Source organism: Glandiceps talaboti, chromosome 1, assembly GCF_964340395.1.
Source record: "Glandiceps talaboti chromosome 1, keGlaTala1.1, whole genome shotgun sequence".
In the NCBI taxonomy this organism is placed as follows: Eukaryota; Metazoa; Hemichordata; class Enteropneusta; family Spengelidae; genus Glandiceps; species Glandiceps talaboti.
Window position 1 is genome coordinate 9,309,057 of NC_135549.1, and position 134,263 is coordinate 9,443,319.

The following is a 134,263-nucleotide window of genomic DNA, read 5'->3' on the forward strand; positions in this document are numbered from 1 at the left end:
TAAAAATCTTGACTGTGGTCAAAAGTTCACGATCTGTGTAACTGTTTCAGTAAACTGAGCAAAGTTCATCACACAGTCTTAATTTGCCACTTCATTTGTTACTACAGAACTGTCCATACTTTGAATTCTACCCTTCACTCCACTCCAACTATGTACATTACCTTCGTATCTTAATACATGGCTTTGAGAGTGCAGGACTTTTCATTATCGTCTCTTGTCATCAAACAGCTCCGAGTTGTCTGTTGCAGTAGTTGTCTCTGTCTACACACCAGTGAGCACCAAAAAAAGACAATTTCGGGTTTTTTTCCCAAGATTCAGCTTTAGCTGTTAAAACACACATACATATTTCTCATCATGTTTGTGTTTGTTTTTTCTTCCCAAATATATTAATTTTTCGTTTTTATAAAAAAAAAAAATTGAAAGTTTCGTACTGTTGTTTGAAAAATTCGTATTTGTTTGGTTTTTTTAGAATCCATTCATATTTCCGTTTGTTTGGTCGTCAACAGTTAGTTTGTCCAGACTTGAATTGTTGTTGTCGCCATTGGTACTTTCCTGTGATGATGATGGTGATGATGAGATTGTTGATGAGGGTGTTGAGAATTTGTGGTTGGACTTTTCTTTGTAGTCAGTTATTATAACAGTTACATTATTGACGGTTACAGCCATTTGTGTACCACTACTTCTGTCAATATTCTTCAATCTTGGCCTGTTGATAACAACAAAACATGGAACGTTAAGATTTTTTTCTAATGACGAACAGAGTAGATGAAAACTTCAAGTCATATCATGGAGTGGATACATGTATTCAGACATACAAGGTTCCACATATATAGAACCTGGTAAAATTCAATTTCATTTAGTATAGTTATATTTACTACAGGAAGCCTGTAGACAAATTCATGTAAAGGTCTATGGTCAGGTTTTACCTGCTTGTTGAAATTGAATAATTTTGATCAACAGGAGAGGAATGTAAAAACAGACAAGGTAATAACAGACTCATATCATGCAGCAGCTTGGGGGTTCATTGAGAATTGACATCAGCTTAGGGAATCATTCACTGCATAAAGTACAGCTGGGCTAAAAAATATCCATTTGAGTAATTTGGGATTTCTCTAATATTGTGAATTACACAGGATATGAAATTGACATAATTGTTAATGACATGCAATTACAATAGACACGGCTTGCAAACATGTGACAGACATGTGACAGGCGTTATCCAGAAGTACTGACATCCTATATAAATTACTGTTTGACTGGCTATGGATGCATACCGTCCGTCCGTTGAACGGTGAATGATGGATGATGACAACTGCCATTGAGAGACAGTGAGTTGACAGCACTGTCATTAAAACATTGGCCAGACAACAAGTACAAGTACATGGACACACTATGACATATGTAGTCCTCACACCATTTTATTCACCATTATGTTAGCCTGAATGAATACTGACATGTGAATACAAGTAAAGCACCTGAACACATTTATTATAATATAGTTTGACAGTATAATTATAGAACACTACATTCAACACTCTAACTGTACCAGTAACCAGACAAAGTAAAGTTCAGCTACACACAATTCTCTCTAACAGTACACTGTTAAACCAGTAACCAGATAAAACAGTTCAGCTTCATATAATTCTCTCTAACAGTACACTGTTACACCAGTAACCAAAGAAAGTACAGTTCAGTAAAGCAGTGATCGCCTTCATATCAGTAGTAAATAAGGTAACATAGTGCATCTAGCTGAATTGGTTACAGTAGTGTGCAATAGTGCAATCATATGGATGCTTTAACAATAACATCACAGATAGACAGACAAATATGGCAGCAGGTGGTAGAAAGACAGAGAAGACAGGCACTGAGGTAGACAGATATTAGGAGGTAGGTAGAAAGACAAGAGATATGGACAAACGAAGAGACAAACTAAGACATGCACACAGATAGAGGCAGACATTTTGACAGATAGAGAGAGAGAGACAGAGAGACAGAGACAGACAGACAGACAGACAGACAGACAGACAGACAGACAGACAGACAGAGACACAGAGAGAGACAGAGACAGAGACAGAGACAGAGACAGAGACAGAGACAGAGACAGAGACACACATTTGCAAATAAGAAAACCACTTATACTAGTTTTGCCTTGAAAATTTCAGAAGAAATAAAAAATGGAAAACTTGTGTTGAAAGCGGAAAAGCTAATACAAGTATTCGACATGGGAGTACTTCATCTGTATTTGAATTGATCAATCAATCAATCAAAACAATCAATCAATCAAAATAATTTGTATAGTGCTAAATCCAATAAGACATAATGTTCAATGGCACTGAACAGGAAGAACAATAGATCATTGTAAAAAGTTTGAAAGGTCTTGCAAACTATTGCGACACTTTAATACATACATTTATACATAAACATTGCAAAAGAGGAAGGAGCTTTATTTGAAATACATCCATGTAAACCATGCTTTAATCTGTATACTGCAATAAAGACACCCTACAATTTGTACAACCAAACGTAACAAAAATATCTACAAGGAACAATCTACTTCCATGTTGTAAAGCAATACCACACAGTTCATTCCAAAGTTGACTTAGTATCAAACTAAAAGTAAACAAAATGGATGAACCGTACCATAATATTCTATTCTATAAAACTTGGTGAGTAGAAAACTGTCTACATCATTCTAACAAAGTGGCGAAAAGCACTGATCTAGGGCACAAATCTAAACAAGAAATTGTAAAGTGTTTTAGTATGATCAATAGCCCTGTAGAGCAGTGCTTTATGTATTAGCAATTGACATGTAGCTAGCTAGGTCACTAGGTTAATTGGTTTCCACTTAACAAACATAACCCTATCTGAGTGAACACAGACACACATGCCTTGCCAACGTTCAACCATGCAGTGAATGCCATGCCTTGCTATGCTATGCTATGCTATGTTATGCTGACCTTAATGTGTTTAACCAAAATAACTCGGCAGCTGCTGTTCACTACCCTGGTAAAAATTATTGTTCATATTGTCAGTTGTTTTGGAAACGTTCGAATACCATTTCACCGAGCATGAAATTATCATATTAATATATTCTCAATGATTGAAACATCAAATCAGTGGTATCATTCTTAACTTTTTACATATGTTTTGGATTTAATTATACTAAAAGACACAAGCAATCAGTGGTGACTATTATTGTCATGACAACTGTGACATAACTTAACTAATTTATTTACATAACTAATTTCAGTACAATTTAATGATGAGTAAAAACTCTGGAGAGCATCATTAAATTTAGTAAACTACTCAAGGGAAATTCACCAATTAAAAATGAATGTAAAGTCACAAATGGATATGCAGCTAAATTCAGTTTGACATTCGCAGATGTCAGCGTGTCAAATACTACTATGCAATATTACCTGTCTATTGAGAATTTAACAAGTACCAGCTGGTGAACACAATAACTAATATAAGCTTTAATGTCACCCCCACCCCACCCCAAAATAAAAGTGGTAACTATGCTAAAGAATAATGCTCTTGTCAATAAATACGCCATTTCTCATCACAACTTGATAGGTTCAAAGATTGGACATGTCAATTTTTTTTGCTTAACAAGGGAATGCACTGTCCCGATACATTCAGAGTATGTGCAACTGTCAATCAAAAACAGGCAACCATTTCATATTATCATATTTTGATTTTGCATTATATAACAGACAAACAGACAGACAGACAGACGGACAGACGGACAGACAGACAGACAGACGGACGGACGGACGGACGGACGGACGGACGGACGGACGGACGGACGGACGGACGGACGGACGGACGGACGGACGGACGGACGGACAGACAGACAGACAGACAGACAGACAGACAGACAGACAGACAGACAGACAGAGAAAAATGAAAGGAAGGAGGGAGGAAGGAAGGAAACAACATTAGTAGAATAATCTAAAATATCTAATCTATCTTTTGTCATATCTTTTCAGCCAGAAAACAAGATACTGTTTGATAGCTTGTTCAAATATGCATTTCATTCCCAGTACAGTTTATCAGGATCAACAAAGTGACATGAATCTTTCAAAGACTGGCACGAATTTCACATAATTGCTTGAATTTCATACTTTGCATCAAACCACAAGACGTAACGCCTTAACACAGGCTTTGCTGTTGATGTGAAATGAAAGTTCCTAAGGGAAAAAGACAAAGTAAAGAAATCCCTGATTTCATCTTTGTAATCTGTGAGTACATTTGAGTTATGTTCTTTGTAGGAAGTTGACCTTATCTCTACGAGGACACTGTTTGTAATCAGGTTTAAGTACAGCAGTAAGAATTTACTATACTACTTCTAGCCATCTTTAAATCCAACACATTGCATGTAGAGTTTTTGATTTTCATTCAGAGCACATTTCACAATGCTATTACATGTTGAAGGCAACTGTTTATGTCTTTTTGGACAAAACTTAGTGACTAAATACCTACACCAAACCCATCTATAGTACAATCTTACGATAATTCCCATTTTTAACCAAAATTTCATACCAGGATCACATCCTCTTGTCTTGAACATTTAGTATTTTAAAGAAATGAATTGCCTCAGTAGTGGACATAGAATAAGACCAGGCTAGCTATGCTGGTGAAAAAACACTGGGGAAATTACAGATGCTGACATCAGACCGTTGACAAATGGAACTTCTTACAAACAGTGAAAGTAAACAACTGAACTGGAATAATAACATTTGGCACAGCATGTTGGAAGAATAGTACAGAAACTAGTATTACACTCCATCATTTCAAAAGGAGAAGTTTTATGGCCACTTTATATAATACTTCACATTCACAAACAAAAGTCCAGTCCCCCTAGCATTTCATGTACACATAAAGAGGCCATAAAACTGTTATCAAACCATGGTGTGTAATACAAGTCTCTGTACTTCCAACATGCTGTGCCAAGTGTTATTAATCCAATTCATCTGTTTGCTTTAACTGTTTGTAACATGTTCCATTTGTCCACGGTCTGATGTCTCCAGTTGTACATCAACTTAACCTGTATTTGGTCTGATGTATTTACAAAACCAGAAAAGTTGCTGATAATACCTTTGCAAAGCCTGCCTAACTAAATTATAGATGTTTACTAAAGGCAATATCTTAAGCAAATGTTTGTTCTTGGCATGTTTTATGTCTCTACAGGATATATGAAGCCCTTCAGCTACAGACAGGTTTATATACTCACTACACATACAAATATCACATGCAAGATCTCTGAAGATTTAAACAGCTGATTTATTGGTAATCTCTATATCATAAATATGAATTTTTCATTATGGTGTGGTAATGCATAATTGAATGATGATAATTCAAAGTTTTGGATCTTGGGGATCATAATTAATAATGGATTCAATCACTACTGCTACTTTTCAATAGCCTACCTATAGACTTAAGAACGGCTGTCGCTAAACTATTCTGCTATCCTAACTGACATTTTGAATTTTTGAATTTCCGCTATGTTCCCCCCTCATCTACTCCAAGATTCGCATGTTGTGAGTATTTAAACAGAATTCCTATATAAACCATGATTGGTCGAATACATAATTAGACATTTAATTTACGCAATTAGGTTACATACTGAATAAATAATTAGATGTCGCCAGAGTTTTTACGGAACAAATGTAAATGTAACCCGCTGACCAACATATAAATGTACTGGTTGATTCTATTCAAATTTATGCTAATGTTTTGCACACGTTATGTGTATGTCCAGGCAGGGCTTAAATACTAACAACGTACGATGAGAGAACATAGTGGAAATTTTAAAAATCAAAATGTCAGTTAGGATGGAGGAATTCTCAATCTATTTCAACTGCTGCAGAGTGAAAATTAGTAAGTACAGGCCTGAATTGAAACCCTGTCTATTCTAATACTTAATACTAGACACTTGAATGGAAGGTAAGGACTGTGTATGAAGAGCATAGACCCAATGCTTGGATAGGTTTATCTTTTACATAAAAAAAAGTAAAACAGTGAAAAATAACTAAACCACAACTGCCTTTCCTTACATTGCCCTCACCAGGTTACATATATATACAAACTGAACTATCTACATATCACATATGCCACATGTTTGTCAACATCTGGAGTGTCCTACATCAACTTTGTAAGACTATAAATTGAGACAACTACACAGACTATAAGGAGACAGCTTGCTGTCTGTCCATCTCATTAGACTGCTGAGGAAAGTTGAAATGATGAGGACACCACAGCAGGGTGCTACAACATAAGATGAGATTGACCTTTACTATGTAGAATTTTCAACATGTCAGTTCAGTGAAAACTATTTATTGAGCCAGGCCAGTTCTAAAATATATGTACATGTATATTGAGAAGTGTTACATTTTTTCAGAGGGATTAATCACTTGTTGACAAAGAAAATAAAAGACTTTTTAGATTTACTCTAATTTGAGAAAATATTGCATATCTGAGTTTAAAAAAAAGTATTCATTCTTGCAGGATGTTATTCTAGCACGAGATGCAATCACAAAATACATCCAAGTTTGGCATGAAAATCAAGTATTCCAAGCAGCTTCGCTTTAGTATGGTATTCTGTATTCATTCTGCTAAGTGTCAAGAACATCATATTAACCATCCACACATTCCATCTCACCTCATCTTTTTGATATACTTGAGGATGTCAAAAACTTACATATTCACCCATCTGATCTTTTTTTAGTGTACTTGAGGATGCCATTAATTGAAACATTTATTAATAATATGATCTTCTTTATGTACTTGGGAATGCCAATAACTGAACTAATCCCTCATCTGTACTTGATTAGAGTCCATGAGGATGCCAATACATGTAATTGATATACCTGCTCACCTGGACCCATTTTGGACATATTGCTGTCGTTAAATGAAATATTCACTTACCTGATCTTTTTTGATGTACTTGAAGATGCCGATAATGGGGATTTCTTTGCAGCATGGTTTCTGTTTTGTTTTGGTGGTGGAGGGGGTATCACAGCGACCTGCTGTGACACAATGTGTGGATTAAGTCTTGGTTTTCTGTAAAACAATGAAAGTAGAGGAATATGTCAGTAAGGGTACATGTATGATATAATCAACAATGATTATGGCCCATATCACATATCACTCATCAGGAGTAAAAGGACATCAAGACAATAGCCCTGTCCCCATATGAATCGATTTAAACCAGTTCGAATTCAGTTTATGCCCCAGTCAAAACCACCACCCCCCCCCCACCCCCACCCCCCGAGGTAGTTTCAAACCAGGTCAACTAAATCAATTTACAACCGATTTAAGGGCATATGGGGACAGGAGAACTGAATTCGTTTCGAATCGAGACAGGTTTAGAATTTAGGTAGGGACAAGGTTAACATTTCCAAATTGCTTCTTAATCTTCAACTTCATACTTTACTTTCCATAATGTAATTTGGTACAAGACTGCCATGGACATCCTGTAGACAATTAAAACTGCCTTAATTTCATTTCAACAAAGTTACATCTTATATTATTATTTTGCCATCAAGGTAGTAGATGATACACTTTGAAGTATGTGTTTGCAACTACTACAAGGTTTCACTGCCATTACTGTGTACAAAGCTCTCTCCCTCTCCTACTTGTGAGTACTTGACATTCATGATCAATGTGTAATTACACAGTAGTTTACAGTGTAAGTATGTATTTAACACATTTCAGCTTGTTTTATCACACATGCACTGTACTGTTAGTGGCTACAGTGTACTGTTAATGGCTGCCAAGTTATCACCTAAACTATAAAACATAGTTTTTAATTTAAGGACTTAGAGAGTTTGAATGTGTATGAAGTCAGGTAGCTATCTTAGAAAGACAGTTATTTCCCTTGACCTGTTTCTACTTTTGTATATCTAACAACTTCTTGCTCTATTCCATACATGTACATACTTCCTTTCTCCACTTATTTGTGACAATTCTTTTACCTTGCACTATTTCAAGTTTCCCAGGACAGAATATATTATTTGTGGTTTCACAGGTTAGCTAAATCCCAGAGACATGACTATCTGGCTATTATTATTAATACTGTAGACCATACAACAGGTAGAGTGTAGTCTGCGATAGTGACCACTAGAGGTCTCTGGGCTAGCATGATTGTATGCAACCTGAGGGAGGGGGGTCATGTAAAGTCTATGGTATGTTTCATGCACACAATCACGACAATGTATATAACATTTTAAAAACATTTAAACAGCAAAGAATGGTGACACATTAATTACTAATTACCAATAATGCATTCCAATGAGATACTTTGATAACTGACTGCAAGGCTGCACAACAACTGGTTATACCGTAGTCTGTAAGGTACGCCGTGACGGGGCACCCTCACACATCGGCCAACCCCTAACACGAGGAGGCCGGTGAGGGCAAAACGTTACGACGTATCTTACAGTCTAGTTATACCGATGAATTGCACTAAAGCCACTTCGCTGCCTAACTAACTGACTGACTGACTGACTGACTGACTTGAAGGGTGCTCAGCTATTGGTTTTACTAGTGATTGGTAACACTTGAGTAATCCCTATGTAATGAATACTGGGATTAGTATACTGTAAGTGTACTCCTAAAGTGACTATCAGTTATGGCGCTATAATCAAAGGCACCTGGCACATTATAAATGCTTCTCAACACACACTTCAAGACTTGGGTCTATTTCCCATGTTTTCATTTGTAAGTGCAGAACACAGCTTACATGTATGTGGCAACTGACTCTGAGTATCTGACATTACTGATATTACCAATCGATAGAATTTGTTAAAGGGCTATGTTTCAATCTCGAGTCATCGCATTATTAGTGTTACTGGTAATGGTATAAGAAGTACGGGGTATCATTCTCTTTTGTTCTGTACCATTGTTTTATCTATATCTCTGCCAAACAATATCTTTTCACATCTAAGTTTTAATCTAATCCAAAGTGGCTCTTCAAATTAACTTTACATGTATGATGTACATTCATTGTGGTATATTCAAATTATACAAATCAGAAATTATTACATTCCCACCAGTACATGCATTGACATGTACTGTCAATATAAAAGATTCTGCATACTAAGAATCCCTGTACTGTTGCCTTGGGCTAAAACATCTCCTATTAATTAATAAGTTTGAAATCTGTTCACCAATCTCAAGCAAAGAATGTTTCATAACATTTGTACATAGAAATTCTGTACGAAATTTTTGACTTGAGAAACGAACAGGAAAACGATCATATAGTATGAAAACCCTCAAATTATATCCACATAATTGGATAATGTAGCCTAGAGGCAATACGTGGCTATGAAGATCTCTCTTTGATCTCACTGATCTAGACATGATAAGAGATTTGAAGCTACAGATAGACTCTAGACTATGAATAATACAGATAGCAGGACATAGTGTATGTGTTCTATGGTAACATCTAATTATTAGGCACAAGAACCGTAGACTTGACAACACATGTATGTACACACTATGGTAAAAACTATGACAAGTCTCTGGGCTAGACTGAACAGGATTTGATATATAATTAGACAAAATACACCACACCTGGACTGGGATAACAGCTGTGAACCCATCAAGAACAAATTTGGTGTCAAGGAAACCAAAATATTGGGTTAACATAAATCCTGTTGCATTTCAGGTGTATTAATTTGTCCTGGGATATAACGCCAACCTCTAAACTTCATTACACTAAAAGCTATATCTAATTGCTAGAGGCTAACAACCCCATCAATCAGCTGTTATAGTGTAGCTTTATAGTACTGGTGGAAAATAAGCCAATTTGGTTCTCACTATATAAATGGCAATATACGTAATTCAATTCATCAGTTTATGGATAAGCCAGGCTGTAAAAGTACTAGTTGGGTACTATAAGTAGCAATAAATGACTGTAAAGGAAACTCACACTGCAAAGGTAAATGTTATCTCCAGGCTCAATATAAATGTTAAAAGTATTCCTTTAAATATTTAACTCCCAACGGCACACTGTTATTGTCACTTATACGGATACTTTACAGTTTGGATCTCACATAAAAATATCATGAGTCAACGACCATGAAAAAGTCTTCTTTTTTTTCCTTCTTCAAACCCACCTAAAACAAATGTGTGAGTGTTCTTCCCCCTAACATACACAAACAAAATGTAGGTACACTGTAAAGTGTAAGTAACTTCTTTTACAATGTACTCTGTTATATTGCACACACTGTTTAATCTTATAACAAATACCCTTTTTACTATTCTGGCAATTGAGGTCTAAGTTTACTAGATAGACACAAACTAAAACTACATGTATTGTTGTTTGATGTGGTAGATTGCACACTAGGGTCAAGATAGTTGTGCCTCAGTTGTATGGACATCAATCAACCTGTAACCAAGACAGTAGAAACATTGAAAATTGCCAAAAATGTACACTGTAGGATCACAGAAGTCATCAGAAACATCACCCTACTGTGTGTACATCCATTCAATAGCCCATATCAACATGTCACAAGAGTTTTAGTTTGTGTCTATCTTAGTAAACTGATACCTCAATTGCCAAAAAAGTACATGTAGTATGTCCCTGAATCTTGTATTTCAAACAGAATCCAAGCTACACTTTAATGAACACTTTATCATATCAAACCTCGTGTGACAAATGTGTCTCACAAAGATTGTTATGAAGAGGTTACTAGTAGTGTACATGTACATGTGTCTTCATATTCACATTTTGATTTGTAAGTTAAACGACTAGCCCAACGAAATTGACAAAAGCTGGTCCATTCTTAGACTGTAAGATACATCATGACGTTCCACCCTCACCGGTCCGTGGGAGGGGTTAGCCGATGTTGATCTCATATAATGCTTCCATAAAACTTGTGGTAAACTGTGGGTGTTTGTGTGGGTGAGGGTGTGATGATAAATGTTATGACACACTGACTAAAGTGTAAAACTTTATGTGTCACAAACATTATGAAATATAAAATTTGCGAGTATCAAGATATCAGTATTGGCTGCTATTAGTTTACCAGTATATTCTCCATTTTCAGTTCAGTCAGAGCTTTGCATGAATAATTGAAATGTAAGTAGAAAGTGCGTCTTGGGACTGCGTTATCGTGTTCACGATCTCTACAAGCTTTCTTCAATCTTCTTTACACACGCCTACAGATTTACCTAATGCTATATCAGTGGAATGGAACTGATACATGTACAACCTCAAGCACTGTCAGACTTATGCTAGGCTACGTATTCAATCAATAACAACACTCCATAGATTCAGAGTATTTGAAATGACTGAAAATCTTCACCATCCTTTCTAACAAAGCATAGTTCAGCTATTTTGATTGAATGAATACAAGAAAGTTTGATCAATTTATCAATATATTATAGCTCAAGTTGTTGCAAGGTAGATTTGTAGATACAGGACTGTGAGTCATATACTTATGAACTTGACATGTACGTATGTGTGTGTGTATGTGCCTGTGTGTGTGTCTGTGTGTGGGTGTGTGAGTGTGTGAGTGTGTGTGTGTGTGTGTGTGTGTGTGTGTGTATGTGCCTCTGTGTGTGTCTGTGTGTGGGTGGGTGGGTGTGTATGTGCATGAATGAATGTATGCTTTTCTCATAACAAAGTACTGATGACATATCTCCATGGATGTAAAATACATCTTTTTGGTTCAGCAATTGCACAGTATAGCCAGTTTAATAACTTTACAATAATTCAAGATTGAATTTCACAGTACAGGATGTTTAATTTATAAACCTAATCTTCAATTCATCTCACAATCACTTGCTATCCTTTGAGAGAAGCATCAATGCTACTGAGATGAATTGAACATGAAGTTAAAGCCTGTTCTAAACTAGCAGAGATTTCAATGTGGCCCAAAATATGTACAATACACAGAGCTATCCATAGTCATCTGGAAGTGTAAGCCAATACAATCAAACCAAATCATCTGAAACTGCTGGAAAACAACTCTATCTCTCTCCCGTGACAGAACAGTCTTATATGCAGAGATACTGGTCTTTTATTGTATAGTATTTATCCAATCTGTGACTCAAGGTAAACCTGTTTGCTTACAACAGGTTTACTGTGGACTAGTTTTGATATAAATGCTATCTGATCAAGTGATAATGCTCATTGCCTGTATTTACAGATTGGCCATTTCCTGCCTTAGTCTGTAGATACCACATTTTGTTTCTCACTAGCTATCAGCTACCACCAGTTTACAGTAGACGCCTGATAGGGCTGAACAGCATGACATATCTTAGTCTATTCCTGCCTATACATGTTGTGTGATCCTAAGAACACATAAAACACACATACATACATACATACATACATACATACATACATACATACATACATACATACATACATACATACATACATACATACATACATACATACATACATACATACATACATACATACATACACACACACACACACACACACACACATACATACATACATACATACATACATGTACACACATACATACACATACACATACACACTCAAATTATGATTGACTAACACACACACACACACACACACACACACACACAAATTATGATTGACTGTTAGATTCATGACCACCAGCAATATTGAGGAAAAGCTTCTAGCAAAGGAAGTACAAAAAAAATAGTATAATTAATGTCACTTTATTATGGTCTATAAGTATGACTGCCTTACAGATTTTAATCAGATTTTGCATGAAAGTCACATATTTGATTACACAAGCTAGTGTTCATTCCACAAAATAATGAAATTGCTAAAATACATATGCAAGACAAAAGATTCCATTATTATGTTAATTAGCTTATGGGGTGGAACTCTACAAAGTACAAAGGCTAGGGAGAACTCTGTAAATCAATGTGTACTCCTACTATCTCCTGTGTCTGATATCTGTATCACAATGACAAAGATTGATAAACCATTAGACTAGTCCCAACTTGTTCATACATGAAATCCAAGCTGTCTGTCCGTCTGTCTAAATATACCAGGTATCCCAGACTCATAATAGCTTCCATTATGACATCACTGCACTACTAGTACACCCATCATTAATGGCTTGTCAATTGGTCATTATCTCTGAGATCAAGCAACAATTACAAGGGCCACTCAACTGGTAAAAAAATATTGAAAACCAAGTTAATGGAACTACCTGTCTGGAGACAATACATCGTACAAACAGCTTGGCTGTAGGTTCAAAAACCTGTACCAGACTGCAGTTGAGTACAAGTCTACAGTCCATTATGTCAATACAGGAGACCCCTATCTAAACACTGGTGTCAATAGTTGAACAAACATAACTCTTGTGACTGCAAATCATGGCACACAAAAGGCATGGTGTAGTGTCAATATCCACAAATCATGACAAGACTGTGCTGGACTGCCTGTGGTAGTGGTGATCATACACACCATATAATACTTTCAACATTGAATGATAACTGAAGTGTGTTGTTTCTTGTCAGTCTGTTAGTCTATACACACCAATGGTATTAACCCCTGCTGACATACTAATCCTGGTTGAGCTGTGTGATCAACTGCTACAGCTATAATACTATTAGTAGGGAAAGTGTCTGTAAAGCAAACATTTTTTCACACAGAAGAGCTTCTGTTGGAATCGTGACTATATGATGATGTGCATGGCTATAACACTTTCTGTGGGTGAAGGACAGTACAGCAGCTGTTTTATGATGTCACGACTGTCAGAGATAACAATCATCCCACACCAAAACTAATCAGCAAATGCAGATACCATGAGTACAGTTACAGAAATTGAACTAGCATGAAGAATCTTATTCAATTTTCTATACTATGCATCCCTATTTGAATCATTTGCTGTGTCAAAAATTGGCAAGAAAGGGTGTCTGATTTCAATAAGTTAACCTTGACAAAGACAATTAGCACTAATGAGAATATAATCTCTGGTCTCCCTACAACAAATGATCACTGCATTAACAATTAAGTAGACCACAGTAATAGTCATTACTACATATAAATGCCAACACCTGGGTCCTACAAACTTTTAGGGGAAGAGTTTGTAGCTTATTAGTAATTTTTGCAGTCTGTGAGTATTCAAAGCCAATCAATGCAACATACAACTAATATGTTATAACATTTTCTATTGGCTTTTCTCCTCAACTACAGAAGTACTACTAACAGTTTTTTATAAAAGGTGTAGTACACTGTTAAAAATTTATCTCAATACCACCAGTAATTTTTACCATAAAAAAATTATTATACATTTCAAAGACGGGCAAACATGTTTTCACCAGACCCCCCCCCCCCCCTTGTTACCAGTGTTTTGAACTCTTTGCTAAAACACTAAGAGTAATATGTAGTAAATTAGTCTAGTCCCTATATCATGGGATTGTTACAATTTAGACCACATTGGCATCCAGATTTAAGTTGGCATGCACATGTACATTGTTCAATGTATGTACAATACAATGTTCCCTGTTTTGTCTCAAAAACAATTATCCAATTAAATTTTAATTCATCAATTAATTACATTTTAATAACTTGGCGATGTAGTTATATGCACAGCTATTACTACTGTGCCATAGACCACCTAAGGTAGTACAGTAGTACTAAATTGTGCCATTCTAGAATGATACTTCACTGTCTATTATCCCACACAGTAAAGTAAGATAGTAACAAAGTACTTCACACCTTGGGGTGTTAATGATGTATTTATACAACAGCTGTGCTGGGGTAAACCTATTTAATTAGGTGATAATAGAGATAGCAAGCCTCCTTCTGATTAAACACAGACTAAAAACTGATAACAAAAGGACTTAATTGGCCAACTACCAACAAAAGACCTCCAAGAGTAAATGACAATTAAGTAAACATGAATTGTCTTTGTTATCATATCTCACTTAAAACAACTGGGACACAGACTACACAAAAAAACAAATCCCATTCTATCAAACACATGTTGTTTTTCTATCAGAGAAAGTCATTTTTTACCAAGCTGTTTCCTGCATGTCATTACTCTATAATCTAGACGTGTTAACACTTTAAATATGGAGGTATAATACTAAACCATGGCTTCATCTGTGCAAATGGCCATATTCAAGTACAAAGTGTTGTCTTTGCACACCATTCCCCCCTCCCCTCCCCTCCCCTCCGTACACTGGCCAACTTGACCGGGTAACCAGATTTCAGGGTGAATCTCTACAATACAATGTAACACTGATTTTCAATAGGCTGACGACCGACTAGACCTGAAGAGGGTTAAACTTAGGTAAGAACACTGCAACTGAAGTCAAAGAAACACATTCTGCATCATTTTTCTACTTATTCTTGACAATTTTGTTGAGAATGAAAAACCCACATCAGTTAGATATAAAATAAAACAGTCCTTCACATTCACATTCTGTCTTTTGTTCTCATTTTGTTTTTTAATCTCAGCATCTCAAACATTTCATTTCCGATAATAATTTTTCATATAGGGTCATTAAAACACATAATGAGTTTTACATCACAAATTCTATAATATCAGAAATAATCAAACCACAATCTCTTAAAGCTTCTAAAATTTTCTCAAAATGACTCATTATCAGAGGAAGTTGGTATTAAACTACCTCTGTAATACAAAATGTAATAGTGGCTGTCAAAGTTAAAGTATTACAATATGGGATGTTCAAGGCCAACTGCATCATTATTAAACTACACCACCAAATTCTACTAAATCTTTCTTACATAGTATTGGCAGTCACAATACTTAATGATAGCTATTATTCAACCCCTATACAAACCACAATGTTACCAAGGTTACAGAGAAGACACGATTATTTCACATCCAACTGACAGTACAACTAACTCCTTGCTTAGGCAAAAAAAAATAATAATTGTGTGTTTCCATTACCATGGCCTCAGAGGATAGGGTAGGTACATGTAGGTCTGGATTTTATTCTATTTGATGTTAATTTTTTTAATTGCTTCATTTATTTTTGAAGAATTTTGTTACGACCCAAAACCAAACAAAATGGGGTCAGAATACCCCTTCTGTGATAATTTGTTGAGATATGTACAGACATTACTGGGGAAATAAAACAAGAAGTACATGAAGGTCAAGAAGACAAAGAAATTTTAATCTTTTATTTTAAAATGTTTAAAAATGTATAGGGTCAAGCAGCTTAAACTAGGGTCAGCCGGGTTATCAGAAACACACAGTTTTATTTATTTTGCATTAGTCTATAGACACATACTATAGTATCAATGTATCAACATTTTATGAAAGAAGTAGCCAGCCAGACTGGCTGAATATGTCACTTTAATACACTCATATTCATTCACAATCAAATGTTGAATGCGTGACTACACTACTCTCATTGATGTTCACTATCAAATATTCACTGAACAAGCATTGCCGAGTCACAGATTCTGCCAGGAGGCAGGTTATACATGACGATGTAATGAAAGAATGGACAAACATGAACAAAATTTAAAACATTGTAATGGTGACCTGAATTGGGCCACATCATGTACACTTACATGTAGTAAAACATACAAAGACAGTCGTTATTCAAGAGCAGTATGTGATATTATCAAAGTATATGATACAAACACAGAACAAATGTCTGTTGAAATTACAAATTGTAGGAAAACATCTCAACTTTATGTTGAACAACTTGAGAAACATGATATGTCATTCAAATGCTTATATTTGGTAGTACAGTGTATATAGACTTAGTTGAAATATTGGTTAGCGTACACGTATGACCAAAATATCATCTATAGTTAACACATTCCACACAAATTCACTAATTTGTACATTCCTGATATCAGCACATGTATTCATGTTGAGTTGTATCATTGGAGAAAAAACGTGAATGTTATTTTATGATATATATTGTACATCTTTTAGTTCTGTTGGGCTGAAAATGGCACAGTAATCTATCATTACTTCTAGATTTCATATGCCCACTAGCATAAGGTATACAGTTATATCGTTTCTTGACATACGTCACGTTACATACAGTTAAAAAAATTTACTGGAAAGTTTGGACTCATTATAAGCCTTGATAAGCATATTTCCCTAGTATATTAAATGAAGGAAAATAACACAGGATTTATGTCGGCTTATTTCATGATTATAAAAACAAAATTACTTAGTTCTTTGCACGTACACTAGTCACGATATGGGCTCTGACAACGTTTGCTGTGTTTACCATAGACTAAACGTGAAGCTGAAAATATGTCATGAATAGACCGACAAAGGATTTTATGATGAACAAGGCATTTTATGGCAGACATATAAACTGAAAGACCGCCTCAAAGCATCACTAAAAACATAACACTACGCACCAATTACACAATGATTTACTGTTCATCCTACAGCAGTTGGCAACTCAAAAAAAGAAAATTAAACACATAAACCAGTCACAAATCATGTCAACTAAATGTTTTGTGTATCATTCACTGACACAGGAAATTTCCAAAAATTATATACATCCGAAGGTCAGGTGTGTAGAGATGGTACAATGATAATTTCTTAAAATTTTTAAGTATATTGGACCGACAATGCTGTTGACACATTGTCAACAGCTGAAACAGTATCTATGGTAACAGATCTCTATCACCATGATAATTTCATCAAAATGGAGTCAATTAATTTCCATGTCTAAATTCAAGGCTAGCCTATTGTGCAAGAGTGGTGAAGCATGTTCTAGAATATTCCTAATCTGTTTAATGAGACGTGTACAAGTATATGTACTTCAACCATCAGTAGCTACATGCCAACGTGTACCATCAAACAATAATAATATATGATGGAATGGCCATATGTTCAAAAGCTAAATCACACAAATTAACTTGCATACAATCCTCCAATATCATTCTTTCAGATTTGCTTTTAATACCATAATAATATCACTACTATAAAAACAAGATGTCGGTTGAGAAATAGGGCACTTGGATTGACTGTCACTTTGTATACAAACCCTAAGCCCCCCTCCCTATATGACAGCCCCCTCTTCAATTCATCCCATCCCACCTCACATTAAATACAACTAAGCTTTTCTACATGTATGTGTTTAGACTTGAAAATAAAACACCACTACAAGCGCCAGATTTCCAACACACAGTAGCTCATTTCAACTTAGTTGAATTAACCTGCAAATCTGAATCTCACGCACTACAGGGTTTTACATGTGTAGGCTGAGTAGCAGACTAACTCACAATGACAAAACTCCCAGTTCTGATATTTTGCTGTCTATCAGGTCCAATATATTCCTCACACAGACATCAATGAACATACTTTTCAATAGACTTTACAACAAAGTTTATCCAACTGTGATATATAAATATATATATATATATGCAAGACAGACATGCAGTTGTAGGCAATTTATCGTGGATTGTTCTTTCAACGGTAAAATACACATAATTGCTAGTTGCTCAAGATGTTTTAAATCAATGTATTGTCAATGAGCAAACATTTCGTGACAAGACTTGATGAATTGTTTGTCAAATGAGAATATTGCATGTAAACTTAAGTAGACTTCTCACAACACATCTACATGTACATGAATAAGTAATATAATAAATGTACAATGTTAACTGCCGTTTCAAAACAAATACCACTACATTTTTATTCGATTCATTTCTGTATTTATCCATTTATACTACCCTGTGGAGTAGCCCCTGGGTCAACGTAAGAATGTGATAGGAATAACTAGTGCTTAGAGAGTGAATCAATTGATAACGTTTATCATTACATGAACGTTTCTCCTGGTGAATCTACCATGCTACTAACATGTCTTATCTTTGTGCTGTGTTTAATACATCGATTGTTATCAATCCTCCAATGGCAGGTCATGTATTCACACCAAATTACTTCCATCTGTGTTCACAAATCATTATATGACAGCTGTGACAGATAATGTACAAATCACACTTTTAACGTTCTCTGTAAGAATGTAACCATGGTTTATTGTACATGAAATGCAGTGGAAAGTGATTTTTTTTTTTTACAAATACTAAACACACAATAATTTATAAATACAATATATTGTGACAAAATTAAAATAGAATCCTTAATTTAATTCCATAAACACTAAGCCTGTTCTTCGGCCAAAACTTTAACAATCTCGTTTTCTTTTAAAACAAATAGAAATTGTTGTTTTACATGTTTGTGTTTGGTGAATAATACACATACTAGAAAGACACATTTGAGTACTGTGAATATATTGTATCCTATACATTATGTGTTAATGTCCCTGTACACTGTAAGATAAATGTTGTGTTGTTCAGCCCTATTAGGCTTCTCAATAAACAACTCGTACCTACTAGTTTTTCTACTATACTGTCCATGTACATGTGGTTCTTCTGGTACTTGGATGTAAGTAAAAAAAATACCTATGGGATAGAACTAATCTATTTATTTATTTACACATGAATGATCACAGAAGAGTTTGAGTTAACCTTTCATTTAAGGTAAAGAAAACTTTACCCCAGTTTATCCAAACATTTGATAACCTCTCCATACAATTCTATCATTTGTCTTGTACCCTGAATCTATTCACAATACAGAACAGACGTCGATACTATGTTTTATTTCAATTAATAAATCAAAAGTTATGTTTTGTAATACACCCCTGATGATGCTGACAAGATGTCTGTGAAAATTTGGGATTCGGTTCCAAGGAATTTTCTGTGAGTAGAAATTTTCTTTACTAAGTATGAACCCAGAGTCCCTGAACATTCATTCTCATATCTTTTTGAAGTCTATATATGCAGTTGAGTGGGCACAACCGCCAGACACTCAAGATCAGCACAAAAGTAAAATATTTCATCACACTGGACTTAAATGTTAAAGCTCATACATACATGTATACAACACTACCACACATGTAAATGTACGTTGGACATTTCAAGGGCAAACTAAAGACACAAGTGTTTGGTGTGGATTGACCCTTTTACCACAAATGAACAGAGAACTAAGAACTAAAGTTTTAGAGTTTGGCACGATATATTCTTTTTTATTTGATTGCCAGTGTTTTTGTTAAGGGCGGTAAACATCTATCACATTCCTCCAGTCTTTTTGCCAGGGTTCCCCCACCAAAACAACTGAACACTGCCAGTTTTACCAGATTTTCCCCTTCCTATTACCAGGCTTCCAAGCCCTTACCAAAAATATTGGATTGATTTAAATTGTAAATATTTCCATATTCATATATTTAAATACCTATCTTACCCAATGACATCATAGGTACAGTATGCAAAATTAATTTGTGTGAGTGCTTCATCCCTCAACATATGTATTCAACCATACCAAAATAAATGTGTGTATTTATTACCACACTTGTATGTACACAGGCAAGTAAAATGATATATTTTGCTACATCAACAGAGCAATAAATCAATTACAGAAATGTCAGATCTGTAATACTGCACTTTGTCATCACTGTTTCACTGTTTGAATGATCATGATGTCAATATGAAAGATCTTATAAATGTGGGTGAATTTAATATCTACCATTACCGCTAAGGATCTGTATTCAGATGGTGTGTGCATGTGTGGGCGGGGTTCACAGAATAGGTGGGTTGGAATATGAATCGACTACAATATGTACATGATTTACAGATAAAAATACATGAACATGTTGGTAAATGTTTTCCACATTTCCCTCCGATTTGAGATCTTCAAGTTCAAAATCAATCACATGGACAAGAATGTGTCTAAATCCATTTAGAACACTAGAATTTAAATTAAATTTCTTCTAATTCTATCCTCCTGAAATAGAGATCATTTGTTCACAAATAGGAGATTCACATCCCCAGGACACTTTTCAAAGTCCATACAATGTAAATCGTATGTAGATCAAAAGATCATGGTGAGTTTATACTTGGCATGATTCAACCTACCTAAAAACAGTACTATAATCTCTCTGAGTCTAATCCCATATTGAGTACTAACCTACCTAAAACAGTATTACAATCTCTCTGAGTCTAATCCCACTGAGCACTATAAGTGTCACCCAGACACAATGTAATACTGACCTAGTCAACCTCACCATGTCCAATCCTCCTGGGGCAAAATATGTTTAAACAAACAACAAAAATTGACCGACATCTGTCAGCCTTATGGTTGGCAAAGCAGCATTTCCAATGTATTATCTTCACTAAGTGTTAGGCAAGCTCAATAATGTTGGGCGAGTTTGAAAATGAGATGAGTATTTTGGTTCATGTTATTGAACGATGTAAATAATGAGTATAGTTCTACAAGGTGATTGTGTTATACACCGAGTAGAGTAGAACTACTAAAATACAGTACTTCTAAGGTTTTCACTTCAAAATCAAAGGCGTGAAACTCACTGCTTCGCTTGAAATAAGCTTTTAGAGGAGTTGAAAAGTTTCTAGGGTGTTTTCAATGGGATATAAGTTATGTATGTCAATTGTACAGAGATATAATATGTGACTACTTTGCTTGAAATACAGAGATTTTTGACACAAAAACCATTTAGTAAGCACAGGTGCAATTCTCATAAATGAACACATACACAATTTGCTAACATACATGTACATCAATACAGTATGCAATTACTCCCCTATAGTATGTGCATGGTAATACTGCAATTTATCAATATCAGAAAAGAATGCCAAATGCAAAGTAAGTGATGTCTCATTCACTCATTATGTCTGTTCTCCTCAGCGATCACTAAATTGATCACTGATCGAATACAACAACTACTGACTTGGTCATTAACTGAATGCAGAGATCACTCATTTGATCAATGAGTGAATAAGAGACCAATGATTTGATCAATGATTCAATACAGAGACCACAGAACTGATCAACGACTGAATATAGCGACCACAGAATTGATCAATGACTGAATACAGCGACCACAGAATTGATCAATACCGGAATAGAAACCACTGAATTGATCAATGACTAAATAGAGGCAATGAATTGATCACTGAGTGAATAAAGACCAATGAATTGATCACTGAATGAATACACACACGGTTGTATTGATAACTATTATTACTGACTACTGCGACTACTGCCTTGATGGAATACATCTTCAATAAAACATATAACAATACTAACATACATGTGTAAAATGACATTCAATTTATGGCCACCATATTTTTATTACAAACGTTCTATTTGGGCAAGTATTTTTTTGGTATAATTTTGATTTATGACCACGACTTGATTACCACTTATCACTAGTAATAGTAGTATACAACATTTATGAATGGTTGATCACCAATGAATATCAGTTTATTCTGAACTTGAATACAAATAGTGATGCTGGAACAATCAATATTGCCGTCAATGAACTTCGAAGTGACTATAGTTTTACTATTGATATATCTGCAAGGTCTGAGTCATTTTATTGGGATATCAATTCTAAAACATTTCCTCTAAGTTCTTGCTGTTAGGAGACTTGACTTTTATACTTTAGCTACAACCTTTATATGTATACGCGTATGCAACAATTGGGTCTTGCGGCTCGTTAAGCAATTAACTGCTTCGTGTACACACTCACCGTAGTTGCTAGCCTTGTTGCATGTGATGAATTGCTTCATGTATCGCCCCCGTGCAACTGGGGCTTTTTGTGCATATTCAATTATAAAACTTGGAAGCAATATGAAATAAGCTAGCACTTCAAATTAAATTTACACAACGTACAAACATGCAATGCATTGCTTCTATATTAATCTATATTATATTGGGGCTAAAATGTGATAAAATGTACCGGTAATTCAACAATTTATTTGTAAGAATTCAATATATCTAAGTGTCTGATCAGGAAAAGATATTACACATAATCCGACCTCTGCAACACCTGAAGTGAAGGTAATTGTATAGGTGGATACAGATCTGTAGGTAGGATACATTTCAATCCTCGTACTGTTCTCAAATACATAACCTGGGGAAATATTGACTGTAAATTCCTATCAGTAATGTTAATCTAATTTTCCTCTTTCCAATCATTTCTACTTAGTGTGGTTATTGGGTTTCCATTGTGAGAAGACTGACTGCAGAAGTGTGAACAACTGCACTGAAGGTTTAGATCTAAGATGGCCTAACAGCTGTCTCCAGACCTTACCCTCAAGGCTGACGAGAACTCTTTCTACTTCATCTCTTTGTCTGAAGATGTCTGGATGATTGATTCTGTTAGCTGTAGGAAGATGAACTGCCTGCGGGTAAACTGCCTTAGTTCAAATCAAGTGGTGCCTTGGACAGGATACCATGTATTACACACTTTGTACTCAAACATCAATCGCTGACAAAATACATTTCCTCTTTTTGACAATTTTGAGACTAAGCAAGTAGAAAACTTGTTCCGACATGTATAGTCTTATCTAGAGTCATTTCATTTTTATCTTGGCAAATCTAGAAATTCATCCATACCTCCTAACAATAACATGCAAATATATGAAAAACAAAGCTGTCACGAAAACAAGAAATATTGATCAGGATTTATTATTTATCGTTATTTTTCTATGCAATTTAACTAAATACATGACCCTTCATTTTATCTACAAGGTAACCTTTGAAAAGCAATCGGCCAAATATAGGGAAGATGTGAAGTGAATAATGTAGACCTATAAAATGTCCTCAAACTGTCAGTTTTGTTATGGACGACTGCTCATGTAGAACCTACTGATGTGAATTCAATATTGCTGGCTAATTACACAGACAGTCAGGGATATCATATACTCTAATTTGTTGCCTGACCTTAATGCTGTGTGAACTGCTACATTTAGACTCTATTAATTTGTCTGACCATAATAAATGGAGTCTGTTCTTGTTCTCTCCGTCTAAATATTTTATGAAAATATACATTTCCATCTTTTATAACACCAACTTCTCGTGGTAGCAGCTATACTATTGACTATAAAATATATCTCTATTTCTTGGCAAGTGTTATACACTATATTATCATATCCCTCATATTTTTGGGGGTGATACTTTGAAAATTGAGTAAATAATAGCAGAGGCCAAACCACAGAGTGAACTTTTCAACTTTGCTATAGAGAAATATTCCTGTCTAGGCTGGTATGTAGTTTGACAACAACATTGTTTGTCTTGTAAGCCTTCTAGCATTTAGTCTAGTCCCTATACTGTATCGTTACGATTTACATCTCCACTCCACGCTGGCACTCATACATATTGCAATAGGACTATATAACCATTTGGTGCTTTTGTAAATACCAAAGTTAACCAAAATATTCGTTCTAAAACAAGAAATGCAGCTCAAGTATATGTCAATGTTACAATTTTTCTGTAAATAGTAAAACCTTTCGAAAAACACTGTCCAGCTACGATGTCCCTGAAACCCATATTTTCTTTATACAGTTAATCTAGGTAGCATTACTGCACCATTTAACTGACATTTTAGAGATTAACACTGCTATATACTTACTACTTATTGAATTTTAATGACACTGTTAGCATCAAGTCTATATTTCCTCCCAAGGTTTTATCACCTAGATAGACACCTAAAACTGTGTGTACCTGCAAACCATACACACTGACAAACAGAGAGCTGCACTTTCGTCATGCAGGCAGTCTACCTCCACATAATACAATGTACAATTAACAACATTCCAGTAATTGTTACTGGCATAGTACTAGTAGTCTACTATTTATAATAGACAGACATATGTTTACCAGATTCTATTTTTGTAACATTGGACTTCTTGGTATGTCCTACAACATGCTTACAGCTTTCATATTATAAACAATGGCAATTTATTCTGAAACAAAAAGTGACAGCCACGGATGCAAACTTTACTCAGAGGAAAGAATTGTCTCCTTGATAATCTTAATATGGCCACCATTCAGCTATACTTGATTAGGTCACAAAACAAAGTGACATGCATATGTCTCACACAGCATGTTACCTTTGTGCCAGGTTTGGCTGAAATAGGTAGGTGCATGCCAAAGATATGAGGGTGCATGCATGCAAACCTGCACACACAAATGGATGTACGGATGCAACCCAACCAACATATATTGGTGTATAAGCTTCCAATGGACAGTGCCAAAACTGAAAAAAGCCTTGGAACTCTGGTGAAACAGATTTAATCTTCTTCCCACCTTCCATCTTCAAATACAGCTCATTGTGCTGCCAAGCTTGGGGTAGAATTAGGATTTACATTTAGGTGTGAAAAACAACTGTTTGGCAGATCTGGTCCACAAAGTTTGTCCAGCATAAATGAATGATCCTATTTCATCTTTGTGTTTCCACTGATTAGACAACACTAACATGAGAACCTGGGACTGAATCGTATGCCTTTAATTGTTTTCATAGAATTACAACATACAGGTTTACAGTGTCATTACTTACACCCTAGTAGCCTTTCATATTTACATATGATTATTGATATACCAGTCTATTCTATAAATTACTCATAAATATGTTGACACATACATGTAAGTTACTGAGACCAAAGTGCAGTCTTTACCAGCAATGTCTGTTTATAATAAATCTAGACCAACAATCTATTTTTAGAACATAATAGATATGATTTCTGTCTATTGACTCAATTTTACATCTAGTACCGACAATAAAACGTGTGTATAATCATAGCCTACTTACAAGTGTGATTGGCCCAATACATGTTTGTTATACTAATGACTGTGTTAATTGAGGCCATCACAAAAGCTGTGGGATGCAGTCCTCAGAGAAAAGGGTCTTTAAAGAATAGATCTTTATTTACTTTTTTCTTTGTACCATACTTGTGTTATTAGAACCTTGATAAATCTCTTTCCAGTGTACTGCATTATATTAGACACACTCCCTATGTATTGACTAATACCATGGTTCCCTAGTGGGTTCAAGATGAAGAGTTTTGTATGACTGGTTAATGGGTAAATTCTTGCAAAGAAACCCTGTCTTTCTACTGTGGTTAACTGTTAAAATGGTGTTTCAATGTATAGGAAATTGACTTGTTGTAGCTTAGTTGGACTAAAAACCCTCACACCCATTCCTGAATTCCAATAAACACATCATACAGTCACTGAACATAGATACAATGGACAAACAAACTTAAATTCTACAAAATGAAAACAGTAATTGCAGAAAGTTCACGTATTTTGTCTTCTTTAGTCAAATCTTCATTCATCATACTATGTTTAGTTACATTATTCTTATAATCAACCAGCTGCTGACCTTGACATCATGGTGAAGGTGACAAGGGAAAAGTTAAAGTAATATATATCTCTAAACAAGAAATACAACTTTATAATCTACAGAATAGTGAAGCAAAGAGATTGTTCATTCTCTGTAATGTGTCCTCAGTCTACAAGGGACAGTCTACTGAAACTAGACGCCATTTGTGCAATATGTGGATCTTACTGTGTATTTGTATGGATTTACTGAGTTATTAAGCTTTAAATCTTCTAATCTACTCTGTGGAAACATTATACCTCACTGCAGTACAAATGAGAAATATCATAGTTGCAGGGGCTTATGCAATACTTAAAAAATAGCTCAAAATAACTTAGAGCGTTGCCATGGTAATACATACGTACATGTTCATGGAACAGGCATTAGATACAGTAGCAATGTATTTTGTCTAATCTATATTGAAGACTAAAATCATATATGCAATAACTCTGGTGTCATGGCTGGCAGCAGCACACATCCAGGTATAAAATTGTACATGTAATATATATGGTAGATACATATTTGTAACCAGGGGTTTATTCTCCTAAAATTGAACATCTCTACTGACAAACAGAGTCACACAATTCATTTTCAATACAGTTGATTTTTTTCTGAATGGTGGTATTGATCACTGATATTTGAAATAGTGACTCTGCTTTCATTATATTTATCAAATTGTGTACATGCATAGGTCAATAGAATCTGACTATCAGCATTTCAACAATAAACAAACAAACAAACTTACATACATACAAAATAGTTCTTCTGTCAATAAAATGATAGAATATCTAGACACAAAGATCTACATTCATGTTCGATAGACACACACACACACACACATACAGCATATAAAGTACACATAACCTACTTCACACATTTTTTTAAGGATTTATCTTGTGTACTTTCTACTTCTCTACAGTACGGTCCTTGTAAAAGCAAAGAATAGACAAACGGTAAATGCTGAAAAGAAACAAGTGTTTGCTTGGGAACAAAGAAAAAAAAATGACTAGCAAACAATACGATAATATTGTTGTGTGTGTGACAGTGTGTGTACATACTGAGATTTCTGAATAATTTATGTGTTGGGGTTGAAATATTGTAACTTGAACATAGCAAAGTCTTAATGCAAATGGGAAAATGGATACAATTTCCATTAAATGAAGATGTTATGTCAAAATTCAGGTGTGTTTGAGAGCCACATTCCCTTTAGAATCAATGGATAAGATGACAGGGATAATTGAAAAATGGAGACAGACAGACTGACGACGTTGAACAACAGTGTCTACAGACAATCATGAAAAAAAAAAGAAACTAGCTCTTCTCATACATAACCAACACAATTTGAACAGTTTCTCTATGGAAACCACAAGAAGACAAGTGCGTGTAGCAATAACATTATTTCATATTAGGAAGGAGGTATTGGCATATACTTTTTGGCAATTAATAAAACTGGATGCAATCAAATACACGAGTTAATCGTGGTTAAAATCTAGCCTACATGCAGCTATAAAGATCACCTTAGAAAATTCAAGATCATTTGAAAATCATCATGTTTGGGAAACTATGTATTTCAAGACACTGCCCCTCTCTGTTACCACTATTTTTATAAACCTAACCACAGGAACATACCAAGATGTACATGTATTAATTGTTAAAAATTATGTTTTAAATAAATGATAGCCTACAACCTACATGTACATTACTACACTCTACACAGCGGAGCCATACAGTGTACATGTATATTACTACACTCTACACAGCAGTGCCATACAGTGTAGATGTACATTACTACACTCTACACAGCAGAGCCATACAGTATACATGTACATTACTACTCTACACAGCAGAGCCATACAGTGTACATGTATATTACTACACTCTACATAGTGGTGCAATACGGTGTACATGTACATTTATTACACTCTAAATAGTGGTGCAATACAGTGTAGGTGTATGTTACTACACGCTACACAGCAGTGCCATACAGTGTACATGTATGTTACTAGACTCTACACAGCAGTGCCATACAGTGTACATGTATGTTACTAGACTCTACACAGCAGTGCCATACAGTGTACACGTACATTACAAGACTCTACACAGTGGTACCATACAGTGTACATGTATATTACTACACTCTACATAGTGGTGCAATACAGTGTAGGTGTATGTTACTACACTCTACACAGCAGTGCCATAGTGTACATGTATGTTACTACACTCTACATAGTGGTACCATACAGCATACATGTGTTACTATACTCTACACAGTAGTACCATGATACAGTATACATGTACCATATTCTTATTCAATTCTTATGAAGTCATTAGATGCTAGTACCCAATGTTTTTCGTCATTCAGCCAAGGAAAATAGTCTTGACCTAAGGGGACTTTTTCACTACGAGTCACTAGACTCGTAGTTACAAAACCTTTACATTGTAGGCCACAAGTATTTTCGGCTGAATGAAGAAAAACATTGGAGAATAACATAATTGTATCAGTGTCTGTAATATCAAAGAAAATGCGGGGAAAGTAATGGCAATTTTGCACATTTTGGCTCGTATTTCCAACAGAAAGAACCAGCAGCATAGATACTCTTTGTGGTGATATAGACACACATTGTTGTGACAAAGAACGACCAGGATATAAATTCCATAATTTTTTGTTCAACTTGATTTGGGTATGGTATAATGTGCCTTTAACCATGTCTGGCAGAATGCCAACAAACTGAGAGAGATTCGCTGGATCATTGATTGGCCAGCCTTCACAGTTATAGCCGTCCATACAACATACATGTAATAATGGGGTCAAAAAAAAACTTGGTCCTGTTTTGACTGAGCAATGACACAACACTATTAAAAAGTCAATTGAAATACAAGATATTGTTTGCAACGTGTCAGGTACATGATGTTGTCCATAAATATACATGACAGATTTGTAAGTTGAAGCCACACCATTCTAGTAATAGTAGTATACTACATTGTATGTATAACCATGTACTTTAGTGTGCCCTTGTGTTGTACAGTATGCAACATGGCCTTGAACCTGAACCACACATTATCTACTGACACCATGTGGAAACACATAAACAAACAATTATACATAGTCGGACTCCTAGTAATAATAAGGTTTCCTTGTTTTGCCATCTTTGTTCATAATGGTAATTAAGTAGGTAGGTAGGTATAGACAAGTATCCTGCTTCAGGTCAAGTTCTTGTAAAAGATAATGGCTGTGGCATGATTAGGGATTGGTATCCATTTGTGTTTCATGTGTGGTACACCTGCTTTCCCTACTAAATTATATCAAATGTTGTATGAAAAATTGTGCATTTTACTTAATTTTGCTTCCTTCTTATCTTATTCTAAACTAAAGCTAAGCAATATTATATAATTAAGCACAGGCTAAATGAAACAAAGGATTTCATGGTATAACTAGTACTACAAACTCACTCACTCACTCACTCTCCCTCTCTCTCTCTCTCACTCACTCACTCACTCACTCACTCACTCACTCACTCACTCACTCACTCACTCACTCACTCACTCACTCTCCCCCCTCCCCTCTCCCTCCCTCCCCCCTCTCTCTCTCTCTCTCTCTCTCTCTCTCTCTCTCTCTCTTTCTCTCTCTCTCTCTCTCTCTCTCTCTCTCTCTCTCTCTCTCTCTCTCTCTCTCTCTCTCTCTCTCTCTCTCTCTCTCTCTCTCTCTCTCTCTCTCTCTCGCTCTCTCATTCATTAAAATTCAATGTTTCCATTGTCAATCAAATTATTCTTATCATTGATGCAACACTGACTTTGGCAAACATCTATATTTATCACCAAATAATTAGAAACCGGGATAACAAGGCAGAAAGCAGTTAAAGAGTATACACAAACAAAGATATTGAATATTTGTACTATTAACAGAGATCAGACAGTGTGTACAGATGGTAGACAGATTACTTCAGCATTTTGTACAACCATCACGCACAGCTAGACAACCTGACTGAGTTCTACCTTCTCACATTGCACTGCCTTTTTGTCAGGGTGACATACATATTTAGGTAACCGTGGTGTGTAAACAGAGGAGAGAACACTGTAATGTCTACTATGTAGTTTCAAGGTCATCTACTGGCAACCTAATGAGTACATGTAAATGAAAGAATGAGCTAAGTTTAATAACCACAAAGTTCCTCTGAACACACTATTGATCGGCACGTTGCCAGAGGGCATTCCTAGGTTAAACCTATACAAGCACAGGGGTACATCTCCAAGAGACTAGATCATTCGTTCTACATCCATCGGAGTCTTGGTTTTCTATCAAGATTTGTCTTGTGTGCAGCATTTGAATCTCCAGTTTCATGCTGTGCCAGAATGTTCATTTTGATAGACCCATTTACTATTCAGTATTAAGGTCATGATTATACTCTGTGGAGAATATCTTGTATAAAGCAACTTTCCACTCGTTACGTCATGACCTGCGGCTAAAATCTTAATGAAAGAAAGCAAAGAAATGCTTGCCTCTTTCCTTTCATTATGAGCATGAAAGATACAACCTACCACTGATGACTTACTTGCTGTAGGACATTTCTAGACTAACTCATCAACAAGTCTCAACAACGTCTCAGATGGTAGCTCAAATTATTCTACCCAACTGCAGGGTATATCATGGTTACAATAACTTTCATTTCAGGAAATTGGATTCCATGATCCAATGTAAGTTTTTGAAAACTCATGAACATGTAATCATCGTTGAAATAGTATACACATTAAAACTTCTACATTTCTGGAAAATGATTCATTGGTAAAACATCTATGCATTTTTGATGAGGAAGGTCCTAGTTTCCAAGATCTTTCACTTTCTCCTTCTTTGGTAATACTTAGTAATTTGAGTGCACAGTGTTAACCAGACAACCTTCACTGCCCCAAGTTTCTCATTAACTTTTCATCATGTAGTTCACAGCCTGTATGTTGTCATCCGTTCCACTCACTGTACGTCACTAAGTTGTTACAAGTACAACTAATGAACTACAATGCAATCAGTATCTGAACCAGTACAACTGTCAACATTTTGTTTATTGTACAAGTAAATACATTGCCTATTATATAACAATTAGAAACATAGGGCAAGCTAGAAGTAAACCTGTTTCAAAATAGAAGATTATGACTGTACATACAGTAACATACATATGTAAATAATTATGTTGACCTTACCGAATTAACTACAATTTGTACTTGTAAATATGAAGATAGTCACACATTAGATGAGTGAATTTATAAAATTATATGGCACCATTTTTTCAAAATGTTGTTTTAAACCTATATTTTAATGATACATTTATAACATGCTTTATTGCCTTTGGCCACCGGCCCATAGCAAAGAAAATGACACGTATCAAATAAATAGATAAATCAGCCACTCAAAGGAAAACTTAGCTATTACAGATCCCTGAGATAGCTTCCCCTCCTCAATACAAATGATACATTTAAAGCTTTTGCATATCAAAGATATCGATCAGGCACAAACAGACAGACAGACAGACAGACAGACAGACAGACAGACAGACAGACAGACAGACAGACAGACAGACAGACAGACAGACAGACAGACAGACAGACAGACAGACAGAGACAAATAGAATTGCTGGACAAACACATCCAAGCATGCATAGAAAGGTAACTAGATATATGCAGTCCATTGTACCAGAGTATACAAAGGCTCCCCTTAGGGCACTGCCTTTTGGGAGCTACTAACACATTCTTTTTACATTTTGTAATTTAAACTACAGATTATTACCCTTGCTGTATGATGCACGATGCTAATGCAAGGTCAAATGTAATTCAAACATCACTCTTCACATACTTTCATCATTCCTGCTCTAAAAATAATTTGAAAGTAATCCTTTGGACAAAGATAAAAAAATTTTAGCATCTAGGTATGCAATTGTAGCTGTTCATCAAGTGATTTAAAACACACCTGTCTACATACACATACAAATGGCATGTAGATGGTGCTTACAGATACAAACCTATGTAATCTACATATATGTACAAATAACATGTAGATGGTACCTATAGATACAAACCTATGTAATCTACATATATGTACAAATAACATGTAGATGGTGTCTACAGATACAAACCTATGTAATCTACATATATGTACAAATAACATGTAGATGGTGCTTACAGATACAGACCTATGTAATCTACATATAATATACAAATAACATGTAGATGGTGCCTACAGATACAAACCTATACATGTACAAATGACATGTAGCTGGTGCCTACAGATACAAACCTATGTAATCTATATACATGTACACATGACATGTAGCTGGTGCCTATAGACACAAACCTATGTAATCTACATATAATATACAAATAACATGTAGATGGTGCCTACAGATACAAACCTATACATGTACAAATGACATGTAGATGGTGCCTACAGATACAAACCTATGTAATCTATATACATGTAATGTACAAATGACATGTAGCTGGTGCCTACAGATACAAGCCTATGTAATCTATACAATAATCCTTCAGGGATCACAAGTATTATGAATCATTTAGATTATATAGGCCATCCTTCTGTCACTGAGTACTCCAATATGACATACTTAAACATAGATGTACTTCTGTAAGAAATATATTCACTGAATGATTTTGTTTGTAAAATTATCAACCTGAGTTAACATTAGTGTATTATCCCGACAAAACAGGCTGGCCAGGTCAGTTAGATGGTAATTGTATATACTAGTAGTTACCTGTGCAGCATAAACCTACATCTCTTACAATTACCCGGTAGTAATTTCCTACACCAATACTACAGTAGTGGCAATTTTCTCAGTTATGCGCATATGCCATACAGTTCACAACCAATGGACTGACAGTGATATCAGATTCTCCGTAAGATTTTAAACTGACAACTAGTACTAACAATTGCGGGGATGACATTCTCAATACCTTCTTTTGAGGTATATGTAGGAGCAGTAATAGTTTGAAATGCAATTCTATTAATAAGTATTAAATTTACAGGCTAGCTCAGAAGTCCATACAATTACCATGTTCAAGGAGAATACTGACTCTTGGAGTGTTTTCGTTTCACTTCATGGCTTTTTGTATAGAAAGCACAGTTCCCAATGGAAGGCATACAAACTAAAAGTAGATTGATTTTTTTACATTCAATACTACTTTTTTCTTAATGTATAGAATTATCAATAAAACTTCATCTACTGAGTACATGAATAATGCTTACTATTAATTCAGTACATTTCCTAATTTATAATTCAATAATATTTCATGTTACTCATTTATCATTTATCACCAGAATTAATATATATGATTACAGTGCAATATTGACATAGAACTGCTGTGAAGACTTGGGGATTAAAAATAGGAGATTTGAAAGAGGGGGTTGGAATGAGAGGCACGGAGGGGTACAGAACATATAAAATAATGTACATGTACATCAAACAGCGAAGAAATGGTTATTAAAGCTATTATGTACAAACAAAGATATGTCATTTATTTAGTTAAATCTGATAATTGCCTCTTAATTTACATAGCAATGTAGTATGCAAATACATCTCTCACACTTCTAATAGTACGGTGCCTTACATCTCTAATGTCCTAATTTACATACCAATGAAGGATGCAAATGTACATATTATTCCAATCTCTTGTACTTGTCCAGTATCTTGCATCTCTAATGAATTAATTTACACAATAGCATGATATGCAAATGTTTTCTACATATCTGAATGTCTAGTGCATGTAATAGTGTAGTACCTTGCATCTCTAATGAATTGATTTACATAATAGTACAATAGGCAAATGTTTACTACATATTATTTGAGTGTCTAGTGCATGTGATAGTATAGTACCTTGCATCTCTAATGAGTTAATTTACATAATAATATAGTATGCAAATATTTTCTACATGTCTGAGTGTTAAGTACAGGTAGTAGTACAGTACATCTCTAATGTTTAATTTATAACATGCAAATGTATCAATCATTTCTAATACTAATAGTAATACATGTAGCAGTACAGTATCCTGCATCAATAATTTTTTCAATTTACATAACAATGTAGTATGCAAATATACATTTGGACTGTAGTACAGTATCTTTCATCTCCAATGTGTTAATTTACATGACAATGCAGTATGCAAATATGAGTTTCATCTTTGAGTGTCTCGTAGTACAGTATCATGCATCCCTAGGGTTTTCAGTGCGCCAAGAGCATAAAGTGTATAAGCCTAGAGAGTAAAAGAGTAAAGCCGAAAGATTAAAAGAGAAAACAAAATAAGAGCTCACTTCATACAAAATGTAGGTTATCTCTTGATGGAACTAAAGGTGAAAGCCAGTCTATCTACAGACTATACTTGATATGCAAGTAGTTGCAAGTACATGGCATGACTATACAATGAATACTGGCAACACGTATAGACTGTTTATTCATTCATCTCATACGTCCATTTGTATTGATGAGCTACTGTACACTCAATGGTTTGACAAATGTCACTATTAGATCAATTTCTTGACAAATGTCATTCTCTGTATATGTAATCATAGACCAGTTTGCAATGAAGGAGAATCCATCAACTTTTATCAACCAACACTCAGATTGTCAGAAATACCCTACTTTAATGTTTAACAATCACAATGTTATTATAAAATATATTTCTAAAAGTTGTGTTTAGGTACATGTATTTCTGAATACTTACTAATTCAAAGCCCCAGGAGCTGTAACTTTTACTTATTCATGTTTACTTTTGCTCATTCAAAAATACTCAAACCGTCACTAGAAATGGTTTCATCATTCTAACAAAACATTGGCTGAATTTCCAATCCACTAGCTTGATGTCTATATGTAAATAAACTGTAAAACAACTACAGACAACCAACCAATGAGAATTTGTCAAAAAATCATACATATGCATAATGATGATGATGGTAACTGGTCACTTGGCAATCATACATATTTTCAACAACATGAAGTACATTGTACAATGAAATAATCAAAATATGTTGAAAATAGAACAGAAAGTATGTTTATATTGTTACAGTTTAAACTGAAGGCTGTAATATTTGGGCTTACAACTGTTAGCTTACAGTTATAACCTATAACCACCACTTGCTGGTGAAGACCATCAATCAAAGTGACCAAACTTTGTAAGATTCATTCTTCTCATACAACAGTTCTTAGTTAAAACATTGACATTGTTCTCCCTACTTCAAAATGCAAACATTCTTGAAATTGGAAATGCCTATAAAGTATAACCAAAAGAGCTGATAGCAGTTGCAGACACAACAATCCAGTTTGCCCTCCATACTAATGGCAATATATGTTGTATATGTCTGCACTTCAGCACAACATGTATCAGACTACTGACTGTTGGAAATTCACATTTTACTCCTTGTAATACATCAAAAATCATAAACCCTGAACCAAACCTCACCTGGCTCCAAAAATCTCATTAACATTGCTACATTTTATCCTCTGGCTAGACAAAAAAGTGTTTCATCAATCATCTGTCATCTGGCACGACAAACATCTTTACCAATATTGTTACACTTTCTTTGTGTGAGCTACCATTATCTTAGGAGATCATCGCCAAATGAATACGCCCACCCCTGGCAAACCTAAGGTTGGCACGATCTTTGATATTTTTGAGAAATTCAATTGACTAAAATGTATCAATTATAATTCATGTCTTGTTGTGCCAGACAATAACATGTGGAAATATTAATTCAATTTTTGTCAAGCCAGACAAGAAGATTTACAACATCAAATATATTTTGTCTAGCCAGACAGAAAACTAGCAATGTTAGTGAAATTTTTGTCAAACCAGGCAAAGTAATATGTTTCAGGATTTATGATTTTCATTGTAGTTAGTCAACCTGTGCTAACAGTTTGGACGGCAAAATGATTTATTCTTCCCCACAAAAGATAACATCCAAATGGTAGGTAGAAAGTTAGACTGATGACAAACCCTAGTACAATACTAAGAGTTGACATCTTTTATTCTAAAACTCTAAAACATTTCAGCTGATGATTGTATGACTCATGAAGTATTACATGTACAACAATGTCATTTCATTGTACAGAAATTTCCCTACATCTCCAAAAATCCACTACAGAAGGGAGGGCCCATTTTACACAAAATGTATATTTTGCAAACCTACAAAATGCATGGTGTCATGTGACAAACCTCTGTGTTTAATAACTGATATACACTGAATAACTACAACACATTAAGATTCTCACTGCACAGTAGATACATAACACAAAGGGACATCCACAAGTTCCTTACTCTATAAATTAGTCAAACTACTATTAGTACTAACCACACACGAAAAGCTGATCACAGCAGAATAAAAAAAATATTTGATCCTGAATTAACAGCGAAGCTTCCTGGCTATAATACAAATTCTGGCTTGGTTTAAAATCCCACACTTTCCTGATTTATCTGATTTGATGTTCACGATATTGACAGCACTAGAGGACTCACAGTTGTACTCTGTTTCTTGCAGTGAATTATTCATAGCATACACCAAACGGAAAGAAAATCATCTGCTGCCCAGCAGGCAATCACAGCTTACCATCTCCCACACTGTATTACTTCAAATCTCTGCGTATGATTTACATGAAGCATATCAAGATTTATGCAGCATTTCCCATTTACTACACGTCATTAATTTAGGTGAGTGAGAAATATCTATGCAAGTAGTACAGCTCATTCCTTGTACACTGTGCTAAATTTATCACCTTGGCTACACGTCTTTGATATTGTGTTAATTAGTACATGGGTACTTCACACTGATATCATTATCACACATTTTGTATAATGAAAAAAAGCAGGATTAGTTTTCTTTCCAACCACGTTTCTTTTCCTGTTCTGGTAATTTCATGTTTATTGTTGAAAACTGTATCTAGAATTGATAGCTCTGGATCGCTGACAACCAATTACTCACTCTCTCTCAGTTTTGAAGACAGACATCATCTTCAGACATGCCATGTCAATATGAAAGCCACAATATTAGTAGCCTGGAACCACATACATGTACAATGTATATACAACGTGCTCCAAAATGTCACGCCTTTCCTTAAGATATAGGAAAAGAGAGACTCCATGCAACAATGTCAGCTTCTGTATAAAGAGACTATACTTTCTGATTGAAATATTGGCTTTTGTCACACTTTAAATAGATTGACCAAGTAAACAATAAACATCATATGTAAATATTGTTAAATTGTTACTCACATATGACAACATAAAAATGTGAGTACATTCTGATGTGCCAGTAGATGAGGCATGTACATAACGAACTACAATATATTCACCATATTTCATGTTTTGGTATTCACATGTTTAATTATGATGATAAATGATCCTGTTGTCTTTATTCTAGCTCCACTGACAAGATAGCACTGATGGAGACATGGGATTCAAAAATTGGGCATTAATTCAAAAGTACTTTTATCAGTTTCCAAAACCATTGTGACAGTTATTATGCTAGTTTCTCTTCTGTCAACTTTTAGCTACCATTTCAAGGATACAGCTTACACATAGTACTGTACAAATGTAAATGACAGGAGACAGTACCATGGCAAACAGTAGGATAGATGTTACCTGGGTTGATGATTACTACTATAATGATAAACTGCATGCTGTGACAATAATGTAAACAGCATAGGTCCACATACAAAGCTCTTTATCACTCTATTTGTCATGTCACTTTCTAAAATGGTGATCTCAGTATAAGACGTAGAAACTCATTGTCTAACATCAGTAACATACCAAGCATGTAAATCTACATTGAGTCAAATGAAATAAACCACTTAAAAAGCTCTACCCATCAATCTCTCGCTATAGCCTACATGTAGATTCCATGCTATTATCGGTTCCTACAAAAGGAATGGACTGTTAAAAGGTTAGACAGCATGCATTCATAGTTCAGTTGTATCGCTATGTCTCCATCCCTTTCCCCTTCTCTCCCTCCCTCCCTCTCTCCTCTCTCTCTCTCTCTCTCTCTCTCTCTCTCTCTCTCTCTCTCTCTCTCTCTCTCTCTCTCTCTCTCTCTCTCTCTCTCTCTCTCTCTCTCTCTCTCTCTCATTTCATTTTCTTCTATACATGTGTACAGTAAGTTTGTGCAATTTTAGCAATGTTGTAAACTTATATCAAGCTATGTTGACAGCATGGTTTTCACGGCATGTGAATAGCTGCCATTCAGAAGTAGAAATAGTCAATATGAATAAATAACCTAAATTACTTGCATTGTGGAAGAATAAAAATGCTAAATGATTTCTTATAGCACAGTTGATGTGACCCAAGACTATTGTCATTACCACCTCAACTTTTTATGTCTGGGTACAGATATCAATTCCTATAGGACATCATATTACTTGTACATGTATGTACATTTAGATTTGCTATGTTCATACAGAGTAGCATAAGAATCATACAAAAATGTATCTCAATTCTTTTATGAACAGTACACATAGCCAACATTGGCATGTAGCTGTTCTGGTCCATCTATTCACAGATAATAATAAATAATTGTAATGTTGGTTTTTTTATATAGCACTTTCCCACTTTGTGCCCAAAGTACTTTACTATTATTACCCCAGGTACAGATATATAGTGGCACAGCGGCACTGTATACTTCCTCAACTCCCTGGGGAGCATACAATCCATTGCAGCCTTTATAAGCTCATAGGATTAAAGCATTCACAGTGCAACCTCAATCCTACCAGGTGCCCAATTATACAGCTGGGTTGACTGAGACACAGTCGTGGTTCAAATCTTGCCTAAGGACTTTAGCCACTCAGAAACAAGCAGCAGTGATGGGGCTCAAACCTACAACCTGCAGATTCCAAGCCGGTCACTCTAACCATTCACCCATTGATCCAAAGTACATACAACTTGCAATGTAGATCTACAGTTTGTATCAACTGAAATGACCGATATTATACAAGAACACTTTTTGTTTCTTCTTATCACCTGTTCTGTTCAAACCTAACATACAACACATGTACAGATGATGAATTGGTTGCTTATCACCTCTTATCAACATTTTGAGTTCTAACTTCACTGCTTCTATATCAGTTGACAATCATTAAACAAGTCGTGGCAGGGCTTTAGATCAAGAATGGCACTCACGATGATCATTTGTAACAAACGATGATGTGAACCGATAACCTCTGAATATCAATATCAAAGTGATATTAATGATTTCTGAATCACTATGATCAATAACCTGCCTGTATGCAACAAAAAAATCCTTTAGTCCTTTTTACACCTGTACATTGTATCTTTGTACCATATGCACTTATTAATACCTCTATATGTGTGCGTGTGCATGTGTGTGTGTGTGTGTGTGTGTGTGTGTGTGTGTACACAGGCACACAGCAGTTTCATTTGAACATATAAAATACTGTATATATATGGTTTACATACAAAAACATGTGCTTTTGCAAAGGTTTGGGTAGTGGTAAAGAGGAAAGAAATCTGGTAATTTGCATACATCCCATACCTTGTTTATACCATAATTTTGAAGGGGAACCCTAATAAAATACACAGAGAACGCAGGTAGATCTTACCTACTTACTGTAAATGTATGTCAGTAACAAAAACATTGCAAAATTCCTCACTTTTTTCAAATGCGGACTCATTTTTACACAGCAGCTGTTATGGAATAAATACTTGGGAGCCGGCATTTAGACCTACTTGGATTCATAGCTTTAGGGCTAGAACTGTGCTAGTAAATAGAGTCATTGTAATTAGTCTGGGGTGGCTTTAATTCTACAAAAGTACACACTGCTATATATTTATACAAACACACTGTATATCTTAAAACTACTTGAAAACAAATCAAATGCAATCATTTCTGAGCAATGATATTAAAAATACTTGCTTCAAAGCTTACACCATGGCAAGAAATGGGTCACATTATAGCCAGACATATCAAGGTCGCGTGCCATATTGGTATCATGAATATGGAGTGGTTGGATACAGGACAGATTGTTTTCTCACTTGTTGCCCTTTCCGCTATGCATAATTTGAAATGCATGAAATGCAGCTAACTAACAGGATTAATTCAATCAAGTGTTTAATTAGAATCACTTAGTTGACTGTTAATCAATAAAACTAGGTTTCTTCCTTTTTACAATTCACTGAGATTGACTTCTTGTGTAACATGGGTTTAAAACCCCAGTACAGAGAAGTTGGTCAAATTTACATGAATTGTTCCAAGGCATTCAAAGATAAGTTTCACAGATAACCCTTGTGAACCATGTCAAGGACATGTAAGGAAGATTTCCACTGACTTGATAATAACAATCCAAGACTATATTTTATACTAATTTCTCTGAAGCACTATTTTGATCTGCATAATGTAAATATTACTTAAGCTAATCATCGTCATGGTTATATTCAAGTTCCAGCCGACAGGTTATCATCTATGGACAGACAAGGAGATTTGGAATACTTGTTTAAACATTGACAAAACCTGATGAAGTATTTATACAACATACATTTGTACAATGTACAATACTTCATTCTCTAATACAAAACGTATATAAAAGCACATCGGCTTGTCTTCAAATAATCTTTCTATTTGACTTTTACATCTATATGTACAATCACTCTCCTACACTAGACCATAATTGAATAACGGCTATGTTGAATTTGAAGACTACTACACAGGGTAGCTGAACATGTATATCATACATATATTTGTGCCTGGAGATGGGATGGTAATCTGTCTGACATTTATGGTGACTGATAGCCTCTTGATCCTAACACACAAATGCTCATATCAGGAACATGACAATTTTATTACAGAATTTACCACTTGCTACATTATGATGGGAAAAATAGTTGATTTTACAATTACGAGTTTCATAGTTAGATTGCCAAAATACGAGGCATCATGAAAAAAAAAAGCAATTTAAAAAGCCACTACTTTTTCCAGCTGTCAAAAATTGGCAATATCTTGCCAAAAAAAAATTACAATTTCAAAAAGTATTGCTTTTTCTCATGTATTGCCCAGGGGCATTGTCAAAGCTTTACCTGTCTGACAACAATCCTGGATGTGCCTATCTGAAATGATAAAGATTCACTGGGGCATGTACAACATATTGCTTTGGACAAGATATGAACGCAAAAATATGTACATGTATATACAGTACTAAAGGCAGGAAGGAATTTGAATCTATATATGCATTCTATCCAAGGATAGATTGTTGATGTAGATATTGTGAGCTCTATTCAATCAGACACCACAAAGAGGCTACAGTTTGACACTGTAACAAATATTCCAGCATACCATAGAAACCTGATCAAGTGTTTGATTTGATTTGCTTGAAAGAATGAGACTGCCACACTATTATAATAAACTGAGACTGTGACCTTCATCTTATGTCTACCATGAAACTGTTAACATCTACCGTGAGAGAGCCTGAGGTTTTTTGGATGAGTTCCATTCTTGTACTTGTGCACTGTCTATTTGCAGATTAATTAACAAACACTGCCCAGAAGTATGACACAAACAGTATGGCTTTACTGTAGGGTGTACAAATGCTACGTTATATTGTAACATTTGGCTTCTTTCTACCAATGTGTTGATAACAAAGCAGTAACATGTGTTACATTACGAAATCCAAGCTGTCTCAATGTAGTGTGCTGAATACATTTAAACTACATACAGCACAACTTTACATCCACTGGTTTACGCTTGCCAAAAATATACAACCTTACTCAGAATTATTCAAGATACAAAAATATGTAGGACAGTCTATTTGATTTACAACGGGAGTGGCTGGAAATGTTCAATTATGGCATACAGACCTGAATGAATGTTTCAAATATATGTATCATTTCCTTTGCATCTGCTAGAGTCATAAAAATAGTCCCAATCACTTTTACTAACAAGGATAATAACCTATAGTTTATACAGTCAACATCCTGAAGGTTGTTCATTAAGGAAAAAATGTAGATAAAATTGACCAAACTTTTGAAGAGAATGAACTGAAGTTACCTCCAAGGTACATGTACATATGTAATTGTAATAATTAACAGTACAGGAAACTAATTATTTTACTAAAATATGTCTCTTACAGTTTACTTAGAAAATTCATAAAATTTCTGTGACACAAAGGTATTACATTTTAAAAACAGAAGTATGTCTTGAAAGATGTAATCAATTCAAAATGTGACAAATAGACGTCACATGATACAACTCATAATTGATTTATTGCCACAAGTGTCTGAACATTCCCACTGTATTTCCATTTATATTGACATAATATAGCCATTATCTGAAATAATCTTTGTGCAAATCATTGCTATGTGACATGTGGATAATAGTGTTGACTAGCAGTGACAATATTGTCAGTATTTCAGTCTGTTAGTAGCCATGTTGATTTGTGAAACTGTTATGAATAAAATTGCACAGTCCAAGCACAGATAGAGTGAATTCCCAATGATACAAACCTTGAGTTGAAATTAGACTAGGCAATCCATACAGTAGATAGATGATAGCTTTGAGATTTAACCTGTTATCTGTAACTGACTATTCATCCATCAAATAACGTAATCTAAACATGCCTAAATACAAATATGTCTACAGTATGCTAAGAACTGAAATAGTAAAAATAGCGCCAATGGCTTTGTAGGGCAACTGTATTTGACTGTTATTATGGACATGGTCTTGTTGCAAGGGATATTTGCATACATTTTTAAATCTTCATTAACTTGCCTACCTGTCCCACTTTTCATCTTTGCAATATAAACCATCATTTAGCTGTTGCTATGGGCATGGTCCATTTTTTGAATCTTTGGCCATCCAATTTTTTATCAAAATCACAAACCGGTGGTAAGATCATTTTGATTTGAACAATTTCCCAACTGGACACCCAAGGTAATACATTTGTATACCCACCAAATATCATGGCAATTAGTCCACTGGTTTTGGACTTTAAGTTGTTTACATACACACACACACATCCACACAGACAGACAGACAGACAGACAGACAGACAGACAGACAGACAGACAGACAGACAGACAGACATGTACATGTATGCTAGAACTTGCAATGTACATCAATTCACCTGTAATGTAGTTTTCTCACTTATCTCTGCGGAGCCGTGTTAGCCAAGCATGTCATAACTAAATGTATATGACGTACTGCAGGGCTCAAAATTAATAGTAGTACCACGTCCAAAGACTACCAATTCTTGTCATAGGGCTACCATAATTTGCAGCTGGTAGGCCACTCAAGCTACCACTGATTGTGTGAAGATGAAAGATTCATGGACACAAAAATATTTTAATAAGACACATATTTCCAACAGAGAAACTCTGTTGTTAGTTCAGGAATATAAGACTACTGTTGGTCACCGTCCTTTGGCTGCCACTTTCTGAAATTGGTAGCCCAATATGACTACAACAGAAAAAAGTAATGTTGAGCCTCCAGATGTTATTCTACTGAAGAACAGAACTCATGTCCATGTACTACACATTGTTCTCTATTCCAAATTGCAAGCCCTCGTAAAAATTACAACATACTTGAGAATAATAGAGCTGATGTCAATAAATGATTTTTTTTAGCAAAAGGATGTATGATCCAAAATGTGATGATGAACTGTACAAGTTCCAAGCTAAAGTATCTATACATAAACTGTACTTGCCTAATTAATTTGTGTTATTTTACTGTTCATTGTAGTGTCTATATACACATTCATAAGATGACAAAATCATATCAACTTAATCTCACCACAAAAAAATTAATATTGAATGTTCATACACATACTTGGTTATTAATATTCTGCACTTTAAGTTTGTTCCATATTTTATCAGCATGTGATAAATTCACAAGAAGAAAATATTTCAAAACCTATTAACCTACATGTACATGTACACCACAAAAATGTACAAATGCAAAACACAGTCAAGCAAGTACCAGCACAAATTAATGTTTTGAGTTTTTTTTTACTTCCCTCCTATAGGAAATAAATTACATCTGACTGGCATCACGCCATGAGGTTTCAACCACACACAGAAAGACAGACAGACGGACAAACTATTTTTAACACTGAAAAGCACCCAGCAAGCCCATTCTTTTTGCACAGCCCCCTATTCCATTCAATGAACCAGGGTATTAGACTGCATACAATTAACAGAAACTATTCAGTCAGGGCTTGAGGTACAGAATATAGACACCTACGTGTATATCTCTCTTGTTGCATCTGCCCGCCGGACTTTCCTTGTTAATAGCTTCCCGTATTCATTGAACATTCAGGCTTTGTCAATTTGGTTCAACTTAAAGTCACTAATACTGTACTTGCTGTGCATGTACAATGAATGCAACACAAGGCCACTGGATAGCAATAGCCTTGACACAGTGTTTGATTTACACTCTCATATTAACATTTACTTTGTCAGGTTGGTGTAATCATTTTGGACATTTATTACAGAATAGAAAACTAGCCTTCATTCCTCTTGACTTTATTGTTCTATTACTTGTGTTTAAAACTTGTGTAAATCGGTCTACATGTACAATGTAGGTGTACAACAAGCAAGGCTAACGGTAAGTTTTAACCCTACAATGGAGACTAGACATTTCAGCTAATAGAAAGTTAAATATGTAGGAAAGCAAGGATTTTCTCTTCAGTAAACCAGCTGTTGTGTTTGTAAGTATTTGATCAGCTCTGGTGTTTCTATTCAGTCACATCAGGAAATTGTACTTGGATGGAGATGACTTCCATAAAGTGTATTCCATAGCCGAGAATCCATGCTATCTATAAAACATTATCATTTCCTAGCGGAAATGTTAGGGAGTTTCCATAGTGTGGATTTCTTAAAGTACCTTCCTTGAGTCTAGGAGGAAGGTTTCAGAAAGGAAAGTGAATGGCCTCCACTACAAGGTTTTACTTGGCCAACCCATTCCAATTTTTAACTCTAGATTATGTATATTTTTAAAGTCTTAACAAATATGTCATTACATGTACACATGGATCTAAACATAGAGTTTCACATTGTAAACTAAAGTAGCATTTCTTAGTCTATTTGGGATTAGTCACGAATCCAAGTCCATTTCAATAAAGTCCTCCCAAGAATAGACACAAAGTTGTAATTTGTGTTTTTAATCAAACTCATACAGCAACATGTACATTGTTGTAGAGTTACAGTAAATAGGACAATTCAGTTTGTTCAATTCAAAGATGATAAAAATACAAAATCTAACTGTTTGTATGTCCTTGTCCAACAATCAATTCATACCAAATGGTCTATAAAATTAATCAAATGTGTACATTCTCACCAATCTTTCAGGTCCTAGTACCTTCATTATGTAAAGAATACTTACTCTACATCTTAGCTTTGATAACTGATTCTAATTCTGTGAATCATCATTTGTGAAGACTGATCTGTGTGACCTCTCTTTTATACATGATACACCTCGCAATAATACCTGTCACTAAGGTAACCCATATCTGACCTGTATTATGGAATTTAATATATTAAATTGCTTCTAATAAAAATACAAATATTCCTGGAATTGGCATTCAATATTAATCATTCAGTTATACAACTTATAACACTTTCCTCTCTTTTATGTTTTTTTTTACCTTTAAATTCTTCATATTTCATACCAGTCTTAATCTATTGAATCTTTTTAGTCCTACATGTCTGATGTTCCAATTCTAGGGACAATACATGGAATATCGACAAGCATTTTTTTTTTTCAAATGAATATATACTATACTGTATTTCAATAAATATCTGTCACAAAATAAAGCAATTTAACAAATTCTTCATTTTCTATTTTCATTACTTGAATGCAATATGCATGCAATTGAAGAATTTTCAATAAATGAGTTCTAAAAACCAAGAACCAGTAAAGAGACATTTTCTTTCCTATTCGCGTCATAGAACTTGCTACATTGAGATCAGGTGTTTGCACGTGGACATTTGCGACACTAAGTGGGTCATATGTAAAAAAAAAAAAAATTTAATATTGCATCATATCAGTGAATAGAAAAAAAATAAACTTGAACAACAACCTGGACACATTCTCTTGAATCTCTGCTGACAAAGTCAAATGACACATGGTACATGTACAACTAAATATCATCCTACTCTTTATGCAGCTTTACAAATTTATAGCTGCTCTCAGTGACAAGGTCCCCTGAGGGATTGTTATTTTTCCACAGAGAATGCTTTCAGTGCTGCGATAAACAAGCGCATGAGGACCAACAACCTTTTACGATCAGGATCAAAGAATTACTAACAGCCCGGAATTCTTTGGATACACATGAGTCTGCTTGCGTTAATTTGTGATGTAAACTGGCAATACTCCCAGTTTGAAAGGCTTACAGAATAGTTTGGATTTTTGAAACAAATTTCTTTGTGTGTCACTGATAAGGCTACCTGAAGGCGGAAGATTTATGGGAAACGACATTCCGCTGTGTTACTGACGTCTCTTACGAGACTGCTGTCTAGTGTACACATAGAAACGGTCTCTCACACACATTAAGTCAGACAATCAATACTAGTGCAACAACTCCAAATGCTACTGTTAAGCCAACGACATCATTATAACACCATTCACATTTTGCTGTTTCTTCCTATCCATTTCAACAGCGCTGTGGATAATTTCATATTTTCAGTAACATGATCTAGTTGTCTCCAACCCTACATGTATGCAAACACTATGACTCTAGATTATTCATACAGACAGAGATGCTAGGGCTAATTAACTGTCAAGGTGATCACTTAGGCACAACAAATTTGTGTATTGTGACACTTACTTTGGAATGTTGGTAGGATCAACATGCCATGACAGTTACACTGACTTCTATTGCACAGGTCTCAACAAAAACAATAGTGTGCTAATTGGTTTCAGCATAATTAGATCTATCTGCCTCTACTCAGATCAAGGGTTTAAAGTGACAAGAGTCCAATTGTCAGGCCATATTGTCAGGCAGATCAAATTCCACTTGGCTGAATACCGATTTATCTACTTATTCCTGTTTGTGGGTTGCAACCAACATTTCTAGTTAAGTACCTCTAATGTGGTTTGCAATAATCATAGATGGAATAAGAAATACATTGGTCAAGTGCAACTAAAGTTGAAATTTCACCTTTTAAAAGCCAGTATATTTAAAACATCAAGCTGCAGAATGCTGATATTTTTAGAAATTCACTGGCATTGAACTATTATCACCTGCAAATGTCGGTAATTACCAACAACTTCCTAGGCTGCATAAATACAAGTATTAATGGTGTTACTTCCTCGTAATCAGAAATGTCTTATCATTATACTGGGTTGTTTTAATACTTGATATAATTACAGGTAAGCTGGAAAGGGAAAATCTGATACAAAAGAAAAGGTAATGATTTGAAAGCATATTTTTAGGAGTATAGCCCCATATAGATACATAAGTGTACAATAACATAACATGACATATCACTTTCTTCATCCACAATACAACTTTGCAGCCAAACCTTTGCATCAAATCCTTGGGACATGCAGTTATTGACAATCTACTCAAATAACCCATAACCATGACATTACATCCTACTAGAAGTCACCCAGGCAACCATTATCTATGCAAACTACATACACAAGTATAAGTACAAAGGATAAACCCTAACGCAAACAACATTAGCCCCCCAATCAATGCCAACCTAGTTATACAGTGGTCAGTAGAAAATAATAGCATTTATACCATGCACAAGCCAAGGTGAACAAAAACAATACAGAATTTATCCCATGGTTATTCTACATCATGACAACGCGTATCTAAGTCACTGGTTCTGCTGGATTTGAAATATGAGTCAAAACGTTCAAAATTGCCATTTCTTTTCCCAATTTTTAAAAATTTTACTGGTGCTGGTATAATTATGTTATTCTTCTATATTTTTCTTCATTTAGCCAGAAAATACTTGTGACCCAAGAGTTTTGTCACTACACGCCTTGTGACTTCTAGTGACAAATACCCCTTAGCCTTAGGTTGCTCAAATTTTCCTTGGCCGACTGAACAAAAATACTGGGGAATAAAATCTAAATATACCACACTATTAGAATAAAAATTTAAACAAACTTACACTTTGAATAACAACATATACATGTATATAACTAAAGGATGGAATGATTCCCTGACTCATGATTTATAGAATATAATGATCTCAAACCATGACACTTGACAATTAATCATGAAATTAATCATCTCATCAGTAAACTGATTGCAAATCAGATTTTTCTTTTTTCATGTTGACTCTCCTAACAATATTTTCACCTACACCATTCAGATTGGTTTAGGTTACTGTTGTGTTACATGTAACATAACGTCCAAAAGATTAACAGCAAAAAATAGCATGCTGACATTTATTACATAAACATATCTAATAATGGTGTCAAAAATAATAATTGGAACGCATGCAATGCAGCAACACTACTGAGCAAGTGAAACACTGCATGAATTCTTGACACTTTGCTTTTACACATTAATGATTGTATTACAAAAGGCACTACCCATTGCTTATTTTGATCACCAATACCAATACTGTACACTGACTAAAATGCAAATAATATTGCATCAAATGTTGCCAGTATGCAAATGACACTATCAAGGCTAATTAATAGGCATTTTATTTTGCATTCATCTTAAAAGCCACAAAGTCATGTCTTATACATCATGCTGTCACAAACTATGTGTTGTTGTCATTTTGGCAACATAGATAAACTTACAGTTACTAGTAGTTATGCTATCACAGTTCCAAGCTATCGCTGCTCATCAATATGCGAATGAAACATCACATAACATTGATATGCAAGGAAGTTGTACAAAAAACATACTGATAAGTATGAAATGTAATAGTCAGATTAATCAATCAATCAATGAAATCATTAGAAGTGACAGTATTTAATACTTAGTAAGTTCAGAGGCATTGTACAGGTACATATTACATGTATTGAAAACTCTGCTGAAAAGTTACGTTTTTAGGTTCTTCCTAAAGGCATAAGCTGCAAGCCTTTATTTCAGTGGGTGAATGTTCCAGAGGCACGGTGCTGCACGTAAAAAGGCACGCCCACCAAATGAAATTAAGCTACATTGTATACTTGGGCACGTGCAGCAGACATGATTTGTCTGAGGAACAAAGTCTGCAGGGATTCAATTGCTTGAATAATATCCACTAAGTACAATGGCGATTGGCCATTTAATGCTTTGTAGATGGTATACGTCATGTCATGAGTTTCAAGTTAATCCAGTTGAATCTTTATCTTGATAATGGGGTCGATTGAGACAGAGCCATAAGAAAAAGCTCAGATAGACGTACTCTTCATTTACGAAGTTAAAAAAATATCTGCCTGTTTGTAAGAAACGCAAAGAAGAAATCCTTTTCTTTCTATAAGATTGGAAATTATCAAAAGGTTGTAGCACTCTGTGACCTTGGTGACTAAAAAAAGCTTTGTGACTGTATGTGGTAATTAGTAACAGTCACATTGCAGATTATTTGTAAGTTTCCCAGAGGATCATACTAATATCACCACAGAGAGTCATAGCTGAAGCTAAGTTACAAGGAAGTATTAAACATGAGACATCTTGTTTCCATTTATTTTAATCTCCAAGTAATACTGACTCTAGTATAATCAGCTCATAAAGCTGAGATCAGGTGAACTGACTCGGCAACTAATATGCCACAGAGTGATTTACGCTAGTAGACATTTTGTCTCCTTATACGACACATTAGATACAAATAACTACTTTCTGTATACAAATCATCAGGTTTTCATAAAACGATTAGATATCCTTCTATATTTTTTTGTATCCTGCTAAAGTGAATGAGAAACCCATGTGGCATGTACATTAAATCATGACGGAACCCTTAAAGTCAAGTACATGTAGATGTATACAGAAATACGTCGTGATATTTTCTGATATAAATGGAGGTCATACTGATTACAAACGATGCAATTAAGGTTTGAAGAAGGTGTGAAATAGCTATAACACTTTAACACCTAATTTTGATTTATAGATGATGAAATTAATGACATGACAGGTGCCAACAAGAATGAAGAATGTAGGATGAACGCCATTAATACTGTTCTAGTCTTGTGCTATCCTTCATTGAATCTTTCAGAATTCGTTAGAGACTACGTCGGCATCCAGACTAATACTATTCACACACTTCGCTCTTTGAATATAATAACAAGAATGTGTATGTAAATCCGTACCCTGTACTCACTACAAGTCAGCTTTATAGTAAAACACTGTTAATTCAAACCAAGCACATACAGAGAGCTTTTAGGTAAGATGGAAGAGAAACCACAAAGCATTAAAGTCTAATTATCTAGTGAGTGATCGACGTCATTTCTGCTTCAAGTGTAAAGATCCAGATCTAAGTAAGTGAAAAGAGATCAGTTCTACACATCTGAACAGGTTCTTAAGAAAATATGCGTACATCTGCAGCCGATGCATTGTGATATTGAACTGCAAATAGCATAGCTAGCATAGTCACAGTAAACCCATATTGAAACATACTTGAGTGAAATTCACCCAAATACACCGTACCTGTGAGGTGTACAATGGTTTGTTTGATTCAAGTAGGAAACCGACCCACTTCACAAAGTAAACAAGAATCATTAATGCTATCTTTTGGACTAACAGACTTACTTTGAAGTCATGGGATGAAAGTTCCTCTCAGGAGACATGGGGATTGGATTATGCCATTGTCTGAAGTATAATAACTGAACAGCCCTACCATCCAAGTATTAATCACACCTCAAAATGATCCCCTGTCTGACTTGCCCCTTAAACCTGCATCAAATACTAGCATACTGATACCACGCCTAAGCCAGAATTTATACCCTGGTCGTTCTAAGTCATGACAACACATGTCTATGTTATGATGTGTGTCTATACAATGTACATTTGTATGTCCCTGGTTCTGCTGCATTCAAAATATGAGTCAACACGTTCAAATTGCCATTACTTTCCCCGATTTTTTTTTTGATATTACTAGTGCAGGTAAAATTTATGTTACTTCCAATTTATTTCTTCATTCAGCCTGAAAATACAAGTGACCTAAGGGTGTTGTCACTACTCATCTAGGGATTCATAGTGACAAAGTCCCCTTAGGTCACTCATATTTTCTTTGGCTGAACGAAGGAAAATATTGGGGAATGACATCTAAATATTTGTCACAACTGTACCTTACCTCACATACTCAGTCATGCAATAATATACACACTGTCAGGTACATTGTATATTGTACATCATCAGCACCACTATATTCAATACATGGATATTACACTAACTGTAGTGTAACACACACTCTCAAATGGACAAAGTGAAGAATTCATATTCAATGTCTAAATCTGAAACATCCTTCTATACCAGAGGAAGCACAGCTGGCACAACAGATACAATCTGAACTGAACTTGTTCACAGACCCAGTCTTTCCCCCTTGGTGTTACCAGTATTATAAACATCAACTTACATGTAGATTCCACAATTCAAGGACTAATTTTTTAAATACAGGACAAGAATTTTACAAACAAGAATACTTCTATGCGGTTTGAGGTATTCTGATCACATATAAGTTTTTCAAAGCATTTTCTCAGCTTCTCTTTGTCAGACGATACTATGAAAATACAGCAATGTGTCCGCTTGGCTTGACATGTTTTCAGACTAGGGTAATCAATTTACATTTGATAAAATCCAGACACAACTGCTCATCTTCAATTACAAATAAAACATAGCCACTTTCTACAAGGTGACCCAGGTTATCAGGTAATATCAATGTTACTTTTCTTGGTATATCAGCGTTACTTTACTCTTAGAAATGTTCCACAGTTCACAATGTTAACCAATAGGACAGAAGGCAATTTACGAAATGTAGCATTAAAAGTGTGTGTGAAATTAAAGCCATATATCATAGAATATATATTGTCACTTTTGAGTAGTTAGATGCACACACTATTGCCTTTTATTAGTTTTGATCAATGTGCATGGCAGTATCTCTTATGGGAAAACGTAGAACTTCTAACTGCAAATATTCACTGGTATAAATATCTATTTTGAAATGCATCCCCTCCCGTAAACTCCCTCATGGACAGTACTAAAATTCCATTTGAAGTGGCCTGCATTATTCATAATGGTACATTATCAGTTGCAGCCCACTTCCCTTTGTAATTGTAATACATCAACCTAACATATTTTAAGGAAGCACACAGTGTATTATATAATTAGTGATTCAGTGTGTGTACATCTCTCATATCCTAGAAATACTGCCTTAACCACGGCTTGGTAAATTCACATACATGTACATACAGCACAACTGTCCCCCACCCTACCTACATCATTATTAAAACAGAGATAATTACCAACAATAATCTACTTCTATAATATATACTAATTTGAATAGATGTCAATAAATTACAATACAATTGGTTAATTCTGACAACACCAACACCATTTGCAGTATCTACATGTTATGTATAGGACATAAAAAGAGAAAGGTCAAAATGGGTTCTTTAAAAATGTTGATTGTAAATGACACACAGCAGAGAGATAAAGAAGTAGGTATTGAATGATTAGATAGTACGGTCCCTGGAGGGTTATTTAATCTGTTCATCTCCAGCGCTGACAATTTTTGAACATTTGCTAAAGTGCATTAATACAATAGGCGCTAGTTGGCTCACTGGATTGTATGCATTGTAAAATACACACTTTTCCAGCAAAAAAATGTTCTCTCAAACTCAGATTATGTTCTATACCAAAAAAATGGAGTAGTTATATACTAGTACTGAAATACTTTCATATAATCGCTGAGAGAGCTGTGGGTGTAAGTTCATCGCTCACTAAGATTACATTGTGAAATGAATAGACATTGGAGGAGGATGTACATTTTGTATATTAACAATATTGCAAGCTGTAAGTGAAAAGTTTCATATAAGAATTGAACACTGACACTAAGTTATACCAATTCAGACATCGTTTATTCTGAAATGTTTTAACAACCTATGTTCAAACTTCATTTACCTTACTTTTTCCTTCTATAAGAGCCAAGCTTTTCTTAAAAGGTAAAACACAAATACACACATGGAATAGTATTGATATCATTATTGTATTACTGTAAACGGAAATTCAACTGGCTATTTCCCTTGCGTCCGTTTTAAACCCCGCTGGCTACTTGACCTGTGTGTGTGTGTGTGTGTGTGCTTAGACCACCATGCTTGCATTATGGAAAAAACAAATGGGTTTTATTTTTTTGTATGTTAATATTTCATATGATAATCATTTATCAATCCATTTCTAAGATATTAAATATTTAGAATAATCTAGTGATATGTATCCCAAAGAAACAGTAATTTTTATTTCTGATGGCCTGAATAAAGTGTAGATGCAATACGACATTTATTCAGTATCAAACTACATATATCTCCTATAAGTGATTGGTTTTATACAGGCTTTATTTTTACAGTTTGCGAAAGAGCTGCTGAATGACGTACATGTTTGCAGCTCTTCTTTCACAATACAAAAGCCATAACTTGTCCAATTACTATCTTGACATTTAGCAAATACATAAAGTTTAGGTCAATGACGACACCTTGCCTCATAAGAAGTGAACTAAAATGTCATACTATCTATACTACACTCCCATATACAATGTAATAATACTGGTCTCACACAATATATATATGATGCATCGTTACAGCACACTATCGTTAAAGCTTACAGTATATACATATATTTATGAGCCTTGATCCTAAGATTCTCTCAAGTGACAGACCAGTCTGGTTATTCCTAAGTAAGGAAATTCTTATAAGTTATATCAATTTCTCTTGGGCTTTCACAACATTTTAATTGGCACTGCCTACCATCTGCATTTGAATGCAAGGAAGCAATGTTAAACGCAAAGCTTGGTGAATGTTTTAATTAAGTTTACAATGTACAAAATTGAAGTATACAGAAATATATCTTTTAAATCATAAATTGTGCCATCCATGTATGTTGTATTGATGGATTATGATGGTTTATATCAGAATATGAACCCCTGTATACTATATCAGCAGACATATCACTCAATTGAATGACTCCTTGTCAATGGTAAAGTGATAACGTAGACACCAAAGCAGACTTGATAACTGTCTGAAGGAGCTAAATCTCATCTTTATTTCCTTCTAGGAACTGAGTACTATTCAATTGACAATGACAACTGAAGTAGTCAGGTCTTTATTTTCAGCCCCAACTAACGCTTCATTGCCTGTACAGTGCGCACACACACAACTGCTGATTTTGTAGGGCTCCTTATCTGACAATTAGTTTTTCATTGACTGGCCGGAACTTTGGAATGGCTGAGTGGTTGTTAGGCTTACCTGTGTAGTCAAGATATCACTGCACTTAACACAGGATGAGTAAGGTCTGATGGAACAAGAAATCAACAATAATGAATTCCAGCTCTTTTATATTCAAAATGTGACATCTTTGAATATCTTTTAACACAGAACTCTAAACCATTTGATATTGTTGTACACTAAATGTTATTTTTATACGCTATTTATATATTTCACTCTCAAGTCAGCAGATCATTTGATAGAAGAGATTCAATCATTATATACATATTTCTCAAAAGCAATTTATATTAAATTTCTATGTTATCCATGTATACATAAATTATGTATTTTTGTATCCACATTTCTCTGAGAGTTTTTTAAACACATGCATGATTGAGTATATACTTAAAATTTATATGTAAAATAAACTAATTTCTTAATTAATCTTACAAGTACAATGTCATTTTTTTATTATATATACATGTATGCAAGATTTAAACAAGTTGACACTATCCTTTGATAAATGAAAACCATTTAATGTATGACTATCACACTTCACTGTTTATGACAACTGAGACAAACTCATAAACTAGAATATTCCAAAGGACCAAGAATATCCACAATATTACATCAATAACTGCTGCTGCGTGTGACAATTGTCAATTACAATGCAGGCAATGAACATCAATCAAACACAATTACCTACCAGCAGTCACACTCCTCCAATGAAGTCTGGTCATCAATGTCTTTATGTTGTCATTTTTATGCAATATTTATCGATAAGATACCACCAGTTGTTACAGATCACCACATATTAAACACCCAACCCCACCCACCCCCACATACACACACACACATACATCCACACACAGAGGGTGACACAGCTGATCACTATTTCAACTCATAGAATTAATACTGTGGTAGTTATACGGTACCTTTTGATAGTTACTTTTTCCCAACTATTTCTGTTGTAACTTGTCACATTGAAACAGAAGTTCATCTTCTATTTCATATCATTATTTGCACAGTGCTCAAACACTATCATCATATCAATTCTAAGACCTTACAAGTTACATGAGATTCAACGTAATATATTTAAAGCGAAAGTACACACATAATACTACTAAAATGGAGGTCACTTGTCACCAAGAGGAAGAACACGGTCAGTGTAATTATTCAACCAGTAAGAAACATTTCAACTAGATTTTACATACTATAAATAAATACAGTTTTATATTTTAAAACACAAAAAACTGTCATTATCATACAGTTACATATGCCATACAGGTAGCTTTGAAGACCTTGCCTATCTGTAATAGGCATGCAAAGTGATGATAGACACAATAAAACAGTGTACTGTAGCCGACATATGGAGAACTCCTATATAATAAAGATTAATATTAATAATAAGTACAGCTGTTGGTTGATAATCTACATGTGAATAAATGAGAGTGGACGTTATACAGACAGCAATACAGTACTGGTATGTAATAAAAGCTTTCATTTCTGGAAACATATAATTAGAATAGTACACAAATCCATATATAGCTGTTACCATATTGAAATTCTTAAAAACTTCTCAGTTAACTCGGTATATCATTCATTCCTATAAAAGTTCAGTACTAGTCTAGACAGTAAAAGCTATCTGGGTTCCTAAGTCATGTTACTGAAATTATGGTACAAGGTAAATGTTTGCCCCCCCCCCACCTCCTTTTTGTCCAATGCAAAAACATTGACAGCTGAATCCTTAGTAGAAGACATGACATTGATTTCATACAATTGAAATACTATCCATTTTCTGTCTCATTGCATTGCTATTTCTATTCTTAAAGTATAACACTAGTTCAAAATCCGTACTGTGAACTTGGCTGAATCATGCCATACATGTAAATTAGTTTAAAATAAACTTCTTGGTGGTTGCACCCATGTATTAGTGAAAATTAATGGTGGCAGCAATGGTAGACAACGGTGTATTACTATAAACAATGGCCTCAAATTCAAGGTCAAAGCAATTAGTTATGAATAGTGACAAGAATGTGAATATTTAATGAAATAACTGTGTAACAAACCTTGAGGCAACATCAGAACACATGTAAACCAATACCTTACACTGAAAGAGCTGACAACTCAATACATGTACATCTGGAAAATGATCACATAGGATGATCACATACATGTAGATCACAAACTATGATTCCTAAACCTAGATACACCACATACATGTATATACATATGAAGAACTCAAAAGTAGCAACATTTCACAAAATTCATACCTGAAAATTAACATGAACAAAACACTGACTGAAGAGAGAAAAGTTGTCACCAGAAAAAACCCCATACATATGTATATGTTCATGTAACACAATACTTTCCAACTTTGATATGGTATATATTAAACCTATAGGATCATAAACACATAATGGTATTAGTAATAGTATTGCATCATCTAGAATAGAGCCACAAATTTGAAGTCATTTAGAGAACATTGGACTCAAATTCTCGGTACCTGCAATTGCCTTTAACCCCATGATCATGGGTCAAAATAGAACACAGTACACTTATTCTCATGAGCACATAAAGTAATGCATGTGAAGCCCATGGAGCAGAAGTTATGGTGTCGACCAAGAAACAGAATGTTCGTTATTTTTATGATGCGCATAGACAGTAATATTCTATTTCAAGTACTGAGAATTGGAAAGTGACTCTGTACTGTACATCACTTATAACAATCACTGTACTATTGTACTATCGACCCCAATGACTGATAACAAAATTGATGACTGCAGTCATTTTCCTCATACACATATCTACCTTTTTACCCAAAATCTTACATAAATGATTCAGCCGGGGTTTAACTTTCTGAATACAACGGTATACCATGTACTACCATAATCATTGTCATTATCTACTTTGCCACTTTGACATCATTACAAATTCGTTTCCTCCAGTAAGGGTACTTTTTGTGAAACTGAAGATATTCTGATTAACTTGCCAAGTTTTTTATATACATACATGTACTGCAGTTTGAAAATTACGATAAAACATTTTTATATTCCTGTTTTATTGTAAGTGGAGAGGGTAAAAAATAGTGTAAAGATGACTATGGGTACAATAATAGTCTTAAGATTACATGCACAGTGAACTTCATCAACAATGTGTTACTGAAAAAGTGCAAAAATTCAGAAACATTTGACATTAAGATTTTAAATTAAGATCACAATTCAACGATATAACTAAATATTCCACTTTGATATTAAATGAAAATTGTAGTGCCTCGGAACACAAAAACATACCAACCTTTTATCCTACAATTCCACAACATCTAATGTTTAATTCATGAAAGTATATTACACACACACACAAACACACACACACACAATGTATTTGTATACTTATCATGTTAAAAAACTTATATAAGAGAATAAAACAAACAGAAATCAGTCAATAGCCTTCACAAAGTTAACACTGAAAACCTAAATCAATATTCATTCATGGGTACTAAAGTAATGGAAAAGTACACATATAAATTATATAGAACTGCTGAAGTGAAATACTTTGGTGTCCTATTAAGCGACAAATGTCAAAATCACTGTACTCTCATCTAATTCTTGATGTTTCAACCCAATGACTGCTGCAAGCTATTTCAAATAATTCATTAAATCTATACTGCATGCATTTTTCTATTAATCTTTAGAAAGAAACATTACAAATAGTCAAACCACTGTTAGTCACACAGAAACACCAGCAAATGTTGTCAAGTCCAGCATTACATAAGTATTTAACCAGATGAACATTATAACCTGGATGCTTGTGTTGACAACTACAAAGCAAGATCCTGAAACACATATCCTTGAGGGGAAGAGATGTATGAATGAAACCTTACTCAAGTTTGTACATTTCTTTGTGTGTGTGTGTGTGTGTGTGTGTGTGTGTATATATGTGTATATATGTGTGTATATATATATATATATATATATATATATATATATATATATATATATATATATATATATATATATATATATATATATATATATATATATATATATATATATATATATATATATATGCATAAATTTATTTGTTTGACTGTATGCTGTGACACACCAGTACAAAAGTAACAAATATCCAGTACCTTGGTGCTAAAGAGTGACACAGTATTGAAGTAGCTGTGATGTAATCCATCTAATCACATGCCAAATCAGTCTAGTCACAAACAGCTCTAACTCAACTCACCTATGTTCTCACACCTACTACAATGTAACAATGGGTTCACTTGCCAAAAGCTCCTGTATATTAACTCTAATGAAATTTACATCTGGTGTCTGTTTTCTCACCCAGTAAAGCAAACAGTGTTGATTCAATACACTCAATCAAATCAAAGAGCTACATGCATTCTTATTCAGCTGCCCCTGTAGCAATATCCTAGCATATTAGCTTAGACTATGTCATGATAAAGTGAGAAATGGCACCCTCCCTGAACTGAACTAGGAATTTATCCAAATCAGTAATTTCACTACTTCACCGATATACATGTACACAAGTTTTATTGTCCCAGTCTTTTTGAGTACAGGGTTCCACCCAAATACCTATTGTTGTTGCTTGCAAACAAAAGATGTTAATTTCCTATACACTTTATTGGTCTTTTCTAAGGGGAACATTGATTTCTAGATAACTGACATGTTACCATAAAATCGCTGTCTTTAGACAGACATTTCTTTAACTTGACATGTATTTCCATTGATATTCATCACCATAAATATGTATCTTTCACAATTGGTTTTATTGAGAATCTGTCAGAAATGAAGACTACAATTCCTATTTTTACTATTATAACTGTACCCTTCATTTCTGTTAGATTCCCTATAAAACTTGGTGTGAAAACAATGATGTTGTAAATAACCAAGATTTACATGTTATGGTTCCCCAACAATATTGACAACATTAGCTTGTTTCAACATGACAAAACAATGAAATGTGTCAGTTATAACTTATACTTCAAACAGCATATGAGGTAGCATTGAATATGATAACACTTGTATGTAATTTAAGGAATTTATGTCAATTGACAATGTGAAGCAATGTCAACTGTAATCACTTATCCAGTGGTCAATTTATGATATATTATGTCTGCATACCTATTATTTAGTTGGGTTCACTGAAAATATTTGCCACATCACTACAACAATACATTATAGAATACTCGAATTGTTGTACCTCGGACATTTTAAGAAATGTATACATGTTCACTGGATTCGAAATCGTCAAGCCCCCATTCACTGCTAATCATCAGAAATTAGGTAGAAACCCGCTGGGATCTCTATGCCCCAGCTATTACATTTTACTGCTAATCAGGGCCCGAGTTGACAGTGTTGATTGCGAAAGACTAGTCGTTCCAACATTACAATTTCTATTGCCATGAGGCAAGTCACTGGACTATCTACAGACCTTTAGGCTAAAATGTTCAATTCCCTAAATGCCAAGTCGCTTGCTGAGAAAGACAAGCACGGTTTATGCAACAAGCGCTGACTCCTGGACCTCGGTAACTTAGTGTTGAATTCGCTGGAGCGGCTCTTGTGGCTAAATCGAGTAAGGACTATGTGAACAAAAGGTACTAAGGAAAGGGAGGATCGCATTCACATTTGTCAGGAGATGTACTGACGGATAGAACTGACTTCGCTGATTAATTGCAATTATGCATATGAAAGAGTGCAATCCCTTGAAATCCGTTTGCAGATAGGCTTACCGTTTCTAACGAAAGAACATCTATACAGCTCTTTCGCCACTCACGACCATCTAAAGCCCTCTTCAACACTAATCATGAGCGGATGCGCAGCAAAACCCACAAACTAAAGATACGAAAGGTACGAAATCCCAAGAATGTTTTCTCACCTTGTTGAAGTTCCTTTCCGAACGTCACACATCTCGCATTTAAAAGCCTCTGCTGAATTTTTATACGTACACACACTGCAGTCCCAGTAACCCTCATCTAGCGATTTCGATTGTCTTTTAGGCCTACGAAAAGTAAAATGCATGAGGATACCATAAAATAGTTGGCCGCGATCATAAATACACAAAGAAAATACGATGAAACACGGAACAGTGCACACACATACACATGAACGAAAATGAACCACTAATGTTGATACAGTCACACCGAACCGCGCGCACACACGATTTGCTTTCGCCGGCGATTTTCCACATGATCGTCGGATCTTGACCGTAATAATGACACTAATCGATAGCTCAGAAGGTGACCTACCTACTGGGGCTACGCCTCTGATCCATATCGCGGAACCTGAAGCAAAATAATCCAAAAAAACTAAGCGAATTCCTCCTATCCAAGCCTTTGCTGGCCTTGTCCTGCGACTGATGGGGGCTTTCCTCTGTCTGCACGTAGCGGGTCACGTGAATTACATCATCCAATGGAAACGCACGATAGTTCCCGGCATTCCAAGGCTCACCCAAAGCCTCGCTTTCAGCAAAACCTTGACTGGTCTTTTGTTCGTCTTCGTCAACTTTGTCATTGACCTATTTTTAACCTATCGCGTCCTCAGTCGACCTCGATTAAAATTTCACCTATTTAAATTCTAAGAATCCTTGAAAAAAGATTAAAAGTTGACAAATTCGTCGATTAGAATAGATCAAAGCAACATACTATACCGGTAACATCGCCACGTTGGAACATAACTGTCTGTGTTTACCGTCACTTCAGTTTCCGGGCAACGACCCAAAGGGACCGTCAGGCCGCCAGTGTACTTTGAGAATTCAATATTTGGATCTATCTACTGTTTCAATAACAGCCACAACGGGGCTGCAACTCATCGCTGGATGTCGGCATCATTTCATAACACTGATACATTTACATGTAATGTACTAACCAGACAAAATAAACACATTGGTACGTTGTTCAAACGGCTGTCACTACACTACACGGCCTTTTACGATGTAATGTTTTCTCAAGTTTCTTCAGAACAATATTCAAATACACGATGATGAGCTCCAAGGCAAACAATCTATCGACATCGCACAGTGCCCTTTCAGTATGTATTTGTAGACTATATTTTGAAACAGAGTATTTCTTGTCATAAAATGGAGAGTTCATGTGTACAGCACGTTTTCTTCTGTTTCAAACAATTATTTATACTACTAAAACATAAAACTATCGTACCCAGCGCATGTTTCGACTTTACTTTTTTATTGTACGTTGTTCGTTATTTTCTCATCAGTAAACATTTTTTTTATAAATAAAGAGGACGTTTATACTAGACAGCATGTAAATCAACCATTCTTGTATGTATGTATGTATGTATGTATGTATGTATGTATGTATGTATGTATGTATGTATGTATGTATGTATGTATGTATGTATGTATGTATGTATGTATGTATGTATGTATGTATGTATGTATGTGTCTCTCTATCTCTCTGTCCCTCTGTCTGTCTGTCTCTCTGTCCGAGACCATTTACCTATCTTTTGTCAATCCATTCGTGACTATTTGTTTTCAGAACGGAATATTTTTTTCGAGCAAAGTAAAATCCAGGTGCACCTAATGCATTGTCTTTTAGGAAATGGAAGAGTAAACCACTGAACCATCAACATAATTTATCACTAAATGTCTTATCTAAGTCATGTTAAAACATGTCCGTTAAGACCCGTTAAACTCAATTACTTTCAGTCTCGTTCGAGGAATTCAAAGTCGGTATCGATTGATATCGGTAGTCGTGAAGATGTGCTTTTTAGAAGTCAAACCAGTGTTAAGACAAAGAATTGTCGACACAATAAAACATATATCTTATCAACGTCAAATATGACATGCACGGTCTGTTTATATGATTTATGTTCGTCCAGGGAAATCAATATGCTGTCTTTTAACAGGCTCACTGTTATTTTCCTTCGGGGAATTAACTTTGTTTCTTAACACGTATGCTAAATAACAAACATATATAACGCGCTAATTGTAGGTACTGTAGAGTCAAGATGGGACTACATAGCTTGATTGGTGTTCTGTTCCCTAACACCATCACAACACCTGTTGATTCTATGCAGTTAGACTTTAGTACGTGCTAGCCAATGTCCAAATACCTGAATCGTGGAGTTAATCTCTATGCAATTGGAATGTTAAGTGGGCGGTGTAATCAAGTCAACCTACACGGTCGTGATCCTGGACAATATCACCGTACGTTATCGCTCAACAGTCGTGATGCAGTACTATCGTTCCGTAGATTACTGTATATAAATAATTACAAATGTAATATTTCCGACAACTGAAACGTTCCATCATATCCGGTATATTAATTTCTTGATAAATTTAGAACTTCTCCTAAAATAGCATCTTTAGTGTCGTATCGTTGAGTACAGTGTTTTGTGATGTCATTCGTTTTGTAGCGACTATTGTACGCATACAATTCACCGTGCGAATCAAAACGCTTGGGTGATTACGAGGTAAAATTACAAATGCGCGGCTAACCCGATTTGGTTAAATGTTCTCACCGTAGATAAAGTCACCATTATGTACTCAATTATCGACGCAATCGCGTTTATATTATCCATGCACATATCAACGTCGAATTTCAATCGTGTCTTGAAGAACAACATCCGATTTTCTTTCATAATCCGATACGGTAGTTGCTGTCTTCTGTAGGGAGACGCACACTAGTAACTATTAATTAAATACGGATCGGTGGAGGTGCACAAATTCATCAACGTATTGTGTACCACTACACAATATAGCGAGTTGTGATAATATAACGTTATACACTTCATGTTGTGCTGTATAAATTTTGCGTGAACGATTCACAGCAGAACTGCAGTAGACTTACGGTGCAACTGTTACAATGACTCGGTCATAATTAAATTTACGAATATTTTCCTTGTAGGAAAAAAGCCAAAAAAACCCACAATTAAACGAAGATTATGTGACGTCATTCAGATACGGTTACACGCAACTATTCACTATATTACAGTGAATTGATATTATTTAATTCACTCCATGTTCTGATTCGTACTGTATATGGTTACCCATGATAGACAATGGGGTAAATGGTTTATTCGTAATATATAAGTAAATACAATACGTCTGTCAAAAACTCGAACAAGTTATCGGGCAATCCATAGACACTCAAATCAATCTGTATGTTTTATTTTTAATGTATAGTAAATGAATATTTACTATACATCTAAAAAAAACAACAACATATAGATTGATTCGCGATTTAATAAGTAAGTCTTAACTGTAACTTTAAAACATATATTTTTCTGACCCGATAAGTCTGAATATCATGTTTTCAAATAAATTGTGTTATTGAATGACAACTTATACAAATCAAAATCCGAAAAGCATACAAAACAAGGCTTAGTGGGGGGACTGGGTAAGTTGAGGGACTGCCATGGATTGTATTGGGTCTTGGTAGGATATCTGACTGCCATGGGTTGTACTAGGTCAGGGTAGGGTATTTGACTGCCATGGGTTAAGTTAAGGTCTCACACCACTATAATGGTCTGACGTAAGGCGTGGTATATTAGTAGTTACCTTGGTAACTAGTTACATGTAAGCGCACTCGGAAATGATGCACTGTAACACCTCCCAGACTACGATTTAATATTACAATATACAATGTCCATTTCTGAAAGTTTAGAAAATGGGAAGTAAAAGGAGCGTTATGATATTGATGACTGTATTGGCAAGGTGAAATTGTTGTGTTACTTGCTAGATAACTTTTTCCATTGCTGAACATCAGTGATGTAATGAACAAGACAGATTCATTTACATTTCCACGTTTTTTCTAAATGACACATGGATTATATGAACGAAGAGAATATTACACTTTTAGTGATTTCGTATTACTTGAGAGAGAGAGAGAGAGAGAGAGAGAGAGAGAGAGAGAGAGAGAGAGAGAGAGAGAGAGAGAGAGAGAGAGAGAGAGAGAGAGAGAGGGGGAAAAGAGAGAGTGAGAGATAGAGACATACATACATACATACATACATACATACATACATACATACATACATACATACATACATACATACATACATACATACACACACACACACACACACACACCAGGGTTCAGCTGATGAACACATAATATTATGTACCATGTGTGAAAGTGTCTCGTACTATATATACTATGGTATACGTGACGACGATGCACGATCATCTTTTACTCGGGCAACAAAGCAACAAACCAATATCTCTATTCAAGCCACTGGCCCTATGTAAATACAGTAGATAATACTAACTAGCCTCCAGAAATAAAGTTATAATGTAACGTTGTAACAGTACTGATACGTAAAGAAATCGATTAGGAAATGGGTAATTCCTCTACAAACTTTAACTCATGTCTTCACATTATGTATAATTTAGATCTACTTTGGAAGTCCACTACGGAATCAGTATTCAACCAGCGCAATTTTAATTTCAAACGAAAGTCTTAACGTCATACGATCAAAACTAAAACGATATGGTTGTGAATTGAAAGTAGGATTACGTGGGTTTTGATGAATAAGTATGTGACATGCCTCACAAATACACGAAGTAAAAATACGAACACGATCGGGTACATTATTGAAAATAATTGCATAGTTTTATTATATAATTTAGTTATTCCATCATGCAGTAGGGGTTGTACATTCTGAATAATGACGTAATAAGTAAAGACAAAGGCACACATGGTGTGTATTTTAAAAGTTACGTTGTATGAATTCATCTAGTATTGCGGTGGGAAGACAACACTTCTAAAGTCTAACACTAGAGGACGCTGTGTTACAATTGAATACAAAGGACAATCGCAACTAGTACAATTTTCAGTAAATACACATACCCACACCAGTCCATAGACAAATGGAGGCGACCATTGCCTGTGACCAGTCTAACTACTTTTGATGAAATTGCAGCATTTGGTCTGAAATTCACAACCATGAAAAGTCTGTTTGCACTTACAATGTAAATCCACCAAAAACAATTGTGGTTTTTGGAATCATGATGTTACCAGTTAATGTTTCTATATCACAAGGGGTGATGGTCCAGAACAAAAAGACAGACATAAGTCCTATCCTTTAACACAGGAGTCACACTTGTTTTGTTTTGGGCCCATCAAAATGAAATTTGAAATTCAGCATATTGATTATAATCAGCACCTAAACCAAGCTGTGTAATATAGTCCCTATGTTGATCGTGCTTCACTGTAACTATGACAATGGTCTGTGGATGCAAAAAAGGCACTGAATATTGTAACATATCTGTGGCCATGAGTCTGACCCAGTCTGCTTACAGAGCAATGAGAAAAAATGTATTGTTGTATACTCTGGAAGTTTAAAAAAAAAAAAAGTTTTTGCAAACTTTAGTTGTAAAATGTTCCCCTTTACATTGATTTACAAATTGATGCATATAAAGCGTTGCTATAAAAGTATTTCCACCTGAGTTCTGTTACAGTTACAAAGAGTTATAAGTGAAATTAGACAACACAAAGTACTTTAAAGTTACCAAGTCTAGGTAAAAGTGTCTGAGAGAGGGCCTGTAAGAATTTGGTGCTTGCACTCTGAGAGAGAACAAACAAATAACGATACATTTGTATATGTTAAGAACAGTGGACCCAGTAATGACTGTGGCAATAAAAAACAGTTTAACAAACACACAACTGTGTCTTAATACCAAATGTAACTGCATCTATCATTTTGTGACTTGTCAATATTTACTTCAAAAGTGTATTTTAGATCTGTACTTGAGAATTGTCTCTAAAAGTCTCATCACACAACATGTTATTATGGGAATGCCCACAATGCTGAATCTCTCAATGCAAGTATAAAAAAGTACACATTATTTTGTCACACAGTGGTGTACTGGGCTCACTACTACTCTTTCAGGCTTGCCTCTCTGCATCCATATCTACAAATACAACCCTGTAATTGATACAAACATACATGCCTGCAACACACTACATACAACATGTCTTGGTACAGATTCTATTCTGACCTGCTTTCTGTGCCTGAATACCTGGTTACATACACGATGTTAGGACTAGCTTTACAAATATAATAACAAACTATTGTCAACAATAATATTCCTTTTAAAAATAAATAATTTCAACTTCTGATAATTGTGACTGATTGTGATAGCATATGACAATTGACTGTTTAAAGTCAGTTTGTAGCTATTGTACATAAACTCTCACAGCATAGGAAGACTCTTTTATTGAAGTGTAGTTTGTATTGAGTTTATACTCTTGTACATTACTTATGCTGATCAAACTTGGAATGGTATATTAATTCCTAAATGCAATTCATTTATTTACATTCACTTAAGGGAACATCAAACCGGCTCTTGATGTAAAAAAAATATGTTACATGACATCATGTAGTGACAACAACATAGTTACTTTGTTATCTTATAGAGTAGAAAAATACAAGTTGTGTCTTTATAGATTCTAAACTTACTCTAATTATTAATATCATACATAGAATACATTTACTGTAAATAGTTTGATGTGTCCCTACACAATGAGTTGACATTAAGGAGTATAGAAATTTTGAAATTAAGTTATATGATCCCAAAATAGTCATACACAATACACATTTTTGGTCAGGTCATGTAAAAAATCTTGAATTGAACATTGTGTACACTATACTATGCAGTGTTGTAAGGTAGCCATTATGGCATGAGTACCACTTTACTATGCAGTGTTGTAAGGTAACCATTATGGCATGAGTACCACTTTACTATGCAGTGTTGTAAGTAGGCCATTATGGCATGGGTACCACTTTACTATGCAGTGTTGTAAGGTAACCATTATGGCATGGGTACCACTTTACTATGCAGTGTTGTAAGTAGCCATTATGGCATGGGTACCACTTTACTATGCAGTTTTGTAAGGTAGCCATTATGGCATGGGTACCACTTTACTATGCAGTGTTGTAAGGTAGCCATTATGGCATGGGTACCACTTTACTATGCAGTTTTGTAAGGTAGCCATTATGGCATGGGTACCACTTTACTATGCAGTGTTGTAAGGTAACCATTATGGCATGGGTACCACTTTACTATGCAGTGTTGTAAGGTAACCATTATGGCATGGGTACCACTTTACTATGCAGTGTTGTAAGGTAGCCATTATGGCATGAGTACCACTTTACTATGCAGTGTTGTAAGGTAGCCATTATGGCATGGGTACCACTATACTATGCAGTGTTGTAAGTAGCCATTACGGCATGGGTGCCACCATCAAATTTTGTGTTACCAAGACTACAACTTGGAAAGTAACCAAATGTTTTTGTTTTTGTCTTAAAAATCAAAACAAAGTCCTGAATCTGTAAAACAGTGGCAGTCTGTTGTCAATATCACAATTGATTTTCAAGATGTCGGAAAAGATATCTTTGGTATATTTCAAAATCCAATTTTTACTTTGACCCCTGAAATGCTAAAACGTGTACAAAAACAGCAGTAAACAATCTGGTGAGTACGTTTTAATCAATACTTGCTTTGTATAAAGATGACAGTATTAGTTGTAAAGTGAGATAGACGTGTTACTGTTGTCATGGCATTTATCAATAACTGTACACATGTATATATGTGTATCGCTAAAATTAAAACATAAGTCTCTCTATTTTTCAAGCACTTTCAGATTAAAAATAAACATCACAAATCTTGGTTTGGGATTGAAGCTTTTCTGGGAGAACAGTTTGGGATTGAAGCTTTTCTGGGAGAACAGTTTGGGATTGAAGCTTTTCTGGGAGAACAGTTTGGGATTGAAGCTTTTCTGGGAGAACAGTTTGGGATTGAAGCTTTTCTGGGAGAATAGTTTGGGATTGAAGCTTTTCTGGGAGAATAGTTTGGGATTGAAGCCAGCATAGAGAATCACTGAACTTCATTATTGTCAAACATGCTGCTCTTTTAAATAATACTTTTGAAAGGAAAATAATATCTTAGTATTTAAATAATAAAGAAATTCCTTGCACAAAATGTTAAAATACTCTTGATAAAACAATGGACAAAATTCATTGAAAGATGTAAATCTTGGATCCAACTTTTGGACTGACAAACTTAAAGGAAACTGTACACGAGTGTTGAAACAAACTTCAAAAGTTGACCAAAATAATATTGCAACATAGTATGTACATATCAAAACAATAACAATAACAACAATATCAATAATAATAACAATAACAATAATAATCAATAAATATGAAACGAAGTCCACCTGTACAAAGTAAACATCAAAAAATTGAAAACTCAGCCTTGGGCAAAAGACACTAGTATCAACTATTAACACTATAGCGCCATCACACAACAATATACAAACTACTTTTGTTTTTTTTTATATGGCACTTGACAGTGGTTGAATTCAACTGACACTACACCAAACCAAGTACATTAAAATACTGGAAGCTAGTTTAAATTTGAAAATTGCCTGTTACTTGTGTGGAATTTTCATCAAATGAATAAAAAAAAAACACATCAAAATGATTTGGTAAATATGTGGTTCTCCAAAACAGGTATAAGTTGATGGGTTTGATTATTTATAAGTTCTGAACTGAAGTCTGAACAAAAATAATTCTGTATGAGTTAAACACATTTTGAGTATCAATTAAGTACAAATTTCTTCACTGTCTTTTCTAAAATTCAAACTAAAAATATACATTTCTATCTAAATCTATAACCTCTACCTGTTACATACCCCTGTAAGTTTCTATACAGGATTCTATTTCAAATATTTCAGAAAATAATCTATGATATAAAATCTTGTAAATATTGCTATTTTAGTGAATGGCATATTTCAGCCAATCCAAATATGTACTGACTTGACAAGGTATGGCAGTCACCATAGTCAGTTGAATACAATGTGTTCAATAGGTCTTTGCATGCCATTGGCACTCTGTCGTGCTACTCATATTAAAGGTAACTGCTTGAATCATATAAATTGGTAAGAAATCTCTGCTATGTATTCTCTTTTTGCTAGCTGCCAGCATCATTTGTTGATGTCTGTAAATTAGAAAAAAGAAAGTTACTGAAACTGTGTGTGTGTGTGTGTGTGTGTGTGTGTGTGTGTGTGTGTGTGTGTATGTAATGTGTGTGTGTGTATGTGTGCATGTATGTATGTGTGTTAGTGTGTATGTATGTACGTACGTACGTACGTACGTACGTACGTACATATGTATGTATGTATGTATGTATGTATGTATGTATGTATGTATGTATGTATGTATGTGTGTGTGTGCATACATGTATGTATGTGTGTGTTTAAGTTTGTGTGTGTGTGTGTGTGTGTACATACATAATCTTAGGTATGAGTGTATGTGTGTATCTGTGCATACATCAAGATATACTCCAGTACATGGATGAATGTATTAATGATACAAGTCTGTCTGTCAGCATACAATGGTAAGTTGTATTCAGCAGCTATGTAGGTGTTGAATCTTGTTGGATTCTCAATGTCTACCAGTACTAAGGATAGATTTGTATAGCTTACAGACTGGATTTGGGATATTGTAAACAGACAGTACTCACCCCTGTCTCTGCATAGAGGGGATTATCAAATACTGGTTTATCATCATTCACTGTAGAAGGTGTACCCAATATAACTCTACCACCTTCAGCACCACCCTATTGAAAGAGAAAACAAACCAACGAGTTCAAGTATGTACTTTTTGTGTATTTTACGAACTTCAAACATGTACTGTAAGATACTGAAATATATTGACAAGGGTATAGGATGTACTTACTGAAATATATCGACTACACACTATAGGACTATTAGGATCATTCAGTGTAAGTTTCCTTCTGTTTCTTCTATACCAGATATAGGAGAGGAATAGCACAACTGCCAGCACCACTATACTTACTACTACCAATGCTACAATTCTGGTTGTAGGTGAGAAGTCCTTATTCTGAAAAGAGCAACAAAGAACTGATTGTAAAAAATAGTTACATCCCATAATAATTTTTTGAATTGTAACACCATTCCATATCATTGGATTACTGTTTCTGAAAGACTACATTATGAATCTAATAAAGAGTATCCCAACCCCTTAACTAAGTGAAAGTGTTTTGAGGGAACAATATTCCTGGAAGGATTATTTTTTATTCAGCTGTGGTACACTACCCTGGGTGTGATGATCATTCACTGACTCCCCCCCTGACCCCCTCCCCCCATAACGAAGGTATTGATTTACTTGATCTACTAGTACATATATTTGCATACCACAGACCATTACAACAAATACTTCCACTTGTACACATAGCCCAAGCCCAAACTAAATTTCTCAATAACATAAAACTCAAAATTTAGAAGACTCTCAGGGGTATATATGTTTTGAAATTTTCTTCTGAAGTCTTTATCTGTTTTAGTTTTTGTTATAATCCAAATAGTTGCTTCATTCCATAAATGGGGTACATTATGTGAGAGAGTACCTGGTACTTCTGTCATATGACACCTAAGCTTATACAATGTCATGTCAATAGTTTTACACAAGATGATCACAGTGTCTGGTTTCATGTGGATTAGTTTTATGACTTAGTTTAATATGACTTACAGTTTACAATGTGTCATCTTTTCTTTTTTCACTTCCTACTAAAAATATTTGAAAAGTCTGACACCCTATTTAAGGTTAAGGGTACACCTGTAATTACAAGAACTTACTAGAACCAAATACTTAAAGGTATATGATGGATTAGCATTTATCCAAGATATCCATGGGATACAAATATTGGTGTTTAAAGAATAAATGACAGCAACAATACTTTCTCTCAAAAAATTAAAGTAAAGTTCAGTACCTCAGAGACATCTGCTTCTGCTTTGCTAGTCATGATTGGTTTGACAAGTGGTTCATTTATCACGTGTAGAATACCATTGGATGTTGGAATGTCAAATTCCAATATAGGTACTTTATTGCTGTACCATTGTTCCTAAAACAAAACAATACCATTCAGATAATGATGCCAACATTTTATGGCATGGTGTAAAAAAATATACACAATCAAACAAGTTACGTGTCTAATCTCTGCAGTGATAATTGCATAATGTCACACAAGCTCAACAAATGGACATCGTTCGTTTAGGTCAATACCCCCCCCCCCCCCCCCAAACAAATGCTCACAAGTGTGACATCAAACATTTATATATGATGTAAACTGTGATGAGAACTGTAGTGGTCACACCGCTATGACCGATGTAATAGAAAAACATGACGGTAAACACACTAAAAATTATTAAAATACTACCAGAAACCCAGCACCATATCTCACATTAGAAGTACATTTTTATCAACTTATCAACATCTCAGTAACAAATACAAAAGCTGTTATCATTGAAGGAGTGAAAGTTTTCCATCGAAATTTGGTTTGAAGTGTGAAAGTGAAGTTTAGCAATGGCAAAGCTGCCAGACACCCCCCCCCCCCATGAATGAAGTTTGCTTATTTAGCTTGTGTGACATTGTGTAGTCGTCCCTGAGAGAGATGTAATTTCATGAACTTGATAAAATGTTGATAGTATTTGAATTACATAACCAATTTGGGTACATGTAATATTTCAAACTTACCAAATGAATATTTTGATGTTGTTTTGTTTCTTGGGAAAGGGAAGGAGAAAGGACTTCCACTATTCCCTTACTACACATAAACCTGATTTCAAGTCAATGTCTCTTTGGCAGGGTATTAAATAGAAAGCATTTCTACAGATGGTGGCCTTTCAACCTCTGTCTACACCTACCTCTTTTCCTTTTGTAAGATGAATGACGCTACCAGACATAGTGGTGTACATTTTACCATCACTGAATTGTCGCTGACTCTGAGGTTGGAGTTCAGACACAATATGGCTCTGTATCCCCTTTGTAGTCAGAGTCTAAAAGTTGGTAGAAAATTAGACTTATTAATTTACAAATAATATCAACCTTTTTTTTTGGTAAAATCATATATAGTACTTTATTATCAACCATGGACAAAACAATTCTTTGTGAAAAAATGCAGTGGTATTTTGAAAGATTTGGCTGAAAAAAGCAGAACTTGAATCCCCATGACAATATAGTTAAAAAGTGACTGAAGGAATGTTAATAGGCAATGAACATTGTTTATGTAAAGATGCCTATAATGTAAAAAAATTGAAAACTTACTGTGTTTGGGGAAATGTTTCCATTTATTGGAACAAAAATGGTCAATGTTGATGTGACATCTTGTAAAATGCTGACTAAGGCAGCTCCATCCTTAGATTCCATGAACATGATAGACTAGAATAGAAAACATACATATTTTTAATGGACAAACAATTTATTACATTTCAATATATGCATTCTTTCTTTCCAGACCTTATTTATCTTCTGATGGTCACAAACTAACAACTCCTGATGTGTTCATCACAACCGTCAAAAAAGAAGGAAACACTGAGTAGAAAGATATCCTTAGGACCCAATAGCTTGTTCTTCTTTGGAACACCTTTGGAATCCCTTGCCTATTTCTCTTTAGAAACTATTGAACTCCCCTCCAAAATATTTATGAATCAAACCGCAAACTAACAAACTCTAACTAAATGTTTGTTTTCGCTTTATATAGTTTGTTTCACTTTCTCTAAGACAAAGACTCGGTGTTTATCCTACGAGTAAAATGCATAAATGAGATGTTTAGAAAGTCGAATAATAATACACCTCCAAATCAATACTTGGTCTGCTTCCCTGAATATAGTAACTCTATCCTTTATACTTACTGTAAAGAATTCACTGAAATGATTGATAGAAGCCAATGTTTCATACATATCACCGTTACATAACGTTCCATTGCCAACATAACCGTTTTTACATACGCAGCTACCCCCACCATAGGGATTTCTATCTGTAAGATTAAACCATGCAATTCATTCACATCAAATGTTTGTAAATTCTCATTTCCAAACTGTTAGTAAAGAAATTGATTTAAAATTTTTATATTCAAAACAACAAGGAATAAGTTCTCAAACAAGTATAAATTTCATTAGATCATCCCCCCCCCCCCCCCTGTTACTGGGGTTCTTATAACCTACTGATGTACTGATACGTAACTACAACTGTAACCAATTCCTACAAAATGCACCCCATGCATGTGATTACACTTGCCTTAAAATAAGAATGCTATATGCAGTATTGATTGTAAAGATGAGTGAATTAATTCTGACATATATACTGGAATGTGCATATCAATACTGATAGAGATTACTCCATAACTAATATCACCATTACAGCAATTCTTGAGTTAGCTAAAAAGCTAACGCAAACATTCTGCCTGAATGGCACTCCAATGGCAATACCGTAATATTCTTTTGTTTTTATTTTCTAACTTGGCAAGAATCCACGCATACCTGTTACTGGAAATTCTAAGCAATAGGCATTTTCTGAACATTCTGAAATGAGTCTATCACATGCATCAACTTCAGGTGGTTTTGGGTGACAATCAGTGATGCCATCTCCTACCAGGGGATAATTACACATACAGCTACGCGAGTTCTGAAAGAAAGCAATAACAAATGATAAATTCTTTTACATAAAAATCCTTACCATGGAGTGCTACCATATCTGCTCACAATTATTACCCCTGGCACAGATCAATGGCAGCACAACACCTCTTTACACATTCTCAACTCCCTTGGGAGCATACAATCCGTTGCAGTGAATAGGATTTAAGCATTCACATTGCAATCTCTATCCTACCCGGTCCTCAGTTATACAGCTGGGTTGACTTGCTTTTTTAGTCCTATCAAATTCATTGCCACAAATGTTTTTTTTTAAAAACACTTACTGGTCCTGTGTATCTACATGTTGCATTGCTATGGCAACCACCATTTAATCTTTCACACAGATCAACACCACGACAGACAATTCCATCTCCCTCATAATTTTCATGGCAAGTACATCGTACAAGTGTATCTGTTTGGTTACAGTCAGCATGATTACTGCAGCCACCATTGTCATATTCGCATCTATCTATGACTGGTAATCAAAAACATACAAAAAAGACAAATATTACATATTGCACAAAACTTAAAAAATTTACAATTTCTAAATTATCATGTAGGCTTTAAATGCCTCTCCATGTGCTAATGCTTTTTTAAAAAGAAGAAGTGTACATCACAAGAAAATTGGTAGAAATATTTTTCCCCATTAAAAATGACAACATAATTTTTTTCAAATTAATCTAAATTTGAAAACTGAAACATAGACATAGCATTAATTCTCCCATAACAAATAAAATTCCAGACGTGTAACAATGTAACTAATGACCCTGACCCACTTACTTACCTGTACAATCTCTGCCATTGCCGTAATAGTGTGGACTACATTCACACATATTATCGGGTCTACACACAGCATGTGTGTGACACGGTGGGTCACAGGTTGGTAGAGGAGCTGTTAACCGTGTTGAACAGTAGGGTCCAGTCCAACCATGGGCACAGAAACATGACCCGTCTCCTGTCATTCCATCAATACAAGTACCATGCTCTGAACACTGGCATGCTGTGAACAACAATAATAATAATAATTATAATAATTTAATAATAATAATAATGATACACATGAAGTAGTAAAGCTAATGAAGAGACAGCTTTTTAATATGTGGTTATTGCATGTACAGTTCAAGTGATCCACACACATCAGGCAAGTTTCACACCATGGGTTTCATCTTCTAACAACTGTGGTAAGGTTTTCTATAAAGAAGAGCGCCATCTAGTGGTGGATATTCATGATGAATTGGACCCATAGAAATCAGTGTTATCTTGTTAGAATTATAAAGGTTGACACTGTCAGCTGGGAAATGAATAATACCTCAACATCAAACATTTTAGTGTTACCACAGCAACAGCTGATTTGTTCTGACTTCTACACAGTTGACTTTCACCATTTTAGAACCATGTACCAGATTTTTACCATAATTTAACAGTTATTTAGTCACACTATCAAATGTGCATGTTGCTTGATCAACTAAAGCCAATGTCATGATACCACTATCTACTGCCACAGAAAGCCACAACTGTAATATCAACCTACCTTCACATTGGCGGCCAAAGAATTCAGGCTGACATATTTCACAGGCATCTCCAGCGAATCCTGGCTGACATGTACATGACCCATTCTCAAGGTGTCCATCTTTACATGTACCATGTCCATTGCACGGATTACGGGAACCACCAGGGCATTCTGTAGATGGAAATTAACAACATTACAACTGTTATTCACAAAACACTACAAGTTGGGTTTACTGACTTTCAAATTATGGAAAATAACCTAAAATCACCACAATAATCGATACAAATGAATGCCGACTGGCTGAATGAAGACTTACCTCTGCAATCGGCACCATAGTGGTTGGGACAACAATTTGGCTGCATGTTCATTATTGTACATTCTTGCCGGCAACCCGTCTCAAATTCAAACCAACCAATTCTATATCGACAGTCAGTTACAGCACCCTAATATATCAGATAACAAAGAGATTACAATATAATCAGAAAGTGGACCTTTACAAACATTTCACATGACCCCCAGGAGATAGCAAGACAGAATTTACAGATAGCATCATAGTATGAATGACTGACTGACTGGAAAAAAATGTCTACAATAAGGTGAGTTATATAAAGGACAATCTCTACGGCTGCCTTTACAGCAATCTTTCTTTGAAATCACAAACCAGGATTCTGTTACATGTAACTTTATAGATAAACAACTAGCAATACTCTACATAGTATACTTACTGTTGGTTTGCCGTTCGGAGGACACACAGGTGGGAAACTGCAACTTCCACAACGACTCTGAAATAGTTGGAAAATATTTCCCATTAAAATTCTACATAACAATAACAATCTTTATTGCATAACAACATGCCATAGCAAGCATGGTAAAGCATACAAAAATAACATGTTGTGAACATATATACATTTACATGTACTTGACAAGTCATGGAAACTATCACTACAACAACCTTAGTATGGGCATTTGTGCCTTCAGATTGGGATGTCTTCAATCCTCCTCACATCAGACAGATACTATCTTCACGTGCCAATACCCATTTTGGGGTAGAGCTACTGACAACATATACAAGTCTGTAAGTCACAGCTCATGGTAAAAAGGTCTATGTATGTATGTAAGTATATTTACCATCACAGTTGTCCTGCTTCTATTATCACATCTTCCACCAATACTTGGAGGCTCTAGTACACGATCTATACCATGTGCTATACCACCATCATAGAGAAGGTTTCTCTCTACAAGTTTGCTGTTGCCTTCATTCAGATAGATGTCACCCTAGTTTTGTAGAAAATACATCAGTATTCAAATAGATGTCACCCTAGTTTTGTAGAAAACATATCTGATTCAAATAGATGTTACCCTAGTTTTGTAGAAAATATATCTGATTCAAATAGATGTCACCCTAGAATTAGAGTTCTGGGTCTAAATACACACTTCATCCAATCATTTGTCAACAAATGGAATAAAAGTTGATACAATTTATATTTCTATTGCATTCTGCTTTAGTACGAGGCTCAAACATCCAACAAACTTCAAGAAATTTGAACAATGCACATTCTTTGTGAATGAATGTTCATGGACTTTGCAGTCATGGTAGTAAGTTAAATGAATAAATATAACGTAATTCAAGGGAAACTTTTTTAAACATCAAAGCCCAAATTTTTGGATGTTTTTGTCAGCATTTCCAAGGGTACATTTAACTATGGTACTATGAGCTAAAGTTATAAAAGAGGCAGATGGAATGTGAATGACTATCATGTATTCCATACAAGCCGTGTTTACTTACCTGGTTACCCCAGCAACCAGCCGATATGTCAGAGCCTTGCATTGTTGTTAGATCAGGTGACACTATCAAATCTGACGAATACATCTGAAAAGAGAGAAGAAAAATAAGAGTTGATAAACAATTAAAACATGTGTCTTGCTTTCCTCAAATGGACAAAACAACGACAGTTCATACATGACAATTGAGATTGTTAACTATGAGGGTTAACAAACTGTAGATATGACATAAAAAAAATATCAAAAAATGTCACATATGACGAAATGTCAAATTATTTCAATATAAAAACCTCTAGATGTACCTGATACATTAGAGAAATTCTCCAAAATGTATGAATTTTATCCCAACCTATCTAACTTTCATTGTTACACTTATGTTCTATTTCACATTGTATGTAAAATATGTGGGTGGTAATATTTCAGCTTGTAACTAAATACATAATGATCATTCGTATTTGACTGAAGACAGGTCAAATCAGATAAAAGAACATCTTTCACATATGAAGGACAGTGTGGCAAAGCTTCCCACAACAAAAGATGTTGCTAGGTGGCCAGCACACCTTAAAATCAGTTTTATCAACATTGCCTGCATGTACTCTAACGTCCATAAATCCAAGGTTACTCAGCTCGACAGGTACACAATATAGAAATTGGACATGGACTACTCTCTGGTCTTGTTGCATGACTTTGATATCTGGGTTCTTACCTTTCTGTCTCTTATCATATGATACTTCATGTATTCCACTAACGTGTCAGGATTGTACACATTTTCAATCTCATCTAGTTTTCCATCTGGTAGGGAGTTAAATGCATCATTGGTCGGCAAGAAAATAGTGAATGGTATATGTTGTGGATCTGATAACATTCTCTTTAAACCAGATGCTTCAAATAATCTCTTGAATATGGAATACTCATTCACTTGGCCTATATCTTCAAGTGGTGGCGCTCCTCTGGTTCTTGGAGGCTGTGAATATTGAACAGTATTGTGTTTTATCTTAGAGCGGGATATATTCCTGGAACTGGGTTTTGGACTACAAAAAGGTAATATGACAAGTAAACTTAGAATATTACCCTTTTACAGCAATGCAATGCACTGCAAGGCTGTAAACATGCAGGACTGTTACTCTGGGTTGAGCATTCATCATCCCATCCAAGTCACGTAAAACATGGAAGTCATGTTACAGCAGTGCAATGCAGAGCTGCGTGCATGTGCACATTACTAGCTGTTTAATCTGGGCTAAGGGAGTGGACCACATTATAATACATAGAAGTCCTATTACAGCAATGTAATGCAGGGCTGTCCATGCTACTCTGGGCTAAGTGATTGGACCACGCTCTGCACAGGTAAGAAAATGTCCTGTTACAGCAATGTAGTGTAGGGCTGTACATAGGAATGCAATTCTGGGTTGAGCGCTCCACATTATGCACATGTCAACAATGTCCGTCCTGTAACAGCAATGTCATGTAGTGCTACGGTATGCTGTTATTCTGGGTTGTCAATGAGCACTCCACATTTGATACGCAACAGTGACAGTCTTGAATAAATTAATTTACAGTTCAGAATCATGAAATTCTAACTTAAGCAACCCTTTCCATTATATGTTCCATCATAAAGCAGCTAGTGTCAATTTAGTATATCATGGTGGCAATGCTGAGGGTATGTATACCATGGTGCCAGAGTGGCAACAGGTGTGTATAAAGCCATAGTGCTAGTGGTATAGAGTGTATATGTCATATAGCGACAGAAGCCATGCGTGTTAGTGGTAGCGGGAGGGTACGTCATCGTGACAGAGGGTACATATGTCAGAGTGGTAGAAGGCATGCACACTTATAGTGATAGAAGTAGTGGCAGTAACGTCGTAATAGCACTCAGTCTGCATGTCATAATGGAAGAGAGTGCCATAGAGTCAGAGGGCACGCTGGTTATAGCAATAGAGGGTATATACATTATAGCGGCAGAGGGTGTGTATTCTTACTTATTAGTGGCAGAGGACATGTATATCACAGTGACAGAGAGTGTGTAGATTGGTGGCAGAGAAGTGCGTCGTCATAGTGGCAGTGGGTGTGTATGTTATAGTGATAGAGAGTGCACATATCAGGGTGGAGTGGGGTGTGAAGAGGGTAGTGGTAGAGGGGTCTACATCATGGTGGCATACTGAGCATATATGTCAGATTGGCATGCACAGCGTGTGGTACGTTATGACAATGAATAGATCCTACATGACAGTAACGTAGTGAAATGATGATGAGAACAAGGAAAGTGCATTCAAAGATACCCAAACACCAAGCCTTAATAACTCCTTTGCACGATATTCCCTTTAACCCAGATAGTTCCCCATTATGAGCATTTATTTTCAAATATTTACAAATACTGAGATGATCGACTCACATAACATAGAGTCAACGTATCTTATTAATGCACCATAAAGATCTACTCATTTACTTGCTTAAATCTGAAGGAACCAGGTTGGTGTAGTCAAAAACTTGACTGGTAGACCTCCACCGTAAAGATCTCAACTTCTATTTCCCAATTCCCATAACATCAATCCACCACAAATACCCAAGTCCATCCACCCCAACTCCAATTCTCAACACCCATTTACCACAAATTTCCAATAACTCTTCATTGTAGTTCCAAAACACCTATCTACAGCCAAACCACAGGGGGGCCAGGAAGTGTATTTTATGTTTTGTATGTATGTATGTATGTATGTATGTATGTATGTATGTATGTGCGCGTGTGTGCGCGTGTGCGTGCGTGCGTGTATTTTAAAGTTATCTGTTGGTTGGTCGGTTTATTCATGTGATGTCGATAGGGGTATGTGAATGTTGTTTGGATTATTTGTTGTGTGAACATGGGAATTTGCATGTGCACATGTCTCCCCATCGGAATGTGTACCTCTTTTTTCAGTATCTGTATGTACTTTACCATCAGCTAGTCTGGCAAGGGTTAGATGTGCTCATCATGCCAGTATGTGAACTGGACGGGCATAAGTACAACAGACACCTCTGTAAACTCAGCTAACCTCTACCCCAAACTCTTGCACCTCAAACCCAGCTGCCCACATCCAAACCCAAACTTAACCCCTAAACCATGCCATCATAGGACAAATTGAGGTATACCAGGAATGGGGATGTATTGACACTGAAGTGATGATGGTTATGAAGATTTATCAAAACAAAATTAATTATTTATAGAGAATCAACTTAAAAAGGAAAATTACACGAATTACAGCAAATGACAATAGTGTGGTGATAACTAGCACACAAGAGATATAAAGGGAGAGATATCAAGGGGAAAATCTAGAAATGATGCAGAGAGGAAAAAGATGGAGAAACTAAGGCCATGGGCAAAAAAAGAGTTAACTTTAGTATCAGATTAAAGTTTAGATCCCCACATAAACTTGAACATTGTTACCTGAATTTTTGATGGTTCATTTCAGTCTTTGTGAACAGACGGACTCACTATTCAGAACTTGTGACCAGGAAAAAGCCGTTTGTTTGTGTTTGGATCAAAGTTTCATCTGAGAGTACCAACACAGATGAATTTTCATTTGAAGACAAGTTTGTTTAAATGATTCACTTTCTTGCATAGGAAGAAAATTTATTGAAATATGTTATAGTTCTTTTTGCATGTGATTTTGAGGTATTTCACTAAACTGTTATTTATGTTGAAACCAGGAATAAATTTAATGACCGCTATTCATGTAAAACGTTTTAAGAGTAGTATAATTTAGTACATAATTTAATATCATCTTGAGTAGAATATTTCCTGTAATAGATAATATATGGCGCATCCACATATAAAAAAAACATCAACACAAAACCTACCATTTTTCAAGACATTTTTCCTTGAGATCATGGAGAAAGGTTTGTTCTGGCCAAGAATCAGAGCGGAGACATGGATTGCAAGGAGAGCACGGAATGCAAGCATGGAATGGAAGCAAGAAGTGGAATGAATGGATAATGAACGCTAACCTGTGAACCAGGATGACTTGCCCCACTACCACCTGCACCCCTAGGATCAATTGAACCTCCTCTTGGATTATGGGGAGGGGGAGGACGATTATCATTAGGTTTAGGTGGGGGTAGTACCTCTGGTACCAGTATTTGATCCACTTCCTGTATGACACCATTGGCAGTCAAGAAATCACTCTTCACAATGTTTGCATTTCCATTCAGAGTAACAGTATCCTAGAAAAAAAAAATATGCATGATAATTTAATGATAATTTGATTTGTATGTGTCTCCTGTAAGAGTTTCACTTCAAATGTTTCTTATTAGTGTTTTGGTGTAACTCATTTTACAGTTCTGACAGCTCAACAGAGCACTGCTACAACTTACTGCAATGAAAACTCGTGGCTGAGTTGTAAACAAAATAGTCATAGTGAATGCCTATATCTCTGGCACAAAAGAGAACTTGCGAAACCTGCCATGTTGAATGATGCATCATGGGAAATGTGATAATGAATACTAATCAATTAGTATTGTAAACAATGTTGATACATTGTTTGTAACCACAAATGATCAATTTATAGTTACTCTGACCACTGTGGGAGGTTTATATTTTATCAGAAGCTCCAGATTAGGTATTACGATAACTACAGATAATCCCATAGTCCTTTGTGTCTGAGCATGCTCAGCCTGGATTGCACGTTCTTTAGTGTGACTGGTCATAGTGAATGTCTATATCTCTGGCACAATTGTGACTGGCCGTAATCAATGTCTCATTCTTCAATAGAATTTCTAGCTTTAGACAAGCATTTCTGTACAATCTTTAAGATGACAAACATTTCAGGTACTCAAGACGAGAAAGACAATTCATTACTACGTATAATCTCAGTTAGAAACTAAGACACTGTGGTGAAGTCATGGAAGAGTCACATGGTTCTTGATTTTTACAATTTACCAAAAGGCATACCTCTACTATGCTGAAACTGATCGACCAACTAAATTTCAATAAATGTTCTAATCAGTAACACTAACACTAAATCTGAGGATCGTGGGAGGTTGAAACAGGGGTATGGATTGACAACTCTAGTCTTTACACTGTACCTGGGTGTTAGATATTGTAATTTGTTGTCCATTCATACTTGTCAATGATGGTATACTTTGCATATCTGAAACAGTTGATGCCACACATCCAATAATATGATACTCTAAGATAAAATGAATTTGTTCATCTTGACGCCAACGATTCAACTGAAAAGTAAGAAGAGACGAACAGTTAATACTAGACCTAGGTTTCTTTGTTTCATGTACTCTATCTTGTACACATAGCAATAATAGTTGAAAAGTAGGAACATTGAACTGATGTCATACATGGTGAAAATTACATTAACTTTGATATGGGCTTTCGATAGTACACGTCTTGGCTGTTCTTTCTACCCATCCAACCACATGAAATCCAAGATGATTTGATTTTCCACTAATTCTATCGCCATGACAACACTTTATATACAATGACTGATTTTCATGGCAGAGTAGCAATAGGAATAGTGTTCTGTACAACGAGAAAACAGACCATAATTTATGATCAGAACACACTCATTTTAGTAAAAAACTGAAAGACATTTTTTTTAGTTGATTTGCTCCACTCTTACCTGTCCTGGGTTTGCTGTTTCAAGATTTTGGAATGCTTGGTTGTTTGGTATGAAGAGAGTGAATGGACCTGGACCAATCATAAAACGGACATCATTCACCTGTCAAATAATTTAGTAATAATTAATACATCAGATGATATAATGATGAATTATAAAAGTAGCACAAGTTCTGACAAATACCATTGCATTGAACAGTAACATGGTGTAGCATCAAAACAGTTACACAAGTGTTGGCAAAATAGCCAGAGAGCTGCAGTCTTTGTGACAGTCTTCTCCCTAGAGTTCCTTCACAAGAGGACTCACACCAACAGTCTGTAAGGTATGCCATGTCAGGTCATCCTCCCATGTAATAAAGGCCAAAAAATACACAGCATATCTTACAGTCTAACAGACCAGTAACACTTTCTGTAGTTACATATATTCACAATTATCCAAAATATTGATAGGTGGTGAAAAAATTACCCATGATTAGTATTGAAATTTCATTAGACTCTGCTTTCATAGATCAAGGTTCATAGGTCAAGGTTCATAGATCAAGGTTCCAGGATGCAATTAAATCCAAAGTTCTAACATTACCAGTATCTATTACTGACGATTAAGTTGGACCATTCTTTTTTTCTGGACTAACTTTCTCTACAGATCTGTCAGACAACTGTGTTTTTCACATATACTCTTAATCCTAATCTGACATGGGCCTTAAACTCTGACCTATGACCTATGACACAACTGGTAAAGTTAGCTGCATTACTGTTTGTTCCAATGTATTTTAACCAACTCTTTCAAGAATAACAAATATACATACCACACTTTGATATAACGAATTAAATGATGTATAATTTAGATTCTTGCCAATTTCCTGATAAAAAAGAAAATGATATACAGTTAGGGTTTGGGTTCAGGGGACATTTTGCCATTGTTTTCCAAATGGTCTCTGTGTTGTTTATATCTTAATATCACATATACAGCCATTACAGATTGGAAGAACAGATTTATATAGTCTTTTTAAGTAGATGTCAGTTTCCGCATCCACTATTTCGTGTGAGACATCACAAATTTTGTACAGAAAAAAATACAGAAAAAAATTTTTAGGGTCGGCAGTGAAAAGCTAGGTGGGGTCAGGTAACCAGAACCAGGTCTCAATGCAAAGAAGTTCTGAAAGACATGGGTAAATCAGCAATACTATCATACATACCTCCATAATTTTTCCTATACAAGTGATTCCGTTTCCAATGTAACCACTTATACATGTACAAACTCTCTGGTCTGGTCCTGTATGGGTGCATATAGCTAATATACTACACCCACCATGGTCTTCCATGCATGGATCTATCTCCTGGCAACCAACCAATCCATTACCTTGGTAACCAGGCAAACAATTACATGCTCTCTGTAAGATAAAATGTCTCAAAAATTCAACCAAACTTTGTTTCTTTGTTTAATATCTGCATAATTTGGTCAAAATGCTTTTTTTCTTAACTTTTACAAAAGATATCAAAATTGAGATTTTTTGAACATAAAAACCTCTTGCATACTTTCTTTCCAAAAGTTTATTTACAATTTCAGATTTCAATGAAACTACGAGTAAAATAACAATTTTCCTTGCAATTAACATTTTTCCTAAAATTTAAATCTCTCTGGAAATATGGAGTCGTGGTGTAACTATTTGATTGTTGTTGTATTTTTGTGTCTAAATTCATAAAAAATTTATACATAATTAACTTTTCCGAATTCTTGTCAATTTTCAAATCAACTTAAAGATAACTATTTTGAGGAGACTCACCATATTTGGACCGGTGAATATACATTCTGCATGTTCATGACAACCACCATTGTTATACACACATAGGTCAATTTCTGAAATGTGAGCATATATGGTAGCATTAGTATCTCTTCACAATTGACTGACAACTATGAACTTTATGAAATAAGTGATATAGACATGAAATCAGAATTTTCTGAATGTGTCCCATCAAATACTACACAATATCATTTTCAGACATTTAAAAAAAAAATCTAATTCTCAACACCTTGCCTTTTATGTCTCAATAATACGTCTGACAGCTCCACTATGTGGTTTCTGACTGTTTTCTCAGGTTGCCAGTTACATCATAGTCACAGTTCAACTATCACAGGTTTTTGTGACATTAGTTTGTTGACTTTTGTATTGTATGATTTGCTTTCAGCGTCTTTGATCACATTTCTGCTGGTTTGTTTGCTTGTCTCTAATGTCTTACCTTCACAGTAGACGCCATCCCCTGAGTATCCATCCTGGCAATTACATGCCCTACTGCCTGGAATGTTGACACATGTAGCAAAGTCAGAACATCCACCATTGTGGTCTTCACAAAGGTCTTGTGCTGTAAATACACACCCAAAAAAATTCAAACTGATATGAGCACAAAAGTTTATCATTTAGGATTGGAGTTCTCCAAACTCAGTTTTACACTGTTACCAGATTTAGCATTTCTGTATACACCTTACTGAATATTAGTTTAAAATGAAGTAAAAACAAATAAAACAGCCAGATTTATTTGACTGTTTAATGGAAAATAACACAGTAATTTCAGTATATTTAGCAAAATAACAATTACTGTTTGTTTTTTATAAACATATTGGCACTATGCATCACATTTTTCTATCTTTGAATACTTACCTTGACACTGCTGTCCATCTCCTACATAGCCTCTGTTACAAACACAAGTATTATTTGCACCACAACTACAAATAAATCACACAGAAAATATACTTGGTAACCGTATCGTAAAATGTCTGCATTCATCCTAATGCTCTCTTTTTCAATGTCACCGAAACTATCATTATATACATCAAATTATTTCAATGAGCTACTTTATTTGACAATTTTAAGATTAAATTTCAGTATTTGGTGACGAAAATAACAACACAAGAAATGATAAAAATCAAGTTTATACTTCGATATATTATGTATGACTATACTGGGTACAAAGGATATTGGACGATAGTTTAAAAAAAAAATAATATTCAAGTTTTTGATTCACAATTTTTTTAACCTTAAAATTTTTTCAATACAACATAAACTATTATCTTAAATCAAATGTACTTACAAAGCATTTATGTCACAGGATACCAGACAATCTCTATGTGAGTCTGTTGTTGCTATAAAGGAACATACAAAAAAAAAAAATATAAATATGCAAAGTGCAATTTTATACAAAAATCAGATGTCGATTGAAAATACACCCTGATATTTCAGTTCCCCATTTCTACAGGTATTGAGAAAAACCTTGTTTTCAATTGGAATTCAGTTTCATTATTGACACTGATAATGTGATTATTATATGAAAATAGAATTTCTTGTGAAAAAAAGAAGTTTTTTCCTTGAACTTTCTAATTATCTGTTATTAACCAGTGATACCCCTAGGTTCAGTTATAAGCTATTTGAGCCAGCATGAATCAACCCTACAAACATGGCTGCCTTATTTTCAGGGTATAACTATAGTCTAAAAGCCAAGGGTTAACCTTTGTGATAATTTATGTATTTTATAGTATTAACAGTTAATTTACTACATTCTCTGTACATTTTTACAATCTAAGACTAACAAATCTGAATTCCGAGCATTGCTACTACAATAGAAACTGGATAAAGCGAGATAACAACCAAGAGAATTTTCTACAGAATTGCATCATATTCTAAGATGTGACATGGAAAAATGTTGCACCTATTTAGAGGATGTGTGTAAAACATAATGTAGTGCAGGTATGGGTATCAATTATTGTGTGACATACATTGGTTGCAGAGATGTCCAGCCCATCCAGTTGTACATACACAGATAACACTGTTGCTTGGACTGGTCATACATACACCATTGATGCATGGACACACTTATCAATAAAAGAGAAAGACACACATTAGAATACACAGTGGAAAAATGAAACTATGACACATTGTGGAGCCTTCCCCTCCCTAGGTTCTGATATCACTTTAGTTCTGGGTTAGATCTACAGATACAAGTGTACTAATGCTATGTATAGGGAAGGGGAAATCCAACTATTTAGAATGAAGACTCCAATAATGTGGTCTAGAACTATACAAAAATTCTTGAATTTTGGTTTCATTTGTTTTATATCATTATGTATACTTATTTGATTCGGATACTGATTTGGAACTCTATAATAATCTGATCAGACAGAATTTGTAACTACCATTTAGTCATAGTGTATTAAAGGCCAGGGTTTCAATCCCAGGTTCTTGCGTTACTGTAATGTCTCAGTAGAGCCATAACAATTACCTAGGATTATTCTTTTGTTCTGGACCAACTTTTACTAAAGCTCTGCCAGATAACTGTTTGTCACACCTTTAATTCTAATCCCTTTTCAAAGTGCACCTTTAAATGGTTATCAAGTAATTTTCAAATACTAACAATTTCTGCAAGTTTTTAGGTTTAGTATTGTATATATATAGAGAGAATGATGATGAAAACATCAGGTTTGGAAAACATTTCTTTATGCATTGCCCCTTCAATGAATGTGACTATTCATGTCAAAGTTTGATGAACAGATGTAACAGCTATCGATCTTTACTAATAGCTGATTTGTTTATTTAGCTCATGGAGGCTATGAGACCCACCTTGATCACATTTGTTGCCATAGAAACCAGTTGTACATAATTCACAGGCTGTGCCAGTAAAGTGATTATCACAGGTGCATATCCCATCACCTCCAATACCATCATTACACACACCATGACCTGTGCAAGGGTCAGCTGCTCCACCAGGACATGCTGATGATGGAAAAACAAATCATAAAAATGATGTATATAAATTAATTGTATATCATCAAAGGTGGAAATGCAGCAACGTGTTTAGAAGAAGATTGACGTGGTTACACAAAACAAGAACTATATCTGAGTTATCAAAATCATGAACAAAACTGAAGTATATTCATTCATTCTAACCCTAACCTATACAAACCAGCTTCTGTGACCTGTACCAGAACATGGCTATATTATGTCGAATATGTCAAATGAATACATTGCAACCTTTAATAGAGATCTGTAGAATGTTCTTGTTAAATACTGTGCCTTACCTCGACATGAGGGGCCATAAAATCCTAAACAGCAGTTTGGTGTCTGAAAATGAAGATTGCTAAAATGTTAGCCATTTAATAATAATCAAAAATTTGTTGAAACAGAATGATTGAGTAATTCCATCATTTATCTGCTTTGATTATTTTGGTTATTTTGATCAAACGGCTGCTGTTCAGTCTCCTTGTAATCATATTTTTTTTTATGGTTATATCTTTACTTGCAAACATAGTACATACAACCATAGCCCCTTAATAGTCTACATGAAATAGGGTCTATGATACAACATGAAAGTTTAAAGTTATCTCACAGGAAATTGACTATCAAAGCAGACAGGTAAATACAACTTACGTATTCAGTCATGATACAATTGACTTGGCATCCATTCTGTGTATAACTCCTCCCACGTAAATCTCTAGAGTACCGACAGTTACTTTGTAAACCAGTTGATGGAATCTGTCCAAACACAACAGTTACGAAAAATTTTGGTCAATTCAGCACAAAATTTACTGCCACCAAAATTTGGCTGTTGTTAAAAAGTTGATATTGCATAGCAGGGATTTCTTGAACATTTTTAATACGTAAAATAAATTGTGTCATCAGATCATTTATAAATTGGAATTCAGTGTCTTCACATATAAGAGATTATACTTATTTAGTTTGTTATTTTGTCAACTATTGTTGTCCTCATTTCCACGTCTGCTGCTCATACATTTTTTGTTGTTCTTCAGTATTTTTGTGCTTTCAGTTGTAGAATTCTTTAGTCAAGTTGAAATAGTATAATAAACAGTGTCCATTGAATCAAAATGAAAGGCTACATTAAATAAAACACATGACAAGTAAACCAAAATTGTACTTACTACTGCTTCAAAACCACTTGGACATACCGGTGGAAAGTCACAACTACTGCAAGTACTCTGTAAAAAAAACCCCAAGAAACGTATCATTGGATAGTTAGTCCTTCCTTCAAACTAGCAATTCGTACATAGTTGTTTCTAACTGTTCTAGACAACTACACTAATACATTTAGTATGTTTCCACCTGAAGTTTGTCAGATAAATGTTAACATAGTGTACTACATGAACAAAATTAACTAACATAACAGAGATGTAAATATGTATACACAGGCAATTGGGACCTATATTCCTGTCTTCCTACATGTCATATTTCAGTTACCAATGTTTCTACCATTTGACAGATAAGGATCACAAGAAGAGGGCACCCTGGATTTGGCAAAGTGATGACTAAAATTTGGTCAATGCAGTGGTAGATAGTATGGCAATGCATGAAGCCATGAACAAAATGTGTACCAAAGAACTGTGTTTTTATAATAGCATTACAGTAGAGGTTAGGCATGTTTTGATTACAGGTAGTGGCTAATTAAGCAGGGTAGCATGAACAGCACAGAAAACTTCATGTCTGCTGTTTTCACACTACACTACACTACAATACTAAACTGTTCTGGTCCTCACTTTCTGCTCCAAATACAGTTTGTGAATAGCACTCCTAGTGGCCAAATCATGAAATCTTTCATCTTTCTGATAACCAGAATATAGTGTATTGGCCAACCATTTGAAGAGATGATATGAAAAATAATGTCCTTAAAACTACATTTGAATTTGCATACAAGTGATTTGAGAAAAGACTTACCGGAGTTGATGACGAATGGTTTAAATCACACCTATTAGCCAGGACATCCAATACTCTGCTAATACCATGTATAACACCTTTGTCTGTCTGTATGTCTGCATCCATGATGAATGACTGACCATTGATATGAATCTAAAATCATAGAGAAAGCTTGTCAACGATATTTTCACTTAATATTACTAGAAAGGAATGTTTAGTACATAGCAATACACTGTACAAGCAATACACAACCATTCACCCCCCCCCCCCCCCGATGTTTACAATTCATTCAGTACATGGTATTTTCTGTTTTTGACTATACTGTTTCAGATGTGCAATTATGATAATTGTCCACTTCATGTTCAGTTTGTACTTTGTAAGCATCTAATTACCATAATTACCAAATAATACGATAAATAATATAATGTAAATAAGATATTTGTAATGAATATCTCGCAAGATTGCTAAGTTTTGGTCAAAGGCAAGCAGTGGTTTGTTTCTACTCAGTTGGCTCTGATTTGTACACAGTACATGTACTTACCTGATTGTCATCATGAACACTAAATGTCAACTGATAGTTGTGGCCTAGAAGTGTCGGAAGATGAAGACCATCATGGAGGTCTTTGCTTAACAACTTCTTCTGTGGTATGATATGGTACTTGATGACAGTGTCATCCTATCAAATACAAAATATTACAAAATGACAACAAACTGACTGAATTGTACTATTGAAAGTGTGCCCTCTAGAGTTGAACAATGTAATGGAAAGTGGAGAATGTTGTACAGCTGCCAAAAATATTCAGTAATTTCCCAACTATGAAAATCTGCAAATTTCAGTTTTGCGTTCAATTCAAATGACCATGTTTCAACTGATGCTTCCAATGTGTGGCGAATAATCATGAAAAAACATGAACCGTGTCATTAATACAAATCTGTTTACAAACACCAGAAAGATGTCGTTCACACAATTACAGACATCAGACCTGGACGAACAGTACCTGTTACAATCAGGGAAAGTAAACAACTGAATTGGATTAATAACACTTGGCACAGCATATTGGAAGTACCAAGACTTGTATTACATTCAATCATTTGATAGGAACAGTTTATGGCTACTTTATGTAAAAGTTCACAGTTCAAAGACAAATTTGAAGTTCCCCTGGCATTTCATGTACACAAAAAGAGGCCATAAAACTGTTCCTAACAAACCATGGTGTGTAATACAAGTCTCTGCTGTTCCAACACGCTGAGCCAAGTGTTATTAATTCTATTTTAATTTGTTTACTTTCCCTGTTTGTAACAGGTTCTGTTTGTCCATAGTCTGATGTCAGCAGTTGTATTTCCATGTTAACACATGACATTTATGCATCAACAATCATTTATTTCACTTGACATGCTAACCGTTGTGAAATATGCAGGCTTACCACTTGACTGAGTTGATCAGCAGCTAAATCCGAGAATGCATCATTACTTGGTACAAACAGTGTGTAGTCACCAACGTTTTCTATCACTCCAAGCAACTCATAATCCTGCCAATAAATTTACAAATACCATGAAGTCGTCTTTTGTTTGTGATTTAATTAAATACTCACCATCTGGATGACCATGGATGACCATGGCACAACATGTGATGTATTAAAAGCACTGTTAGTACATAGATTACATATTTGCTAGTTATCATGAGTATTACAAGTCATTACCATATACTGTAAATCTACATATTTGTGCCACTAGAATATTTAGCGATTCTACAGCCTTCAGCTAGTTCTCAAAAACTAACTTTTACTAATTACCACATTGTATTTATGTACAAGAAGGCATTTTAGTCATTACTTAATTTCGCATTTTTGTTTTTCAGTGAAATAATCGAAAAACAAGTCTTTAGTGAAAATTCCCAGGTTTACAGTATACAGCCCATTTCGTTTTAGTGTTCACCACTGGTGTTCACTGGCTCTGTTTGATACATCCACACAGAAATTGTAATCTTGATTCTACACTTTGCAGAACCAAGATTGCTATTTCTTGCTACATTTAGCTTAAATAAAATAAACTCTTTAAACATTCTGCACCTAGATGCAGAGTGGTGGGCATCATGTTTTGATGTCAGACAGGTGGGCATCATGTTTTGATGTGTGACAGGTGGGCATCATGTTTTGATGTCTGACAGGTGGGCATCATGTTTTGATGTCAGACAGGTGGGCATTATGTTTTGATGTCTGACAGGTGGGAATCATGTTTTGATGTCTGACAGGTGGGCATCATGTTTTGATGTGTACATTTGATGTCAGCATGATGGCATATTCGTTCATTTTATTTATTAAACAAAATCTTGCAAGAAACTATATTCAGTGAGTCTTGCTACCTTAGAGTGTAGCATGCGCCATTTTCTTATTTTCTTCTGCATGTTTGTATCAAACAGTCAGTGAACAGTAACATGGAATGGACAGTACCATTCAAGATTACAAGATGCTTTAGTTACAGCTCAAACCTTTCTACATCTCATTGTCAATGATTTAAAAAAGACTGTTATTAACTTCTGATTAATATTTGCATTAATCCAACATGTAGTTAATAATATGAACATGAGAATTAAAAATTAGCTATGAATGCTGTCATTCAATCTCTGACATGTTATTATATATATACCAGTAATTACTAGCACTGGTGTGCACAAGCATACTAGTGGCATTTGCACTGTAGTGCAATACTGTAAACATTACACAACTATATCTGTATACAAATGATATGCAAAATGGGTGTGCGATCATTCCCAATTCCATGTATTATGAAATCACATGATCGCACAGTATGATTTTTATGGAAATTTGCTGTTTCCGATAAACATATTGTGTGATAATAACAAAACGCCATGGTGCATGAGTGCCAGTGTGGGTACTCAACGGTACGAGTGCTTGCAGGGTTTTCTGCTTGCTAAGTTTGTTAAAGTACGTCCACAGGGAACTGCAAGCACTCATGCAAATAACCCTAGTATGTCACATTTGCAAGCATAACATGGGGTTGTGTCGTATTATGATGTGACTTTAGTCCCTAATACGTTTATGAAGATATGAATGGCAGGTATCATGACTGTTTGACATGTAACAATGTGATTATTGGCAGGCAATGTTCAAATGAAAATGATACTCTTAATTTTTGAAACTGAGTGTTTTGTGAGCAACACATTCCAACTATTACTAGTATATAGTTGTCAACAAGCAGTGTTAAAATGTCAATGGTAGATGGGTGGACCATGCATTGCATACCTTTAGTGGGAACCAATCGTGCTAAAATGACCCTTGTGGATGTTCTTCATAATTCTTAGAAATTCATGTCACAAAAAAGTTTAGTTTTCTGATCCATACAGTTGTTTTCTCATCAAATATGACCTTTGACCTTTCTTGAACCAAAACTGAATACATATTGTACTGCACTGAAAGTTTGGCTCTTAAAGTAGAATTTGGTATGAGATTATGAATTATGTAAAATTTGGTTCATAATATAATGAAGTTACCACTGTAACTTGTTTGTGACAACAGTTAATTCAGTGTGTTGATAATTGCTATATTATGAAGACACAAGTCCTGTTTTCACCCAGAAGGGTCAAAGTTACTTGATTGGGGCATGTCAATGTACCCACCACCAAATACTGCTTGAACCTCAAGTACGAAGGTTTGTCATTGAAGACCTCTTCAAGTGTAGGCAAAGGAACAAATATTTTTTCTGGGGGTAACATGACCTGAATTCAAAGACAAAAAAGAATCATGGAGAATTAAAGATCAATAGTCCGTCAAATATCAAAATGTAATTTAATGTTCTCACCATGAGGGATTCCATGAATCTGGAATACTGATAATAGCGACGCATTAGATCCCATAGAGTTGGAAAGGATGTAGATTGATTACCTGCAACTATTGACATATCTGGTGGTTGTAAAACCTGTGGTTTAAAACATACATGATTCTGTGTAACAGTTCGAATATCTGGTTTTATACCTGTAAACCTGATATATGGGATGTTAAGCGTTATGATATTCACATTAAACGTCATCAGAAAACACCTCTCTGATTGGATGGACAAAACACATTGATTCTAACCATAAACAAACATTAAAAAATGGCAGCCGATCTTCGACGTTGCAGTTAGGGATATCGCGTATGCCACAACACTGAGGAATTTTTCAAAACAAGGAAATTTTGACGAAAATATCCATACCCAAATGATACTATTTTATGATCGTAAATTCATAACAACATTGTACAGGTACATACATTTCGCAATGGTATCAAAGGTATGCGTATGACTGTGTGGTATTAGCCATCCACTGACACTGTGTATGCTACCCATACCACACTATTGTACTGCAGTAGTTACACTCGCAATTGACCATCTAGTTTTACTAACATATTAAAGCATTTTCTGAAACTTTTAGAGAACTTACTCTAAAACCAAAATAGTATTTCAAAATAAATATGGAAAGTTACACTGAAATCTGATGAAAATCAACGATCGTCGGAGCAGGGTCAGCGAATTATGTGTACATGTATGTGAAAGTCACCTGATAACAGGTCATGTGACACATGAAGCACACTGCATAGCAAGCCGTGCTCTTTTTATTTTTCATAGTTTCCTTTTGAACTCCATATGAAATATCAGTTATTACCCGATATCATCTCTTCATTCGTTGTATTACCGTTCGTGCAGTTCCTGTTACGGAAACTGCACTCACGGCGACACGACAACGAAGAGGTGATATCGGGTAATAACCTCATATTAATACAAGCTAAGACAGAAATGAAATAAAATCATTGCTGTGATGTGTTGACATTAAATCTATCGATGGATGCCAAAAGACAAAAATGGAAAAAATAACTATTATCTGAAAGAAATGTGTTTAAGGGTGAATAAAAAATTTGAAAAAAAGTTTCTTGGGAAGCCATACTATGAGGAAATTGTTCTCGCATACCTCATTATGGTAAAAGAAGCTAAGAAATATGAGTAAAGATATGAAATTTCATATGTTTGCTAGCTAAGATATACATGTATTTCACAATTTACAAAATGATAACAAATCATCTGAGATGAGTTTATCAATCTACTGATAGTGTTAAAGCTGCTATCCTCTCTGACAATGGATCTATCCATTTTGACCAAACATAAATTCCTACCTCATCAATTATGTGGATTATTCCATTTGTTGCTGGGATGTTAGGCATTATGATACGAGCTCCATCGATAAGTACTTCCTGCAAAATTACAGAAACATTTTTCTTGTGTAATACTTATTTTTTTTAATTATCTATTTATTTAATTTAATGGAAGAGCAACGGGAGCAAGTCCCATTTACAGGCTCCAAACAATGAAAAAACTGGAGAAATAGAAGGAAAAAATACAAAAACACACAAACAAACAAAACTAACAAAATGCAAATAAAAACACATTACAAGGCAAATATATAAAATCAATATTGTCAGGTGGACTTGAGATGACAATCTTGCAAAATTCCATTTTTAAAGTTCCAGAGATAAATTACAGTCAATATTGGAAATACTACAACAAAGATCATTATAAGTAGTCATACATCTCTGAATGACACACTGTGTTTAAAAACATTAATTCTACTGACATCAGGTCTAAAACAAATAAAATTTCTAGTTACCCTCTGCGGAACATTAAAACGTAACTTAGAGAGAATATATGGACTATCATAAACGTTATTTACACACTTGTATAAGAATACCATGTCTAAAAACATCCTCCGCAGAGAGAGGATGGGCAAATGGAAATCTTTTTTTTTTTTTTTTGCATCTGTCAGAAGACTATGATGACTTTTTGTACAAGGACACTATCTGATTATAGGTTTTATCTGGAGAGATATTATCAAGTAAATCTTACCTTATTCTCAAAGGTGATCATAAGATCTGTACCTTCTAATAGAGAAGGTATTGGTCCTTCTCCTCTTTCACCTAAGGTTCTGTACGTCCACATACCTGCTATCATATGATATCTACTAAAAAATATAGAACTTTACATTTTAAGAAAACATCATATTTCAACATTTCATTTATTTTATAATTGGCATTTTGCCAAATGTATGTGTAGTAGTACAGCTCAGTTTATAAAATGAAGAGACTGTGAGGGAATGCTAAAATACTGGATTAAGTTGATAGATTGGTTGCTAGAGACATTTTCCATATTGTGGAACGGTACTACAAAATGTCACTTTTTTGAAAGTCATGTCAGTTTCATCAAACTCTGCAAAAATATTCTTCAACACTAAGTACTTTGTAACGATGGATTGAAAACAGGGGATCACCTTTCTTGTTTCCATAGTAACAATTCATGTAAAGAGGTCACTAACACTCACATTTATTAATGTCTACAAAATCTTACCAAGAGACATGTCAATTTTAATAAAAATTGCAGTTTGATGGCTTTTTATACGCAGACTTTGAAAATGCAAAGAAGTTGATAGGTCATCACGTTCATTTTCAAATTACAGAAAAGAAAATACGCTCAGGGGGAAAAATGACTGTAACATAGATTAAAAACCATTTTGTATTAATTTCTGCTAACTTAGAGAGTCCAAAATGTGCGACCACAAAAAAATTACAATTTTTTTGAAACAGCAAGTTTGTCATTATTAGTCAGCCTTATAGTTCACTACATCCTTTTCCAAATGAATTTACCTTGATAATGGTTATCCAAATTCTATTCACATTGTTTATTTGGGCAATGCGGTTATCAAAAATTTTAGCATTTGTTAATATTTTATTTGATGAAAATTCTGCACATTGGATAATGAAATTGTGGTTACGGTGAGTTGATAATCAGGACAAAACTAATTTCATATTGCAATATTCTGAATAGTTGTTACTGGGGTATAGTCACTCACTGACTAAATCTTGTGTTACCAGAATACTTACCTGAGACAGTTGGCTGCATAGTCACTATTCAGCCATTCTTCTTGGTCTTCTATAGACATTGCCTGGAAGGCTAGATTTGTCGGTGCAAACAGTGTAACATTCAGTGAGGGATCAGCTAACTCCCTTGTTATACCTCCAGTCTATCAAAGATATAGTTTGAAGTATGTTTCATAAAATTAGGAGTAAATATCATGAGAAATAAGAAGTAACCTGCAACATGTATATTAAACTAAAAACAGATGAATGTAGATAAAGCGCAATAGACCATAAACAGTGAGACTGTCTATGGTTAGACAAACCCCATTCCCCATTTTAGACCATGCATTTTTTGGTAAGACCTATCTGGAACAGAAGTACAGTGTACATTGGCAGTTGAGACAATTAAATCCATAATGGTGCAAAATTGAAAGCTGATCACACACTTTATGTAAAGATGTAGAGAATTTCTGGGTTTTTTTTTTCACAAGTGGCCAGTGTCATAAACAAGGTTATCTTACATCCAAGTGTACAAAAAGACCTTATACCTCAAAACATGGGTGATTTTACAACTTTCTATCTATCTGTCTGTATAAAATGTTTTGATTTCTGCCTTTGTCTCTGTTTCCACAGTTGGTCTACTTTTAATATTGCATGAATTGTGGATGTTTGACTTGATAGAAAAACACCATATCCTGAATGTTTTGAAAATCACCAGCTTCACTTACCTCACATACACTATAAAGACTTGACAAGTTCACTATTGTTGACAAGACCTGTAAGGTAAATAAATCAATGTTCACAAAGATCAACACTTACTGTCTGATCACACCCCAAATATGTACCACTACAACAATCAGCCCTGTTATTTTTACTTTAAGTTACACATGCAGGGTCACACACACACACACACACACACATATATACACACACACAAACACACACACACACACACACACACACACACACACATATATATATATATACACACACACACACACACACATGCACACACACACATATGCAGGTAAACACACAGAGACAGACAGAAACACACACAAATGCAAGTAAACACAGTCAGAGACACACACACATGCACACACACACACACACACACACACGCACACGCAAACACAAACACAAAAACACAGACATATTACTATGATATGGCAATTTAAGACTACTGAAAAAGGTGAACTTTGCAACAAAAGATTCCTATAAAATATAGTTTCTTACAAAGACAATCTGTAAGAGCAGGAAAAACTGCAACTAATCTATTAAAGTCATTCTTCACATATATCATATTACCTCTTTTGTTAAATAATAAACTACAAACATTACATTCTTTGAATGTTTTATGTTTCATAAACAGCGGTGACTCTGTAAGTAGATGATGACCTAGTATGACTACAAAAGTAGACATTGCAACAAATCTATATTTGGCTATTTTGATCTTTATTACTGTAACTTAAAGGTACTTTGATCAAAAGTCAGCCAACACAAAGTTATGCTCTAGTACTTGTTGCCTATAAAAAGAGGATTACTTAGTTGGCTTTCATTTTCATCGCATTATTTTTACATATCAAAAGTCAGTGAAATGAAACAGAGGTATGGAAAAGAAACAAGTCAAACCTTACCATTGTGACGCTGCCAAAACATATATAACCATTACCTTCAAAGCCTTGATTGCAAGTACATATATTTGTACCAGCTCCTGTCGATGTACAAGTTGCCTACATTTTTGTACATAGAAGAGAGAGTTGTATGTTAGTAGCTATTAATTCAGAATTGGGCATTTATTCAGAGATAATTCAGAATCAGGTATTTATTTTACTTAAAAGCTCTATACTTACTTATACCATTTTTAAACTATGAATTTAAATTTTCAGAAATGATTAAATTTTCAGAAATGTTTTTTTAGCTGGTTGATTTGATAAACAGAGTACTTACATGTTCATGACAACCACCATAGTTAACAAGACATGTATCAGTAGCAGTACACTTAATACCATCTCCCATGAAGCCACTAGGACACAAACATTCATTCTGAAAAGGTCAAAGGTCAAAGGTCACAATCCAGTCAGCACAGACTTGTAGCTCAATAAAGGCCTTAAGAACAGTTGTGTGTACCACAGTTTGTAATATATACATACCACTGTTAGTGCCATTAGTTAAATATAAATGTTAAATAAAATTAAAGAAGTGGTTTGAAATTCTACAACTTTTTAACGATTTTCTAATACCGTATAACACTTTAAATAGGATATTTGTATGTAAAGGAACTCAATTTCTTAGTGTTACAGCTTGGCCAAAGTCATAAATATTTCACTGTAACAGTGGCTTTTCTCTCTCTCAAATCTTTCATATTGTTGATGTGAGGATAAAATGCAAACAGTTGTGATGACATGATTTTGTCAGTATAAATTCTCTTTATTTCATTTAACATTCTGTTCATATCCTGTTGGTACACGATCTTCATCGTAACGGTAAATGATGTTTGATTCATACTGAACACCCTTTCATATCTGCAGACTATGTACATCTAATATCTACCATTTTGATTATTAGTAAGGAATACTTCAAAACTTGTTCATGTTCACCAGTGAGATTATTATAATTGCAAATATTTGCTAGGACCAGAACAAGTAGCTGAGATGCTATCTATGGTATCAAATCATCTCTTTACCATAGAGAAATCTTGTGATTCGGTGCCAGGGATGGCACTAGACCAAGAACAAGATACAAATAGTCAGTTTATTACATATTCAACGTAGAGAGTTAACAACAATATTCTTTACCAGTCCAGGTCCAGTAAATATACAGTCTGCATATTCATCACATCCACCATGGGAAGGTAGTTGACAATTGTCAATAGGAACACAGACAATTCCATCACCGGACCAACCATTCTTACAGTTGCATTGGTTAGCACCAGGTCCTGTAGTTACACACTCTGCCTATTAAAGTCACAGAAAAAAAAGGTAAAGTATCTTTAGTGATAAATACTCTTAGTTTTTAGACAATTCATGCACTTTTTGATACATGTGGTGTGTGTAAGAGTTTTTTGAATTACTATCCCAGACAATAGTTTACTAATAGCCGATAGAGGTTTTGCAATTATTACAACTCACATACTTTGCTATCTCATGATGTTTTCATGTCTTTTGCAAGAAAGGGATGTGTGCAGAGTTAATATTTTAGTTTGTTTTATTGGAAATTAAATAGAGCGGACTTCATGTGACTTGTCACACTAACCAAGAACACAACACTGAGGTGAACGACAGCAAAAATTCACGTCAAAATTGACCTTCATGCATGTGTGTTCAGTCTATAATTCATCACATCATTTCAATGGGGAGGAAATATCAAGAATGGATTCAGTTTTTCTCAACTTATTTTATGTTTGTCTGAAATCCTTACCTCTGCATGACAATCTCCTCTGTTCGGTTTGGTACAGGGATCTATGGATACACAGTCCAGGCCGTCACCATCATAGCCAGCATTGCAAACACAGCGGATAGCGACAGACATATCACACTGGGCATGGGCATGACACTGGTCTAATTGTGGACCACATGGGTGAATGTGTTCTTCACAGTATTCACCAGTAAACCCATCTTCACAAGTACCATGTTTACATTTACCGGACCCTTTTGGTCCATTTGCACAAATCCCATGCACACAGGAACAAACTAAAAAACAAAATACGAACAAGAAATGTTCCCTCAAAATTGTTTATAATAAAGGTTAGGAATGACTTTATCCTACGAGGTGGCATTAAAATGAAAGTTTGTGAGATATGCATAAAGCTAAACAAAACAATATGGTGGTCAAATAATCTCCAAAAATGTCAAACATATTACAAAGAATGGTTATAGTTACTGTTGAGAAGAAAAGAAATCATACTGGATAGAACTGCAGGATATGAGTTGAAATAGTTAACTTTAGGTACTATGGTACTAAGTGTCAAAGAATCAAACACTCCTACATGTATAGCAGATAAGAAGACAAGAGAGTGGTCCGTCAGAATACTGTGTGCCTTAACTTTAATAGTAGTAGTTACAAACTAAGAGTGTAAATAATTTACGGAGTATATTTCTGCAAAATCACTCTGCCTTCTTCAGTTCTTTTTGTATATGGTTTATGTAGAGTTGTCGTTGAACCATGTACAATAACAGCTGAAGAGTGACTCAACTGAAATATACTAGGTAAATTACATACACTTCAAGTTTGGACCTACTACTAAATATACGATATATTTTGGGTTGTATTAAATGTCCTTTAAAAAGTTTCAAGCATGATTGTTGTATATTAATTACTTTCATCTCATTTTCAATAATAATAATGATGACCTTTGACCCACGCAAGTTTGTCAGTCAAGATAGACTGACTTAAGCTTTATTTGTGAAACACACACAAACAATGACAAACACTGATATAAGTTTATATTACCTTGAGTGCAATTTTGGCCATAGTGGTCACTCTGGCTGCACAATTCACATGCAGTACCAATGAAATTCTCAAAACAATCACATGTACCATTGTTAGATATTCCCTCCATACACTGTAATGGATAATAGTTATTAACATTTCATGTGATACAGCCACATACTAAATCAATTGAATAGTTTACCAGACTTGATATCACCGCTGCTAATATTGTTTGTTTGTCTGTTTCTTGTTTTCTTCCCCAGTTCATACCTGTTTTTGAGTTTTTCTGTGCCTGATTTTACTAGTCATATTTTTTCTAATTTTAAATGATGTATGTTTTTTAATTTTATTGCAAGTGATACAATCAATCAATCAATCAATCAATCAATCCATCTATCCACCCACCCACTCACTCATCCATCCATTCATCAACCAACCAACCAACCAACCAACCAACCAACCAACCAACCAACCAACCAACCAACCAACCAACCAACCAACCAACCAACCAACCAACCAACCAACCAACCAACCAACCAACCAACCAACCAACCAACCAACCAACCAACCAACCAACCAACCAACCAACCAACCAACCAACCAACCAATCAATTATGATTCAAAAGACATGATTCTGAACTACGTCCTTTTAACCTCAACTTGTCATTTATGTGTGGAAAGATTAACATTTCCATCTTAGTTACCTACCTGACCATTGCCATTGCAAGGATCGAGAAATCCACCGGGACATGGCAGGCATGATTCACCATAAAATCCATCACAACAATCATCAACCTGATTAAAGAATGAGACTCAGTATGTTACAGTACTGTACAATTCCAACAAAATATATATCTATCATGACTGGTATGAGAGAAAGGGGTGGGGGTGGGGGTGGGTGGGAGTGGATAAGCAAGCAGAGAGAACAGATCAGAGACAAAAGACACTTTCATAATTATAGATAAACTATTGAGTACTTTTTTCCCCTTTTCCAAAGAGATCTGAAACACATGGACATACAGGAAAAATGAACTTAGACTACAATGGATGACAAACATATCATTGCATATAAACAGAGTATTCTTTATTATAAAGTATATGACATTCCTGTGCTCATCTTTCCTTTGACATGAAAGTTATTTAAATCTACATTTGAATCACTTACTTGTGTTGTCTTATTGCAAACGTTTTTGCATCCTTGGATAAATATACCACCTATTGTATTCCATACTGTAGCAGTATAGTCACAACCAGTCAAGACTTGTCCCTGAAAAGATAAAACAGTGAATTCTAACCACGTACCAAACATCTACAATCAGCAGACTACAGTGCCACCAAGTGGTCACCGGGAAAGAAGTTATTTTGATGGTGAATCATGTACTAACAACCTATAGTGACATTGCGAGGTGAAACCAATGTGGGAAATTATTTTTTAAAAAACCCCAATATATGAAATGATTTTTTATTATTTTCTTGGCATGCTTTGATAATAATACCAGAAGAAACACATTTTTTGGCATTGTAAGTTAGTACGCACAGTTTACCATGGTTACACCAAATTGGCTGTTATCAATCTTTTGTACTCCATAGTTTATTGTATACAAAACACTTGTCTTTTCTAAATGTGATCATATTTCACCTTCCTGTTTCTGAAGTTGTACAAATGTTAAACTTTAATATTTCATTTCTTAGCAAAACACTGATTGTACAATGTATTAATTGAATGCACAGTGCCAAGTTACAGCGCCCTCAAACACACAATGGTCCAGTGCTTTTGTTTTAACAATACCACACAACATCTTTTTCTCTGCACAGATGACTATGTCAGTACAGCATGAACACTTAATCAATTCACTGTGATGTTCCACTTTCTGTAAACTTGGGCACAGAATTCATCCTCATTTCTTATGCTCAAAAATGAGAGAAAATAATGGTGTTCTTACTGTTGATATTGAATCTTGTGGACAGTTATCCAGTACTGAATATTGAAGACAATCTCCACATGGCCCCTAAAATCAAACATTAATACAAATTTAATGGACTGATCACACAAGATCTGAAGGGTGGTAGATATTCCTGTGTGGCTTCTACAAATAAAAATAATACAGCAAAGCAGATAGATAAAAAAAAACACACTGTTAAAGGGAGAAGGAAGTATGAGCAGCTTTCACTTTCCTCTCTGAACACTCTGAAATGAATGTCAAAATTATACAAGACTATGACATACACCCTTTGATTTGATTTGGGTAAATTGTCTGCTTGGCTGCACCTGATATGCGTACATAGGATGACATCAAATTAGAACTTTACACAAACTTACCAGAACAGTTTGTGTCAAATTAACACTTTACAGACTTACCAGAACAGTTTGTCAAATTTGCACTTTACACAAACTTACCAGCACAGTACTTACCAGTACAGTTTGTGTCAATTAGCACTTTACACAGACTTACCAGTACAGTTTCTGTTTTCTCTGTGTCACATCTGTGTTTGATAAGTGGCATGATGGAAGGAGGAATCAGTAGGCCATCAATGTAATGGATATAGCCATTTCTAGCCCGGATATTTGACTGTGTTATGTTGATTTTCCTACTTGCGTCTATGGGGTCTTTGATTTGAATAAGCCCCTATATATCAGAGGAAAAAATGTATCAGGATTAATAAATTATAGAAGCTTTCAAAATGAAAGAAAGGTAATAAATACATTAAAACTTTTGAAATTTTTCTGAAAAAAAAATTCTGTAAAAAAGTAAAAAAAATGTAGAAAAAGGAATGGATAGAAATGTTCCATGAAAGCTGACAATCATGCTGTAGAGTATTACACTGTCACCAAACTACAAAACTAAAATGCTGTTTTCAACATTCTGTACTCATAATATTTGGGAAATTTCAAATTAACTGAAAAAGAAGACATACAATATATAGTTGAGATAAAGTGACTGTTTTGGAATCTAGATTGAAGCAACTATTTGAAGCATCTTTTTGTCTGAATCACTAGGACATCATCAGTCTGCAGTGTAATGATGCTAAACTTGCTGGTCATGTGACCCCACAAATGGAGTCACCTGACAGTAGAGTATTGTTACGGTTGAGGGACTGATTTTTTTTTTTGAATTTCACTGGATTCTATTCTTCTGTGTACATTGCATTCTGACATGTTATGCTCTGGACAGAGGTTTATGATCATAATAGTAATGATTATACCTACCACATTATTTGTTGATATATACAATGTCGTCATTTGCATTGTACGAGTGTCTTTTTCCAGCAACAAGTTAGCTGATGTAAGCTAAATACAAATGAAAACAAGACAGAAAATATTTACATGTTACAAAGCAAATAATAACTGGACAAATACATGTTAGATAAAGTCTGACTTTTTAAAAAAAAAATTTTGTGCTGGGAATTCCTCCCAGCGATTTTCTGTTATGCAGACAAATACAAACAAACAAACACAAATGCTACAGAGATCCATTCGGGTTTGGGACTATGTGACAGGGCTATCCTGCACGCTCCATATCACATTGCTGTGGAACTGTCAAGGCTTTCCCAGTCAGTCCATAGGCTATCCCAGAGTCAACCAGGCCCGGCAAACATAGCACCTGCGGGCTCCGTGTGACAATTAGACAATTATAAAAATTAGGGTCATTGCAAAAACTAACCATAGCTCCAACAACAATGTGGTTTTCCAATAATTGTACCAATTTCCTTTTACCCTGAAAGAAGGAAGGAAAAAGAAGGAAAATTGTCAACCTCCACATTCTCATGTAGTATCAAATGAAAGGAACCAAAAAAATGTGTGTAACCACAGGCACTGTAATATTTTATCTGTCTTTCATTTTGTAAATTGAGGAAATTTTCTGTAAAATACAAATTTACAAAATGGCAGCTAACAACATTATTATCATCTCACTCTTGATTTTATTATTGTTAGAAAGGACACATGGGGTAAATGGAGACTTGTACTAACTTTGTAATATCAAGTAGTCCTAACTGGTTCCCAAAATGAGCTTTTTGGAAATGATTTTAAGAAAAATGAAACAGTTACTTCTTTTGACACAATATTTGCACTTCAGGTTTTTCAGGTAGACCAACTGTTTATGGAGAATCCAATGTAGATAGATGTGATTTCAAGTAGACAGAACTATTGCATTGTCTCACCTCTGGTGTTGCCAAGTAATCTAGTGTTCCAGATAACAAAGAATCAAAAGCATGGTTGTTGGGTGCAAGAACTGTAAATGGTCCTTGGTTGTCATGAACTAACGAGTCCAAATCAGCCTCCTGGACAGTAAAAAAACCCAAGTTATTGTACCAACATTGAACGTAATTTGCTGACAATGTAGTTTTTAACTGAACCTAGATGATTAAGAAAAATTATCCAAATAAAGTGTAGAGTAATTATTGACAACATTGACGATACCATTGCCTGTAGTTTTGGGAACACATAAATCCATCACAAAAACACAAGTACACATGTCAAGTGTTACAAGACCATTGAAATAAGGTTTTTTTTTGAAATCATTTCATGATGGACATCATTCTTTATTCTAACTCACCTGAATCATTCCTTCCAGTCTGTTGAAGAGTCCTTCACTTTGTACCAACTCAAATATAGTTTTCTGCAAACAGAAATGACACATCAGTTAATATTCAAGGAAACTGAGGTCAGTTCTACTATAAGCAACAGTTGGTAACTTTCAGCAGCTCAATTTTCATTGACAAAAATGGATTTGTGTGTCTGGTCCAATTTTCAATCTTTTTAATTTGAAAGTTCTCTGCTTATCAATTAATGTTGTGTGTATTGGTTGAGTATACTGATCAAATGAAGTATATGTCATTACACAGATGGCAAACCCTCCTGTGTCTTGATGTAGCAAGATTACAGATACATGTATATATAATGCATTATAACATTGCAATACATACCTCATCATCACTTTGAACACGTGGCTCTACGTACAAGACTCTGTCTATCACATGGATCAGTCCATTTACTGCAGGGATGTTCCAATGTAGCAACCTCCCCTTTGCACTCCTGCCTTTCACCCTGTATCTCAGGAGAGTGGGATCCTACAATAAAGTGACCAATGTATTCATATCATAAGTGGGAGTGTTTCCTTTCATTTTTCAAGTGTTTAATTTCGCCAAAAGTTTCAAGTTTCATAATTCAAAATCCCCCACATCTCTTCATAATTTCACAAAGTATACTATGATAAACTATGAGCAGTAATGATAAGGATATTTTTGCCAAGATTTGTGAAGCCATCAAAGAAAGAACTGAGTTGACAGAATGTTCATGGATTCAGGACTTTGATTTCTTTAAGAACATTTCTATTTGCCAAGTCAGTTCTTAAATTTGCTTCCAAAATTTTTTTGAGATTTAATTTAAACTTCTTATTGACTCTGTTGGTAGAAATGTTTAAGATTGAATTGTTTCATATGAATTTGACTACTATTTTGGTACATAGCCATGACCAAGAACGAAAGGTAGATTTTACTCTCATCCCCACAAACTCTGACTCGGTAGATTGATTTTACTCTCATCCCCACAAACTCTGACTCGGTAGATTGATTTTACTCTCATCCCCACAAACTCCGACTCGGTAGATTTTACTCTCATCCCCACAAACTCTGACTTGGCAGATTTTACTCTCATCCCCGCAAACTCTGACTCGGTAGATTTTTCAGCACTATCTCCTTACCCTATCACTGGCAGAGACTTCAGCTGGCATTCCTGTTAAAGTATAGATTTCATCAGTACCATTCAGTACCTGTGTATGTAACTGAGCTGGAATGATGTGTAAACCATACAAGTACCTGCCAAAATCTGTTTCGGCTTCAGCCTGAGCCAACAGCTAAAATAAACATGAAAATGAAGGTAAAAGTTACATAACTATCAAACATTTCAACCAACTAGAATGAAATGATGTGTAAACAATAAAAATACCTGGGAAAATCTGTGGCTCCCTTTGAAAGAAATTATGATTTCCCAGTGTTTCATAGCCTTCATTTCTGGTCCAAAAGTTGTCTCTGAACAGCACTCCTAGTGGCCAAACTATGCAATCTTTTGTCTTTCAGATACCAGGACTATGGCATATTAGGATGACACAATTGCTTGTGTGATACATGATATCATATGAACAGCGCCCCTAGTGGCCAAACTATACAATCTTTTGTCTTTCTGATAACCAGAATATTATATATGAAGACACTTACATGTGTGTCTGCTTTGGCAAATGCATCATCATTAGGTACAAACACTGTGAAAAGTGGAGCATTGGTTAATAAGGAACCATGGGATTGTTGGAAAACTCTGATAGCTGTTGTCAGTTGACCCTGCAAGGGGTTATTTACATCACCATTCATGTCTAACAATTGCTGAAAAACAAGACAGAAAACTTTTAGTTGGCAGAGAAAATGAGGCAAAGCAGAACTGATCAATATTTACACAATCATTCAAATGTCATCCAAATCACAAAAACATCACCGACTTGGCAAATTTGGGATCACAATGTTCAAAGAGTCAGAATTTTTGCAAACCTTGTGAGTTGAGTTTTCACTTGTGTGGCACCTGTACAACATGATGTATAATTGTCTTTTGCAGATCAATCTCACTGGGTGCAATCACAACACAATAAACACAGTTTTAAGACAATGCTAACCTACCTGAATAATGTTTCCAATGCATTTGTCATCTTGCAGCATAAAGCCTTCCTTACATTGACAGTCAAATCCATAGGGCCCAAACATAGTACAGTCTGCATTGCGTTGACACTGGTTGTCACATACATCAATCAAACTACAACCAATACCATCTGTGTAGCTTTCATATCCCCACTTGCATTGACAATGAAACTATAAAAAAACAAACAATATGACATATCATACAATTCTTGGTACCTGTAGTAGCTGTTTACCTCATGCTAGATCCTAAGAGGGTCAAAATAGAACAGGAAGGTTGACTTATTCTCAAATGCACCTATAGTAATGTTTGAAGTGCATGGAGTGGAAGTTAAGGTGTTGACCAAGGAATCGAATGTTCATTATTTTATGATGCACCTATGCAGGAATATTCAGTTTCAGGTTCTGAGAATTACTTTCCTTGGTTGCCAGGAATGAGGAAAAAGATGAGTGGTATAGGGGACTGTGTCAGTAAGATTCCAAGAATAAATAGTGACAAAACTCTTTTATCACAAGTATTTTCCAACGACATGAAAAAAAAAATATTAATGGATTATATCAATATAGCTGTGCATGCTTAATCAAGAAATATTAGTAATGATTTTGAATGTTTTTCACTCATATTTTGAGCAATGTAGGAGCAATGAAAAAAGACATGCAATGACTTGTGTATGGTATACATTGATTCATTGATTCTATTATCAGAGTCACTGATGCACAGCTTATACATACTTCTTTCAATTTTGTCATCTCTATTGTATGGGGGTGCAATTTGAATAGTAAAGTTCCTGTATAGGTTCATGCAGGGGTAATAACAACAACAAAACACTCTGAACAGTGTGGGAAAATGCTATTATAATATAAAAAACTACCATTACTATATTACTATCTTACCTGTCCAGGTGCATCATAATGACATGTAGAGGAATTTGTAGGACAGCCACCATAGTTTGTACTGCATGGATTGATAGCTGTACATGTGATACCATCTCCTTCATAACCTTGCCTACATGTACAGTTGTGTTGGTTAGGGCCAGTATGTCTACAGTCAGCAGCTGGATCACAAAGACCTGGTGTCTCTATACACGGGTCAATTTCTGTCAATGTTACAATAATGACACTTATTATTACATACATTATATGTACTTGCAACAGTGCGCATGCATACTTGTGGAACCATATTTGCACTGCAGTGCAATACCAAAAACATTAATGCATACCTGCATGCAAATGATATGCAAATGAGGATACTATAATTCGTTCTACACGAAAGTACATGATCCCATACTGTCATATTTATGGAAACGTTTGTTTCTGATAAACATAGTACATATGTAATAATAACAGAACTCCATGCCACATGAGTTCCAGTGTGGATACTCAGGTATTTGCACTCATGCTTGCATTGTTTTCTGCTGCACTTTCAGTCACTACGCTCAGGTAAGTACTGCTGCAGAGAACACCTCAAGTATTTGTGCAAATACCCAGAGTACACCACATGCACTTGTCATGGTTTCTCACATGAGTGTTATGTTATCAATGGCAAAATAAGGATTACATGCGATCATGTCATTTTTCAGGACAAACTTTTAATACTATTTTGCCAGACAATTAACTTTCTCATCCAAAATTTAATCTAAATCTGACAAGTATTGTTTTTTTCTATCCTAGACTGTACTTACCTTGACAAACATTGTTTATCTCTTTGTATCCATCATCACAAGCACATGAATATCTTCCACCCTCCTCTAGCTGAGAGTCACAGTGGGAATTAGATGGACAGTTCGATGCCCTGCACTCATCACGTGCTGACATGTGAAAGTAAAAAAAATAGAGACTGAAATTAGTTTCAACTATTACTTAATTTATAAATTCCTTTTTAATTTGAGTTTATCCCTATGGCATGTAACCTTGGTAGCCAATTTGATGAAGGTAAACTTATTGAAAGTTAAAAAATCTCATTGAATATCAACTTGAAGAGCCTTGAAATCTCACGTTATGTTTCTATGCCAATGGTCCATACTACCTATGAATGACCTTGTAAAGGACCCAACAGTAATCTCAACATGTTTGACTAGACCACAGACAAAAGACCACAGACAGTGTCTATGACCAGACAAACATTGTAATTGTAATGACCCACTTCAATGACCTCTGGATGGCCATGAGGTTGACATTCAGGAGGTACTTCAAAAAAACCTGAGTATTTTAAATCTTTTCAATATTTGCTTTGGAAGCCAATAGAAAAGTAAATCTCTGATCTTGGAAGAGGTATTTGCCAGGGCAATTAGGAACACAACATGAACTGCTTGTTTACAATTTGATGTAAACGTATTCAAAGGTGGCACACCAGTCATACTACTACTATGGTGTAGTCAGCCATTGTACTTACGTGCATCACAGTTGTTCCCTACATAGCCTGGGAGACAGAAACAGAATCCTTGGCCTTCAATGCCCGATTGGCACACACCATAGACACACTGACAAACTGTAAGTCAAAGAAAATTTTTCCATGTAATCATAATACTAATCAGAAAGTATTGAACAAACACAAAATGCATATTGTAATTATGAAATGTTCATAGAATTCATCAAATATAATTATTGGTAACATTTTAGGAAATTTCCATAGTGCACAAAAAATGATCATATACTAATACATACAATGTATAAGTTAATTCTATGTGTTGTGTTAGTGTTTTTGCTAAGGTCTGGGAACCCAGAAGAAGGAATTCTCTTAAATTTGGAAGTTTATTTCTAAATTTATACCATAATTTTGATGGGAAACCCTGGTAAAATGCCTGTGGTATTTAAGGTCATTTTACCTGTTTACTGCCATCCTTACATGTAACAAAAAGTGTGTATTGTTTTGCTTTGATGATTATGACAGTCTCTAAGTGTTTCTCAAGTCTGGTTTTACATGAAATTTAAGAAACTGCTTTAAAGACCAAGAACTTTTCCTAAAACACAGTGACAACTTTGGCATAGATATAAAATTACAAGAAGGCATTTGGATCCTCTCAAAATGCTTCACAGAATTTCTTTTCTACTTTTTCTCTGACTAAATATCATTGTCCAGTTTCCATGTTTCTTTTGATGACCTGTTAAAATGTTGTTTTGTTTCCAGCATGACTGGAGTTATCAGACCCTGTCCCTGAAGAAACTGGTACAGTTTGATAAACAATTGTTCACTGTTTACCTATAGGTATAGTGTTTCTTGCTCAAGGCAATTGCTATTAAACCTATTTTCTTTTGAAAAAATCGGACACCTCATTAAGACAGTAAAAGATGATGATGCAACGCCCCCAATGAGATAGCATGTGTTTGGAGTCTATGACAAATGATAGAGGCATGACCCTTTAATTCTAAACTACTGTGTCAAGGCGGATGTAGGCTGTTTCATAGAACATGCTTGAAAGTGGATGAAAGTTGGGATGCAGTTATATAGTCCACTTTAGTTTTACAGTATAACACAAAGTCCATGCTATCCTGTTTTACAGTATAACACAAAGCCCATGCTGTCATGTTTAACAACACAGCATAAAGTTCAAGCTGTCCTGTTTTACAGTACATGTATAACATAAAGTCCATGCTGTCTTGTTCTGTTCTACAATATGTGGGATTCTCACCTGAAGTACACTGTGGTCCATACAGATTGGTTGATGCACATCTGTCACATGCTTCTCCCCCAAATCCATCCGTACAAGAACACACGCCACCCCCTGTAATTGTATCAGAACACCTTCCTCTACCATTACATGGGTTGTCTGAACCACCAGGACATTCTGAAAACAAATGATATATGATATTGTCAGGTCTGAGAACTATAATTTAATGGGTTGTCAGAAAACATTTATAGTATCTGGGGAATTTAATCACAGTGAAGACACAGTACCAGTAAATATTGAATTGTATTCTGGAACTGTTCAACTAATTTCACACCTTGGTGGTTTTCTTGTTTTTCTTGAAAATGTCTGCTAAGGTATGAAACAAGTTGAAGATTTACATCATTTTTGTATTTACTGTCAATTATACACGTGTATATAAAGCACCACAAACAAGAGTCCAGCTTTATGCTATATGGTATCACCAGTTTTATTAACCCCCAGCTGTTGAATTCAATTCATCACGTACAAAGTGTTAACTTGTAGATAAAAAAAGATTGATTGAGAAACACAAATTGTTTATGAGACACTTGAGCTGCACCACCATCTTATAATAATACATTGTAGATGATGCAATGACCCTGACACATTGACAGACACTGTCTAATTTTGATTTCACTGTGTCTCAAAAGTAAAACATACCCCCCACTTGTATCACTTGTATATGAACTGTATTTCAACAGAAATGTAGCTCCAATGTACCAAAATTTGGAAATTTACTTCCCCACCAAAAATAAAAATTATATGCAATAAAAGTGCACTGCAGGCAGCACTGCCTTTAACCTAAAACAGTTACATTTTTAGTATATATGACCTTTCTTTCAAATATCTCATTTATTTATCACCTAATTTATACAGTAATAAATGGATATTCTTTCAAACAATTTTAGTTATTTCAAAAAGTTTCTTATACAACTGAAGGTACTCCTCACAAATTGAAATGTGTGTACATCTGATACTAGACATTTAGACAATCGTAGGAAAAGCATATCTCCGGTAGTTCCTGCTTCGTGATTCGACAACTTTCTAAATTTGTTGAGGATGAGGGTACAACAGTTCTAAATTTGACCAAATCTAAACTTTGTCTTCCTGACTATAAGAATATCACACAAGTCTCCGGCCTCCACTTCCTTCTGCAAATCCTTGATAGTGGGGTCATTTTTGGAAACTGGAAATAACATCCATTTAGCAGGCCAACACCTAAATAAACATATTTGCACCATGGACCTTCTATTTTACAATGTTTTTGTGGCTAAACGGTACTCTAACAGGAATGGAGAATATTGTTCCTGTTTTAGCATCCAACATACATGTATAGTGTGCATCCTACATAGATGTACAATCTATTACTTGAGGGAATGATTCATTGGAATGGTCCGTTACAGTGATATGTGACTAAAATAAACTTTGAAGTCTTCAACTCACTCTAGCCTAGCTGTTACTTGAGGGTGCAAGTTTATTCATTGCAAAAATCCATTTCCATAAAACATTCTTACAAGGGTTGATATCCATTAGACTATAAATCATGGCCTGATACAAGGTGATGAAGTGAGTTTCATACAAATCATATTGCTATCGGTATCAGCTGTTGACTGCAAGTAAATCACTTGATGCTATAGAATGGAATCAGCTGGCTGCTTGGTACTACACATACACGTATATATATGCAACAAAAAAAACTTTAGAATTTGTTACTGGAGAAGAGCAAAATATTTGCCTGAGAAATGACCACTGTATTGAAAACATGGCTGATTTATTTTGAAGTTGTTGTATCAACATTAACACAACTACACTAACAGTACTGATATCAACACTAACACAACTACACTAACAGTTCTGGTATCAACACTAACACAACTACACTAACAGTTCTGGTATCTGCAAAACCATCTTTGCTGATATCTCCATGCTTCCGACAAAGTTTTATAAACAGTACTGTAACAGCATATACATATTAAAGTTATAATCTCTAACAAATTTGAGGTTGGTATATTTTTATACAAAAGCGTAATATCATAAGATTACGGGGTTGACATCATTATGGTAACATTTTGAGATTGTCCAGGTCAACCTACATAACTTTGGTAAAGTATACCCAACAAGAAATGGCAAGGATGCCATCAGTTTGGACATTCGTTGCAATGATTCAATACACATATGATGGACTAAGTGATAGCAATGATTTAATGCATGTATGGTAACAAAGTGACGGAAAAAGCAATTACAATTAAGACTGATGGCTGGTCCTGAACTTGTTGTCATTGCAGGAGACGTACTCTGGCACCTTTCCTGTCACTCTCAACATACCAATTTCATGTTGTAATGTAGTCTGTAAGGTACGCCGTGACGGGCGCCCTCAAACATTGGCCAACCCCTGTGAGAGGAGGCCGGTGAGGGCGAAACGTCACAACGAATCTTACAGTCTAGTTGTAATGAAGAACGATTAGTATTCATAGTTTCTGGTATGGTTGTGAAATGATTGCCTCTTAACCCATCTTTCAACTTCTCTATAATTGTCAATCTGACTGGTGGAGATCCGTTATGCTATAATTTAGTCTACAGTTCATAGCATCATTATTACATGTATCAACTTCCCTTTTTCATTTCAACTCATCATTGTTATTGTTCAGAGTCAGAGTATGAAATTAAATCTGCCTGAGTTCCTATGGTACAAGGGATGGAAATCTATTAGTAAGTAAGTAACTTTAATTACCAGATTTCCTCTCAAGTACCAGGGTTCTCAAACTTTTACATGTAACAAAAACATGTTTACAGTGTGTGTCATTATGCCAGTGCATTGTCACACAGATTCCAAGGTTGTTTTGGGTTCAGAGATATAAACGAAACATATGACCACTATTTAGAATTGAGTATTTGAAGATAATCATACACGCCTACTTGAGTTGAGTTGAGTTTTATTTGGGTAAAAATTAAACAAGTACATATTAAAATACAAAGTATAAAAATCACTGAGGATAAAACATAAAAGTATTTTTAAAACACTTGTTTTCAATGTGGTCCTCCTAGGGGTATTCAAAATGCCATGGCAATAATGGTACCAAAAAAATTAAAATGTATTACAGAAAACATGACAAAGTACCAAATAGAGTTATAAAATACACACTGATTACACCCACAATTAAAAAGAGGAAGGACTAAAATGGTAAAAAATATTATGTTCTTTAACCTCTAGTTTGTTCCATAGAAAAGATTTGACATGACTTTTAAAACTATTTTTTTGTATGAGATTGTTTCACTGAGAGTGGGAGACTATTCCAAAGACCAATGCCTGTGTAGGCGAATGAACTCTTACCCATACCACTGACTCTTGGAACTACACATGACAGTTCACAGTTGGTACATATACATTATACATGTAATATTTTCTAATGTCTGTCCTCAATACCCTGGTATTTGTAATGTCGTACGCATATACTCCAAAGAACAACAGTAAAAACATGGGCAATCTAATAAAAATCTGACACTTTTTTTCAGTTTGATATATTTTGACTAAATTCATAAAGAGTCTCCGCCTAACATGACTACCATCATTATGCTTGACTTCTTTGATGTAAATGTATGCAAATAATAACCTTACTGTGAACTAGCTAGGAGACAATTCAAAACCATTCAACTACCAGTATACAATGTTGAAAGTGATGAATGGGAGATGGCACTACATGGTACTGTATTGTACCTACTATGCTTCACTACATGTATGTCAATACAGTATATCTTGTGTAACCATTATTACTGATCAGACAAATACCAAACCCCAAAAAACTTTATACGTTTCAGATAATTGACCAACACAAAAACATTTTCACACAAAGAATATGACAACAAACTTTCAGATAAAACATGCACAAATACAAACAACTGAAAAAATGAACTTTGGTTGAACATTTACAGTCAAATTTTTTAACTAGTTTTTGTAATTTTTTGTAATTGTTAGAAATTTCTTTAGAATTGACATACATAATTAACTACAGGAGTAAATAATACCAATAAACAGTTCAACTGCAGTTGAAAATGACAATTTTGTACATGTTTGTATGAAGCTGAAGGTCACTTCTTTTCTGAAGTACAAATGTACAGTACGCCAGGTTTTACTTTACTTTGACTTGACTTTTTGCAACCCTCATCCAATGTTTAAAGTGATAGCAAATCAAAATGACTTCCTACATTTACAAATTTGTATGTAAAGACAGCAAGCCTAGCTTTAATAGGACCTATATGGAGTGAATTTCATATGAAGGAAAGCAAAGTAAAATGCATTACATGTATAGCACTACTAGTACAGTATGACTGGTTCATACCAAAACTGACCAATGCTAGCTACATGTGGTATTCCTGTTTTTGAAAGGAAATATCTGAATTCATAGCATCATGATTTATGACTCATACTCTCTTTTGCATCACTGTAGTGAAAAGTTGAAAAAGATTTTTGAAAAAAAAATATATCAATTTTAGAACTCTTCAAAAATATTACAACTTCTAAATTAAAATTAATGTTGATATCATAATGACAACCCTGTGTATTTCTACAGAGTTACCATTAATAATGACAGTGTATGTGTCTATGATCTAGAGCTGCAATAATTTAGATATGGAAATCACCAAAATGAGAGAAAATAACTAAAACTGCTGAGCTACCCACAACATTTTCAGCCATTTTCTTTCCATGGCCATGGTGGCTGCCATGATGTCATAATTTTCTGAAAAGAATTGAAACTCATCTGTCAAAAATATGAAAACTAGAACGTATAGCCATCAAACTTATGGGGCATTCCTGTGGAGAACAGCACTTGTGAGACCAAACTAACATACCAGTAATCCATTAAGACAATTTGAAACAAATCAAATGGTAAGAGTCGTAATTCCCCTACTGAGCAGGTCAAAATGAAGTATTGTGATTCTTCATATTGCAGTCACACACATAGAGATATCTTAAGTGTTAAAGCCTTTACCCTCTATACAGAAAGTGGTAAGAACTTTCACATGTTGACCAAGCAAACATCAGAAACCTTTGTGTATGCATCTTTTTTGTCAATGATAAACAGTGCTTTGACTATGCCGACAGTGTGTTGTTGAAATTAGAACGAGTTGAATAGCTATTGAATAGTACACAGTTCAACATTAAAAATATGTCAGGTCTAACTCAATGGATATTTTTATCAAATGACTGTTACGTCCATTGTCTATGCTCGCTTTATGTACAAGACCTAGATTCTTCTGCACCCAGTTGTGTACACAATTTCTGTAAGTCTCAAACCACAGAGATTAGCCCCTGTTTGCACTGTATATGCATAGCTTGAGACAATTGGTATACTCATAGACACTACACGAAAGGGTCTATGGTATATACTCAAATAAAGTCAGGTTACCCAAGGACACATTGTTATTTAAATTAGACTTCTTTGCATAAAGATACTCTGATGGCATGGAAGGCACGACTTTCCAATGCCTCATGGCTATAAACCCGGATATCATTAGTAACCTCAGTTTCCTGGTTCAGTGTTTTTTAATTTCAACTTCACTTTCCATCAATTTCCATTGTAAGGGTGCAAAAGTTATAGATAATTATTTTTATCTGTTGGTTTCTTCAAAACCATATTTTACACACTCAATGTACTACCGGATATTACACATGAATGCATAATGTATTAAAAACAAATGTATAATTAGGACAATTCTTGAGACACGCAGGAAATTTATGAATCGTGTAAGGTAATATTTGCAATACATATACTTCTCATTTTTTTCATTCTCCATATAATTTCCTGTGTACAGTCATGTAAATTTTTGTTTGGTTTTGTATGTTACTGATGAGCAGTAATGCTCAAGGTGAATAAATAATTGTACTGAATACAGATCCTGAGCACAAGAGGAAGAAACCATACATTGTACAGTTCGGGGTTCAACCCATAGTTTTGGAGAATACATAATGTATCTACAGGTGTACCAGTCCTTCTAATAAATTTATAGAAATATTAGCTCCTGCATATACACTTTATATAAAAAATAGATTGATATTCAAAGTGAGGTAAGAAATCAAATCAGATTAAATCAATTCACAGATTTTAATTATTATATTTGTACGTAGAAATTGAAATAGTGATTAATAGTCATAAATACAATGATCAGTCATATGAGTCTGAAAAAACTTAAAGAAGAAGTTTGATCAACTAACTTCCTCCACTCAAGGTTGTCCTTTTAATTCATTGCTAAATAAGGACATGGCCAGTCCAGGATGTCAAGTTCTAATCTGAAGGGCATGTGACCTTTCAAATTCAATGTCACCTATAGGCTGTCAAGGTTTGAACTCTGGTGATTGTGATAATGTGATTATAAATACAGCGTTTCTTGTCTTTTTGGCCTTTAGATTACAAGTTCTCTTTGTTGATGCAAGTATACAATGTTTACAAGTATATATTATATACATCAATTTATGCCAATATTCAGAAAAGGCGGCATACATACCGTTTACTGTATTTGGATGGGATTTCATCATAGAAATGGATGACGTTTAGGATCTATTTGCAATACTTTGAGGAGTGTTTGAGATGAGCAGGTCTTGGTGAGAACTTTCTGACAAGGTTTACTTTTATACTGAGCTACTACTTACATGCAGACTGTTGAAAAGTCACAAGCCAAAAGTGTTGAAACGAAAAAAAGTGAAATTGAGCATCATGATACCCTTCAGAACTGCTATCATCTTGATTACGATTTACAAATGTACATGCAAACTTTTAGTTTTCCACATTCTAATTTCTAATGAACAATAAGAAGATAAATGGTTTGATAAAATCTTAACATTCAAGGAACAAATGGCTTGAACTGGCAATTATGCACTTCTTATCATTATACAGCATTCTTCTAAATGGGTATCTATCTGAAAATACTTTAGCTATGTGTCAATACTGGCACATGTACATTGTAAATCTAGAATGTACAAGTGTGAATGCATTGTAAATGGGTAGATATTTTAACAAAGGCAAAGGAACATCTAGAAAGACTGTCTCAGACATGTGCCAAAACATCTATGATGTACACTGTACATGAGTTCATGCTTCTAGAAAAGACTATCCTTAATTATGTAAATACATGTACATGGCATGCTTGCCAGAGAGGCTGTCTGAGAACTTGCATGGTAAAAGACACTGGTGAGAAATTCTGATCATGCTCTTTGGTAAGTTATAACTTTTCCTGTACATTCAAATTGTTTGGCAGCTAATACCTTGCAAGATGACAAATGACTGTAAATTTATCATAATTAGCAATATTACAACACCAAAGTTGCCGACATCATATTTAGATACTTGAAACCACCTGTTGTTAAGGGCATTGACAGGTCCTCTATTACACTTCATAAGTCACATACTCAATCATAGCAACTTCACACCTCATTGAATAAATGAAATTCATCTCCCCATGTCTGGCTGAAGTGTTAAAGAAAACAAACGCTTCCTTTGATGTGGTTAATTTAATGAATCTGTACCAGGGGTTACCCTAGATGATGAAATAATACATATTTACAAAACTCCCTCAGCTATCATCAATAATCCTAAGTTATTACATGTACACCCTTTCAACTCCAGCTGCACACAGAAAATTGGAGCTGCTTGAGCACAGTTATGAGATACTCTAGACGAATTTCATTTTGGTGGCTTTTGTTTGATCTTTGCACTCTGACGTGATTACATACCACTTCTTTGGTGATCCACCACGTCCATACAATGTTTTGTAATATTTTGAGAGTTGAATACTGCCGATGTTGAGTTTCGTACAACAAAACAGAAATCTCTTAGCATGGAGTGGTGATTCATGACGAAAGGTGAAGAGTTTATGAATGAAAAGATTCAATACTGGTCAGTGAGAATGGCATTATCTTTGATTTTTTTGTGTGATATTATAATTGAAAACAGTGAGTATTATAAATTACCCTCTTAAACATCTCCATTTGCATACATTCTCAGAGCTTGCCATTTTGAAGGGAAATCAAAATAATCACATTAATAACTGTTATGTTGTGAATTGAGTGCTCACATATCTTTGTTCCTTTTAAGCCACCACTATCATTCCTTCTGATAGAAGAAAACTGAACTATAAATTCTACATAGTAGCCTTGTGATCAGAATATATTGCCATTGTTTTAAAAAATGTCTTCCATTTTTAATAGTAAATTCACATTCCAGTAATATCACATGAAAAAAACCACTATCACAGACATACGTTCAAATTAATACTAACAAATTACATTATGTGCCATCACTGGGGTTCAGCTTTTTGAAACACTTTTTTTTGAGCCAAGGGGAAAGCATGAAAATGCACTCACAGCTGCATTGATTCTACTCCATTAACAACACACTGAGATCTAGTCAATCAAATATCAGTGTTGGGGGTTTATGGTAATGTCAGCAAACTTGTCAGAAGACAACCACTCTTATCACAAATTCTAAGGTGTTTGATATTGGCATGTCAGAATAAGAATAGTATCTAGGTTAGGTGGTATCTGCCTACTTGTGCCTGCCTACCAGCTTGCTGGGACCATCTAGCCTCCTTGTACCACCTACCACCTACCAGCACCGTACCACCTACATTGTACCAGCACCCTCATTATACAGACTACATTTGTACCAGCACCCTCCTAATGTACCAACTACTGTAGCCTCCTGGTACTAACCAGTCTCCTTGAAACCTACCAGCACCCTCCTTGTACCACCTACATTGTACCAGCACCCTCCTTGTACCAAGTACATTGTACCAGCACCCTCCTCACACCAACTACTGTAGCCTCCTGGTACTAACCAGCCTCCTTGTACTACATTGTACCTACCAGCACCCTCCTTGTACCAAGTACATTGTACCAGCACCCTCCTCACGCCAACTACTGTAGCCTCCTTGTACTACATTGTACCTACCAGCACCCTCCTTGTACCAAGTACTGTAGCTTCCTTGTACCAACTAGCCTCCTGAACCAAATCTATCATAGAATTGAACCATGTTGTGGGGTCACACTGATCATGTAATTTCATTAGATAGATTCAGGCTAATATATATGTACCAATGGATAGATACTAACTTAAAGATAGCCAGCACAGGACTACTGGGATATATATGATTGTGACGCACACATGTATGTTTGTAACATCACAGAATACAAACTTTTCTAAAACCTTACAGTGGTTGAGGTATTATTAGTATTTGATACACCATTGGGTAACTGGTTATTGTTAGCTGAGGGGTTAAAAACCATTGACAAAATAGTCTTACCACTGTAGTCCAGTCAAGCCTGTGTTTGGGTTCGATTAAATTTGCCAGGCTTTAAATTTGTTCGGGGAAAGAGTGTTGTTCGGTTTGAAGTTTTCCCTAGGGTCAGTTTCCTCCTGCACTAACACCGAACCCACGAGGGATTGCCATCACTGACTTCTTGGGAGGCAAGTTGATAAAGTTTACTTTAAATAAAGACTAAAACATCATCACAATTCTGAACAACAATGGACACTAAAAAAGACTACAAACAAGCTGTTATATGCAAAGTTCTGAGAGATTTTAGGGAAATTGATTATTAATATCAGGAAAATTTGGTCCTTGAGGCATAGTCTATCTAAAACCAGTTTAGATGTCTTTGTTGAAATCATACAGCTTAAAGACAAGGCTGTGACTTCAGTGGAAAAGGAATTACAAAGTTATACTCAGACCATGTGTAGTCATTGGACTTAAAAGCTGAACCTGGTCATTCAAATCAAACTGTTGTCATGGAAACACCAATGATTAAATACCACATATGGAAAATTATACAGATATACGAATATTATATTAATCAAATCATAGCTATTAATTAATACAGTATATTATTCATAAATATCATATTTAATACTTGAAATGAACAAGTTTTCAGGAATATTAATATCCTTAGTTTGAAAGGGGAAATATTTCTAACTAAGCCTACCAGATTACAAGTACTACCTTTATATTACCGTTTATAGTGTTATTGGTATAGTTTTTCAGTTCCTTCTACTTTAAATAGCAGTATTTCATGATAGAGGAAACTATGGAAGTTGCAATCTGAAATGGTAGGATTTTCATACTGTTCATTTGTTACCGCTAGCTTTTAAAACTTCCTTGGTAGATTTTCAGTCATTCTGATTAATATAAATAATACATTGCAAGTCACTTCTGAGTCTACACAATTTTATGAGATACATATTACAATTTTGAACAAATGCAATTAGTGCCAAAAGTATATTATATTGCAGGTACCATTTGCCCTGTGCATTGCAATCAGTGGTTTCTAAGTTCACTTCTACTAAGCCAACACCCTAGGGTAAGGTACTCTAATTGGACAAAGTGAGATATAGGATCACATTATGAGTAGGAAACAGGCAGTTCCTTTTCTATTCCCACCCTATTCCTGCCTTATCCTTGTCAAAAGTTCACACACTGCAGTTACATCCAACTTCCTTCCCAGGGTGGCAGGATATTTGGTGTTTTCAGACTTCCTATCACTGTAGGACTTCCAAATTTCTAATAATAACATTGCTAAATATATCTTGAAGAGAGACAATTCAATGTGCATATATACCTTACACAATCAAGTTTTATCAACGTGCACACTGTGACACATCAAAAATGGGTATTCTACGGAAATGCTAGAATAGCACTACAACTGCTACAAAATTCAAATATTTCCAAATCCAACTGGTGGCCCTACTTTTACTATGTGTCTGTTTATTGAGCTCAGCCATGCTTTTTATGACATAACTAGGGTGTCTTTTACTTTCCTTTGTGGTAAAACTCAATGTGGCTCTTTCTACTTATTTCTACGTTTCTGCTAAATTCAAATTGATTATGTTATTATATTCAAAATATGAATTTATATAGTAATATTAGTATACTAATTATTATACTTGACTATCTTAAATGAAGACACGCAATAATACAGGGATAATAAGAAATATATTCGTATAAACTGAAGTCAAATTTTGTTAAAGAGCGCTCCATGTTTCAATCCTGTTTTATTTATCATCTTAATAAAGATCTACATGGGATCATTTTTTTGTTCTGGGCCAACTTATTCTAAAGCTCCACCAATCAATGACATCAAAATCAAGATTTTAATCATAAACCAAGGTGGGTCTTCATTGGTTGTTTTTAGTTTGACTGCATTATGCAATACAAATAACTTGTACATTTGATTTTACTTTATCCATAGACCCTACACATGTAGGGTCTGAGCATTATCTTTACCGTGATACCTTACGATTTACAACCAGTGTAGATTGCTTGACTACAAAATTGTCTGCTACACACATTTCTGGCGAATTTGTTGCATAATGAAATTCTAAAGCTCACTATGAATGGCAAATCAAATATTTAAAAGCCCATATGTGTAGGAGTAATAATGACAGATAGTCTGACTGATCAATACAAAAATGTTTGTAGACCACTTGTCCTTCAGAAGTTACAAACATGAGTAATTCCTGAATATTTTGGTTGCCAAGAATATTAGATAAACATGGTGTATATAAAAGCGCAGGGGTTATCACATTCATGATAATGCAAAAACGTTAAATGTCATATTTTTGAATGATGTACCACTCGAATTCATTGTCGCTATAAGTAATTATCTCTACCTGAGTCCTCTGTTTAAACTGAATCAGTCTGTTTATGAATCCTGCTTTAACTAATGGGTGGGATGAAAACAATTCATCTGCCAGGAAAAAGGTTCAATTGAAAAACTTAAAATTTACACCTCATTACTACTACATGCTGTACTGAGTTTACTGACTTTACATTGTCTTTCTGACAGCATTTCTTTGGATCACAGACTTAAAAAACAACTTCATGTTCTACCATGGCCTCTTTAAAAAATATGACTTTTTATCTCTCTGGGGAAGATAAATCATTTCAGATATGCACTTAAATCAAACGGTGTGAAGTGAATAGCTTGACAGAAAGATTCAATATCAATCCTTATAGATACCCTCTAAAATTTTATATCAATCTCATGTGACCAAAACTTATATGATCAAGTAGCTGATCAAGTAACTAAGCGTTTGTTGTGATTTTGAGTTTTTTTTCCTGTTAGTTGTGCTTTTTTCATTGTTGTTTTCTGGTTAAATGACAGAGTGAAAAAAGCACAAAATTAGGGGGGGGGGGGACTCAAATCACTCAATGCTAAAATTATTACAGCTACTGATCTTGGGCCCTACACAATTCTGATTCATTTCTGGAATAATTTTTGTCCAAGTTTGAGAGAAAAGGGAGTAACTGTCTGTTAATAAAATTGTGATTTTTTCCATCGTTTGTTTTCATTGTATATAATTACATCGCGACCATTGGGTCTTTTATCTTGGCAAAAACATTACATGGGAAAAATGACAATGCATCCACACAACAATTCCTACATCATCCGACCTACTTCAAATGACACTGCCACAGGGTAGTGTTAACACAGCGCCCTGATCAATACACGTACATATCTCTATAACATTTTCAACTTAAAAGACGAGTATTAATGCAAACGTTTAGTACATATCAAAGACATGGAACTGTGAAAGGTTGGACGACAAGTATTCCAAATTAGTACGAATTATATCGGAGATATACCCCTATAGATGTCACCCATTCTCACCATGTACAACAAATAACAACAGTTTCTGTGAAGAATCCGGAAGTAAGACCGTGTTCCTGTTACCTAAGCAGTTATCTATGATAGTGCTAGCAAGCTACGTACCTTGGCACTGAGGTCCCCAATGGCCGTCACAGCATTCCACTATTAAGTACGTATCTTCACATTGGTGACGACAGCCTAACACTTCGACAACATGGTCGAGTACTCGAAGAGAGTACGTGCAATCTCTCATTCCCTGACCAGTTGTGACAGCCTGAGTACCGACTGGACACATGCTCGGTTCACTTATTTCACATTGCATGCACTCCGTGTACGATATCCTCGAGTTCGTGTAATCACAACGGCCATTAATTCCTCCGTTATCATCCTCGTCATCACTCTGTGGCTCTTCTCTTGTATCTGGTTGCGGTCTTTCATCCGATTCCGACTCTGGGTGCCGGAGAGGATGTGAGCCATGACCAATTCCATGTCCCCTACCCCACAACACAACAGGTAATGTACCCCACGTACAAATAAACAGTAGCCAAATCCTCACTCGGAATTCCATGGCTCGTCGCCTAAATACGGTCATAATAATAACATAACAAACGTCAATCTACTAAAGAGACACTGGAATGGCTAATTCTGTGCTAAAAGTTTGGATAGGACTGAAATCTATTGCATCGTTACACAAATACATGCGTACGAACCAGTGTACGATTGACTTTCACTACTTTGAATAGGTATCAGCTTGTGTCAGTGTACATCTGAAAGTCACATGACATAGCTCGCCCAATAACAAGTAAGTGTGGTCGTTTCCTTTCCCACACTGTGTCAAGGGCTAATTCGGAAAGTGACCTGAAATCTTTTATCAAACAGTTGCAGGGGGCGATTATTTCGTCACAAATCTGTGACTCACAGTCTTCCAACTCGAGAAAAAGTCACAAACAGTAATACGGAAAATGGACTGCAAATGAACCACACGCAATACAAATATTACTGAAAAAACACACGCATCCACAACAAATATGTTTTCATTGTTTCCGTAATGTCGAAACTAATACAAACTTTAAAAAATTGAAAAGTGTTGTTCGAGATCTGGTCTTGTGATGAGCTCAAAATACACAAAATTTTCTGACATATGTATGAGATATTGATATGATAATAATAACAATAATAATAACAATAAAGAAGATTTTATAGGGTGCCTAATCTCTGCAGGCAGAGCTAGAGGCGCAGAAGTAAATGGAAAGAAAATTACTGTATGGTAAGAGGAAAAGTGAATTCACAGACACTGGATACTAGGCAATTGGAGAAGGCTGAGACTAATGTTTAAAGAGATAGGTCATCGTATAATGGGATAAACAATGTAGTTTTGCTTCATTTAGTATATAGGTAGGCCTATATACATAACTACACAGACGGTATTATCACAAACGTTTACACCACATACATTCACAGTCTACACAATACGTTATAAAAACATTCTAATCTTGTGTCAAGCCACAATGGTTGATCTAAAACTTTCCACACAGCTAAAGCATATCCAATAGTGACTAGTATTGGTCTGAACAGTCAATCTATACCTGTCTGTGATTTAATACATGGAATAAATGATAAACCGTGTGGAATGTGTTCTTTTATTTTGCTTCGTTACAATATACATCGTATGTTTTAATATGTGTGTTGATCGTATTATTGTTCGTGTTCGTATCAAGCAATTCAATATCCCACTGTACCCGGCGTTGCTATTTACAAAATCGTCAAAGCGCCATCAAGATATGTGACAACTAAAATAAATTTATTTCTATTTCAATATCTGATCAAAACTTGCATTAGTTCACCATAAGCGATCATGCACAGGCACTTGAACCGATATCTATGAAAATATGAATAAAAAAAGTACAATGTACACCTCTATTGTGTCAGTGTCTATCTATGAATATAACATAAGAGTATATATCTTGAGTATGTATATTACCCTATCTACTAGACTATATATATGGGAGCTACATGCCTTTCCATATATATATATATATATATATATATATATATATATATATATATATATATATATATATATATATATATATATATATATATATATATATATATATATATAGCAAAACTATTACGCTCTGCCACTGCGGTATAGAGCACTGTCTTAGCAGATTGATACTCACCGAGTTATATATATATATATATATATATATATATATATATATATATATATATATATATATATATATATATATATATATATATAACTCGGTGAGTATTAATCTGCTAAGACAGTGCTCTATACCGCAGTGGCAGAGCGTAATAGTTTTGTTAAAAACTATATATATATATATATATCTGGACTATATATATGGGAGCTACATACATTTCCATATATATATATATATATATATATATATATATATATATATATATATATATATACATATATATTAGTATATATATCATTATATATACACACTAGTTGTAGATAGGATAGTATATATACTCAAGATATATACTCTTACGCTATATTCATAGATAGACACTGACACAATAGAGGTGTACATTTATACTGTGTTGAAATAGATATCTATTCAAGTACCTGTGGCTTAAAATATACCCACATTGACCAATGGAGTACGCTAGATATTAGCTGCAATAATTGTCGCGTTAGTTTTGATTTTGAATTGTTCTTTTGTTTTTGTGTTTCGTTCCGTTGTTTATCCGCAAAACAAACACAGCAGGATAGAGTAAGTGGTTGCCATTTTGTGTCAATTTGTACAAACGTATATTGTGTACTGTATACGTATATACAGTACAATGAATCTACTATGTAATGTCCGACTTTCAGTCATCGACTAGGATCGATCAATGAAAAGTTCGAATGTCACATTCAAGTTGAAATGGGGTTTACACGATTTACATATATTTCATATGCGGATTTCACAATCCTCGTATACATAGGAGTTACCGCCAGCTGTTTGATATGGGGCATTATATGGAAGGTATATTGCTGATACATGTATTACATGTAATGCTACTGTATGGTGACAATGTATAATACATGATAATTGATATACGTCCTTGAACGCTGTCAAATTTTGTTTATTGTAGTATGTATCGTTGGATGACCCAAAATGACGTGCATGTAACCATACTAGGGTATATAATGTTACAAAGACATTTAACGACCCTCAAAACACTTTAGTCCCTGGTTTACACTTCCATATAGCCAACGGTGACACCATGCTGTGTTTTCCCGATATTTCAACTTAGTTCGATTTCACACTAAACGGTCTTTACATTCTGTCGACAAAAGTATTATGGTGTACTGGTATCAAAACCAATATAATGGCCTCTCTAACAGTGATGTTTTTTGGTATACAATTAAGACAGCGGAAACAGTGGTGCTTCAAATATAAAAAATCATATACACACAGCTATGATGTAGTCACTCATACCTCAGACCACTATTTCTGTATAGTGGTCTGAGCTCATACTAATAAGCTTACAACCCAGGGTGACCCTAAAACGAATGACAACCTGAATGACGGAAAACGAATGACAGCATTTCTAGGTGGCAAACAGTGGAATGACACCCTTTTCTACATTCAGTTAGTTGAATGACACCCTCTGCACTGTAGAATCACTGGAATGACAGCCGCCACTCTATAAAATAAGTGGAATGACAGCATTTTCAATGCTTTGGAACTGGAATGACAGCATTTCTAGGTGGTAAACAGTGGAATGACACCCTTTTCTACATTCAGTTAGTTGAATGACACACTCTGCACTATAGAACCACTGGAACGACAGCCGTCACTCTATAAAATAAGTGGAATGACAGCATTTCTAATGCTTTGGAACTGGAATGACAGCATTTCTAGGTGGTAAACAGTGGAATGACACCCTTTTCTACATTCAGTTAGTTGAATGACACCCTCTGCACTGTAGAACCACTGGAATGACAGCCGCCACTCTATAAAATAAGTGGAATGACAGCATTTTTAATGCTTTAGAACTGGAATGACAGCATTTCTAGGTGGTAAACAGTGGAATGACATCCTTTTCTACAATCAGTTAGTTGAATGACACACTCTGCACTATAGAACCACTGGAATGACAGCCGCCACTCTATAAAATAAGTGGAATGACAGCATTTTCAATGCTTTGGAACTGGAATGACAGCATTTCTAGGTGGTAAACAGTGGAATGACACCCTTTTCTACATTCAGTTAGTTGAATGACACACTCTGCACTATAGAACCACTGGAATGACAGCCGCCACTCTATAAAATAAGTGGAATGACAGCATTTCTAATGCTTTGGAACTGGAATGACAGCATTTCTAGGTGGTACACAGTGGAATGACACCCTTTTCTACATTCAGTTAGTTGAATGACACCCTCTGCACTGTAGAACAACTGGAATGACAGCCACCACTCTATAAAATAAGTGGAATGACAGCATTTTTAATGCTTTAGAACTGGAATGACAGCATTTCTAGGTGGTAAACAGTGGAATGACACCCTTTTCTACAATCAGTTAGTTGAATGACACACTCTGCACTGTAGAACCAGTGGAATGACAGCCGCCACTCTATAAAATAAGTGGAATGACAGTTCTAAACCATTGAAAATGCTGTAATTCCACTTATTTTATAGAGTGGCGGCTGTCATTCCAGTGGTTCTACAGTGCAGAGTGTGTCATTCAACTAACTGAATGTAGAAAAGGGTGTCATTCCACTGTTTACCACCTAGAAATGCTGTCATTCCAGTTCTAAAGCATTGAAAATGCTGTCATTCCACTTATTTTATAGAGTGGCGGCTGTCATTCCAGTGGTTCTACAGTGCAGAGGGTGTCATTCAACTAACTGATTGTAGAAAAGGGTGTCATTCCACTGTTTACCACCTAGAAATGCTGTCATTCCAGTTCCAAAGCATTAAAAATGCTGTCATTCCACTTATTTTATAGAGTGGCGGCTGTCATTCCACTGGTTTTACAGTGCAGAGGGTGTCATTCAACTAACTGAATGTAGAAAAGGGTGTCATTCCACTGTTTACCACCTAGAAATGCTGTCATTCCAGTTCCAAAGCATTAAAAATGCTGTCATTCCACTTATTTTATAGAGTGGCGGCTGTCATTCCACTGGTTTTACAGTGCAGAGGGTGTCATTCAACTAACTGAATGTAGAAAAGGGTGTCATTCCACTGTTTACCACCTAGAAATGCTGTCATTCCAGTTCCAAAGCATTAAAAATGCTGTCATTCCACTTATTTTATAGAGTGGCGGCTGTCATTCCAGTGGTTCTACAGAGTAGAGGGTGTCATTCAACTAACTGAATGTAGAAAAGGGTGTCATTCCACTGTTTACCACCTAAAAATGCTGTCATTCCAGTTCTAAAGCATTGAAAATGCTGTCATTCCACTTATTTTATAGAGTGGCGGATGTTATTCCACTGGTTCTACAGTGCAGAGGGTGTCATTCAACTAACTGAATGTAGAAAAGGGTGTCATTCCACTGTTTACCACCTAGAAATGCTGTCATTCCAGTTCCAAAGCATTGAAAATGCTGTCATTCCACTTATTTTATAGAGTGGCGGCTGTCATTCCAGTGGTTCTACAGTGCAGAGGGTGTCATTCAACTAACTGAATGTAGAAAAGGGTGTCATTCCACTGTTCACCACCTAGAAATGCTGTCATTCCAGTTCCAAAGCATTGGAAATGCTGTCATTCCACTTATTTTATAGAGTGGCGGCTGTCATTCCAGTGGTTCTACAGTGCAGAGTGTGTCATTCAACTAACTGATTGTAGAAAAGGATGTCATTCCACTGTTTACCACCTAGAAATGCTGTCATTCCAGTTCCAAAGCATTGAAAATGCTGTCATTCCACTTATTTTATAGAGTGGCGGCTGTCATTCCAGTGGTTCTACAGTGTAGAGGGTGTCATTCAACTAACTGAATGTAGAAAAGGGCGTCATTCCACTGTTTACCACCTAGAAATGCTGTCATTCCAGTTCTAAAGCATTGAAAATACTGTCATTCCACTTATTTTATAGAGTGGCGGCTGTCATTCCACTGGTTTTACAGTGCAGAGGGTGTCATTCAACTAACTGAATGTAGAAAAGGGTGTCATTCCACTGTTTACCACCTAGAAATGCTGTCATTCGTTTTCCATCATTCAGGTTGTCATTCGTTTTAGGGTCACCCTACAACCCATCCCTTTTACATGTAACTCAATTTGGTGGGAAAATCTGTAAAAATTGCGGCTATTAAAGCTTGTCTTTTTAATTTAGTACTTGGTTGTACGGACATCATTCCTTTCTAGAACCTTTTTCTAGGCAATCTACACCCACGTTGTCTTGTCTCCATATGTATTCGTGATTCAATTGCAAGTTGTAATGGCAACATCGCTTACGACAACAATAGGATGGTGATAACGACGAAGACGATGTCGGTAGTGAAGATGACGACGATGATGACGATGAGGGTGAGAATGAGGATGAGGATGAGGATGTCTGGATACAACAGCGTATGTGTAACAATTGAGCAAATTGGTAACTAGATTAACAAAGTCCATCATCGATAAAGACAAGCAGCTATACATTTAAAGTAGACCCCCTCGCGATTCTCATCAAACCCCAATATAATGTTCACTGCTTGACTCCGATTTGAGCAATTGTTTTCGTGCACAACATTATTGGTACAAAGTTTACGTCACGTGATTAGACCGTTACGTTAAAGTAAAACACAACGCTAGGAATATTGAGTCAAATTTCGCACCATCCTTATCTTTCATTGTCGTAAGCTACAGCCTCTTTTACGGCACCGTCCAAGACGCACTGTTATTCCCATCGTCGTAAATCCCACCCTCTTTTGCGGCACCGTCGACGACGCCACTTAATTTCGCAGTGTCACGGAATAAACACCAGTCCTAGCTGGTTTGAGACAATGTTATTTTTCATCTAAATGCCAAAAAAGCGTAACACTTTTATGATAAGCAAGTTTATAACAATTAAAGTACGAGAGTCAGATCTGTCAATGTCGTCAAATATGTCATGCTTTGAGAATCAAATTCAGAATGTTTGTAAACGTTCTTTCAAACACATCGTCTTCACATCAACAATAGCTTTATGTGTTTAACCAGTGTACCAGATTTTCCATATTCGATCTTATCTATCATCATCATCATCATCATCATCATCATCATCACCATCACCATCATCACCATCACCATCACCATCACCATCATCATCATCATCATCATCATCATCATCATCATCATCATCATCATCATCATCATCATCATCATCATCATCATCATCATCATCATCATCATCATCATCATCATCATCATCTCAATTTGCAATTTACGGTAAATAAAAGTACCAGTCGACTCTTTATGATGTGGATTTGTCTTCTTCTTTTTGCATGGTTAATGAACACTGAATACTTTCAACTGGCTCAAATAAACACATCGGCATAGAAAAAGAAACGGTTGGAGCGGTGTCTTTCAACAATTTGCATAAATCTCTGCATAAGCTCAAAAGATCTGCGACACTGGATTAATGCAATCTGATCGAGAGTAAAAGAACTGAGTCAATTATGCATGCATAGTTAATAATTGGTCTTAGGGACGGGAAATTGCACCCCCCCCAAAAAAGGAAATGGCTTCAGCTGCATGGTGTTATATTGGTGAACATCGATTTTCTATATAAAACAGAGTTGCTATCATGTATGTTTTACGACAGCAGTAACAGTTACTTCTACAAACATCAATTGTATTGTGAGATATATCAGCCTTGTACCATGGCGAATAAATTTGTGTTGATGTTCTCCGCGATGTCACACACAGTAACACGATTATACCACAGGCGTGTATGTACTTGCCCTCGATGTGTAACACTATGCCTGTTTTGATTTCAATGTTAGGGATTTGTCTTATATTGTCCAGTATTACATGTGATTGATGTGACGTTGCAGCGATTTTATTTATGATAATCGTTCATGCATGTGACAGATTGAATAATAAATGGCCTACTGTCCGTCAAATCTTCATATGAATTTTAACATACTGATAATTTACAATGTAACTTTCATCTGAAGAAAAAAATGGTTTGTTATATCAATTGACCCAATGCTAAATATTTTGAAAAGTTGGATAATCTACAAAGTGTCCACATCCACATCCACATTTGAATTCATTAAACTTTGTGTAGGTTAAACTCTGACCGCCTTTCTAAATCAGTACATACTATGAGTACATATAGATGGGTGTGTGTGTGGGGGGGGGGGGAGAGAAAGAGAGAGGGAGAGAGAGAGAGATTTTTGAAGAGTTGTGGATAGATACACGGAGATGGACAACGTAGAAATTGTTTGAGTGTAAAATTATCTATCTATCTCTCCCCTCCACCCCGGACCCTCCACACAGAGAGAGAGAGAGACACACACACATACAGAGAGAGACACACAGAGAGAGACAGAGAGACCGTCAAGTGATCACTATTGGACCTTTACTTTACAGCTTAAAGAAGTATAACTTTTTTTGTGTGTCAGGAAACCTAGTTTAGTTGTTTTCAATTATACTCAAGTCTTACGTTATTTTTTTTTATTTGAGCAGTTAATGTACCCACATTAACCCCATAACATCAGAAAACAAATCGCGTTACCTTTGGTAGGCAAACTCAACGATATTTTCAGATACTGTTAGCGTTTCTGGTGAAAACGATATCATTTCGTAATAATACACATTACTGTAATCAACTCTGCTAGAACGATATTTTTGATGTAGGACGTCACTGTCAAATGTTGACAACTATACACAAGACATACTACTCACACGTCCTTGTCACAAAATTCTAGACAACTATAGAAAACATGCCACACTTAGCATGACATTATGGTATGAGAAAAGATTGTATCAAATTAAACCGTACCAGGCAGTGCCTGTATGCTTTCGCGTCTGGGTCATTCTCAGCTAACCAACCAATCGACCCTGAACAACCTGTCAGTTCGAATCCCTCAATGCCAAACACGTTGTTGTCCAGACTTGATGTGAAGTGGCGTAAGTCGTCAATGGATGGTTTCAGAAACAAACTTACTATGGGATGGATTAAAATGATTGATATGAAGGGGTGAGCAGGGGATCTATCGATTGAGAGAGGGCAGAAATGCTTTCCGATGTAAGCTGAGTAGATTCAATGGAACTTAGTTTAATACACTTTGAGCCACATTTCACCAACGTACATGTTCAAGAGTAAATCGATCACCATATACAAGAGTGGGAAAATTCAACGAAGCAAATAACGGTTGTTTTTTTCTAAGTTTGGTTTGACCTCTATGGAATATACTCGACAAGAAATTAATTGAAACCCACCTTTATAAAGTTAAGGTTTGTGGTCTGAGATCAAAGTAAAGTCAATTAGAGTTACTCTAAAAGTAACACGGAACCCCAAAACGTAAAAATTAACACATTAAAAAAAAAAATACTTGATCATCAAAATAAATCTCAACAGGAGAAAGGTCATTGGTGTAAACGTCAAAACTCTGACGTCATAGAGACTAGTAATAGTAAACCTGACGTAGGTCTAGATTATATTTGTGCAGGCATTAAATTGTGATATTGCCCTCGCTGGCATGTGTTATTATTTATAGCGCTTTCATTCTAACCTAAGTGAACAATTAGGGTGTATATTGCCCTCTATATACACAATTAGTTTCTCTTTCGTTTTGAATATTTTGCGGATAGTTTGTCTCTCTAATTTCGATTGACAGATGAATGACGAAGAGAAACGAAAAATGTGAACGTATCCATAAGCTAAGTTACATTTGCAACGACTCACCTTCTCGAAATGGGAAAACAGCATTGATTATACTATGTATAAGTCAAATATGGAATATATACGCTGGTCGTTCTACGTCATGTCACGACGACGCGCGCGCGTCTACGTCACTGGTTCTGTTGTGTCCGAAATACGATTCAAAACGTTCAAAATTGCTATTACTTTCCCCTTATTTTTCTTTGATGTTACTGGCACTGGTGTAATTATGTTATTCTCTAATTATTTCTTTTCATTCAGCCGGAAAAGCTACAACAGTTAAGATTGTTTCTGTCATTCATGAATGAAGTGACAGCGATTTGAGGATGATTATTGTCAAATGGTAAAACAGCTTCGCATAGCTGTGTGCATATTGCGATCACTTTTAGCAGATACGCATCTTTGAAATCGGGATTGCAACAATACTTTTCAGGAATATTTGTGTACAGCATAGAAGCTGGTACACAACTAAATATCACATGGGTTTAACGAGACGAAAGCATTCTTCGTGTTTGTCATGAGGTGATATTTTTTACAGCACACGTTACATTGTAAATGTAACGTTAGCTATAACGGTTAATCACAAC

At 35.2% G+C, this 134,263-nt stretch overlaps 2 protein-coding genes across 2 annotated transcripts; both read right to left on the minus strand.

Annotated features, from left to right (window-relative positions):
* Positions 1 to 363: 363 nt before the first annotated feature.
* Positions 364 to 60,861, minus strand: LOC144440560 (YY1-associated factor 2-like). The gene is made up of 4 exons (XM_078129949.1): positions 60,766 to 60,861; positions 60,396 to 60,518; positions 6,931 to 7,065; positions 364 to 706 (listed from the first exon to the last, which is right to left on the minus strand). Exons 1-4 carry the CDS (start codon positions 60,789 to 60,791, stop codon positions 466 to 468), a joined length of 525 nt encoding a protein of 174 aa, XP_077986075.1. The 5' UTR covers positions 60,792 to 60,861; the 3' UTR covers positions 364 to 465.
* Positions 60,862 to 65,089: 4,228 nt separating this feature from the next.
* Positions 65,090 to 124,569, minus strand: LOC144432824 (stabilin-2-like). Its single transcript, XM_078121116.1, has 60 exons — positions 123,979 to 124,569; positions 111,201 to 111,356; positions 109,964 to 110,059; positions 109,254 to 109,379; positions 108,466 to 108,668; positions 107,557 to 107,745; positions 107,107 to 107,268; positions 106,593 to 106,745; positions 105,817 to 105,960; positions 105,447 to 105,509; positions 105,052 to 105,171; positions 104,553 to 104,606; positions 104,099 to 104,179; positions 103,344 to 103,517; positions 102,834 to 102,899; positions 102,056 to 102,157; positions 101,599 to 101,685; positions 100,912 to 101,023; positions 99,880 to 100,151; positions 99,258 to 99,416; positions 98,410 to 98,505; positions 98,097 to 98,192; positions 97,188 to 97,235; positions 96,484 to 96,623; positions 95,453 to 95,564; positions 94,726 to 94,803; positions 93,380 to 93,496; positions 90,985 to 91,089; positions 90,102 to 90,236; positions 89,582 to 89,713; positions 88,792 to 88,848; positions 88,283 to 88,387; positions 87,934 to 87,976; positions 87,476 to 87,628; positions 86,635 to 86,730; positions 85,953 to 86,004; positions 85,523 to 85,587; positions 85,104 to 85,226; positions 84,650 to 84,723; positions 84,062 to 84,256; positions 83,672 to 83,725; positions 82,870 to 82,968; positions 82,322 to 82,468; positions 81,245 to 81,460; positions 77,973 to 78,230; positions 77,271 to 77,354; positions 76,613 to 76,759; positions 76,210 to 76,266; positions 75,801 to 75,927; positions 75,506 to 75,655; positions 74,759 to 74,974; positions 74,259 to 74,449; positions 73,822 to 73,966; positions 73,195 to 73,319; positions 72,608 to 72,721; positions 72,208 to 72,339; positions 71,274 to 71,405; positions 70,223 to 70,387; positions 70,008 to 70,103; positions 65,090 to 69,482 (listed from the first exon to the last, which is right to left on the minus strand). Exons 1-60 carry the CDS (start codon positions 124,445 to 124,447, stop codon positions 69,456 to 69,458), a joined length of 7,692 nt encoding a protein of 2,563 aa, XP_077977242.1. The 5' UTR covers positions 124,448 to 124,569; the 3' UTR covers positions 65,090 to 69,455.
* Between the last annotated feature and the right edge of the window lie 9,694 nt (positions 124,570 to 134,263).

What these genes read in the sequence shown, in the direction of transcription:
- LOC144440560 (XM_078129949.1), bottom strand. Translation starts at nt 60,791, where the DNA reads ATGGATCAGAGGCGTAGCCCCAGTAG. An exon ending in CAGAGGCGTAGCCCCAGTAG is followed by an intron (nt 60,519 to 60,765) that starts GTAGGTCACCTT and finishes TACTTTTCGTAG; the next exon opens with GCCTAAAAGACAATCGAAAT. An exon ending in CGGAAAGGAACTTCAACAAG is followed by an intron (nt 7,066 to 60,395) that starts GTGAGAAAACAT and finishes ATTGTTTTACAG; the next exon opens with AAAACCAAGACTTAATCCAC.
- LOC144432824 (XM_078121116.1), bottom strand. Translation starts at nt 124,447, where the DNA reads ATGACCGTATTTAGGCGACGAGCCATGGAATTCCGAGTGAGGATTTGG. An exon ending in TCCTGTGACATAAATGCTTT is followed by an intron (nt 85,588 to 85,952) that starts GTAAGTACATTT and finishes ATTTATTTGTAG; the next exon opens with TTGTGGTGCAAATAATACTT. An exon ending in ATCTTACAAAAGGAAAAGAG is followed by an intron (nt 71,406 to 72,207) that starts GTAGGTGTAGAC and finishes GTTTTGTTTTAG; the next exon opens with GAACAATGGTACAGCAATAA.